Source organism: Carettochelys insculpta, chromosome 12 (assembly GCF_033958435.1).
Source record: "Carettochelys insculpta isolate YL-2023 chromosome 12, ASM3395843v1, whole genome shotgun sequence".
Taxonomy (NCBI): Eukaryota; Metazoa; Chordata; order Testudines; family Carettochelyidae; genus Carettochelys; species Carettochelys insculpta.
This window is the reverse complement of record NC_134148.1, coordinates 38,165,601-38,309,779: the sequence shown is the minus strand read 5'-3', so window position 1 is coordinate 38,309,779 and position 144,179 is coordinate 38,165,601. Positions and strand designations below refer to the sequence as shown.

Below are 144,179 nucleotides of genomic sequence, written 5' to 3'. Positions count from 1 at the left end.
TTAGGTGGACAGGACCGGCGCAAGTCTGAAGTATGACCTGAAGGAGTCTTTCTGATCTGCCCACAACTAATTCCACCATTTGCAGAAGGGTGTTTCTGATGGCAAAGCCAACACCATGCTCCCTGGGTTCTTCTTGGGCTTTACCCTGCCAGAAAAAGGTGTAGTCCTTTTCCTTTAGCTATCCCAAATCTGCGAGTCATGTCTCTTGCAGAGCAGCAATGTCAATTTGGAGCCTCTTCAGTTCCTCGTTGATGACAGTGGTCTTTTGGGTGTTGCTGATGTCCTGAAGATCTTCAGTCAAACCGGTCAGCATGGTCCGCACATTCCAGCAAGCAAGCTTAAAACTTTGATGGTTTTCGTACCCTACTGGCTGGGGGCTGCCCAGCTTGAGGCAGGTGGTGACTGTCCAGTGAGATGCAATTATCTCTCCCACCGTCGAAGGCAACCTCTGGTGCTCGTTCTCTACGCCGATCGAGCAAGAGCTTATAACCGGTATCTGTTACCTCCTGTGTTGGTTCCACGCTGTTAAGCGATGCTGGAGTACCTCTCCAGGCACGAGCCTGGGCAATTTTTTGCAACCCTGGGCTGCCCAGATGCCAGTGTCCCCCTCTCGGCTTTACTGATATAGTCCAAAGGAGAGGATAACCTCTATGTCTGGTACCAGCTCAGCTGCAGGAGTTGCCGGGTCAATGCCAGAAGTTGGCACAGAACCGCCTTAGGACTCCCCTCCGGATTTTCTGTCAGGGTTTACTTCCTTAGCCTTGCTCCTTCCCAGGATAACCCACAAGGCAGTGGGGCATGGAGAATGTGGGTAACGATCCCACTACCTCTTGCAACTCCCTGGCACCATGTGTCCCCAAAGCTCCCCATGGTCTGACGACCTCCTCACCTCCCCAGGACCCTCCGCCCCACCCCTCTGCCTCCCATCACCTACCAACACCCCAGATCCCACCTCCCTGCCCCCTTGCCCTCCATCCACTCCCATGTCCCCCCACCTCACCACACTGCCCCCCATCAGCTCTCATCATCCCCAGATCCCCACTCCCCTAGCCTCTCTGCACCCGGCCGCGCGCTGCTGCAGCCCCACGTCCTCCAGGAAGGTGCCGATCTCGCAGCCTAGCCACGCCCTCGGTCCCCGCCAAAGCTACCAACTCTCCTTCTGGCTGCGGCTGCCTCTGGAGCCCCACAGAGCTGCTGTGGGCTGCGCGTGCAGGGATTGCAGGACTGGGCCTGAAAGCCCAGGCAATCTGAGCCGGGCGCGCCACCACCAGCCTCCGTGAGCATCGCCATCCGCACAGCCGTACCACACGCCCCCAAACCACATGCCCACCACCAACACCCCTTGGTCTTGCCCCCCGCCCCCCCACTCCCCCAAGCCCACCTGCGTCCCGCTGCCTGCGCTGCACCCTGGGGGCGGCGGGTCCCTCAGCTCCGGCCAGCAGTTGGGAACACCGCTGCCGCCGCCATCTAGCCACCCCTTTCCCCTGTAGGAGTAACTAGCTCCCTCTAAGCTCCCCCTCTAAACTCCCTCCTGTTACCAACAATCAAAAAGCCTAAGTCAAATTATCACTACCACAAGCCAAAGTCAATGGCATTATCCAGGGATGAATGTGACTTACCATTTTTGCCTTCCATAGGAGCAAGAGCTTTTGAAATGAAGGTCAGTGAACGTAGCCCAGTAAGGTGCTCCTTAACAGTTTCTCTACAAAGCTTTCAGTACAGGTGATTTTACAAAATATCAATCGGTTTTGACGCATTTGTACCTTAAGCCTTTATTTAAGTAAGTTATTCCTTTGCACCTACAATTACACCAGGCAGGAAACGTTCCTTCTTTTAGAAATGCAACAATTAAAATATATCATCTTACATATTATTTTTGCTGTGTCCATCCCTCTGTCCACGCAAGATTCTACCATGCCGTCCCCCACTACTGTGCTAGCCCCACCCTTTCCCTGACCACTGCAAGGCCCAGCTCAGCCTCCCAACAGACCCGCCACTGCACCATGCCAACCCCATCCCATCCCCCACCCAGCTCAGGGCCCGGCTCAATCCCCTGAGTGAGCCCCCAACCCACACCATGCCAGCCTCTCCCCCAGCCAGCTCAGGGCCTGGCCCAGCCCCCAACGCAGCCCTTGCCCCCCAGCAAAGGCCCCCAACAGCGCCCCTCCCTTGGTCAGTGCACCTGGCCCAGCCCAGCCACCTCACGGTGTTCCTGCACACACCATGCAAGGCCCTTCTCCTCCCAGTGAGGGGCTTGGTCCAGCCTCCCAACAGAGTCCCCTCCTGCCCACACCATGCCAGCCCCAACCCCTTCACCAGCCAGTGCTGGGCCCAGCCCAGGCCCCAACGGAGCTCCACCCCAGGCTAGCGTGGGGCCCAGCTCATACACTTTGGATGTGTATTACAACAAGTTTCTGTCTAGAACTTTCTTCCACCCCAACTTTCACTTGTAAGTGGAGCTGCAACAGGGTCTCTAGTAACATAATTATAAAGCTCCAGGAGAAAGAGATTAAAACTTATGCTTTTGGTCTTATAAGTTCCTCTTACCTCCTTTTTAGTTTTAACCCAAGTTTTAGTTTAGTTTTAACCCTAGTTATCCTGACGGGCATTCCGCTGGTTACACCTGCTTTATGCCACCCTGCTGGGCTCCCCCATTTAGACATTGTAACCCCAGGAGAACACAAGAACTAGGGGGTCACCAAATGAAATTAACGGGCAGCAGGTTTAAAACTGACAAAAGGAAGCATTTCTTCACACAACGCACAGTCAACCTGTGGAACTCCCTGCCAAAGAATGTTGTGAAGACCAGTACTTGAACAGGGTTCAAAAAAGAACTAGATATATTCATGGAGGACAGATCCATCAATGGCTATTAGCCAGGATGGGCAAGAACGGTGTCCCTTACCTCCATGTCAGAGGTGGGGAATGAGTGACAAGGGACAGATCACACCTGCTCTGTTCATTCCTCTGGGACACCTGGCAATGACCACTGTCAGCAGACAGGATACTGGGTTAGATGCACCTTTGGTCTGACCCACTACGGCCGTTCTCATGAGAAGCAAACATGGCTAGAACACTTCTGCACTCCAGCAGTCTCCGGTTGTCACAATGGCCCTTTGGGGGCAGATTTCAGGGCCTGACCTACCCCCTGGCTGGCCCTAGGAGAACAGATGCATAAAGATGGCATGCAGCCTGCTTTGCCCTCACTGGGGTCCTACACCAGTCAGCTTGATTGGAACAAAAAGATCAGGACACAGTCCTTGCTGCCAGGTCTCCGCTGAAATCAGGGCAGTTACTTCACGTAAGATTTGTCTGTTTATTTCTCCTAGGAATTAGCTGTCCTCTGTACAGTTCAGCAAATGGCAGAGGCCATTAGTGGTTCCCTAACTGTGGTCTGCAGAGGTGATTGCAGTTGGCCTGCAGATAGCTGGCTGCTCATATGGTGCAGGATCTTTCTTCTTGTTGCCAGCTGCTCCATTGCATTAAAGAATCTAAAAATACATTAGGAATACTCCTAAGGTTGCTCTTTCACCTGAACTACTGCTGTTGTTGTCACAAGACGTTAGGCAATCACTGCTGCTGGAAGGTATTTCAACTGCGTGAGACCAGCTGGGAAGGGTGCTGGCCCACACAATAGCAAATGGGAGGGGAAAAGTCTCTGTGAAAGTCTGTGACCCACTAATTGTTCTGGCATTTCACCTTGGGAGGGCTGGGTTTAACTGGATGGGTCATTCAACACAGATTATCTAAGAACCGAAACACACAGCTTGAGCCAGAACCTCCTCCAAATTCCATTCAACACTCCCTCCACACCCATCAATTTTCATGTGTATGTGCTACAGTACTTCCTGGTGCTGGCCTGCCTGCTACTTGCCCCATGGGGAGGGTGTTATCCATCAGTCGTGCAGCTCGGTAAGTAACCCCACCACACCCTACACCCACCACTAAGTACCCCTCTTGGGAATCAGTCCAAGAATTCTTTAGGTTCACAAGACTATCCCCTTCCTGCATCACAATACTTCCTGCTGCCAGTGCCACATGCTAATGGTTTGGGACAAACACCAGATGTTAATACACTTCAGTGCCAGGTGCTGGGCAAAAGCTCTGAGAATTGATCTCATACCTACACCCGGAAAATAATTCATGAAATTAAAAACAACAAGAAGTCCAGTGGCACCTTATACACTAACAGATTTTTTGGAATTTAAGCTTTTGTGGGCAAAGACCCACTTCATTTATTTGTTCCAAAAAATCTCTTCATCTATAAGGTGCCACAGGACTCCTTGTTGTTTTTGCGGACACAGACTAACTCAGGACCCCTCTGATACACGGCAAAGAAAACGTGCCGTGAACAGTACATGTTGGTTGCCTTTAAAATGCTTTTCTAAAAGCTCATTTTAGTTGTGGTGCTGGTACTATCAGCCGATCCTTAGCTGGGGTAAGTGTGTCCAGTTCCATCAGCACAACTGCACTGAGCTGCACCCACAATGCTTCTTTCTCCCTTCACTGGAGATGAGCGCACTCAGGCAGGCTGGGGTTTGGAGCTGTAGAAGTTTAAGCATTCATGACTCTCTCAGTTTAAGCAGGCCCTGGCTTAGTCTTTGACTATGGTCAGGAGGTGGACATAGTCCAACTCTGTCCTCCCTGAAGTCCAGGGAGCTGTCTGGTCTCCTGGTCCTGGTAGCCCTTTGTCTCTCTGTAAGGGGTTCTGTCACCATTTTTTCTGCCGCTGGCTTCAGAAGATTTGTTTACTTTAGTCAGGATCCATGAGCAGTGGAATATGAGAGTGGACCGGGCTGTTGGCTATGTTGGTGCCTTTCTCCAGTCCAGTCCACAAGTTGTTAGTATCCCACCCTGTTCTCCCGGTAAGCGGAATGCTTCGGTGGCCACCCAGCTGATTAGCAGAGCATCCACAGCCACCCCCCAGCCGGCAGCATGCCCCAGTGCACATAAAATTTATTCTGCCCATGGATGGAAAAAATGTAAAGGAACACTGACCCCGCTATACCTTTTTAAATAGTTACTGGGCAATATGGACACATTTCTGCTTTGCCATTAGGATCAGATTCTCCTGATGCTGCAAATTTCTAACAGGCAAATTGAGGGCCATTATCTGGAACCCCATGCTAAGAAATTGGAGCTTTGCAGTGGTCATTGGGCAGCTGCAGTTGTGTGCAATGAATCTATTTCCCAATAATCCTAAAAGTAAGCAACCATTATATGGTAGATCTGATTTCCCATGATGCCTCAGCCCATGACTAGCTTCTCTCCGGGTTAATCAGGTGCTCTGTACATCAAGACTGGTTCGTTTGAGCCCCAACAGTTTGCTGTTTATGAAATGTTTCATGACATTGCTCATGTTAGGTCAATACAGGATATTTCTGGCTGCCTTGTGTAGACGTGCTTCAGCACCAATATGGCAGCAGTGTGTACAGGTCAGCACTGTAGGCTGCATGCCTTTGGTTATAATGATTCTTCTGCCTTTTCCATTTTGGACCATCAGCTCTCGTGTGTATTTAACACTCACAAATACTAAGTGGCATCTCATCCCCTCTCTCTGGCTCTTCTGACAATCAAGTGTTTGAAGGACAGCAGCGGAGTAAAGCTTTATCTGCAGAGGTCACTTATGTCTCACCAGTATTTCCTGTAAGCTGAGTGCTTGTGCAGCCACTCAGATTCAAATGCCACCCAGCTGACTGGTTTTTAGGTATGGTGCACATTTGCACATGCCTTGGTGCACAAAGAAAAATTATTCTGCACATTGATGGAAAAGATTGGAGGGAACATTGTCTGTCAAGGAATTCTCCTTATTCAGGGTGTTCAGCATACTCAAATAGAAGAAGCTTCATCAGGAACCTGAAGGTTTCATAGCATCCCAGCAATCACTGTTTTTGTGGTTCTGGATAAAAAGTCTGCCATGAACATCAGAGAGCCTCTTTTGCCTTGTACATCCATGCAACATTTCTGCATCATCCTGAATGTTCTTTGAAGACACTCTGGAGCAGCTGAGAGTCGCTTTTGCAAACAGATTCCAAAGGTTGGTGGTCTGTCCCCACAAGGATGTAATCTGACCCCACAGGACACTGGTTAAACGTGTATCAGAGGGGTAGCCAGGATAGTCTGTATCTTCAAAAACAACAAAAAGCTGACAAAGCAGGTCTTTGCCCACAAAAGCTTATGCTCCAAAATATCTGTTAGTCTATCAGGTGCCACAGGACTTCTTTGTTGTGGTTAAACCTGGTGGATGCAAAAACAGTGGCAAGGCATTCCTTCTCTAGATGAGCCAGTCTCCCCATCTTTAACAGCAACGAAGGGTCCTGTGGCACCTTATAGACTAACAGAAAAGTTTTGAGCACGAGCTTTCGTGAGCACAGACTCACTTCATCAGATGCATCTGATGAAGTGAGTCTGTGCTCACGAAAGCTCATGCTCAAAACTTTTCTGTTAGTCTATAAGGTACCACAGGACCCTTCATTGCTGTTACAGATCCAGACTAACACGGCTACCCCTCCGATACTACTCCCCATCTTTCCGCACTTGCTGTCACCATATTACTGGAGTTTCTCTGCCCATCTATAGGCTGCATCAGCAGAACCCCAAAAGTTTCACTTAACATGCACAGAAAAACCCTAGAGCACAGACTACAGCAACCCTCATGTTTTAAAAGTCTGGGTGGCCTAAAGGAACTGCAAATCTCAGCTATGTCCATAGCCTCCATGAACTGCATTAAAAAGAAGGTTGCACCTCCAACTTTCATCTTAGAGTTCCATGGGCTGCCACTGGCCACTGCCGCTCCAGTCTAAATTCACAGCAGGAATGTGGATTTCCTGTCGGACAAGAAAACCCCACAGCACAAGCAGTGCGTGTCTGCAGAACCTTTCCCCCGCCCCTCCGGCCAACCTTTTTCATTAGGTTTCTATTGTTACAAGATAAAGCTGCAAGCGGCACTGATTTCTTATGCTGTCTATGGGGAGGAAATCTATCAAACCTGGTCCAAACTTTACAAGGAAAGCTAGGCTTTCCAAAAAGCTTCAGAGCATGGCTTGGCTCTTGCCAACATTCAGCAGCAAGGAAATGGGATTTCTGGGGTGCCTGCTGTCATTAAAAAGGAGTAATTTGTAGATTGGGCCACGTGCTTTTTTCCCTGGGGCCTGGGATTTCACAACTGAAAGTCTTCTCTGAGTTTTATTATTTGTGCGAAGTACGTTTGTGCAAAACAAACTGATTTTCAGATTGATAGAAAGTTGGATGCTGGAGCATGTAATAGCTTCATTTACAAGGAGAAGCGAGGCCACTGGGAAAGTGAGGGTAAGCAAGCAGAAGAGCCCAGAATTGGCAGTTGTTACCTTGGCATTCTTGGAGAACTTACGGAGGTCTGTATAATATGGGAAATCGGGGGGAATGCATGGGGGTGCAGTAATTTTTTTCCTAAGCACTTGATGTGGTCCAATTTTGTGGGATTTTTAAGGAAGATCAACGACTTAATGAGAAAAGTCTGAGATGCAACAGCAAGGCTATCGCTTCAAGAGTGCTTCCAGATTTACATAAATAACATTCCTGCTACATAAACATCTTGGCAAAGGCCAAGCTGCTAACCCTCCTCCCTGTCCATTGGCCTCTGCTAAACTCTGCAGAATATTAAAAAAAAAAAAAAAAAATCCCTTGATGGCAACACACTCTTGGCCAGAAACAAATCATTAGCTTGGACGAGGGCATCAAACTGCATCTGTTCAGTCCCCTGAGTCTGGGCGCAAGAGCTTTTGTGGGGAGGGGAATGAAGGTTTCTTTGATAGAGGGATTTAGCAAAACGGCCATTGATGTTACTTTAAAGCAGATACAGAGACCGGGGATATGTCTTTACAGGCTGACACATATGGGACAGCCTGATTTCATTAGAACTAGAAATGCTCTCAAGCTGTGGAGTTTGGAGGGGGAGCTCAGCTCTCAGAGTGGATCTGCTCACAGTTTGGAGACCATCATGATGTTTGCATCCCAAAATGAATTTCATTAAGAATTAGGGAGTGGTTGGGTCCAGATTCATCTCTAGACAGAAGGCAGGGAAGTGAGAGAGAAAGAGGAAGCAGGCTGGTAAAACAATGAGGACACTCTACTGAGGGTATATCTTCATTACTCGGTAGATTGATCCAGTTAGGGTTAATCTTCTGGGGTTTGATTCCGTGCTCCTAGATCGATTTTGTGCCTCCTTACTATCTGGGGTCGACTGTCAACCCCTGTACTACTCAATATCACAAGGAGTAAGGAAGGTCGACCAGAGAAACTCTTCCACCAACCTCCCTCCATGAGGACAGCCAGGTAAGTCGTTTGTAGATAAGTCGATTCTTGTTATGCAATTGCCGTAGCTAGAATTGCGCAGCAACAATCTACTCTAATATCTGCTATAGACCTCGCCTCAGCGGCAGGAAAGCAGAACAAAGGATCTTGCCCTGCCCCATCCTAGGTTTGGTTCAGGGCACTCCCTGCGATTGGTACCTGCATGGGGTGATAACACAGTAGACACTATTAGGACTACAGTCAGTCACCGCATTGTGTAGCCCGGGATGGGCAATTATTCTTGATGGGGGCCACACCAAGGTTTGGTAAGTGGCCAAGGGCTGCATTTTTCTATAGCAGGGTGCAGCGTCTGAGACCGAAGCTGGATGCGGAAGGGAGCTTGGGGTGGGGGTCTGAGTTGCAGGAGGGGGCGTGAGACCTGAGTGGGAGGTTGGGTAAAGGAGGGGGTTATGACCAGGGCAGGGGATTGGAGTGCTGGACCCAGAAGGAGGGATGGATAGAAAGAGGATTCTGGCCTGTGGGAGGGTTGCACGGTCTAGGAGGTTGTTGGGGAACAGTGCCAAAGGCAGGCTGTGGCTGGGAGGCAGGTACGTAAGTAGCTCCTGGCCGACAGCACTCAGGCTTCCCTGCCTGCCAGCAGCCCCAGCCCTTGGGCTGTTCCATGTGGCTCTCTGCTCTAGGGGTGGGGAGGGATTCACACACTGTCTTAATCCCAGCAAAATCTCTCCATTCCCAGAGATTTTGCTGGGTGTGGGGGCAGCACGGGAAGCTCTACCCTCTCCTCAGTACAGAGCCACAGGGAGCACCCAGATGCTTTGAGCTGCTCATTACCACAGGGCTGGACCATGGGCTGGATTAACAGTCTTGTCCGGCCAGATCAGGCTGAGTCTTGCCCCCAAGCCCCCACCCCTGCCGCCACCCAGTGTAGCCAAACCAACCCAAAGCTGCTCCAACACAACAGAGGTGCAGGGAAGCTTTTGAACCAGAGGCGTTAGGGAACTAAAAGGATAGCTGGCCATTTTTGTAAAGCAAGGTCTCTTTCTGTAAGTAAGCCTCACCGTCTACTTCTTTAAAGGTTCTGAAACAATCTTGCATGGATCTGCAGGGACAAACAATCTCTAGAAAAACACGGGTTTCAGTCAAATCTAATCTCTTCTGACAGAGCAGAATATCGTGGACAGCCCAGCTACCGCAGCAGTGTTGTGTCCAAATTATTATGCAATGTAGGCTTCACACGGCTTTGGGGATTTGCAGCATCCCTCCAAGCTGCTGTTAGTGCATTGCAGCAGCCACCCTATGAAAAAAAAAATAGGCTCTTCCTTTCTCACCGCTGGATACTGCCCCATACACTTTGCGATAGCCAGAAATCTGGGTGAGATAGCTAAGCAGGACAGTGTTCCACAGAAGCCTCTGTTTCAAGGATTTGATTTTTTTATAATCTTCTAACCATCTCACAAAGACGCAGGTTGTTTGCAACGGTTCCTTAAGTTGTGTCTGGCATCGTGAACTAATGTCACAACTTCATTCTCAGGATAGAAAAAGGTAGAACACTAAGAAACACCATATGCTCTCCAGCCTGGGATCTTGTGCCAGACAGTGCTCTGACTGGATCATTCATGGGGAGGTGACTAATCCCTTTAACTACTGTGATGTGGAAGAATTTTATGTCTACTTAGCCCAGGTGTAGGTGACCACAGCAGATTCAAAGCAGTAGACAACTGAGCCATGCCGCAAGCTCCATGAATTTATCACCCTGGGAAGAATGAAACCTTTTATTACCTTTCAGGACCAATAAAGATAGTTATACTGTGCAAACTGCAGTTGCAAGTAACAGACAACCATTCGTTCTTTGATAACTTTGATAGCCCACAACCCTGAGCTCAAACAAACAGTGAGGAAGAACTGAATGGAGGATGGGGGTCTCCTCCACCATCTTCAAACAACAGAAACTTCAGGAAGTGCAGATAAAGCTGGAAAACAAAAGTTCTCCACATGTCACTGTCACTGTCTCAAAATAAAGACCTCTTATATGAATACAAAGGAGCCATTCCATTAATCTATTAGCAAAGGTCAACCTGGGAAATGTAGAATAGAACCAAAGACCTGGAAAGGGCCTACAGAGTCATCTAGTCACCTGTGCTTACAGCAAGATGTAGCACCACCTAGCTCATCCCTGACAGATGTTTACCTAACCTGCCCTGAGGTACTCAAAAGCTGTTATTGTGTGAAATACATTTGAGGCCCTAACAACATTCAAACTCACAACCCCCCATTTACAAGGCCAGTGCTCTAACTACTAAGCTATTCCTTCTTCTGTCAATCACTAGGGGACACCGATTAAAGGGAAAATGGAGGGGTGGGATGGGCATGCACAGTTAACTAGATTCCTGATACTCTTATAAGCAGATGTGTGTTTGGGGGGGGGTGGGGCACGCGGGAAGGACAAGTTAGCAAGACCTGGTAGCCTTTTCTCAGAAGGCAACTGTTTGAGGAGCGCAAGGAATTGGGAATGCAGAAAGGTATGGGACATCCTTGGCAATGGCCAGAAGGAAGTGGACCTCAATTACAGGTTTTCCTTTGGAAGCTGCAGAGCAATGGCATGACCCATACATATGATTTGTATTGTGGCTTTGTCCAAATAAGGATACAGAATCCATCCCGCTAACTGCTGAACAAGCATGCAGGAGACACAGACCCTGCCTTGGAGATGTTAAAACTGTTGTGTGTTGTGAAGTTGAAGATTTTTCTGATCTGGTTTGGGAGTCATCTTAGCCCCTTCAGAGTCATCAGATCTCTCAAGCAAGGCATTCGTCAGATTAGTGACAAAGGGCATTTTTAAAAGAGCAGGTGCAACTGGCACAAGGAAAGGAGGGTCTTCTTGAGATATTGAACCAGTGTCTTCCATTTTAACATCCTCATTAATTTGGGGGTGTTTTCTACAATGGCTCATCATTCTTAGAACCCACTCCTCACCCATTGATCTCCCCACACATTCCACTGGCCTTTAAGGCACAATCTGTTTTTTAGTGAGAAAGTGAGTTGAGCTATATGGAGGGCCTAGATGAAAGGTGGGAGGTGGTTTGTTTCTTTTAGTAGCTGAGTGCCTCTCTGGTGGCTGAGCTAGTTATTGAAACTGATAGCAGTTCATTAGTCTCCATTTTTCAGAAGTCTGACACCTGAGACCTGGGTTCAAGACAACCTTGAGACTTTCTTACCTCAAATTGGTAAGGGTGGAAACACCCTATGGAAGAGACCCTCTCCTCCATGGGGTAACAGGAGAAGGACTGAAGATCACATTAGCATTACCTAGCAGTTCGCCAGGAGATGGTACTGGGGTCTCAGCAGAAGACGCCTGCCTGTTCAATTTTAAGACGAGTAGAAAGCTAGGCCCGGCTTCTGGGTGCATGGATTAAGCAAACATCTCAAGACAGAGGAGTTAAAAGACATTCGATCCCATTTATATAAATCAGTGCTTTGAGGACAGAGCCATTTCTCCCTCTTTTGCATGTGCTTTTATTGGCTTGGAGGGGGAATAGGTCTTTGGACCCTTCTGTCTCTTTGTCACTAACACCCCCCTTTAACAAGCCAACTTATTTTGTGCAACACGGCTTTAAAGATCTGACTTTAAGCCTAAACTATGTTGTGGACCAGCTGACTTTACATAACACTTGTTATTAGAAACAGTTCATCTGAACTAGAGTTTCATGAGATGTATCTCATCCAGAACACAGGAATATGCCCTCTGTGTGAGGTAGCCAGGTTGTTAAACTGCTAACTTTGCCGCCCTGAAAAGACCCGAGGCATATATTGACTCAGTGGTTCCTCCAGATGGTTTTCCATAGAAGGAAGAGTCAGCTTGCTTGCCGAGGGGCTGAGCCAACCAGATGCCAGTTCTTTGCTGGTAAATACCACTTCCAACGTCACTTGCAGGCTCCAACAGATGTTTTTGCTTTTCGGTGTAATGGAAATTTTATGGACCATTTTCCCCCTTCTGCTGAGGAGCAAGCATGAGACCCAAATGCCTTTAGGAACAGAATAGTCCCCGTAACAGAGTGTACTCTGAGGCTAAGTGTTCAGCAGCTCAAGGAGCCAAAGCAGGATTTAGGCTCAGTCAGAGAAACAGGCTAGGCAGCTGTGGATTGTGGTCACCTGGAAGTAGTAAGGCATTTGTAGATACATGCCCACTCATCTCGTGACAATTCGCACAACAATTTGCACTTGTTCAGAAATTTCCACCAGGGAGTGCCACACCCTTCTTCTGATTTGGACCATTTTTATCATGGTTATGTGAAAGATGGGAAACTGAGGCAGGTAACGATTAAGTAAGTCACCCAAGGTCACACAGCAAGTCAGGGACTGAACTGTGAACATACCTGATGAGTGCTAGAGCCCAGTACCATGCTCTAATGACTGCACCACACTTCTGCCCAGGAAGAAGAGTCAGAATGCAGGCAATATGGATCAGTGATGGAGAAAACCCTTTGCCAGTTCAGACAAAACATCCAAGTGTCAGGCTGCCTATATGTTATCTCTAGGAGTGCAAGTTTATTCTTCATCAACCTTCATTTCTTTCCTTTACTGCTCCCCCACCAAAATCTCATCTCTTCTTGCACCAGAATTGGGCAATGGCCAGCATTGCTCCAGACTGATCAAATGAAATGCATATGCTGTAATATTTCTTTAGCAAAAACCAAACAAAAGTGGGGGAATCCCATTGACTCACACCTGTTTTAATTTTTTTTGTTAAAAGTCTTGGGACTTAGTGAATGCCAATATTATCCTGTGTGGATTGAGAATACAATGGGAACAGGAAACTTTTAAAAAGCATTTCTGTGGAGATATTATCTCACTGCTGTAGGACACAAGATTTACTTAATTGCAGCCAAGAAAGTTTTAGATTACCCTTTGCAAAGTCTGCACAAAAGTCTCAGCTATCACAGAAAGGTTTCTTGCAGGGCCTTTTCTTTTCAGCTATGTGCCTCACTCTGACCACGTTAACTAGAAGGGATTTTCTGATAATGCCAGTGATTGCGGAATACTTAAAAGCCTTAAATTAGATTCAGGGCATCACAATCCACGATAAAGAATGTAAAACTGTTTTTTTCGCAGATGACATCTTGCTTTCTCTCAGTGAAACACAAGCCCCCATTCAAGGCCTTAAGGATGTCTTAGAGGCCTACAGCCCCATGTCTGTAACTATGACCAAGACAGAGGCAATGCCCTGAGGCTGCAATCCAGCAAGAACCTCTTAATTTTGCATGCTGATTGTCTCTTGAGGGACTCAAATACCTGGGAATGCACATCTCACCTCATTTAACTAGACTCAGACCAGTAAATCTGTGACTCCTTTTATATATGCCACACATCAAGACCATCAAAGATCACCATCGTCTTTGCTTCGCCGAGCCCATGTGAAGGAGATAAATGTCCTTCTGAGCATTGTACTCCCTACAGGTTCTTCCAGTACTGCAGCCTACTTGGCATTCTTAAGGCCTACAGAGAATATACAGCAGTGTTCGAACAGCATAGACAGAGACCATCACCAGTTTATCTACAGATATAAAACAAAAAGAGCTATTAACCTTATAAACTGGAAATCCTGCAAATGGGCAACAATAAGTTTATATGCTTGAAACATGGTAAATTTTAGAGAAACTCAAAACTGCCCCATAGAGCTCTGCACTGAGGCAGTGTGTTATGTTCCAGTCACTATTTAAATTTGATTTAGGGTTAATATGGTTTGGACCTTCTGGATATCACACAACATCCTAGCCTAGGAATTATTCTGCAAATAAGGGGGGGTGAGGGAGGGAGGGAGGAAGTAGCATTGTCATCAACTTCCTGGACATGCTAACTACCAGCTGTATATTTACCCAGCTTCCTACACACTGCTGCTAAAGCAGAACCTATCTTAACCTACTGAAAACAAAACACTGGATCAACAGCACAGAAGAAAGCTCCCATAAATGGTACATTTATAAACACTTTATTAAAGGATCAATTGATGGCTTGATTGACTACCACTGTAAATTCCCAAGATATTTGACTATGTCCAACCCAATTCCATAAATGTATTTGAATTTGGGATTTAGAATGATAATAGACATCAGATGATTTGAAGGAACAACATTTATTACAACTTAACCCTTGACATTTAATTTGTGAAAAAGTGCAAAGCTCAGTGTTCACCTATACCATGTGATTGGTGATATAAATTTAATTTCTATTACCTCATGATCGATTTTGTGCTATCAGATTCCACTGCAACCATTCCTCTTGTCATGGTCACCTTGAATGCAATAAAAATAAAGTCTTTGGTTCATGCCAAGAAATTAGCGTCTCATTAGTTTCCATAAATACAGAGTCAAAGGAGGAAGGTTGCTGGGATGGTTTGGTACCTTATATGAAGCAATATGAACAATCACACCCAGCTCTTGTTTCCAAAATATGTACGTATAAAAACAATAGCCACCTTACAGATAACTGCAGTAAGCTACAGGAGCTCAAATATTTAGGTCTTGGCTACAGCTCCTGATGTGCCGTTGCAGAAGTAGAGGTAAGTAGGAATACTTTTGGGGGCAGACTCCAGATTTTTCTTTCTGGGGCTTTTCACTCTGACCTGACTGAGCCTGAGTTTTTAAAGGTCACAAAGGACTGAAGGCCTATCCATTCAGTCAATCTTTTTGGCCAACTTGGTTGTGATCAAAGCAAATGACCACGTACCTCTCTTCTACAGCTGGACAAACCACTTCACGCCACCAGCGGAACAGTTTAGGGCAGGGATCTGCAACCTGCGGCTCCAGAGCCATGTGCAGCTCTTTAAGGATGTCTTTGTGGCTCCTGACCGTACAATTGCAAAAGTAAAACAAAAAAACAAAAAAACTCCTGATTATTTTCGATATTTCAGTGAACGTCTAAAAGCTCAGCAATAAACAACTCGTACGTAAAGAGCAAATAACGTGTGATCTCGAAACATTGGATAACTCCCACTTTAATATGTGCAGTGCATTGGGGGATATGTGGGTGGGCTATTCTTAAAATAGGGGTTACAAAAAGTACAGTTTGACGTTATTTATTAAAGACTGGCTCATATTCACATGCATTGCAGCTCTTGAATTGGTGAGTTTTTTTTACCGAATTCGAAAAAAATGGCTCATCTTGGTCATCTGGTTGCCGACCCCCATTTAGGGACTAGCTTGAGAGGGCCCTTGTTTTCTCACAGGAGTGGAATTTTCAAAAGCTATAAGTCCTATTAACTTTCTTAACCCTTGTAAAATGAATATCAGGATACACACACGCATGCACGCACATACCCCCCACCCACAATCTGAGGAGTGGGAGGAAGGAACAGTAACTATTTTTCCCTAACCTCCAATGGAAAGTTTTAGTTTGGTTTTGTTCAAGATCAGGGCAGCGATTCAGAAGGGATTTTATCCAAACCAGCTCATCCATTCCTCACTAATACAGTAGGATCTGTCTTCTGGGAAAGCCAACCATCAGCAACATATGTAGCAAGTTTAATAAATTGAAATCATGACTGCCTTGGCATTTCTCCTGGTGATCTGAGTGCTTTTTTTTTTTTTTAAAAACACCACTGCCCATATATGATGCTCAGTTAAAAATCCATCACCTCCACACCAGTGCAGAAACATACAATGCAGCTCTCTCTCACTGGTGGCTGCTGTTGACTAGCAAACCACCTGCTAACTTAGCAAGAAGTGGGCAGATCCCTGTACCACTATTTGAAAGAAGCACAATTCTCACTTTCTGCATCAAGGTTATACAAAGTCACTCTCCTCTTTCTGAGAGAGTTTTCTGTACTCCCCCTCACTGCAGTACTCATGACTTAGCTCTCAGCAAGAACGTCCCTTAATCAGGCAGTACTGTTCATCTGATCTGAATTCACAGAACCAGCAATGATCATCAGCAAGTTTCATTGATAAGTCGTGGGCCCGACATTTAGGCTATTGGGAGACACACACATTGCTCCCAAGTAAACCAGCCGTTTGAAGTCAGGATGAAGAAGCCAGAATGCAAAACCAAACCAAAATAAAACTGAAACCCAGTAAGGTCACATTCTCAGGATGAAGCCATGTGTGAGATATTTTCCCTTAATTATTTCAAGAAAAGTACGGCCCCTTAGCTATCACCAGGTTGGCCTTGTCAGGCTAATATGACCAGCTCTTGTGCAGACAAATGCCTGGATACTTGAAGTATTTGAGTCCTTACTAATTAGATCATGTTTCATATTCCGCTTCAAGCTTTTTAACTGAAATAAAGCCCCTACTGTTTTACACCAACCATACATGCCCTTAGTCTTCTGTTGCGTGGTTAGCTCTGGTTGGATCTGCTTAAGGCTTCCTAGAGCATGAAAGACACAAAACACGTACTTTGGTCACTTGCTTTCAAAGCCAAGGCATCCTACTACCGCCCTTCCATGACATCGGGTTTACAGAAAATGCCGTATGAAGTGCAAGGCAGATAAATAGTGGCTGTAGAGTATCTCTTAAGAAATAACTCAGCAGGAGGGAATTCCAGTGTCTGAGTTTCAGTCAGTCATGCATCAGTGCCTCGTGTTTCTGGCTGGGAAGGCAGGTGCTTTCAGACCCAAATTACACCGGATATTGCAAAAGATGCCATTTGCTTTCCTAGGACATCACTCCATTTGGACTGAAAGCTTTTACTACATGCAGGGGAGGGTAAGATGAACATTGCTGAACAGTCTCTAAATAGTCATAGAAAAATAAAATGTCTCAACATACAGTGCCTCTCTGTAGGCTAATATTCCTGCCATGGTAGCTTTAGAGATGTCCATTTGGAGAAATCAGAGAAAACCTGGCTCTGACACACTCAGCGTAGTGGGAATCTTTGCAATACCCAGTAGGCTGTAAAAACCTGACAGGGGTTCTGTAACCAGAATCACTCTGCATAAGTTAAATCAGTAATAGCATAACACAAAAAAGCGAGAGTCACAGGTTGCCTTAAGCTAACCAGAGAACTATGTGGTTGGTAATTAAATTGAAATGGAATGTTGAGAGAGGCTGGAAATCATGAGGTTAGTGAATGTAACAGCAAAGAGACTGATCGTTTTAGAAGCAAAAGTTGCCTTTTTATTTCTTTATAAAATGCTGGCAAATGGCCTTGATGATCAAAAAGTAGACTAAGGATCCAGAAACCAACATAGATCACTTTATTTTAGCTAGGTACATGTTTAGTCTGCAAAGAACTGAAGTCTGCAGCAAGCAGGGTTGAGGGCTCCTGGTAGCTACTGCCATGAAAAACTGATGTGTTTAGGGTTTTTTTTGTTTTTTTTTAAATTACTGCTGACTGGGCCCCTCATTTCTCCTCAATTTGATGAGGGCCCTCAGAGTGTTCCACAACAGATAAGAATCTCACCAATTCTCAAACAACTCGTTTTGGAGAACACAGTACATACTTCAGTGGTGGCAACCTACAAAAGGTAATTTTGGTTTGTTGGGTTTGTTTACTGGTTACAGGAATATATTACTAATTCCCACTTCATAACTGCAAGGTATTGCTTCTCCAAAGACTTCCTGTCTCCAGAACATCACCCACGGAAGTTGATTAGATATTAACAAAAATTGCAATGTTTAGCAAATCTCTCTTTTAGTTGGGAAGTCCTCTCACACAGGAGCTACCAGAACCTACAGAGCACCAGTGTATATGTATGTAGGTAGGTCTTGTATGTATGCATACAGTTAAAGTAATTTGGAGCACAGCTGTATCCATGTGGGCTCCTCATGTTCTTAATGTTGTGTAGAGAGCAAAGACAACAAAAAAATGAAACCCAAAGTTTTATACAAACAGTCTGACTAAAATGATCTCTCTTAATTGCTCAGTTTATGTATTTTTGGCTCCTATTGCTACCATTGTGCAAATTGTCCAACCATCATTCTTTTGCAGGCTAGACAAAACCCAGTTTCTAATTTATAAAAAGATGTCTGTCCTTCATACACATAGAGAGGAACAAAAACCATAGGCCTCCTCCAAACTTCATTCCAAGACACACACCATAATTGGTCTATGTCAGCCTGATTTAGGGGATGTGTGTTAAAGCTAGAAAAATTAAGTCCACTAAGTTGGGAAACAAAACAATTTGTTTTTCATTAGTGGAAACTATAAATCTGAGTTTTGTTAAGAGAGAATACAAATCAGTAGTTTGAGTAAGTATTTGATAACTATTATAGACTTGGAAAAAATGGTCTTCAAGTAAGATCAAGGAAAGATAGCTCAGGAAAATGTCCTAGGGTATAGCCCCGAGGTTCATGAGTCCAGGGGGACGGTGGTAACATTTGTATTTGCAGATTTTAAGAACAACAATAAAGCAAGTGTTACATGCATTACAGTTGTATTTCTCCCATGAAATGGCATGATTTCATCCTCAGCTTTATCATAGCTTTCTAAAAACACCAATGTGGAAATAATTGTATTACACAGAAATGGGGTAAATCCTATTGTGCTGTCAGAAGCAAAGCCAGAATTCTCTGGTAACCTCAGCATGGTAATGCAACACGAGTCACAAGTGCTGTCATGAGGGAAAAGGAGAATGTAATAACTAACAGAAAGGAACTCTCTCAAATATAGCTGGAAGGATGCAGTTGAGCCCAGGGACATCTAGACCGGGTATCAGTAAAGAGATTTTGTTAGATTATGAAATAGCCTCCCAAAGGAAGCAGTACCAAACCGAGAGCTCATTTGGAGTCGTGCATTATAGCAGGCACATACATTAACAACAACAACAAAAAAGCCCTATCATAACAAACTCTTTTGCATGCACTTCTCATCCCAGGAAGCAGATGATACAACAAATACCCTGTCAGAGATGCTAGCTATGTGGCTTGATGTACTACAGACTGAACTTCTCTAATCTGGACTCATACAGCAACATCTGTAATCAGGCATGATTTTTTGTTTGTTTACAGCAACCAGTCCTGGCTCTGAGTTCTGTGCTGTTATTTAGCTGTAATTTACCCTAAATGTCTTCCCACAGCCCAGTAAGCAGTGGAAGTGTTGGTAATGCTGCCAGACAATACTGACCACTGGTGATCTGGCAAATTCTCTCATCCAGCACTGGTCAGGTCCCAAGGGTGCTGGATTAGAGAGGGTCAACCTGTACTGCAAGACACTCAGATGCCACATTGAATAAGCACAGTATCAGCACCCATATGCAAACAATAGACGCTATGTCTTTGTCAAATTGTCAGTTAATTCTAGGAAATGATGGGTCGGATATGACTAAAAGACAGCAGCAGAAGTTAAGGGAGCATTTGGAAAGAAAAACTTAATGCTTTAGTTTGTCAAGAATAGCTGGATATCCATAATAAATGACCAGGATAATGTGAAACTTACAAGCAGTACTTTTGGCTGGGCAGTACCCTTTGGATGATATCAGGCCTTTTAAGGAATGTCTGAACAGTTAGTAAATACCCATGGGTGGCCGAGTCAGCTGGGTCAGGCTGCAGAGCTAAGTAATAGTTGTGTAGGCATTCAGGCTTGGACAGGATCCTTAGCTCTGGAACCCTGCAACGTGGGAGGGTCCCAGAAACCAGGCTCTGGCGCAGGCATCTACACAACGCTTTTTAACCCTCTATCCCAAGCCCTGAAAGCCTAAATCAGTTGCCCTGGGACAGCTGTAGCTGTGTCAAGAGTCTTTTATGTCCATGTAGACTGGTCTACACTTCTGCCAGCCATTGATCTAAGTTACACAGCTTCAGCTACAGGAATAACATAATTAAAGTCGATATATTTAGGTCTGCTTACTGCGGTATCTTCACAGCAGTACGTCAAACAGCTGATGCTCTCCCGTCAATTCTGCCTACCCTTCTTGTTCTGGTGGAGTGATGGAGTCTATGGGAGAGTGCTTGGTGATCGATTTGCTAGATACAATAAATCGAATCTCTGCTGGATCGATTGCTTCCCGCTGTGCAGGTTGAGAATGTAGACATGCCCTGAAAAAAGACGCCATTTTCTCATCTGTGCTTAAAATATGCAGGCAGAAGACAAAATTAGGGAAATACCTGTTCAGTAGCCGTAATGATTAGATGTTTAGTAATGGGAAATGAAGCACATTGTTTCACTGTTTGGAATGGATACAGTCATCAAACACAAAACCAGTTAAAAAACCCACAAAGGAACCTCCTGTGCTTGGGCTTATTCCAGATGATCTATTCAGCAAAGGAGAAATGTATTGGCAAATACGTGCAGGACAAGTCTGTAGTGTTCACAAACAGCAGCTGAAGAGGTAGTTTCTAAATGCATTGTATGGAATGTCCCGTGGCGGAAAATATATATAAATGAAAAATGAGGAAATCCTGTAAAACTAATTTCCTGGAACAACAGCTTTAAATATCTTCTTAAATCAGGCATAAATTAATGTTTTGCAATATGAAACTAATCTCTCTTAACTGATACTAGCAGGAATATAAATGCCAAGCAAATCGTTAAGAGCTATCTTCCTGCGAAACACTCATTGGACAAGCACTCAGCAGTAGCCTGTGCAGTTGTATGCACTTGAAAATGAAGCCAAACACAGCTGCCTTGGGTAGATGCAACATCCTGTGTTATACTTTCAAACCAAACATTTAGAGAATTAGCAATTTTATAAATTGATTTTGCTTCCCCTCCACCGCTCTAACAATTCTGGAGCTCCTCATTGATGGACCATACACGAGTGCAGTTCCCTATGTAATCCTATCAGGTGTTACATACCAAAGTAAATTCCTGGATTTGGCATAATTAAGGGCCATTTCTTGTTGCAGAGGATTACACAGGACAAGAAATGGCTTCTGCAACTGGTTAATTACACAGCAGAGCAGAGGCATTTGATAATCTCCCAATCCAGTTAGGACAAATTAGCAACCACAGCCTCTGATTCTGAATGCTCATTTTGCAAATGCAATTGTCTGTGAAAGTGAGATTGCACACCCATTCAGTGTGCACAAAAACAAGAATTTGAACTGTATGTGCAAATGCTGGTTTCAGATGCACATAACTGGATGGTCTATTACATGTCGAAATTGCCAGTCACCAGAAATTCCAGAGTCCATCCTTTCTGGAGTGACTAAAAGTACTGGGAACCGTACAATACAATGTTTTCTACACAAGGCTTCCAGCTGTAACAGGTTTTGGTACTTTAGGTGCATTGTCTTGAAGGATCTGAAGTTGTAGGTGCTTAGTTATCAGAACCGAACTCGCCAATGTGGTGGAGGTGGGGACAAAGAGGGCAGTTGCTGCCTAGTTTGGAGTTGGCAGCAGCAGTGGCCAGAGCTACTGCCCATGGCTGTGGGGGAATGGTGGGCACAGTGCCATGGTTCAGGTAGTGCAGACGGCTGAATGCCCTTGGCCTCGCCCCTTGCAACGCACAGAGCCAGGCCCCCCCCACCTTACAATGGGGCCTGCAGCAGCTGTTGACCCTACTGATCAGAACCCTCTGACATTCACCCATCACTGCCTTCAATCAGCTGAAACTTCTCTTTAGTATCCAAGGTAGTCATATAGCGGCACATTTTCATTATGGAAAACAGCAGAGAAACGAGCATCTCTGACTTTACATTCTCAACTCACCTGTTATCAAAGCCTAAACATAAGTGAAACCTCCCACAATTCAGAGTACAAATTTGTCTCACCAAAGTAATATCTATAGGTCTATACTAGGCAGATAAGTCAGTTGCATATATAAAACCAGCAGCAATGTAGCTCATTTCTGCTGGTTTTATATATGTATATATATAGAGAGAGAATATATATACCATTAACATATATATACACACACAGAGGATCTAACCGCAGAGCTACTAGCAGAACATTGAACCTGTGGAAGAGCCATTCAAGTGGTACAGAAACCTTTTGACAGGCATTTGCCAACCCTGGGTATATACTGCAAGTTCCTGAATTCGCTGTTAGTCTACAGGACCTTAGTTAAAAATACCCTTTAAAGTATTCCATTAGTGTCATGCTGAAGATTATAGAAGTGTCACTCTAAAAATTATCTCCCCTCTCCAACCCCCAGTTGCCATCTGGAATAGGGGCACCAGTTTAATAGGACTGCATGGGACCCCATAAATCATAAGGATGACCCTGCCTGTAGACACCACCAGCCACAAATTCAACAGGTCTCCAGCAGCACACAACTACAGTACACAGCAATTTAGGGTATGTAGTGAAGATTATGGTGTCCTGGGTCCCTAAATTTGGAGCTTCAGCCCTGGCTTTGGAGCAGCCTCCAGAAGAAACCCCTTCAGCTCACTCACCCAGGGTAAGCCAAGGGGCTTCACTGCCTCCTTAGAATAGACCTTCGGGCATACAGTGAATCCAATTGAGACAGACTGCTCGTATACATTTTAGGGGTCAATCACAGAATTGTAGGACTGGAAGAGACCTCAAAGTCTTCTAACCCAATCTAGATCATCTTTGACAGGTGTCTGTCTAACCTGCTCTTAAAAACCCATTAGTGACGGAAATTCAACAACCTTCCTAGCAAATTGGTGCCAGTGCTTAACCGCCCTGACAGGCAGATTTTCCTAATGTCCAACCTAACTGCTCTTGCTGCAATTTAAGCCCACTGCTTCTCGTCCAATCCTTGAAGGGGAAAAATAATTTTTCCACACTTCACCTTGTAACAAGCTATTATGTACTTGAAAACTTATCGTGGCCCCTGACTTCACAGAATCATAGATAATTAGGTTTGAAAGAGACCTCATGAGATCATCTAGTCCACACCCCTTCTTGAAGACTAAGCAAAGCCAGTTTCATCAATCTTCCCTCATAGGTCATGTTTGCTAGATGTTTGATCATTTTTGTTGCTCTTCTTTGGACTTTCTCCAATTTGTCTGCTACCTTCTGAAAATGTAGCATTCAGAATTGGGTACAGTACGTCTTGCCTAATCAGCACGGAAGAGAGCATTAGGATTACTTCTTCTGTCTTCCTGACAATACTCCTGCTAATGCAGAGTAATTGGAGGCTTTTTCTCTAGTATTATATTGACAGCTCACGTTTAGCTTGTGATCCACTATGACCTTCATATCCTTTTCCGCAGTGCTCCTTGTACGTGGTCATTTGCCATTTAGTATTTGTGCGACTGATTGTTCCTTCCTAAGTGGAGTACTTTTGCCCTTAATGAATTTCATGCTACTTACTTCAGACCCTTTCTCCTAGTTCTGCAGATCATTTTGAATTTCATCCCCATCCTCCAAAGTACTTGTAAAGTCTTACTGCTTGACACCATCAGCAAACTTTGTATGTGTACTCTTTGTGCCATTATCTAAATCATTGACGAAGATCTTGAACCAGGTCCAGAACTGATCCCAGGAGGACCCCACTCAATATACCTTTCCAGATCTACTGTGAACCATCAATAAGTACCCTCTGTGAATGGTTTCCTAACCAGTTTTGCACCCACCTTATAGTAGCTCCTTCTAGGCTGTATTTCCCTAGTTTGTGTGAGAAAACGTCACATGAAACAGTATCAAAATCTGTACTAGAGTCAGGATGTACCACATCTACCACTTCCCCCATCGACAAAGGCTAGTACTCTGTCAAAGAACTAATAGGTTGGTATGACATTATTTGTTTTGGACAAATCCATGCTGACTGTTACCACCCTATCTTCTAGGCTTCTGAGAACTGATTGCTTTATTATTTGCTCTATTATATTCTGACTGCCAAAGTTATGCTGACTGATCTGTAATTCCCCATATTGTCCTTATACCTCTTTTTATAGTTTGACATTATATTTGCCCTTTTCCATTCCACTAGATTATCACCAGTCTCCTATGACTTTCCAAAGATAACCACCAATCTTTTCAGGCAGTTCCTTGGGTATTCTAGGATGCATTTCATCAGGCCCTAGTGGCTTAAAAACATCTAATTCATAAGTAAGTTTTAATTTGTTCTTTATCTATTTTAGTCTCTGATTCTACCTCTTTTTCATTTACATTCATTAAGTTAGATGTCCACTCACTACAGTTTTGGTTAAAACAAAAAAGTCATTTGGCACTCCTGCCATTTCTGCATTTTCTGTGCTTGAAGCATTTGCAGTGACCTGTGCACAGAGTTGTCCGAACAGTAAGGTTTAATAGTGATCTGAAACACATCATCAGAAGTACATAGATTAGCCTAGGGGAATGAAAGTTAAAGCATAGTGCCCTCTGTTAGCTCAGAGCCCAGCCAAGCTGTAGCAAGCCCCATGGTACAACACACTGACTCTCAATTATCTATCTGACCTGAATGGTCAAAATCCCAGGCATTTCTTGACTGCTCCCCTCAGCCCAAACTTAACCCTCCAGCCCTCACCTCACACCTTTCTAGACCTTTGTTTTTAAGGTGAGAAGATGCAGCTCAGCTTCCTACAGACAGGTGGACAATCGAAGGTCATTGTTTTCTAAGGGACAGTGGGATGCTGTTCACACCTGTGTCTTAGCCTATTACCACAGCAAACAGTTCCTTTCCACCCACTAGGAAACGATACAGCACATGAGGGAAAACTGAGGCACAAACAACTCAAAATATTACAAAGTATTCCCACTTCATCACACCTGGTACCCATGTGAAACTGCAGGAGAGACCATATGAGAAAATTCCATAGCATGTTTTATAAGCAGTTGTCTTATTTAGGTTCTGTTTGGGGGAAAAAATGATTTTTTAAGGGATAAGGAACATTGTAAAGGGTTCATCCTAAAGGATATGTTTAGGTACACAAGCTTCAGAACAAGTTCCCATATAGAAATAAGTTCCCCCAATGTTCTGGGAACTCTCTCACTTGTGCTGGTTTTTCATATAAAATATCTACTTCTCCTTTGATTCTTTACAGAGGTTCTAATTCTAAACATTACACCAGCTCTTCTTGTCCAAAGTGTCACACATCAGGAACTTGAACTGCCATGTGTGCGAGGATCTAAGTTTTACATCTCATCCAAGAAGCTTTATCCTGGAGGTCGCTTAGCACCATACTGGGTCATTGACTCAACATTGACAGACCAAAGAGCATGATCAACTACATGGTTCCTATTCAAGAACTAACCTGGCATGGCGCAGCTCAACACAAGAGTTAAGGCCTATGACAGCCAACAGTAGGAAGGCTGGATGCAGAAAACAGAATGCAGAGAAGAGTGGGTGGGACTTTGTTATCCAAATGTTGTATTCCCTGGCCTCTCTTGAAGGCCATGAGTAACATATATTTCAACTTAGTAATATGGGGGGGAAGAGCCATTTACTTTGGTCTCCTTCCACCTTCTCTTCTTCACACTTGATTTATATTTCCTCATCATTTGTAAGTCTTAACCCTCTGTAGTGGCCTCCCTCCAATAAAGCAGCTTTCCACTGAACAATACTACCTGCTTTAACTTCTGAGTTGCTGGGCCACATGGGGTGGTTGTAACTTCCTACATTTTAATCTGTATGTCTTTGGCTACATCACTTATCCTCACCAGTTTCCTGACCTTAAAACGGGGATCGTTACAGAGCTGGCTGCTTGGTCATCCTCCTATGGCCTTCACATGCAAGAGCCTACATTATCTGCTGTGTCATGACTTATGTTCATTCTGTATATGAAGCAAACTGAAGAGACAGGCAGGATGCTGCAGCAAGGTATGTAGATATTTGGTTATTCAAAAAGACTCTTATCCCATCTTCCCTCGATGAATTTGGGAGGTGCCTGCTTTTGGCTGCCAGCATTAATCACTGTTATGGGTCCCTCCCTACCTCTGGAATTCATTCCCATTGGCTATTTTGATCTCCAGTGCATGGCATGAGACAATTAAAGGGGTTAATGTTTGCCCAACTGGTTTTATTGTGTGGCAATTGGCTGTAGTTTACTAACACTCAGAAAAAAAATCCAATTTCTATCCACAAGGGATAAACTGTAAATAGACATCTAGCAGATGTTGGGTGGGGGGAAGTGATCCGTAGAAAGGAATGCTTATCCATCCCACCAGAGTACTGTTAGGGTTAATTCTTGTTTGTCAAATATTCTACTAATGCTGAGTGCTACTAGGATACGAAACTTTCACTGCATGCCTCTGTTTTATTGTCTCTTCTTTGACAAACCATTTGTTGTACATACAAGGCTTTAATGACCCTTTGGCTGAAGTAGCAGCAACACCCAAGGCAGAAGAAGCTGGATGATTTTGAATAATGTCTTATTGGCATCCACGTCCAAGTAACTTTCTTGTTAGATCAGCCCACATACACCTGGGATTTGGGTTTCATTTTATGGCCATTGCTCTTGGGGATGATGTGGGAGTCTCTCACTCTTCTGTTATTGTGTAGCTCCTTTTCTCTCTCACAGTTTTTTTACAGCTGCAGTATTGGAATTTTCCCAATGTTTATTCTCTCTAGACTTGTTCAAACCCAAGCAGATACTTTGAGATAGTCCAGCCTGCTTGGGAGTGATCGAGGTTCATTTTTTTTTTTTTTTACTGACAATGATAGGTGGCAAGTATAAGAGGCCAAATGAGGCTCAGCCTAGCCTAGTACAGCTGCTTCTGCAGGATGCCAGGGTACTTGTTTTGAGGTAGCTTTCTGCACTATGCAGGTTCCAGGGGAGCTGAGAAGACAGTATCTGCTTCCCAGCTTCATCAGTAACTTTTCTGGATTCCAGAGAGATTGAACTAGGGCAGCTGAGTCGTGTCAGTGGAGACCATCTTCTCAGCCAAAGAGATATAAAAAAGCACATAAAAGTCTCAATGTCTTGCCACCAAACTACTGGGGATCTCAGGAGGGTAAAAGTGCCATACTTCTCATTTTCCAGCAGGGGCTGGTTGGGCTGGCCCAGGGCTGGGGTGGCTCAGGTAGCTAGTGCTGGCCGAGGGTTCTTCCATTGCAGGTGGGGATGCTCAGGTCTCTTGTCATGGGGATCAGGGCCTTGTGCAGAAGTGGTAGGGGAAGAGAGCAAGCTGGAAGTTTATTTACACTGGATAGTCTCTCAGCAATTATATATTTCTCCTGTGGCAAGTTTTCTTTACCATTTCATTGTGTTAGCCATATAAATTCCTTTAGCTCTTTCTTCTCTGATTTACTGAATGCTGTTTGGCATATGCAGTATCAAGATTAAGGTCCTGTGCTATTTTTCATTAGCAATAGCAACCAAGAGGTTCCTTACTAGCCTCCAAAAAATGATGAGAAGTCCTGGGGCCTCTTCTAGGCTAACAGATTTGTTGGAGTATAAGCTTGCATGGGCAAAACCCCACTTTGTCAGATGTTGCATCTGCCAAAGTTGGTTTTTGCCCATGAAAGCTTATGCTCCAATAAATCTACTAGTCGATAAGGTGCCACAGGACTTCTTGTTGTTTTTGCACATACACACGAACATGGTTACCTCTCTGATACTTACTAGCTTCCAGTGTGTTTCCTTGGGCCTGTCTTACTAGGGTTCTGTCATGCCAGATGATGGGAGTACAAACAATTCCAGTTAGATTTTACTGAGATAATAATCACTAGCACATTTCTTCTTTACTACATGAAATATGAGGGCTTAACAACATTCACATGAGTTAAAGATAAGCCCAACTGCATTTAAAGAAAAAAAATCAACCTAGTTTTAGATATTGATATGACTATCCTTTACTCAGAACTTAACACCCCCTCCTCTCGCCCCCCAGGGTTAGAGTCATCCTTGACTCTGAACTTTCACTCTTTTCATGGCCTTGAATTTCCACTTTCCTCCCACAGTGGCATTGCCTGTAAATCTTACAGCTATCTCTAGAAAGTTACCATGAATAAGTCCTGATAGCTCTACCCTGCCCTTTGACTCAGTCTCTGCTGAGAACATTATTCATGCTTCAATCCCATTACACCTCAGCGACTGCAATTTCCCTCTTTTAAGGAGGTTCCCAGAGCTATTTGTACCAGAGACCTGGAATGCTTTGGCTAGACTTATCTTTCTCCAGGAAACAGATGATGTCACTCTATGATTGGTCTACTGCACTGGATTCCCATCACCCTGAATTTCAAGCATCCATAGCTTTTACTCCTCTGCCTATCCCTCTTGATCCAACAGGCACAGACCCACGATGTTCTGATAGTTTGTTAAAGCATCTGCCATTTTCAAGTACTTCACTGAAACTTTTGAGATTTGCCCATCACAAAATATTATTCTGTCCTGTGACAGATATTAGTAAAACTCCTCTTTTCTTCCCATCTGATATCAGTACTAATGGTTCTTCCAAATGTAAACACAGTTGCAACAGTTCTGCCAAGCTGTGGACAAATTACAAACTGCTAGGCAGAACCATTGCAACGGCTGTGGGGCAGGGTTCAGAGATCTGGAATTTCGTAGTAGCTGTTGAGTCTGGGAGTCTCACTTGCTATGCTGTGCTGGGCTCTTCTGTCTCTATAGACTTATCAGTTGTTCACTCCTTCCTCCTCCTCCCTCCATCCCCAACACTGAAAAGGAAATGGATCAGATCCATGACTCAATTTGATCTTATTCAAAAGGAAGCAGACAGGTTTTGGACTGTAAGTATTTTCTCTACCCAAAAGCAGCATCAGCCGCATCTGCATTCTTGCAAAAACAAAAGAAATGGGGTCAGGGTTGGGGAAAAGGGGTAAAACTCTTCAGAGATTATGGTTTTTGTGCAGAAAATAAAAAGAAGTGTCTCTTGATTTAGGGCAAGACATGTAGAGGCAACAGATGATGACTCTGAGCTCTGCTTTTAGTGGGATCACAGATTAAATTTGAATGAGGTAGAGCTTTGGAAAGGGGGATATAAAAGGGGAAGTGTTACCAAGTAACCAAAGCGGATTATTAGGTCTGCCAATTCTAAACCCAGCCTAATCTGAAACCGATGACATTTTCCATCCAGTGCCTAAAAAGAACAGGAAGAATGCCTGACAGAAAGTAGTCCAGAAAGAATCAGAACAGGACGGTTCATTGAAGCACGTGTTCTGGGAACACACAGTGATCAAGTGTACACAGTTACATCAGTTCCTAAGGCAGCACCTGACACATAACCACAGCTCAACTGAATACATGTGGGAATGTGATTACAAGGGTGTTTGTTTCTGTCAATGTCCCATTTAAGATGAGTATAGGACAATTATCAGCACAAAGCAAACTATTTTGCACCACACCTAGGGCTTACATTAGGACAAGTTATCCAGTAGCTGTTTTGAGATCTTGTTCAAATATTTACTCATGGATGTATTGGATCCTCCCGGTTTTTGTTCACACTGTTGGAACAGATTCCTTATTTATATTCCTGCTATCCACAGCTTATATTTGGAAACCTCCCTTGCTAATTCCAAGCCAGCTGCCATGACAGAGAGCAAAACATTATTCCCTCCCTGGCTCAGCTTCTGCAGTTGCACCCTGGAGGTCTTTATCTACAGCTCTCCTCCATACTTCTTTTCAACATCTGGGTATGCCTCTTGAGGCTCTGGAAATAAGCACACCCCATACATCCTGCCCCTAAAACATGACATCTTGAAATAGACACAAGAACATATACTTGACTGCAGTTTGTTATCTCATGCAGAGCTATTTGCCTCTGTTGTACTCCTTGCAGGGTGGGAGTGACACAGAACACAGGTTCACATGTTTTTTCCCTACTGGTCATTTAGTCTATGTGAAAATACCAAGATTAGGAGATCTTTTGTGGCGGGCTGATCTGCATTAGGGGAAATGCCAATCAGTGTTCCAGCCTCTTAAAACCAAATCACAGTAGTGTGAGTACACATTACTCTCTCTTCTCCCCCAAACCACTACAACAACACCTTCTGATGTCTTGCAATAAGGCATCAGCTCTGATGGGAATTTCAGTGGAATCTGTCCAGGCCTCCTATGCCAGAGGAATGAAAGAGATTATCTAGGGCTCTCTGAAGGATGGGACCAACACTTCGGAGAAACCAAGGAGGAAAAATCTCACTCGCTCACAGTCACGATCTCTTAGATCCAATCCGCGTTACAGATCTGACTCAAATCGTAACAGTGCCCTCATGTAGATGAAACACACTGATTAGTAAGTGTGAATTATCCCTCCTCTGTGACTGGATCCACAGATGAGAGTTTCTGCCAAGCTCCAGAGGGTGGCTCTTGAACTCATTCTGTAGGGAGAGATTCATGGTTTCAGATCAAGATGGTGGCTCATAGGTCTGGATCAAGCTGGTGGCTCACACAAACAGCTTCAATGTTGGATAACTCAGCTACAGCCTTGGACTTTTTAATGCTACTGGAGATCATGGATTTAAGTGTGTCTGTCAATGTAAATAGACCCCTGTAAAGCAAGGAAAGTACCAGCAACTTAATTGAAGTTACTGACAATTTCTCTCCCATCTCTACCTTCCTAGAGACATCTGAAGGTGCAGGGTCTAATCCAGAGACTAGTGGTACATGGGAGTATCATTGCAATGGAAGCATTAAAAGCACAGACGTAGGTGATCTGATACCACAGCATGGCATGCAACACGTAACTTTGGATCATCTTGAAGCAGAAGGTTTCTAATGTAACCGGCAAGACTTTCACTTGGTCTTTTTAAGTGCACCCAGGCCTGCTGACCAGGCGGGGGTGAGGTGGAGAGTGGCTGAGGGGCAGGTGCACAGGGGCCTGGCATTTTAAGGGGTCCAGAGTGCCACCCACCACTGTGGCCAGAGTTCTGGGCCCCTCTGAAGCACAGCAACTGCACTGCTCCATGCATCTGAGGGAAGCGCCATGGTCTGAATGGCACAAAGGGCTGACTGACCTACCACCCCTTCTGCCCTTGGCTCTGCTCCTTCCAGGAGCATGGACCCTCCCACCTTGCCCTGGGGTCTGCAGTGGCCAACAGCCCCAGTGAGCTCACCCAGTGTTTCAGTGATGCCTGTCTGGAGTTCTGCCCTGCAGGATTATGGTATACTGTAAAATGGGAAAGCCTATTAGGCAGAACTCATAAAAATGTAAAGCCACTTGATAACCCCAAGGAAGAAGCAGGCATTGATGTTCTCCCCATTAGCATATAAGCCAAATGGATGGGCTTCAGCTCAGAAGCAGGAAGGCAAAATGTGACAAGCAACTGATTGAATCAAAAGATCATAATGAACTGAGCTCAAAGGGATTATTAAGGACAACACCTGGACAAATGGTTTTTATACTCTTTGCTGAGGCTGGTAGAATATAACTCTAGTTTAAATGTCATGGTAAAGCCTGACATCTGCGCGTTTGTTCGTTTCTTGTCCATTCTGACCCCGTATGTCAGCCATGACCCATCTCCTCTGTTTGGTCTACAACATACAGGGTCAAGTTCCGGGGACAAGCCATGTGAAAGGAACACTTGTGATAGGGCCAAGTGACACTTTCCCCTGTCCTCTGCACTGGTGAAACCATACTAGTAGTTTAAGAGCGCTGTTCCCAGCTGAAGGCTAGCATGGTTCTCCAGGCTGAAGAGGACGATTTCTCTTTTAATTGAAGAATGTCGACTATACCTATTAAAAACTAGAGGGGACAAAATGTTATTTAAAGATGGACTTTCCCCTTACACATTTGATTTGCAAAGTGTTCTGGGTTTTGATGAGATAGGAAAATGTAGTCTGCGTGCCCCTCCCCAGCCTACCCATGTGTCATCTTTTCCCCAGTTTTTCTTTCCTGCTACTCATGCCTGCTATTTAAAGTTGCAGTGAGGGCAAGTAGGGAAAGGCAGAGAGCAACCAGAAGGGAAAACTGAAAAACCCCAAAAGTTTTCAAAGAGCATTTGTAACAAATTCCTTTTCAAATCCTACAAAAAGAAAAATTCAAAAAGTACTTTTTCATGAAATGTTTTTCATTGGAGCCGGTCAACAAATGGACACAGGATTCTAGAAGCCAAACTGATCTGGTGACAGTTTTTTCTGGTGTCAGAAGTCTAACGTATGGCTACGGAAGTCTATAGCCTCAAGAACTGACAGAATAAAGTAATTAGTTTCATATTTGAAATACCAGCTCTTCAGTCAAGCTGAAAGAAATCCAAGTCATATTTCACCCTAAACTGAAAAACTAATGAATAATGAGGTCTACCATATAACATTTCATAAGTCGGGGTGGAGAGTAATTTCTCCCTGACTATTTTATAGGACCAGTAACAGAAGCATGGCGACTCATAAAGGCAAAGTTTCTCTCATGGTTAATATACAAGACTCAGATGAAGAGTCCTCCATTCCAGATTTTGCCCTACATTTTCTGTGGGATCTTGGATACAAATAATTAACTTTGCAGCTTTGTTAACCACCTGGAAAACAAACAAACAAACAAACAAAATTTCGAACTAAAAGTTCTTTTCTCATCCCTTCTGGCTTAACTCTTTAGATTGTAAGATCTGTGGAGGTTAGCATTGTCTTACTCCACATATGTGCAGAAGCAAAATGGGGCCTTGATCTCAATTGCTACCATAATACATAGCAGAATTACTATGCACTTTAGTCTGGCTATTGAGTGAAATATTTAGGCTCAGCACAAATGTTCTTAGAAATGATCCACGGTCCATTTTGAAAACTAAGAATACCACATATTGTGGCCAGAGGAACAAGCTATGGACATTGGAAAACTTGAGTACAGATCGGTGAACTCTGACAAAAGAATTTCTCTGTTTACCTTAATTATATCAATCATAAAGTTCACATTTTTAAAATCACTGAGAAAAATGCTCCCAGTTGGGCTTTAGAAGCAGAAAATAGGTCAGCTTTTAAAAAAAACCAAATTCTTATTTTCAGCCTCACCTTTTATTGCTCCTGTTTGCCTTCTCACCTCACTCCAACAGTCAGTCATTTAGAGAAAAGCACCTAATAAAATATAGGAAACACAAATTGTAGGCAGTAATATAGACCTATCATTCATGTAATTCTTTTATGATTCTAAATATTTTTAAAAATCTAGTTACTTCTGTACATGCACACGAAGCATGAAAACGTGATTTACTAGATTCATTTACATGTTGGACTGTCCTTTCTGGGATTTTCAAAAGTTCATTCACAGAATTAATCTGCTGTTGAGAATTGGGTCTTAAACATCCATAACTCATGTCTGAAATCAAGCAGATATTTTTATTGCCACATTAAGTTGTTCTGCAAAACTTCTCTTTCAAGACAACAAGGCAATCAATCAAAAGAGGAACATAAAGAGCTGCTTCTGAATCCGTCACAATTTGGACCACCTTACTAGAAATATTGGTGTTGGCTATGATTCAATAGAACGGCTCACCGAGAATGAATGTGTACAAGAGGAGACAGGGAGAGAGTGTGTGCAATGTGTAAAGATTACACTTGACAACATGGAATGCGGTCAGGCATTCTGCATGCTCATAGCACATGTGAAGAGAAACACAAAGGGAGAGAGAGGAAGAAATTCAGCCAGGTGAGGCGTCATTTATTTATTTATTTTATTTATTTAATAAAAAGTAGCATCTTCCAAACCACAACGTGACACCCGTTGTCTTTAGAATTGAGTCATTTGTTCAAAGTGCGCTGGAGTTTCAGTCTGCCCTTTACCACACCTCAGCATTAGTAAAGTAATAAAACAATTAAGGCTGGATTTGTTGAATCACTACACCACAACACTGCTGTAACAAGAGAGCTGGAAATATTTTTCTCCATGTTGGTCTTTACAGGAAGAGACCTTTTTCAGAAAGGGGGGTATGAGAAAATCTTTAGGGCCTGATTATTAGCAGGGTTGCAGCTAAGCCCATGACTGGTGCATGTGTAAATATTCAAATGTAAGTATGGCCATAGTGAGTGAGACCAACAGTGCATCTGGCCCAGTATCCAGTCTTTCAACAGTGGTCAATAGCAAGTACCTCAGAAGAAATGAACAGAGCAGGCACTCGTTAAAGCCACATCTACACTAGCCTGCTACATCCAAAGAGCAGGCACCACGTTGAAGTAGCACACATCACATGTACACATGCTGTGTGCCACTTAAAAGTCAGACCTGATGTTGGGCGACGCAGACATTATTCCAACCAGAAAAGAGAAAGAGGGCACTACTTTGATGTCAATAGCAGAAAGTCATAACAATGATGAAAGTTGAGAAAAAATATTTAAGCACCAAGAATGAAGTCTGATTTCAATATCTCCAGTTTTTCCTTCAGTTCCTACCTAAAACAAACACAGAAATATGAAGGTGACAAGCCACATGAATCTTCATCTAAGCATTCAGTTTAACTAGACAAGGAGTTTAAGCAATGTCACCAGAGCCTCATTCTTTGTATTAACCTCTGTCATAAAGCAAAACAGTGCAAAGAGTAAATGTGAAAAAAGTGATGGTTTAGTTCTGCTTATTTGTCACAGTCATTGCTCTTGCACAAAGTGATTTTTATGGCAATAAACTTCCAGAAGTGTAGATGTCAGGGTCATGATATCAATGCATCATTCTCGCGGCGAACCACACTGACCCTCTCTCTTTTGTCATAGTGAAATAGAATGCAGTGGTATCTAGAGGCTCTGTGAGCACATGCGCCATTAAAATCTATGCTGCAGTACACTTCTAGACAGAAAAGCAAACACATCAAGGCAATAGTCCTGCATTATTTTCTGTTTCCTGCTTTTCCATTTGTGTACAATATCATGCACTAAACTGCGCTGGATAATGAGCTATTGCTATCGTAGTCGGTCTCCACACTTCACTTGCATTACACTGGAGGACCTCTTTTGTCAGATCCTGGAAGTTTGATCATTATTAACAAAGAGGCTTCCATCGGCAGCAGGAGCAAAATGCTGCAACGCAGTTGAGAACCTGGCCATAGTACATGCAGGCTATTTCAGCAGGCAACTAAAGGTCTTATCGACTGTTCTTTATGGTAAACATATTGCTGAATTAAAAAGGAAAAATCTCAGACTACTTTACAGCAATATCATATCTTCCAGCGGACCTTAAAAAAACAAAATGTGGGGGTATCCATCATGTAGACAGGGCTTAAAACAATATTTACTCAGAAACTATCCCTTTAGATCAGGGGAGCTTGCCTCAGGCTAGGGTGACTAAACACCACAAGCAGCATTTTCAGGAGAAGGAGTTCTCCCTACCTGTCAATGAAGAACTGGTCTAGTTCGGACCTCAGCTGCAAGCAGGCAAGAAGTGTTTGTGGCATTTCTTAGCACAAAGACTTATAAAATCCAGATGTGGCTCATAATAAATGACAACTGATTCCCTCCTCTAAGATCACAATGCAATTTGAACCTCTCTAGTCTATCACCCTTGGGAGCCTAGAGAATTTACTGGACCACGGGAGGTCAATATTGTCTAGTAGCATTACCAACATGTCTTTCTACTGCTTACTGGGCTCTTAGAAGACGGTTGGGGCAAATTACAGATAAAAACAGCACAGAACACTGAGATCCAGGACTGGTTGCTGTAGACAGACTTTATGGGACCACAAGAAACTTGGCCACACCCATGATAAGTGGTTGTCTCGCTGACTAAAATCATGCCAGATCACGGATGTTGCTGGACAAGAGTGCGCTGGACTAGAGAAGTTCAATATGTAATTCTACATAATGCACGTTAAAGCCATACAATCCAACAGAAACAAAATACGCTATAATCACTTGTTGAGGTGGTAGGGAAATTTGAAAGCAAAAACCAAAATCACACGCAGCAGGTGAATATTATCATCATCAACAGACATGGGCTCAATATCTGCTGGTCTCCAATGCCTCCCTTGCTATTTCCTTCCATCTTTTCTTCTCCAGGACGGAGTGGCTTAGTTTCTGCAGTCTACCTCCGCACCAATCTACCGTATCATCTGTCCATTCTCTGTGGAATCTCTCTCTCCTATTCAACCGTCCATTATGCTGTCTTGACTTTTTGTTCATTGTTCATTCTGCAGATCTGCCCAAATAGCTGTAACTTCTGCTGTATAACCTTCTGCAGTAGGTTCTCTTTTGGCTGTGTCTTCCGATATAATCCTCATTGGTAACCTTCTGCATCCATCCTATTCTCAGGATCTTTCTATAGCAACTCCTCTCGAACGCCAATATCCTTCTCTTCAAATCCTTCACTATCACCCATCTCACATCTGTGCAACATGAGGCTGAATACACGTTTTCAAGATGCTCAGCTTCATACCTAAGCTAATTGCTTTGCTTTTCCAGATCTTATCCATCTCCTTCAAACTTGCTCTTGCTTTTGCTGTTCCAGTCGCTATTTCCTTCTTAGTCTAGATCATAGTTCATGTTGCTCCCTAGATACGTGAACTTCTTTACACTCTCTAGTTCAATCCTATTTACACTGGTCTTCTTTCCTATTTCCTTATCTCCAAATACCATTGTTTTCATTTTATTGATTGCAAGAGGATATATAGAGAAATTATTAAGCTACTGCCAACAAACGTAGTGATTTAGAATAAAGATGCAAACAGAGCTACTGATACAACTAAGGCTTCTAATCAGGTGTGGTATTTTGTTTGTTTTTTGTTTTTTAAATCAGACATTTAAGAACAGAATGGCCTACTGAAGAGAGTAAATAAGTTTTAAAGTTCAGCCATACAAAATACATTGTTCAAACTGGCACATTCAGTTGTGTATTAAAAGCTGAGAATAATTGCAGTATAGCTTAAAAAACCCACAAAATGAAAACTGAACAGAGCATTGAATAAAAATTGCAAAAATGGACATCAGGTTGGCAGAGACAATGTCCATTAAAGGTAATGGGTCTGACCCTAGTACCATTGCAAGTCAACACTGAAAATATCACTGACTTGAACAGAAAAAGTATCCAACTAAGTGTGCCTAAGCCTATGTCTACATTAGCATGTTAGACAGGAAAAATTCTGTGGCTCAATAGTGTGTGTATGTGGGGCGGGGGGGGAGGACAACCCACACTGATCATTATAAGTTTCACAGACAAAAGCACAGCTCTTTGTTGGCGGGAGATACTCTCTAGCTGACGTAGCTGCCACTACTTGGGGGCAATTTAATTATGCTGATGGGAGAACTCTCTCCTACAGGCATACAGCAGCTACATAGGAGGCCCTACAGCAGCACAGTTAGGTCTGAAGTGTAGACAAAGTGTTCCATGAGGGTGGTTCAAATTCATTGAAACTTCTCCTTTGCTTAAAATGGTTGTTTCCAGTACATCCATGTGTGTGGGAGGGAAGAAGGGGGAAAAAATCAAAGTATTGTCCCTAATGTAGTAAAGGGGAAGAAGAGAAGCCAGCTAAGTCTGAGAGAAATATCTGAATCCATTTGCCAAACAAAAAGCTTCTGATCTTTCACAGAAAGTCCTTTTTGGAATAACCTATGTAGTGTTTTCTAATGTTAAGTGATGAATACTGTGTAGACACAGTTAAAGCATTGCCATGGATTACATTGACTCAAATTAAAAAAACAAAAACAAAAACACACAACAAAAAATTAGAAGTTGCATCATGAAATTAAATATTTTACTTGAACCAACAATTGGGGTAGTAACATAGCAAAATGCTGCAATATCTACAAGACCTTTTCTTCCCTTAGGAGTGACAGCTGGTTAGGCTGATGTACGTTTGTTAAATGTGCTTAAATCTTAGCTACCTGATTTGAAATATGGCTTTCATAGACTAATAGAACACTAGAACTGGAAGGGACTCAGAAGTCATCAAGTCCAGTCACCTGCCCCTGTGGCAGGACCAAGCACCATCTAGACCATCCCAGACAGATGTCTGTCTAACCTGCTCTTAAATATCTCCAGTGACGGAGATTCCACAACCTCTCTAGGCAATTTATTCCAGTGTTTAACCACCCTGACAGTTAGGAAGTTTTTCCTAATGCCTAATCTAAACCTTCCATGCTGCAGTTTAAGCCCATTGTTCCTTGTCCTATCCTCAGAGGCCAAGGAGAATAATTTCTCTCTCTCCTCCTTGTAACCCTCTTTTAGATACTTGAAAACCTCTACCATGTCTCCTCCAAGTCTTCTCTTTTCTAAGCTGAACAAGCCCAGTTCTTTCAGTCTTCCCTCATAGCTCACATTCTCTAGACCTTTAATCATTCTTGTTGCTCTTCTCTGGACCATCTCAAATTTCTCCACATCCTTCTTGAAATGTGGTGCCTGGCACTGGACGGAACACTCCTATTGAGGCATAATGAGTGCTTAGTAGAATGGAAGAATGACGTCCCATGTCTTGCTCTCGACACTTTTATTAATGCATTCCTCAATCACATTTGCATTTTTTTTTGGCAACAGCATCACACTGTTAACTCATATTTAGCTTGTTGTCCACTATGACACCTAAATCTCTTTCTGCAGTACTCCTTCCTAGACAGTCACTTCCCATTTTGTATGTATGAAGCTGATTATTCTTTCCTAAGTGGTGTACTTCACATTTGTCCCTATTAAACTTCATCCTGTTTACCTCAGACCATTTCTCCAGTTTGTCCAGCTCATTTTGATTTCTGACCCTATCCTCCAAAGCAGTTGCAATCCCTTGCAGTTTGGTATCATCTGTAAACTTAATACTCTCTATGCCAATACCTAAATCATTGATGAAGATATTGTATAGAACTGGCCCCAACACAGACCCCTGCAGAACCCCACTTATGTTTAATTCAGCACACAGTTTGGTCTTTAACAAGGAAGTAGTGCAAGTCTTTGAACAAAGCAAAGAAAAATAGAGATTCTGAAAGTACAAATACCTAAAAATACTGAACCACATTATAATCCCAAACTGCAATTTTTCTGCTGTGTACACAATGGGTATACAAACAGCTTCCCATTCTCTCTCTCACACCCCAAACTAGGCTCCGAGTCAGAAAAAAAAAAATCACAGAAGTGAAAATTGCACAGCTCTCTTCCTCTTCACCCCCCACCCAACACCTTAATGTTAACCACAACTACTGTATGTCACAGACCACACACCACAACAACTGCCACCCTCAAACTCCCTCCCCACACTTCTTTACCACACTACAGTCACTACTGACAAGAGGTTAGCCTCACTAAGGCAGGAGGGAATGAGAGAGAGGTAAAGTTGCAGCATATGGTCTTGTGAGGAAGCCAAAATCAAGCTCTTGTGAGCCCTTCCCCAGCCTCTCCATCCCCGGTTGCTTGTTTGCTTTTTAATTCCATGATAACCCTTTTAGTGGTTCTCAGGAGTTTTTTCTAGCCTGCCTGGGGCTCTGTCTTTCTATACTCTCAGCCCTGGTATGGAGCTGTATCCTCAGGGCTTCCCCTTGGAGACACTTCTCCTAGGATCCTCCCCAGGCTCTGTCTTGAGCCATTTGAGCAGCCAGCCAACCAGCTTCTTGCTCTCTTAGTCCCTGCCCCCCACTTAGCTGTGGTTATGCTGCAGTTCCCTCAGGCAGCTGGGCATCCAGTCCATCCCCTCCTAGCAGTGGCCCAGTCCAGCCACTCTTACCAACAATCCCTCTGCTCTGTTACTCCTTTTTGTATGTCCCTCCTACACTCTAGGCTGCTTGGAGGATCTCCTCACTGATCCCTTCTGGGAAGGTGTGGTGGAGTCCTGAGGTCTCTAGTAGGGTTCCTTTGGGTTCAGTCCACCCCTTCGTTGGTCTATACAATGTACAGTAGTTGTGATCACGGTATGGCGAGTTCCTGGCGGTGAAAGAGGGGTGGGTGTGCATCGCACTTGCTATCACTTGTAAGCAATCATCGCAACTGAACTGACTGGCATTTTTATGAACTCAGACTTCTTGCCCATTCATCCTCCTTCCATCACTCCACAAATCCCTTCCATACATGTGAATCCATGTTTATTCAGTCCTTCTTTCACTCCGCCCTGTCTTGCCACCCACAGTCATTAGATCCACACTTCCCAGACAGAACTCTACCCAGGCACCATCTACTCATTCATTTTACACTCACCCATCTGCTTCTTCCGCATATGGAAAAAAACAGTCACTCATTCCGTGCACCCTCCCAACCTGCCCAGAGGAAGGACAGGGTTTTCTTGTGTACAGCAAAATCCCATCTCTCAGCAAACATCCCTAGTGCATAACTTGCTGCACCTAGACCCCTACCTCCTCCTTCTACACAAGAAACAGGCACAGCCCTGAGAGCCATGCCTCTGGCACTGCCTCAGTATCTGATCTCCCAACTCTAATGCCTAACTCATCCTTCCCTAGGCTGAATGTCACCCTCAAAGCCCTTCTATATTCCCAGCAAAGGAGTTGCATCAGCCTCATCATCTCATTCCCCACAAATCCCTCCTGCCCCTCTCCCCACACCAAACTCCTCTTCCTCTAGGTAGCAGACACCTGCCCCATCCTTGGAAAAAGCCATGTCAGGGAATGAGGTTGCTGGAGTCCTCAGTCCCACCCCATGACCATGAGATGAAGCTGGCTGGACTCCAAAAACTTCCAGTGTGGTCACCCAACCCAGCTTCCATTTCATTAATTTCCTGTATGTATATCTGTCGTCTCAAATTCCTCAATGTTCCTCAGACTCCACCGTTGGGACTCTCAGCTGGCCTCTTACTGTGCGAGGGACACCCCCAAGTTAATACTCCGCTCTGTCTTGAGAGGATGCCTAGTTGCCCTTCACCTCAAATCTGAGGGGCCAAACCCCAAACAGACTGAATATAAGGATAATCATGTGTAGAAAGAGAGCCTTGTCAGATGGTTGACAGTCAGAGCAAACTCCTGTCCTGCTTCGGCAACCTCCACCCTGTGGAGGGATCTCATGACGATTGTGGATTTTCAACTTACATGGGGAGGAACACCAATTCATATTAGATTTTACTTTTTTGTGGGTTCTTACTAAACATTCTTAAAAAGGTGGTTGGCTGCATGAACACAGGAAATAAACATACAAGTTGTGTGCAAGATCAGCAGCTAATGGCAAAGGTACTAATATCCTATGAGTGATACATACAGTTATGTGCAAAGAGTTTCTCCATGAGCAATGCCTGGTACGTAGGTTTTCTTTGAAGGAATAATGGCCTAAAAAAATTTCTCTCTCTCTCGAAAGAGACTACATGTTTCAACACATTGATTCAGGATACACTTTTCTAATGAAGGCTGAGGAGATATACAGTGAAATAAATCAATGACTTTGCCAACTGCTAGTGGGAAAAAAAAAACACAAAAAAAAAAATCACAGTAACAATTCTACCCTTTCCTATTAACATTGAGAAACTGAACTAAAACTTACTGATTACCTATGTTTATAAAAGGCATAAATCCTATTTTTCCTACCTCCAAGGACTTTTTTATAATGTAACTAACTGCGGAGTTGCTAACAGGGCACCTTCCCAACACTCTAAATACATTTCCAAAAGATACTTTCACAGGAAGGAAATCCCACTAGCCCAGCTAAATGCTGAAACTCCAGTAGAGTAACTCTAGATATATGCCTCGGGAAGAACAGCATTTGGTACTCTGTATAAGAAATGTTATGTAACTCAGGCTGTGTCTACACAACAGCCTAACCTCAAAATAAGCTATGCAATTTGTGCTATGCAAATTGCATAGCTTATTTTAAGGTGATTTCAAAACAAGCTATTTCAGCACACAGCGCTGTCTAAAGGGGGCTGCATGCCAAAATTAAGTGCTATTTTGAAGCATCCTGTACTCCTTCTGGAAGGAAAACTGTTCTGAGACAACGTGTGTGTTTCTGAGACATTGGCAGCTATTTTGGTATCCTGCCATATCCCAAGATAGCGCCTGCCATGTAGACATAGCCTACCAGAGCAGCATGATTACAAACTTTCACCATCTGTGGACAGTAGGAGAACTGTAAATCTAGTTTTCACTGTTATTCAGTTGCCATTTTGCAGACTGTTTCGGTGTAAAAAATAAGAAAAGAAACAATAGTTTTAGAAATGACAAAGCAATGCCCTTGAATGTATCTTCCTATAAAACAACACAACCAAGGAAATTTTGCAAGGGGAGCTTCCTCCAGTAGAGCCTGTTCTTAAATACATCTCATAGAGGATCATTCAGGCTCCACCATATGGTAACAGGGCCAAGTTAAGAGAAACTTGATTGTGCTTCCATACACATACACAAAGGGGATCCTCTGCAGAGGGGCCACACCCAGCTTCCCCTCTAATTTATGAATGCATTTTGTTATGTGCACCAATATAGAGATGACTAGCGGCCTGCAGCTGAGAAAGAACCTCGATCACACCCCCTCATGCACACAGGGGTATCAGCCCACTCCACAGCAGTCTCCCACTTTTCCCTTGGATTCCAAAAAACATTCAGAAACCCTGTGAGGTTGCAACAAGAAGTGAGCAGAAAGAAGGTGGAGTACAGATCTTTTCACTGGGTCCATGGAGATTTCTCAAGATGCTGCAGCTCCAAATTCCCAATCTCCATGGCTCCCTGTATGTGATGTGGATCCTTAGAGAATCCAATGACTGACAAAGTCTTAGCATTTCAGCTCCATGAAGAAACACAAACTTCCAACCTTTTTTTTTTTTGGGAGATTAAGCTAACACATCAAACTGTTACAATAAATCAACAGAAAGAGATTAAAACTTCCCAGTGTCAGTAGCAAGAATAAAATTTCAGAACATGTATAACATTGTATGGTTTCAAAAGCACAGTTCCAAACTCCTGAGGTAGGTACTAGCTTCAGTCTAAAGATAGGGGAAACAGAGTGAAGAGCAGGGAAGGGTTTTGGCTAAGGCTGTACAGAGAATCAGTGGCAGACCAGAAGAGAACTTAAGACGAAGAGCTCCTAGCTCCCATCCCTGCTAGCCATTCTGCCTCTAGTAAAGTCAATTATTGCTTCCAGTTTACAAAACTAACTTTTTCTGAAACCATGAAAAACAACATCCTTAGACACAGTAAGCACGATTTCTAGTAATGCAGAGATCATACAGGCATACAGAGATCACTGGACTTAATCAACAGCTTGCAAACCCATTGTTGCTGTAAACGACAGCATGTATCAGTAATTGTTTTTCAGCTGACAAATGAATAAAAGCAGTAAACAGGATACATAAACAGAAACATCACAGAGAACATAGCATTTAGAAAATTTGTTAGTCTTCCACACCTGTCCAGTCTGTTAGTACCATCATTAAGCAATTTAGAAATTTGTGAGCCATGTTGTAATGTATGGCACAGAATCCACAATTCAGATTCGGTTTTTGCACCTAGCTGCTCAAGAGCATTCAGCCATACAACAGGGAAACATCCTCTTCCCCACCAGCTTTTAATAACATAATATTTGTGATGGCTACCAAGGCTAGTGATCCAGTTCCTGCCCTCTCCCACCCTTAGAGCCCCTGAAAATATCACAGCTTGTACTTACAAAGGGTCCTCGAAGACTCAAGCTGTTCACTTATTCTTGGTTCCCATATGAATGATATATTCAGAAGTAGCTGTTGCCTATTCACTTTTTCAGTATTAAAAAGACAATGCACATTGATGGATCCATTTGCAAAATGGGAATGGGCCATAATTTTTGCACCTTATTTGCATATGCAGGTAATGAGAGTGGTGTATGTTTTATAGCTTGTATGTGCAAATCAGCATGCAGAAAGGTGAATGGAAATGATCAGTCATGTACAAGTAAAAACTGGGCTGGTTCACCTTTGGCAGCCCAGCCCTGACTGTCCAAGTTTGCCCTTGATGTATTGACACAAATGGTCTAAATTCATGGGAGACCTGTATTCATATCACAACCCAGAACTGAGCTTCAACAGCTAAGTTGTTACTGCATTAGTGTTTGCAGGGAGGACAGGCACTGAGGAAAACCCACAAAGTGATGCTATATTATTAGAACGTTTGATTAGAAATAAACAGAACATAAACCCAAAAGATTTTAACCAGATTTAAATATTTTTAAAATTCAAACTGACCCAAAGCAGAACATACATTACAGAGGAAGAACAAAATACATCATGATATTGATAACACAAAAAAGGTGCATGGAAGCTAGATTTGTGGGCAAATTGTAAGTTGCTCTTGTCCCAATGACAACGTGGGCTCTCGATCAACTTTATTGAGAAGTTAAGATTTAAAATTTCCATGTGGTCCACTCTAGCAAACAAACTGTCTTCTCTTGCTTCACGGTGTCTGTCTGACAAGTTAATCATGCTAGTCCTCTTTGCCCAGATGTGTTCTCTTATTATTGCCAACTATAGCCAGAAAATGAAATTCTCCACACAACCCCAAAGAATCCAGAGTTGCTCCATTCCAAGCATGACTGATAATGAATTAAAAAAAAAACCAAAACACTCAAAAGCTTTTCAAACAAGTACTGTCTATAATGTAGTAAATAGTTTAGAAATATGGTAATTAAATAATCTAAAAAACCCACTCTTACTCTGCTGTACATTTATAAACACATATTTACAAAAATCTTTCTGTTTTGTTTTTTTAAAGGATGAGGTTTGTAGTTTATTATTAATGATCAGAATCTTTTACTTGTCTGTTTCTTTGGTGCATTTGCCAATTTTATTATTTTTTTAAGATTCAGTAAAATGTACACAAAGGTACATTAAGGGAATGGAAGTAAGAGATGTGTGATACATTTCTATTATGTACCCATCTTTCCACATTCAATTCCAAAAGATTATGGAAAAACCAAATCTGTTTGTGTTTTCTACCTATTTGTGCACTGAGTGACAAAAGAATAGATCCACAACATTCAAATATAGTTATGCTTGAATGACAAATAAACCCTGTACTTTACTGACTTAAGCATGTGCTGCTAAAGTTTCTATATCTATAGTCCCAGTAACAACAACAGGACTACTCACACACATGCTTATCAGTAAGACCATAAGTGCTTTGCTGAACGAGGGCCCTAAGGCCTGATCCAAAGCTCAGTGGAAGTCTTTCCATTGGCAGCAGTGGGTGTTGGATCAGGTCCTTTGATAATTTAGACTTGCTAAAGGGGATTAGGCTTCTGCAATTTTTTCCCCCTCAAGAAACATTTTGCATTAGCCTAAAATGTACAAGTGTTTCCTTTATATGTCAGTTATGAAAATACCAAACCTCAATCAATAAATAATGAATGACACGCTTCTTCATTAAATAGCATTTTTGTTACCAGCAAGGTCTTTCATAATTTTCTGAAGTCACAGCAGCAAGACAGAACAAATAATTTATCTTAATATGGATTCTGACTAAGATACAGTCTAAATTATTTCAGAAAAGATTCCTGTAAAAATGCACCTTCACTGATGGGAAACAAAACTATTTAAAACCAAACAAGTTACTTAGGAAGGCAGAAAAACAATATTAAATATTTAAAAGACAGAATGTTAACGTTCCGTTTCTATGTAACAAAGCTGAGGACACAGAGTTAAAAGCTGCCATCCCATCCTTATTATGCCTATGTACTGCAGAACTTACAGCAGAAGAGATCAGCACCTATGGTGTTTTGTGTGTTAAAGGTATTACTGAACAGCACTCTCTCTCCACACTAGAATACCACAAATGGGCTTCAGCTATGACCTGTAGGAAGCATTATAGGGAGAGGAGTGCTGTCTTGCTTGGTTATTCTCTGTCCCCTTTGCTCAAGCTGTCAATAAGGATCAACATTAGCAACAATGGGGCTAACTGGTTGGATGTGGACAAACTCACTTCCAGAAGGTGGCTGTTACATTAATTTTTGGTCACCGATGAAACAGGCTGGATTTGAACTGAACAATCAGAGATGAAAGGCTCCACATCCCATTAATTCTCCTCTGAGCCACTGACTCTCTAAAATCAGTCATTGTTTGGAAACCTGTGCAAGGCTAGGCACAAAAGGGTGAGATAATCCTTGCTGCCATGGTTCCTGTGCATCCATCATTAGCAACAGGATTTGTTCTTGAAGAAACTACAAGCTCTGGCTTCAAGGAAATAGTGCTGAGCTAGCAGGATTAATTTAAATGTACCTGTTTCCCTTGCTTCCACCATTTTTAAGTTTAACATTTTGACGGGATAGTGTGAAAAATTAAGAATCAACATGGTTTCCCCGAACCTCCCAAGCTTTACTCAAATCACTACTGTGAAAGAGCTGCTGATGTTTAAATAGACTGTTTTGGAGCCACGACAATGGCAAAGCAGGAGTAGAAAACATTGACAAGAACATTTTACAGACTCCATAATCCCTTGGAAATAAAAACAGTAAAATAGTTGCAAATTTTGGTCCATTTCTGTTTGATGCCAAGGCCTTCTATTTCCACTAATAACTAGGAATTGGCTCCATATCATGTCTTGCTTACAGTGAAAACATGAATGTAAAATTTGACTTCTGAAATCACTTGCCGGTTTCAGGTTTAGTGTTTGCAAAATTTAAGCATCTAATGCTAGGTGGGAATATTTTCTTGTCAGTGCACATGCAATTAATGGGGGGTTATGGGCTCATTATCAATGAAGATTACATCTAGTCAACTTCAGGCAAATCAAAAATGAAAGCTAAACGCAATGAAAAGCATGGAAACCCTTTAAAATAAAATGACTTAGCCAAATCATAGCCATTTAAAGAGAAGCCTGGCCTAATAATCTATATGCAAAATTTCATCTCAAAGGGGAATAAAACAGCCAAGTTATACATTCAAGTTCAGGGATTGTAAGGGCAACTGACACCCTCATTATAGCATTGCTGGAGCAATGCTGCAATAAAGAAACAGTCCCTGTTGTCACAAATAATGCACTGAGACTATAAAAAAAAAAGGGGGGGTGCAAAAGTCACAATCATAACAAAATACATCAGAAATATTGCACAGGAGGCACTGTAGGAGAAACAGAATACACTGGCTTCAAAATCTAAACTTGTTTCCACTCAATGTGAAAAAGAGAGACCGAACGACTCTGTGCAGTGTACTGTCAAAAACAGCATTACAAGCAAAAGCCAACTGACAGGGACAATCAGGGAAGAGGAGATCCTGGATGGACATCCAAACGACAGTAGTTAGGAAAAGAACATTATAAAAAGAGAACTTACACATTTTAAAATTGAACTAGGTGGCCTCATTTTTAAAAAGCTTCCATATGGCATTTGTACAGTGTGTCCCCGGAAACCATGGTTACAATTCTCAAAGTGATTCACATGGGCAGAGGTTTACACCTACACAAACTCCCATCAATCAATCAGATTACGTGGACATAAAAGTCTGCCCACATGGTCCCTTTGCAGGATTGGTGCCTTAGACGCCAAACCTCTTTTTTTTTTTTTTTTTTTTTTAAAACAATCACACAATTGGCTTACAATACTATGTAGGCCAATCACAACTAATCACTGCCTTTGAATAGGTTATGTTTTATTTCCATTGCAAGTCTGCACGCCTCATTTAAAAAAAAAATTAAAATGCAATATTGTATAGAAAGCTTGGACCTTGTAAACTTGGACCAAAAAAAACCAAAAACAAAAATTAAGACCTTCTAGCATGGGGTATAAAAAAAAACCCAAGGAAGTGTATACCTGCCTTCTGACTTTTAGAGAAATCAGAATTTGCATAGGATATACTTTGTGCAAGGCAACAAGCCTCTAAGTATCTGGAATATAACTAATCGTGCTCAGTGTTTTCTTCTTCATGGATATCAGATATCATCAAACTTGTGTTTTAAGTAGTCTTTGATGACCTTGGCAATGGGTAGTTCATCAAGTAGTTTTAGGTTTTGAAGGCCTATACACTGGCGGATTTTAATTCGGCATAGATCTTGCAAATTTCTGGGCTGTCCTGAAATGAAAAGACAAAAGAATGTATTTAAGACAGATAATCCCATAGAATATGTGCTTCAAAAGATTACTTACCTTTTAAAAAGACATTGTTAGGGGAGGAGAGGAAGAGAGGGACATTTCCTCATCAAGTCTGAACCAATGTGAAAGTGAATAATTCTTTACAAAACCAAGGACTCAGTCCCCAAATTACTTAAGAATACTCATAAAAACTACACACGCATTATTGGTTCCCTTGATTTAAATGTAACTACTTATGTGAGCTTACACATTTAAGCATATGGTGAACTGGGGTTTAAAATGGTTTTGAAGTAATTACACTACAAAAATCTTAATATGGCCTTTTCTGATCCCTGTTTTACCACATACAGATACACTTGAACCAGGAACACCTATGCTTCAGACTCTCAAGGCTGGAGTGCCTGTGCCAGCTCCCTGCTTTGGAGGTTGAAAGGGGAGGCTGAGCCTTGCAGACCAGATCCAGGCAAGCCAAAGACCAGATAGAACCCACAGGCTCTGCCTTGCAGGGGGAAGGAGGAAGCAGCCCTGCATGCTGCTGCTCCCTCTGCCTCTCTGGCTTGGGGAAACAGTAGCACAGTGAAAAACTAGTCTGGAGGCTTTTTCCCTGCTGCTCCCATTTGCCACAAATTGGGGGTGGAGCTACATGTGTCCCTGGGAGCGGGATGCCAGGTAAACACCCAATCCCCAAATGCGCAGACCTTGCACCTGCATCCCCTTATGCACCCAGACCCCACACCCCCCCAAGCGCACTCCTGCACCCTCCCTCCCAGACTCCACATGCCCCTCCCCCTGCAACCCCTTCTCAAATAAAGAACACTTTAAATACCATGCAGTAAGGACTCATGACATTATATCTGTACAGTACTCCATAATGGTTTGGACATAGAAAAGGTTCAGTAATAGACTTTGCTTACCCTTCATTATGGCAAACACCCATGATCTGGAAAGTATAGTTTAGCCTTTTATCCTTAGAAATATCATGGCAGATATTTTGCCATGTTCAGCTCTGAACATGAATTTAGAGACTATTTAGAGGCCATGGTTTAAACAATTTAAGGAGCATACGGCAAAGTTTAATAATTACACTTTCCCCCTTCAGCCAACACAAAAGGCTTTTAGTTTTTAACACACATGCAGAATGTATGTGTGTCCCAGTACAGTGAACTAAGGCCTAAGCTGACTACATTTGATGAAGGTAACGCTCTCTACCTCCACCGCTACCATGTCAGCAAAAGAATTAATGGCTCATTTTTATGAAGAACTGAGGTCCCGTTTCGGCTCATTATCTTCAAAGGAAACGGCTGGATTCTGAGCAGTTTGGAAGGCGGGCCCCCAAATCACATAACATAGCCAGCAACATCTCAAAATGACTGGTATGGGATACTTTGACCCTTGAAGTTTGTGTGTGTCACCAGTCACAGTGCACAAAACGGTTTTAACTTCAAATATTTCCTTCGTTGGATGAGAAAACAAAAATAACCAGAACCCCTAAACAATTAAGTCACCAGAAAAGCAGCAGACTATGTGAGTGGAAACATCTTAAAATTTGTTTTCAATTACCTTGAATAGACTGGGCACGAGGGACACATGAAAATGCTTATACAGCTATCTCAAAATAATCTGTAATCAGCAGACCTTATGGCAATCATTTGTCATCTTCCTAAAAGTTAGTGCTGAAAGGCAGCATTTGTCTTCTCGAAGAAAGAAAAAGGCAGATTGCACTAAACAGACTATTTGCATTGCTCTTCATAACATCATTAAAATAAACATGTGAACAGTTTACGCAGCAGAATTTGATCTGAACAATTTAAATATTTTCCGATTTCTAGAAGAGTTCCTAGGGGGTGAGCATATAATCAAAAGAGGAAATGCTTTTAATGAAATGGCACTTGAGATCTCTGCAATTGCACCTTATAACGTAAATCATACAATGCTAAAAAGCACAGCTGTGTACACTAGGCAACAAGGCTACAAAAGAGAGGTGGTAAGATCCTCTAGATTTAAGTTAGTTGCTTTACTGAAGGCATATTTATCTCAAGTTTGGAGTCGCTTCATTCCAAATGAGAGTCTGAGGCTTTGTCTACAAAACAAAATTTTATTGACCCAGTTAAGCTGACAATTAAAAAAAAAAAAAAGTATAATTACATTGCTTGTGCATGTCACATAATGCTCTGTCGGCATTGTGTGTTTACATTTAATACTCTAATATCTATGGGGAGAGCAGTGCACTCTGTGTAGCTTTTCCACTGTGCTATTTGCCACTTTCTGCAGTGAGGGGTTGTGGGATGGCAGAGTGGATCCCAGTATATCACAGGCATGCAACATCCCCTGATGCAAAATTCTTTCCATCCCAGCATTTCATGGACTTCTGATTTCATTTTGCAGCATTTTTCAATGGCTACAGTTTATTGTGCACCTGCCACCTCTGTCTGAGAGGATGGATCCTGCACTGCTCTCTACAACTATGGTCATGGTTACGATCACATCATGGATGGTTATGCAATATATCTTAACTTCCCAAAATGAACGAGAACCAAAGCTGCCTGACCTGCTGCATGCCAGGGAAAGCAGCAGCACCGGATTACTGCTGGACATGGTGAACCATCACTTTTGGGGTTAGGAAACAAGCAATGAGTGATCATATCGTTATACAGATCTGTAACGATGAGCACTGGGTGCACAACGCCATGTTGATGCCACTGTGTGAGGAGTTTGTCCCAGCACTGTAGCATAAAGTCAACAAAATGGAAGATGCCTTCTCAGTGCAGAGCCTCGTGGCAGGTCGAGAATGCTACTTGGTAACAAATCAGTGTGGACTCAGGAAGTCGATGGTTGGAACTGTGTTAACACAAGGCCATTAATTATATCCTGCTACAAAAGATTGTGACTCTGGACAATGTGAGTGAAACAGGGGATGGCTTTACGGCAATGGGATTCCCTGACTGTAGAGCAGCAATAGATGGTGTGCATCATCCAATCTTGGGCCCAGACTCTCTTGTGACAGAGTACCTCCTAGAAAGGGGTACTTCTCTATGGTATTGCACGCACTTGTGACTCATCATGGGCATTTTCACTAACATCAATGCAGAGTGGCTGCATGATGCACACATCTTCAGGAACACTGGCCATACAAAAAGCTCCAAGCAGGGACTTTCTTTCTAGACCAGAAGATTCGGGGGGGGAGAATACAGAAATGCTCATGTGAACCTGATAAATTCAGCATTACCCCTTACCTTCACGGCTCACAAAGCCTTGCACAGGAAACAGAAGCAGCCCTAAGGAGTGCTTTAACAATAAGCTGAATAGGTGCAGAATGACCGTGGAACGTGCTTTTGGCATATTAACAGTGCACTGACGATACCTTTATGGCAGGCCAGATAAATGAGGAAAACATTTTGCACATTCCATAATATTTGAGGCTAAGTTTCCCCAGAGGTGGAGCATGAAGGTGGATCATCTGGCTGCTGAATCTGAGCAGGCAGATACCAGGGCTATTAGAGGGGCACAAAAGGGTAGATATTCAAATCATGGAGACTTTAAGACAACATTTCGACAATGAACACCAGTCATACAGCATGCTTTGTTTACCTGCTGCCTTGCTTGAAAATTGTAATGATTTCTGACTGGGATTTGCAGTCAACAAAATGATCAAACTGACCCTGTGCACAAGTACCAGCACCAACCACACTGTGTGGGAGACAAAGGTCGTTATCTTTCAGAGAGTTCATTGTTACTAATACCAATTAATACACACAAAAAGCTTGGTGCGAGGGAGACTAGCATGCAAGGCAGTGTAGCCTCTCATAGCTATGTTTAAGTCCAGGTACCGAGATGCTCTGAGAGAAGTTACAAGGAATGTACTGGAAGCAATTGGAAATGGCATGAAAAGCAGTTCTGTATCAGTTGCAAAGGGGCTGAGGAGAAATGAACACTTGTGTTTTGCTGCAGCGTGATTAGGAACTTCAACATCTCTGTTTGCTCCTGGGTCATTTATCACCTGTTTCTGGCCCTTTACAGAATGCTCCCCACTCTTTCTATTTTAAATTTTTCTTTCAGCATCTCTCTCCATTCCCTGCATTTTCTTCTGCTCATCTGAGGATTGGAGCGCTTCCCAGCACATGTCCTCTTTGCTCTGTCTTGGTCACTTCCTTATCGTTCAGGGTCACTCTGCATGTGTGTAGGGGATTCCCTGAAGACCACATCTGCAGAAATACAAGAGATACAGAAGCATGGTTGTTAGTTCACACCCAGCACTGAATCATTTCAGTAAAATACACCTATTTCAACATACAAATCACTTTTGTGCTGTCCCTTGAAAAGCACACACACAATCTCGGACAGCCTAAACATGGTGACTTTTGGCCAAGTGGGGATTGGGAATCAACATGGTGCAAAGAGTCAAGGTTTTTGTTTTTTTTTAAAAGGGGATCAGTGCAGGCAACCAGGGACAGTCTTATAAATTCTGCCACCACTTTCCACAGGCTGGAGTAGCTGAAGTCAGTATCTCACTTCTGATGGTGAACAAGAATGGAAGGGTGCAACCCCTGCATACAAGCGGCTTCGGACCCAGTCTCTGCGCTGCTTGCCTACGTGTTACTTTGGAACCAGCACAAGAGACTGCAGAGTGGTATACGAAAGTTTCCTATAATGGAGGGAAGGAACAAAGCAGCTCTGCCAAAGAACCTTTGGCACAGAATTGGCAAGTACCATTGGGAAGTTTCCTCGTCTTCTCTCTACCCTGTAAAATCTCAGTGTGCATTTATGCGCTGTTCCCCTACTCAGGGGAATGCAAAGCATACTCTACAGCACAGCTAGTCTTGTACACAGCTATCCTTTCACCCACTTGTAGAACACAGAGCAAAGGACAGCTCTACCTCATAAGACCAATCAGCATGAACTCAAAAAGACCACTTACCAGAGCTCTTCTGTCCTGCGGCATGCGTGCTAGCAATGGACTGGCTAGATCTCTCCAGAGCGGAGCAGAATCCTTGACTTTCGTGCCACTGGATGAACTTGCCCTGGGCTCCATGCTGTCCTCCAACTCAACCTTCTTGTCCATGACTTCATCCTTGGGGTTAGATCCACTATCCTCCTGCTCTGGAGGTATCCATGGGGTTGTGGGTATTAAGCTGGGGTTGCTCCTATGGATGGCATTCATAGGAGTGGCAGGTCTTCAGCTCAGCACTAGAGACTGTTTACACCTCTCTGACCTTCTGTTATGCATTCCTCTGCTCCTTTTTCTTCACATGGCCCTGCTGCATATCTCATTTCTAGCCCTTATCCAAGAAAGCCATGAGAAAGCTGCCTGTAGACACTGAAGTTCCTACAGTGGAGCAAAGCTGGGACTGCACAACGCCCCTTCCCCACAGAGCCAGCATATCCAACAATTTGGGTGTGCTCCAAGCAGGAGACTGGTGCTATGTGTAGCCACTACAGTCAGCTGGGCAGAAGCAATGTGAGCTCTCCATGCCAAGACGACAGGAAGTGGAATTTCAAAAATTCCAGGCCTTTAAATGCAGAGCGGAGGATGCCTATCTACCTGCGTGTAAGGCAGAGTGTTAGGATGGGCATTGTGGGACACCTGCTGGAGGCCATTTACAGAGATATAGCCAAGCGAGGTGTCTGACACTTTGTTGATATAACTCTTCTGGGAAAAAAAGCGTACTTCTCTTTGAGATGGTTTTATTCTAATGGCAAAGCAGGAGAGTTTTATGGTGGAAAGAGCATGGTAGTGTGTACATTTCCACTGTTTTGTTGGAGAAACCCCTGACTTTTGTTGACAAAAATGTGGCACATAGACAAGGGCATGCTACTGACTTAAGTTCACTTGCATTCTACAGTCCTCTTGTTAAAGGCAACAAAACATTTTAGACAGAAGTTGACTACCTTCTATTACTAGAAGAGCCAACATCTGTATAAAAGGATGTGTTATTTCTGGTTTAGTCTGTGCATAATTCAGCACTTCATACGCAGAGTTTTACAGCTTCACCTTTGTGTGCCTTTTTCACAAAACCGGATAGAGGCACATTTATAATTAAATTTGTCTTTTTAAAAAACAAAAATCTGTAGAAGTGACATCTGGCAGGTATAGTACTGGAAACTAATTTAAGCCCATTTTTAAAGTTACTAGATTTGAAGTTAAAAACTTTGGAGCTTTCCTTTATTTCAACAGTAATATTTCTAAGACACTCACCACCATAGAAATTAAGTGCTAATATTTTAAAAAGTATAATATTTCAACCATGATACAGTGGCTGTCATTATAAATCACTGATGACTTCTATTACCAAATAGAAAATTTCTATTATATGGCGATATGTATGAGGTAAGTTATACAGCTCATATGCTAACGTTTCAGGGGGCAGAGGGAAAAGAAAGGAGAATTACTTTTGACCTAGGACCAGAATGGGATGCTTCCTGTTCCAAAAGAAAAGCTTCTAATAAATATATCAGTGAATGAAACAAGTGTCAGAATGCCCCTTTTAAACTTTAACTACAAACAACAGTGTTTGCTGCTAGCAAACACTATGATACTCTGTATTAGTACACACAAGAATACAGCTATGTTACAATGATTTCTGGTTTCAGAATCACATGCTACCTAAATTAACATCCTGTGACCTGTTTAAGAGTAAAGGAGAACAATGTAAAATAGCCGGAAAATTCACCAACAGTTAAATTAAGGGAATTATTAGAGACATGGTTATCAAAATGTCTGACATTTCCCCTGATAAGCCTAAGAATATTTTTCTGGGCATGTGTTAACAATGGACTTTTCCAACATTAAGCACCAGTTGCTACATCTACTGGCTGTTAGCGTCTCAGGTCATACCTTGCAAATTCCAGGGTTATTAATGCATTTGTGATTTATTAGAAACAGTGTCTAGAACTCTTACTCATTCTTGATTGAATCTGAATGAAAGGGAAAAAAAAAGGATTATACACCAACATCAGTGAACTTTAGCTTGGCAAATGTAAAATGTTATTAGAAACAGAGAAAAGTAAGTCAGGTTAAATGATGACTAAAAATGACTAGGAAGGAGCGAGTAGAGAGAATTTGCTGCATCATGGATTTGAAAGGATACTTAGGCAAAGAAAAAGTAGCCCACAAAAGAATAAATAAAGAGTAGAAAGATTTTTCAAACCAGCAATCTGCCGCCTCACGGATTTCAGTCACATACAAACTACTTCCATAAATAGGAAATACCTCTTAAAGAAACTCCTTACTCATTCTCAAAAAGCCATTTGTTTTGCAGCACCTTTAAGTTTGGATTATTCTTTTACCATTATCTGTGTTGTGATAGTTATGCACAAGCCAGCGAATGCCCTCTGCTCTTGCAGGACTAAAGTTTGCTAAAACATCTACATGAGTACATCAGCTATTTTAATAGATTGCTGTTTTGTGTTTTATAATAACGGCCAAGTGGGCAGAACTAATAATCAGTTCTTATGGCTGCTATTCCATCTGGTCCCCAAAAGCTATCCATAAGCATTAGATCAGTGGTTCCCAAACTATGTTCCAGGGGAACACTGGTGTTCCGCGAGCTACGGCAAAATGTTCCGCCATTGAAATTGTGCAATCGTGGTCTCTTCCTCCTTCTCAGGGAAAGAAATTTTGGGATGGAATTTTCTCGATTTTAGAGTTTTCTTGAAATGACTTTACAGTAACCAATTTTTCTTAACAATTCTGCTTGTTAACAGGCAACGAGCGCTTGCTTTGTTAAGTCATCACTTGTGTCTGCTAAGAGTTTAGAAGCCTTACACCAGCGGTGAGTAACCTGATACAGGGCCAATTTAAACTATCGTTACTTTCCGAAAGTCCTTGTGAGCTGCAACAACGTAAGAATAAACTGGGCATCTTTGTTTATCCTGTCATGCTCATCCATAATATTACATCTGTTAGGGAAATATGCTGATCTTATTTATGTTTTAACTGTCATCCTTGCTAGATTCGTTATGTTAATGTCTGGTTTCATTATCATTTGTTGAGTTGCATTTCTGCACAATAGTTTATTATGAAATATTTGCTATTAGTAATGTTCCTCATTGTTAGTATACGGATGTAAAAAAAGATAGTGTTCTGTAGAGAGCACCATGACATCCAAGTGTTCCATGACCAGAAAGTTTGAAAACCCCTGTGTTAGATGATGGCCCAGAGGAAAGCAGAATTTCTCAGTAGTCCATTTGCTTGTGCAATACTCCAATCACAATAGACAAATTTCTTCCTACTACACCACTGATGATTTTATAGTTTACACCAAGGGTGGACCATAATTTTGGTAGCAGGAGGGGCATTCAAAGATTCTGGTAAGTGGTCAGGGGCTGTACTCTTCTGCGGAGGGAATGCAGGATCTGGGATGGCGGTTGGCATAGGTGACTGCGGTGCAGGAGAGAGTGCAGGATCTGAGAGGGAGTTGGGTGAAGGAGGGGGTTGTGACCTGGGGGGCAGAATTGGGAGGGAGGGATATAGGTGCAGGAGAGGATTCTGACCTGGAGAATAGGAGCAGGAGGGAGTAAGGGTACAGGAGAGGATTCTTGCATAGGAATGGGGTGTCGGAGCAGGGAGCAAGCTGCGGAAGGAAGTTATGACCTGGAGCTGGGGGAAAATGGGTGTGCAGAGGTTTGAGGTGGTAATCTTGGAGAGGGAGTTGGAGGGGCTGGAGTGGTACAGGTAGGCTCTGACCAGGAGGCGCTTACTGAGGGGGCTCCCGACCAGTAACCCAGTTGGACCCCAAGACAGGTTCACTGCCTGCTGCAGCCCCAGGCTGCTCAAAATGGCTGGAAACTCCCTCCTTGTGTCTCTCTGTGCCATAAAGCTCTTGTGGGGACTGTGGGGGGGCACTCTGTATGCTGTCCCTGCCCCCCACCCAATCACTGTAGCTATCACTGGCCAGAAACTGGTTCCCCCTTCCCCACTCAAGGAGTGTGTGGCACCTAAAAGGGAGCCACCAGCCATTTTGAGCAGCCAACCTTTTGAGAGTCTGCCTTCGGGTCCTGGCGGGGTGGAGTGGGATGCAGGCCAGTTCAAAAGGCTTGGCAGGACCGGATCCAGCTCATGGGCTGTATCTTTCCTAGTGCTGATCTACACTATGAAATGCTGGACAGCTTTGTGATTTATCACATCTAGCGAGACAGATTGTTGTTCTTATAAATTGTGTAACATTTTTATCTAAGTTAGATGCCTCAGTTGCTTGCAAAACAAGTTCCAGTGGTTCATTATGTTGGTTAAAATTATTTATTTAGAAAACATTGTTTATTTTTAGAGTGGTCTGCTCTTGTGCTAAGATAATAGCTTGTATTTTGAATACAACACATTTCTCCCATTTTACTCTAAATTTCAATTCACGGACCCAGCCTTCATGTAGAAAAATATATTTTTTAAAATTGCATTTGAGGATACTGTTACATCTCAAGCCTGAGTGAGCTGCTTCCAAAATAACCAGATAGGGGCATAGGGGGTTGGCTCCTGAACTTGGAAATGAGTGGTATAATTCAATATGTTTTACAATACTTTGACATTAGAAACTTTTTACATAATATAAAATAAGAGGCCCAGTTTTTAAAGAAAAACTCATAGATATTTCTCAGGCATCTCTATGCACTAGTTATCAGAGGTGGAAGGGACAAACAGCAAGCTTTAAAGATCTTTAAAAATACAGAACACAATTTCCAAACTTCATCTTTAAAATGCTGCAGCAGTCTATTTTCAAAACATTTTTGCTCATGATAAACCAGCCAACATTCTTCTCCTCAGAATATGAGGGTAAGGGCTATTCAAAGAGGAATACTAATGGCTTTAGAAAAAGGACAGTTACAAAGCTAATGATAATATAGTCCTCGTTGATACTCAGTGATGTTCTTACTTAATTAACGACCTGGCTGTCTTTTCTGGAACATGTAACACTGTGCCCGTGTCTACACTAACCCAAATCTTCAAAATGGCCATTTCTAAGATTACTAATGAGGTGCTGAAATGCATATTCAGTGCCTCATTAGCATGCCGGCAGCCATGGCTCTTCGAAATTGCCACTTTTCACTGCCGTGCGGCTTGACCAAATGGGGCTCCTTTTTGAAAGGGCACCACCAACTTCAAGATCCCCTTATGCCTGTCTGCTGATAGGCATAAGGGGATTTCGAAGTTCTCGGGGTCCTTTCGAAAAGGAGCCTTGTCTGGATGAGCTATGCAGCAGCGAAAAGCGGCAATTTCAAAGAGCAGTGGCCGCCGGCACGCTAATGAGGTGCTGAATTTGCATTTTGAAGATCTGGGCTAGTGTAGATGTAGCCTGTGTTTGGAATGCAAAATCTCTGTCCACTTTGTGCTTTCATCACTGTAGTAACCTAACAATCAGCTGGCAAAAAAGCCTGGTCTGCGCTACATTGGCATGGCAGAAATTTTAAATTTCCCACTCCACTGTTTCTTAAGTGGTGTATAAAGAAGGTGTCTCCTGTAGACACAATCTCTGCCTAAATTCTGATTTAATTATTGGTACCATAATACAATATTTGTGAGCATCTGTTTTCAGTAACTCTGCTACCCTAGACAATGAGTTCAGAAAGTAATCAGCAAAGATGCATTTCATACAACACAGAGATACAACACAGAATCTTTTAACAAACGTGACACTGAGGGGGCTTCTTAACAACAATTCTCTATCTGGATCTGTCACTATCACAGGGAAGAGCGTGTATCATGATGGGGGGAAATTTAATCTGCAGTGTCTGAGGTCTGTATAGCACAGTCTACCTACTTGGCTTATTCACCATGTCTACTTGCTCATCCTGCAATAGCTCTTCATGTGGACACGTCTAGATTGTGGGGGGGAGGGGGTACAACGCATCACTTATTCTGGAATGGCAAGTCCATGGAGGAACAATTCTTGGAGAGCAATTAACAGTCTATTTCCTCATGTGGACAAGGTCATAAAAAGAGAGGAGGCTCTTCCTAATATTCACCTAACAGCCTAGATTCATGGTTTTAAAGGCAGTGCTAAAGTATCTTAAACAGCTTTAGTCTACTTTATCTGTGGAGTGCCAAAAACAGCTTGAAAAAAGTGGAACAGGCAGAGAAACTCAAAGGCACATGAGGATGTAGACTGGCTGACATATTGGTTCTACTCCTGTACCATAATCTTCTCTCAATTAAACTAAAAGCTAAGTGAAAAATTAGATGAGACTCTATATGCTTGTAGGCCATTTGTTGCTACACAATCCTTTTCCTCTAATGCTTTGTTCCAACAATTAAATAACTTAGTTTCAAGAGTGCTGTGGGTCACTCTCTCTGGTCAAAAGTTCCTGAGATCTAGTCAAACCTGCAGAATGGCAACTGGTTGATGTGCAAGGGATAATGGTCCTGCTTGTAAGAGTGGAATAATCAGGAGATTTCACCCAGAGATAGAAAATGGCAAAAGACCAAATAGTTGCCACATGAATTCAATGAGACCAAAAAGGGGACAAAGTTCCAGGTAGCCAATAACAGTGACTGACATTTTAGTACACAAAATACGGTTTTATGTTTGTTTGGGAGCAGGTGGCTAAAGTTAAAAGGGAACCAAATCTATTTGTTTTCCATCCAATTTGTTGAGCACAAAAGTTCAATCTATTTTCAAAACTGTGAGAAAACAGACACCATAGTTTAAAAAGGTGTCCAAAGACTTTTTAAAGACCCTGAGTTGTCCATTGACTAGCTCACATAAGAGCATATAAATCTTTTCATTTAAGAATATCTTAAGTAACAGACTACCCTGAGGCACGTGGCCTATTGGGAAGAAAACAAACCTTTTGTGCTAATACACACAATGCAGGAGCCCATTCTCTGTGGGACAGGAACCTTTTAGTTCATGCTCACAGCATTCACATAAGAGAATAATAGTGCAGCAATGTGGTGCATATTGGTGATATAATACATGCCTTAAGAACCATATGTTGCAGAAGAGGCAACAGGGCTTTGTTAAAAGGACCTGGTCAGCCAACACAGAGCTCTCACCAAAGTGAAGGGGAGCCTGGTCCAAATTGAGACAAATGGGAATCTTGCACTTTATTTTGGAGGCTTGATTCTGGTGCAGCTAACAATTTAAGAAGTGTAATATCTAGAATTCCAAATCTAAGCAGTAAGTCAATTAACTAAGGAGATCAAGCAACATGTCAGGATTTGATTTTGTACCATTACAAAGGCCCTATGAAGATTTCTATGGTCTAAAACAAACCAAATCCATCTGACTACTATGAATATCAAACATAGCAATCGTATACTCAGACTATTTCCCATGCCACTAGAATAGAATAGTTGCATAGTTTGTGGCTACCAGTACAATAGTGTACTGTGAAACTAAGCAGATTCTTCTTCCCCACCCCCAAGTAGTTAACATTTTACCCCATTTAAGTTTATGCAATACAAGCTAGTTTCAAGCTCCAGTTTAAATTTAAAAAACAGTGATGACCACACCCTCTGCTATGAGACATGTACATTAAGCATATTTTCAAACTACACTAAAAACCAAAATTCCAAGTAAGTTGGGGTTTTCAGATTAGTCATCATTCCATCAAAGTTCAGGATTTCTGGCACAGCAAATATCTACCAAAGAAGGAAATCCTGAGCTTGAACATTTGTATATGGAGGAAAAAACACTCAACTCTCTGAAATGAAGCACAGTGGTGCGTAATAAGATTCTTGATATTAATAACATTGTGATTTTAGTATGCAGAAGTACACATCAGAAATAACTTCTTGTTTGTAATACAATAGCTAATTTGATAGTCTTTAGTTGATATATATATGTTTTTCACCAAAAATAACTCTAGCTTCATAATGCTCACCTTTCATATTTCTTTTTTAGGTGATGATATATCAAAGAAAACTGCATTGAAAGAAATCCATGAACTAAAAAGTATTTATAAAAACAGACCTACTGAACTATTTTATAGTCTGACACTTTTCTATACGCTATACTGTATTCCAAGGACTAAGCTGCCGTTAAAGCACAGAAATAGGTATATGAAGTTTTTTTTTTCTTTTTGCACAAAGGAGTCTTCAAACTGCTGTGTTGAGATAGCAAAAATGCTGAAGACTTAAATGAACAAAAAACCTAGTTACAGTCTAAAAGCTGACTTGCTGGGTATATTTTCAAAGCATTGTTCCAGTTTTAGCCAGCCAACTCTGACTACAATGACAGTCACACTGCAATGCTGCACACAGCTTTGAAAATTTACTCCCTTTGTTTTTCTCAACTGAAAGAAGGTGGGTTATCAATTCTTCGAAAAGGTGATTTGATCTGTCTTCTACATACTACATAAAAGAAACTGAAATTGTTTGAAGAACATACTGCTCTTTGAACAGCTGTTACTAGTGAGAAGAGGAAAGTATCAAGGAACTTGTAAAATATTTTATTTATTTAATGGGGCCAATGATACAATAACTTATTCCGATAGCTCTAACACTAAGCAAAACCTAAGGTTACAAAATACAGCCCATTTATTAATGCAGGCTAACTACTAGCATGTAGTGGAAAAACAGATTTTCATAATTTTGGTAAGTTTCATGTATGTTACCACACGTGTATATACAAAAATTAATGTTGAGTTTAACCTTCCAATTAATTCCTATGTAATTAATCACAATTGAGTCACAGTTTTGGTTTTTTTTTGTTTTTGCCTAAACCCTACAAATTATAGCAAAGTGAAAAAAAAAGTAAATAGAAATCTTTCAGGGCAGTGAATTCCTACATCTTTAAATTTTCATGCATGACTACAATATTATAAATGTTTTCTAAAGCAATTTGAAATCCTTTGTTAAAACTGATGACTTGTCCTTTTGAAAATACAAAACAACTGAATAAAGGTGAAATATTAATTCAGCTAATTGCTGATTTAATGGCAACCTAGGATTCAGTTAACACGTAACTGTTACTTAACAATTCTTAGCATTCATACGATGTAAACTATGCCAGTGGATATACCAGTTCATTTAGTTGTCTCCCTCTAGTCTAGAGGTACACGCAACCTACATGGCTAGTCAAATGATCTTCTCACTGGCTAAATTTATCATCTGCATGGGGATTAAACTCAATATGAGTTCAGGGAAGATAGATTTAACTGAAATACCACATATTTGAAAGTTTAACTTAACTTGTAATTTTTCTAATGATTTTTAATCTACAATATATTCCTTGTGTTTTTACTTTAAAACTGCTTTCTCAACCTGAACTCCAGTTCAAGTTTTCTGTGATTTTTAACAGTACAAGTACATAATTATTGCTCACACTGTGTATGAAAAGTTTTTCTTTTTTAAAAAATGGTCTCAAAGTTCAAACCCATTGAATTCTACAGATGACTATGAAGAGGCTGGCCCTGATCTATATTCCTAAACCTCTGCCAGGAGATGCAGTAAGTTACCTGTCCTTTACCTGTCTCACAGGACAATTAAAGCATGCTGTTGATGGCCTCCCACAAAAGCCACAACTAGGTCAGCTGAGCTACTATGATGCTTGACAGGTAAAGTTTTGGGAAGGCGAGGGTGTAATTCATATAAGACAGTACTCATACAGCACTTTTCATCTTCAAACCAACATTAATCAATCTTCCCAGTCATCACTATTAACTAGGATGGTATCATCCATTTGCCAGACTGGGAAACCAAGGCAAAACTTCTAACGTCGTATTCCATGTTATGCTAATCTGGCCTCTAAATATACGTAAAGGAATCCTAAAAGAAAGGGAAGTTAGGTATCTGACTTCACCTTTCATTGGAAAGCACAGAAGAGAGATTTCCTCAGCAAAAGACAGATATATAAATCATCTTTCTTACAGAGCCAATTTCAAGATTGAAGATGTATTTACAGGCTTGGTCTCTTGCCCATTCTCCATTTTACAGAGGTATAGGCTCTCTGTAGCAAGTCTACTGATACCAGTGTTCTGACTCAAGTTCGGGGGAAAAAAAAAGTTTAATGCAACAAGCTCACATGAGCCAGAAAAAGCAGAAATATACTATATTTCTTCAAGAGACATAAGAATTTTCAATATGGCGGCTTATACCTAAATTGTAAAACAGATGGGTAATTGTCTAAAGAGTGTATGTAGTTCCTTGCTTTGGAAAGTACATATTAAAATACTGGCTTGGTGCCCTTCACAAATTAACTCACAATTTATAAAGCTTTCCCTCCCAGTGGTGGCTCCCATAATTAAAATAGAGACTATAATGACTGACCTAAGATATTCATTGAGTGTGCTGGAAACACATACAAAATATATTAAGCGTACTGGATTTAACAACCAAATAAAAGCTAAATATCTTGCAAGCACCAATGTAAGACTGAAACACCCTACTCCAAATGAGGCAGCAAAAACTCTAAATTGTCCACCACTAGAAATACTTTTTAGTGTTCTAACAACAGATGATGTGTTGGAGGCAAAAAGTCACATGTAGTGCCATGGTATAAGCTTTCAAAAATTCTTTACGTAACCATCTGTCTCACCTGAAGAAGAGCACTGTGTGGCTTGAAAGCTTGTGTCTGTAACCAACACAAATTGGTCTCTAGAAAGCAATGGCCTCATCCACCTGTGCCTAACATTGTGGGACTGACATGGCTACAACTACACTGCATACATGACCTAGTTGGGGATGTCTGCTACCACACAGCTTGCTGACTCTCTACATCCTTTTTCATCTATACGCAAAGGAAAGCTAGAAAAACAAAGCAAGGGGAGAGGGCACTTACAAGATACCATGCTGAAAATAAATGATGTAAGACCATTAGTGTTCAGTCGTCCATCAGCTACACGTTGAGCTTGCCCAACAATATAAAGTCAACAGCTCTTTAAAAAAGGCCCTTTGACATAAGAAATGCATACCCTGATCTCAAAACAAAAGGAAGAAATGGTACCTGATACAGGTCCAAACTTGATTCTGCCCAATTCCAAATCTAAAGCAAAAAACAATTCAAGAGGATGGCCAGGTATGTGTGGTGAGACAGCAAAACCTGAGATAGTACCACAGCTGACAGACTGAATTAAACCAGATGAATTACCCACACTGCACTATGTGACTTCATTGTCAATCAGCTCGGCTCAGTTAACAGTTCTGCCATAAAACAAGACAACCTCTTCAATACAAAGTAACACTTTGCTGGATTCTCAACAGATGGACAAACTATCAGATTAATTCTTTGACTTGGTGACCACTTTTAGACAAACAATTAACACAGTCACACTTCTAAGTTTATGTTCACCCAACTGCAGTGCTTATATACATATATCCTACAAAGTCATCTAACCAGAATTATTGCTACAAATTCAAATTTGGAGAGTTCATCCAGAACCAACTCAAAGATGGTGATAACTACTTCTGCTGCTGCTGAAGGTCACTGTTACACTATCCACCTTGCCCAAGACAGAATCAGAAGATGGCCAGGAAGATGGAGATATTTCAAATTCAGTTCCTATCTTCCACCTCTAGTCCTGCATTGTTTTCCTTTGTCTATCAACGAATCCGAGTAGCCAAAGATCTTGCAACCAATCCTACTTCCTAGTCCATTTTAAACCTTCATAATTCTAGTTTATACAGTTGCACAACGCTTGCAGCTATCCTAAAGCAGCTGATGAAGGACTGCGGCTGACGTGGGATAGATGAATGCTAGAAAAAAAGATCTCCTCCCAACCCAAGCAGACATATCAAGGTCATTCATTGTCACTCAGATGCTGCTGAAGCCAATGGGACTGGGGGTGAGGGTGGGAACAACATGAAACTCTCTCCCCAATACAACCAGATCTCTGCTAGTGTCTTTACACCCATCCCCATCCATAAGCTCCACCTCCTGTAATTCTCACCTCAGTTCCAACAAGCCTCAACCCAGTCTGGTTTAGCAGGACACACCGATATTATAACTACTTATTTTTAATGTGCACTTAGCCCCTCAGAAGAACAACGACAACAACAGTACGTAAGAGAAACTAACTTTAAATAATTATTCTACACTACTTTGAAAATGTAATTGCTATATTGGAGTTATTTTTGTATATACAAATGGAATGTCCACTCCAGATGTAACAATCTTTGTTTTTTTGATTATTTGTGCATATTTATTAACTAAGTCAACTCCACTACTTAAAACTGTAAAGACACTTTTAGAATTTCTTTGGAGTTATTTCTGACATCTATGTAAGGAAGTCATTAATGCTAAATCGTTAGAAGCTAACAGTTCCACTGCTGAGTCTGCCACCTACAAACAAGTTATATAAACTTGCAGCTTTTTGCTAAATTTTCAGAAATTAGGGACAAACTTCAAAAGATTAAAATATGCTTCAATACTACAGATAGAGGACTATAAAAAAATTAGAAGACTGTATATTTTTAGAGCCTGTTCAGATACAAATTTTGTATCTGCATTTGCATCTGTATCCACAAAAAACGAGCAGCAGATAACTGCATCAACATCCGTGGATGTGGCTATAAATTGGTTATCTTCATATCTGAAGAGTCCTAGATAAAAAATTTGTATCCGTACCTGGGGTGGGGAAAAAAACAAACAAACTATGGATATCTGCATTCATATCTGTGGAGGCAAGTACAAAACAAGACTCTATATATTTGTCCACAGAGAACTCCAACAATAAAATAGTGAGATGTGGTTTTCAAAGACAGGCAAAAAAAAAAGGAAGGTAGAATTCTATTTTGAATTAAAAAAAAAAAAGGGAACTAAAGCCCCCTTTCCCCTTGTTTTTCCTATTTCCAGCTTATGCCCATCCAAATCTGCATACAAGCTTTAGTAAAAACACAATACAAGTAAGACATACACTTAGAAGTCCAATTCTAAATGCTTATGCGACTCTTCAGTTGCTAAATTTCATCTGATCCAGTCATTAAAAATTCAGTTTCTCTCTAGTGTCTATATTGCATGTAGTGGTTTACTTTTATTGTTTAAAAATGCAACATTCAAAAGTAAGAAAAGGTTTAAGAAGCCCCATCAACTACCCTATTCTACTTTAAGATTCAAACATGCACAATTGTTTCATACTGGAAGACGATTCTGGACACACAACAAGCAGTCTAAATAATAATCCTTGTTTATACCTTGTTACCTCGCTCTGGATCATGAACATTTTCAGTGGCAACATCCTTCTTAAGGCATTTTTTAAATAGGTCACGCTATTTCTAACATCTTAAAACATCAGTTCTAGCACAATGAAATCAAAACCTTTTCAGAACTGGAAGGGCACTTCAGTAAATCTAGTGTTCCCAGAAACCAAACAGGTACTCTCTTTTAATGTGTTACACCCAGTCCTACTCACGAGGTTATCCATTTTTATCCCTTTAAACTTCTAAGTTGAAGACAAAACAGAATGCCTCTCTCATATCAGTAATACAAGCTTTATTATCCAGCATCCCTGGGGAACTGAGGATGCTGGATGATAAAACGTGCTGGTTATTTGACCTGGGCCCAGCAACCATCCCCATGGCAGCTACCACAGCCAGCCCTGGCCAGGCAACTGGCCCCGTGGCATGCTGGATAACCAAATGTGCCGGTTATCCAGGGGCCAGATAATCAGACTTCTACTGTATTAACAAAATGCTCAGAGCTGCCATTGCAACTTAGGGATTCCCCACAAGTTGCAGGAAGAAACAATGAGGGTCATGATTTTGTCCAGGGGTAGGGTAAGGGAGGAGGAGGAGAATAAAAAAAAACAAAAACAACAAAAAAACCCTAAGTGGCAGAAAAATTCCTCCTGCTCTGGTCCTAATGCCCGATGAGATAGTGAGATGCAGAGATTTTCCAGCAAAGGAGCCTATGAAGCCATGTTATGTTTTTACTTAAGGCCAGCTCTAGTAAAGCTGGAGTTTACAGCCCATGCTGATGAACACTGCCAGACTACAAATATAAATTAAACTAAGTTCATTTAAATATACTGTCCTCAGTGTTGGAGCCTTTACTGAGAAGGAGAGTAAACTTCCCCCACCATCACCCCTAAGGAACTTTCTTATGCATTTAACTAGCTGGGATTAAATGTTTTTCCTGAGGTTAAATCGAAACAAGGAGACTGACGTGCTTTGATTAACTTTTCTTACATACATACTTGTTACTTCTTGTAAGAAATCCAGACAGGGTCGGCTACTTCCAGAAATACTTATTGAAACAGCCAGTGGGGTCTGTCCTTCATAGTTCCTTGTGTTAGTGTCTGCTCCATAATTATATAACATTTGTGCACAAAGCACATCATCTCTAAGAGCAGACAGGTGTAATGGTGTCTGTCCATCTTCTAAGCGACCCAAGTTTGTATCCGCCCCTCTCTGAAGAAACATTCGGCAGTAAGAGTGATTGCTTTTGATCACAGCGTATCGTAACAGGAAACCATTTTGAATGTCAATGTTGGCATTGTGATCAAGAAGGATTTTCACACAGCTTGACCTCTCTCGGATAATGGCCAACTGAAGCGGTGTAGTACCTTTATCACTGAGCGGATCAACCTCAGCCTTGAACTCTAGCAGGAGTCGAACAAATGAGTCTCTGCCATAGTGGGCTGCTACGTGGAGGGGAGTCCAACCATCATTGCTTTTTGCATTGATAATGTCACTTCTGTATTCTGATTCCAACATCAAGCGTGCAATCCTTGCCCGGCCATGCATGGCAGCATAATGCAGAGCGGTGAAGCCTCCAATTAAGTCCTTAACTGTGGGATCAGCTAAAGTTAAAATACAAAATAAAAGGACAAGTTACACAAACCACAAAAGGCTGCTACCAAAATATATACATACATATATATTATACATATAAAAAAAAAAAAATCAAACCACAGAATGTTACTCTTCAAGAAAATCTTGAATTAGTTTGACATGCTTCAGACTACTACTTGTTTTATTAGTCTATTGTCCAGATTTTAAAAAGTATTTAGGCAATACTTTACTCAATTTAGAAATCAAAATTGCCTAAATCCTTTGCAAATGAGATTTAGACTCCTAAGTCAGTTAGTATCAGAGGAGTAGCTGTGTTAGTCTGGATCTGCAAAAGCAACGAGTGGTCCTGTGGCACCTTATAGACTAACAAATGTATGAGCATAAGCTTTTGTGGGCAAAGACCTACTTTGTCGCTTATACTCATACATTTCTGTTAGTCTGTAAGGTGCCACAGGACCCCTCATTGCTTTTGCTACGTCAGTTAGGTGTTGCAGTGTCGAGTGCAGCAATGCCTGCATACCTTTAAAATCTTGACTTAAGTTTTAAGAAAGAATTAAAATTATTTATTTCCTTTAATAAACCAATCAACAAGAAAAAGTGATGCTAATATTTATGCACAGTTCTCCTAGCACTTTTAAGCTAATTGTTCAAACTTTTGTCCACTCAGTTCCTTTCCATCTCTGTAATATCATGCTTCTTTCTCTGTTTTATTTTCCCTTGTGCTGCTCCTTGGTCTTAAAAAGAAGCATGTGTAGCAACATCTGCTGTCCCAAATTACAGATGTTTTGTGGTTTGGCAAGATGGTGTTGTTTTAGGGTGTAATACTGTATTAGGTAAAAAGTTACTCTGTGGTCTGTAGCATTTCCAAAGCATGTAAGATGTATGCTATTTCAGATCATTTTGATAAAAGTCTGTTTTTATAAGATGAAAAGTCTGTTCTGCATTTGCAGTTTACAAAAATGCAAGATTTTACAAGAATGTAAGTATCCTCTTAATGGAAGAAAAAAAATCAGAAGACATGGTAGTACTAAATTTACAAATGATTGGACAGGTTGCCCCCTCTACTCCTAGGATGGTGCAGAAATTCAGATATATATAGTTAAAATAAATTAATCAGACCAAGTTACCTATTTTCACTCCCCGCTCCTAAACAGAGTCACACTCCTTACATCCCATTATAATTTTTCACAAGTCTCTCCTTGCATGCATTTAGCATCTTACCTTTAGCCAGTTAAATAGACTCTGGAGCCTTTCCCACTATCATTCTTATCAAGCTGGCAAGGCAGGAAGATGGTCATCTCCCTCTCTGTTCACCTATGTGCATCACTTTGTAATGTGCTCAATGTCTATCAGCCTACAGTTTGAAAATCTTAGTCTACTTCTCAAACCAAGTCTCCTGGTGTGCAAGGAGAGGTGCTGTTAAGATGAAACAAAGAGCTTTAATTTGACACTACCACAGGATGCATTTCTACTGTGCAATACCTTGCCAAGCACATTGCTGCATTCTAACACTTGACTGATTACATTTTGCCTACCCATAAATACATAATATGAAAAGGACAAGGAAGGAAGGGATGCAGATGGAAGTGCGATGGAGTGACCCTTCTTCCAGAAGGTCAAAGAACAGAACATAGCTCTCTGTGGAGACTGTCAACATCTCCTCTAATTATGGCTGTTGCATGCGTTCTGCAGGAAACACACTTTCCCTCCCTCACCTCTTCCACGTACATACACGGGGCAACTGGTGCGTTCCTCCCGCTAGGCAGCCCAGGGAGCAAGGTACTAAGCCCAATCTCAAATTCCAAACTACGAAGGAGGGATACATGGAGTCTGCAATATGATATGGCAACCAGTTATGTCAACATAATGGTGGGCTAAATATACAGGGGAATCCAGTCACAGAATGGAGAAGGAAAAGTTCTGCTTTATATGAGTCTCAAATGTCCACACCTGGAATCAGTTATAAACATCACCTCACCAGAAATATTGACAAATAAGACAGAATTCAGAGGAGACCAATAAATGTGATGAAGGAGCTTGAGAGATTTTTTGGGGGGGGGGGGGAAAATTATATAAATAAATAAATAAAACAGGAAAGATTAAGAGAGCCAAATAAGTATAGCATGGCTAAGCAATTAAAAATGGAGCAGCGTAGGAACAATCCACAAAGGCTATTAAGGAACAGGAAGTGTTCTTGCCTGAGGTAAGTAAAGGGAGTCGCTCGCCATAATGAGATGAAATTAAGGACAAGTTTAGATGAAGTATCCAGGCAAAACTCCTCACAGCAAGCTGTAACAGACTGAGGACTAGCCTCCTGACAGAAGCAGGAGAAGCCTGAGAACTTGAGAAGTTTAATAATGAAACTGGACAACAATAACTGCAGGGATCAGCCCTGGATTGACAGGAAGCAACCACTATCTTTCTCAACCTGCTCTAAAATAGAGTCCGTGCTACAGTAGGATCAAAAAACAAAAAGACAGTAAGGGCTTGTCTATACTAGCCCCTTCCTTTGAAGGGGGCATGCTGATCAGCCCAATCAGAGGAGGCTAATGAGGTGCTGCAAGGCAAATACAGTACCTCATTAGCATAAGGGCTACTGCAGGAACTTCGAAGTTGCTAACTTGTAAGTGCTGACAGGTACTATAGCTGCGGGCACTTCGAAGTACCTGCCACACTTCCAAGTTCCCTTAGTCCCAAAACATTTAGGGAGTAAGCGAGCGTTGGAGTTCGGCAGGTACTTCAAAGAGCCCGCAGCTACACTGCCTGTCAGCGCTTACATGTTAGAAACTCTGAAGTTCCTGAGGCAGCCATTGTGCTAATGAGGTGCTGCATATGCATCTCAGCACTTCATTAGCGTCCTCTGATTGGGCTGATTACATGCCCTCTTCAAAGGAGTGAGTAGTGTAGACAAGCCCTAAAAGTATTAATTATCAGCTAAAAAATTTCCCAGCCAGCACTCTACACTGGAGGTGTCCAGTACGCCTCCCGTTAACCACATGTGGCAAACAGGACAACGCAGTGTGGCGAATGGAGTGCCTTCCGCCTGCTCTCCGCCCATTCTGCGCACACACCCCATCACTCTGTGGGAAAACTGTGTGCCAGCAGCTGCAGTGGCAGCTCTGGTCAAGCGTGGCTGGTGTGGCTCCAACCGTGGCCCGGAGTGGTCTCCAGCTGCAGGGCCCACGACACCTGTGCAGTTTCCAGCCGTGGACCAGGTGCGGTCTCCTGCCACAGGCCCTGGTGGTTCCAGAGTTGCGGAAACTCTGGCACATCACCAGCAGGGGTGGGTGGGTGGGTGTGCGCGCACGTGCGCACCTAGCTCTGCGGAGGGGCACAGGACAGGTTGTGGCGATCGTGAAAATCCTATTGGACACCACTGCTCTAGACCTTCTCTCAAATCACTCCCACTCCACTCTGTTTGACCATTCTGTCCAGCCAGCCATGTGCTTAAACACCTAACAGGTTGTGGTGTACAGTGATGTAATAAGTCTGTGGTATCTCTGTTTCTTTACTCACCTAGATTAGCAAGTAGCACTAACAGTGTTTTTTAATTAATGCCACCGGCTCTCAGACAAGGGCACCTTATTTCGAGTGTTTTTTCCCCCTCTACCTCCAATCCAATTCAGTTACTCCCAATTATATAAAGCCCAACCAAGGAGGAGTAAACTATGCAGGAGATACCACATGAAAAAAGTGAGAGAATCCAATCAACTTCACAAATAAGCCACACGACTGCTAAGTTTATAAAAACCAGTAAGATGGACAGCACCATATGGCAATGATATTTTAATTCCCTTTAAGATTATGGGTTTTTACAGGACCACTGGTACCAATTTTCTACTCAATTAAGAAGTCAGATCATTAAAATACAAACCCAGAAGACTGCCCATTATTATTGAGTAAGTGCTTTGCTGCCATCTTGTGGAGAAATCATTGTAAGTTACACATTGGGAGGATAAAAGAAACTTATAAAACAGGAAGTCCTGTGGCACCTTACAGACGAATAGATATTTTGGAACATAGGCTTTCGTGGATGCTCACAAATATCTATTAGTCCACAAGCTGCTACAGGACTTCTTGTTGTTTTTGAAGATACAAACTAACTCAGCTACCCCTCTGATATAAGGAACTTATACAATTTGTTACAAAAAGCTAGTTTTTTGTCCCAATTCCTACCATTGCACAATAAAAATCAACATTGTGATATTGAAGTCAAATGTGTAATCATGTTCATGTTAGGTTTCTCTCTTTGCACCACTCTCCCTAAGAACTCCCTCTGGTTATAAATTGACAGAAATTGTTTGGAGACGCCTTGTGGCATGTTTCTTATTTTCCCTCCATTCCTCCCACCCAACCCCTATCCTAAGTACCATTTAGCTCTTTTCTCTCAGAAAATTTAGTGGGACAGGGTTCTGACTCAAGATGCTGAATGCTCATCTCTCTGATTTTGTATTTTGTTCAGTGCAAGAACAAGCTCAATTAACTGACCTTGGAATCAAGGAGTTTTTGTAAAAGGCTAAAAGTAAGGAGTGCTCTATTGTCAGCAATGTGTTTTGTCTCAACTACTTTTAAGTAACTCGAAAAAAAAAGGCTTCCATGATGCAACAGAAGCCATTAGGAGTTACATTTATCAAATTTTACTTCTATTTATTCCCTCCTTCTATTTATTCCCTCCTATAGCCTCACCAGTTGCTTATCTTTGATGTTATACTCTTTAAGTACAGAGTTGATAGTTACAATTAGAGTCTTTCTTCTCTGTGAAAAAAATGTACGTTCGGAACTCAAAATTGCCAGCTTGAGGTAAAATCCTAGTGAAGACAAGCAGTTTGTAGTTTTCACACGAGTTATTAGGTCAAGTTAAAGTACCAAGAAGCCCAACCTTTAGCATGACCAACTGACTCAGTTTAGAACTACAAACTGCCTTGTGCCCACCATTCACTAGGGATTTATCTACACAGTAGCCCTAATGAAATAATTATATTGCATAAATTATTTTGAGTTAACTTTTTTCAAACTTGGTGCTCCAAACAGCACCAAAATTCCAAATAAGTGGCTATGTTGAGGTTTCTCCTACCCCCTCATGATGAGGGGTAGCGGAAATGGAACACTGTGCTTGAAATAGTGCTACTATTTCAAGGGCAGCAAGTAGCCACAGACTTGCTATTCTGTAGTACATTTGTATCCCATAATAGCAAAACTACTCTAGACCAGGGTTCGCAACCTGCAGCCCCAGAACCGAATGCAACTCTTTGAGGAGTCACTTGCGGCTCCGAGAGCAGCTCCCCAGACTCTGGAAATCGGAATTAGAGTTACCATGTGTCCGGTTAACTCTCTGTCCGGCCGGATTTTTACAAAATCTGAAAATATCCAGGATTTTGCTCCACTCCTGCAAACTCTTTCCGCAGCCCTGGAGTTTTCCAACAGTTGTGTCTGCCTTGTCTCAAGTTACAGCTGCTGGAGCATGCGGGAGCAGAGCTGTGCTGGGAGATAGTAGGAGGGCTCCCCCTTCCCTTTTTGTTTGGGGGTAATAAGATCTAAGGGGACAGGTTATGGCTGGAAGCTCAGCCCCTCCAAGCAAGCAGCATGTTTGCAGCCAGTCAGCCCAGACACTGTCACTCACTGGCAAGGTAAGCACTCACCTTGTGGGGGCTGGTTCAGATGGGAGCACAGCCCAGCAGGCAGAGTGCTTGCAACCCAGCTGTTGATGGAGCCAGCCTAGGGTTGGGAAGAAGCAGCTCCCTGGGAGGCTGCATTGCTACAGCTGCCACATGGAGCTGCCTTGGCCCGAGTGCTGTACAGTTACTGTCAAGGTTTTGAAGGGTGCTCAAATTAATTAATACTGAGATTTTTCCCAAGGTATGGACTCAGCGGAGCAGGAGAGAAGGAACAAGTTGTTCAGCCTGGATGGCAAAAGGGTGCTCACATTCACCGTGGGCTACTGGATTCTCTTCCACCTACTTTCCTGGGTCTGTGATGATGGAAGGCTCAGGGTGTGCCCACCACTGAAAGGCTTTCAGCTTCCCTTCGTGATCTGGGCTGCAGGTCCCAGCAACTAGGACGCTTCAAGAGCAAGTCTGCCATAGGCTGCTAATGGGGATCAACCAGATAAGTTTTGCAGTAACAGAGAGGTAGCCGTGTTAGTTTATAATCCAACAAAAGCGATAAGTTTTGGTTCATTCTCCCAGTATCTCTGTGAAACAGGAATTATTATTAAACTTGTTTCAGAGATGGGCAACTAAGGCTGAGAGCGCCAGGCATCACAAGTGCTGCAAACCTGTGTCTGAGAAACAAGCCTCAGCTAATTCTATTTTGCTGCCAGCCACTCTCAGTCTTGGTGTGCCATTTATGGACTTCTGCTTAAGCTGAAACAATGAAAGTCTGGAAAAAAATTCACCTCAAAATGCCTCAGCTTCTGCTCTGAGCACTAGGCCAGGGGCATGACATTTCCTAACAGGCACAGTGCAATCAGCCTCCCACCTGCGGCTTCTACAGGCTCCCCCTTTGCCCCTGCCGTTGCCAGAGGAGCACGGTACATAACTTACAGGAGATCGATACTCACTTGTGGGGCATTGGACAAGCTGGGGGAGGGACCCTGCTAATTGCAGGGACAAAAAGTGGGGCCCAACATAAAAAACTTTTACTGATCCCTGCTATAGCCTATGTTCCTAAACAGACCCCCGTTTGGATCACCGATTAATTTGTGGTAGTCATTGCCACTAGACAGGCTCCAAAATCAGTCCTGCTAGGATTCAGAAAAGGGTTAAAAATATTTACATGGATCACATTACAAATATTGTGTGTGCACTCTTCTTAAAATAGGGGTTACAAAAAGTATGGTTTGATGTTACTCTTTAAAGACTGTCTTGTTTTCAAGTGCACTGCGGCTCTTGAAGTATTGCTTTTGTAACTGAATTTAAAAACATGGCTCTTCTCACTATTTTGGTTGCAGACCCCGGTCTAGACGTGGCCTAGGATTTTACCTACAGTTTGCTACTTAAGAGTACATCCCCCTTATAGTTCAGACAAGGCCTGCAAGAGATGCAGTAGATTCTCTTGCTTTCTATCTAGCTCTTCCCTACTCACCTACTTTTATAATTGCTTATTAATTTTGATAATTTCTCCCAGGCAATTTTGAGAACTAATTAATAGAGATAAAAGGCTAGACAGTTTTCCAGCCCATTCATGGAGCCAACATCCAAAATGAGTAGTAAGGAGGAGCGGAGATAAAAACAAAACAACACTCCCAAGACACCCATGAGGAAAACGAGAAAGTCACTTCAGAAATAATCAGCTATCAATCTGGAACTGGATGAGTTCTGAATGGAACCCAAGACCTTTTATCTCTGTACAACTCACCTCCGTGTTCAAGAAATACACGAACACATCTCTCTTTTCCTCTTGCAGCAGAGAAATGAAGCAAGGTCCAGCCATTGGCATCTCTACCATTAGGAGAATAGCCCTGTTCCAACATCTTGCGCACAGTGTGAACATCCCCAGCAGCTACCGCAGCCTGAATCTGCAACTCTTCCTGTAGCTCAGGGTTCCTCCGACAGTGATGGTGTAACATCCTAGCTGAGTCTGCTTCTTACAAAGCACTAGTCACCTTTAGTCAACACAGAGCACACAAATTAGAACAGGGATTGTAAAAGAGAAGATGCAGTAAAAAAAAAAAAAAAAAAGTCAAGGACACTTGTTACAAATGATACATGTATTCTTTCAATACCCACTCACACTAAGACCTTTATAATCACAGGATCAAAGACAGACAAAGACTAGATAAGAGAAAGAGCTGGTTTTCTAATATTTTCATCCCAACAGAAAGGGCTAGTTATACAGTTCGGGATGCCATTAACACTGCACAAAGTTTTTTTATTGTAAGGACAGTGTAAGAATAAATAATCAACAATAAATTAGGCTAACAAACCAAAGTTCTTAATGACAAAACTTCACATGACTGTCAATGCCTGCAATTCTGGAGCTATAATTCCATTTTTACCTAAAGTAGAGCATATTAAGTACTTTATGCCTAGGACCCTACCAAATTCATGATCCATTTTGGTCAATTTCACCACCAAAGGATTTTAAAAAATTATTATTTTAGTTATTTAAATCTGAAATTGCAGTGTTGTAATTGTGAGCTGGGGTCCATGTTGGGGGACTGTGGTACTGCTACCATTTCTTCTGCACTGCTGACGTGGATGGCAAAGCGGTGGTGCTTTCAGACCTGGACAGCTGAGAGCATTGACTGTTGGCTGGGAGCCCAACTCTAAAGGCAGAACTGCCATGATGAATAGTACTGAAATAAGGATGGCACAGTATGGTATTGACACCCTTATATCTGTGCTGCTGTCTGCAAAGATACTTCCTCAGTCAGCAGCCACCACTCTCTGGCCTAACTCTGAAGGCAGCAATGCAGAAGTAAGGACGGCATGGTATGGTGTTTTCATGGTTACTTCTGTACTGCTGCTAGCAGGGTGCTGCCCTCAGAGCTGAGTGCCTTGCCAACAGCCACCACTCTGTGGCCACTTAGGTCTGAAGGTGGCACAGAAGTAAGAGTAGAAACACCACTGCCCACTAAAATAACTGCAGGTCCCCCTTGGGTCAGGATTCCCTCCATTTAATCTGTATAGTGTTGTGTAAAAGCACACAATTCGCCAGATTTCACAGTCCATGATGCATTTTTCATGGCTGTGAATTTGGTAGGGCCTTATTTAGGGCACTGGCAGAGAAACAAACAAGATAATCTACTAGATCTTTTTGTCCGTCCCCCCCGGGAAAAAATCATGTATAGACGTGTTACATATAAGATCTACAATTTTACATAAATGAACACATCATTTAATTAACGTGATCTTCTCATGTGACCTGCTTAACAGAATGTTAGGATGATTGTACAAATGTTTAAAAAGAGCATATAGGCATTACATTTATTCCTGATTAAGGACAGAAATCTGTTACGATTCAAAATTGTGAAATTCTTACAGTTAATTAAAAATGTAAAGAACCTTCATATTGTGAAGGTTAGATATGCAGATAACATTACAAAAGATCATGAAGACAGAACTACTGTTGGTATAACCTTCAAAATAAATTACTGAAACTCCAACGAACATATAAAACTGCCTAATTAATTTTGTAATTATCGACACTCCAGCACAGAGAGCTGAATCAAAACCATACCGCCTGTAATATTCATGAAAAGACACTGTACATCTCCGACCAGGAGCTTTGAAAGACACATAAATATTGCATTCCATGTTTCTATATGAAAGGTACAGGCATCTTTAGACCCATCTGTTAATAGCAAGGGGCAAGACAATACAATCAGATATTTATGAAGCTTTTCACAGCAGACACAGTTGGCAAGGTGTTCCTATTTTTATGCATGCTGCATAACATATCCCATAAAGAAGTAATTTTATTATGGAGGGATCAACAGAAGAAAATAAACAAGTAGCATCACAAAGGGAAAATTGAGCAACAGAAGATAACCTGGATGATGTTCAGACATGGTAAGACAGCTAGGGGAGACCTCTTTTCCAAATGAGACCCTTAAACACGTTTAAAGATTGAAACTCTCAAACAATTCTTTTTGCATTTGTTCTTTTAAAAAAATGCATTACAACGTCCCTTTAAAACAAGGTAGCCAGACTACATCATATCATCTAACAGTTTAAATAGGCCAAATTAAGTATGTTAAGTAAAGGGTGTAAAGCTGCTTATAGGTCATTCAAGAGAATTCTCTCAATTAGTGTCTTGTACTCTCTTTGGCTACCCTTTTTCTACTCTTCCCAACATACATACAGTTGAGAGAAAACTGAAAATGTCAAACATTGCTGCTCTTCCTCAATAAGGGCCTTCATAGCCATTCTTTTCTCAGTATGGTTGAGTCTGTTGCATAAAGTTATTGCTCGCGTGCATGCTGCCTACTGAACTATCTGCTGCAAGAATGTGGAAAGAGTACGCAATATGTACTCAGAAATTCCAGAGAGGTAGCCAAGTTAGTCTGTACCTTCAAAAACAACAAGAAGTCCTGTGGCACCTTATAGACTAACAGATATGTTGGAGCATAAGCTTTCATGGGCAAAGACCCTCTTCACCAGGTGCATCAGAAGTTCCAAGTAGCCACCTAGATACAGACTAGATTTAGGAATAAACACACGGTCCTATTTTGTTAGGTATCTGATTAACTGAAATTCACACAAAAGTTTATGGTTATTTGAGAGTTCTGGATGATAGAATGTTGGATATGAAGGAGTATACTGCATTAGATATTTCCTTCCCCTTTGTAAATGCACCCCTACGATACAGTATAATACGGGTTATTCAGAGGATGCCAGAGCTCAAGTATTAAAGTAATGTTTAAACTAGCTTCCATTCATGTTTTCAGGTGTTTTTAATTAACGGCATCAGTAACATAAGCTCTCCATGGTGAAGAGTTAAAAACTGTAAATTAATTTTCTATTTTATTCAACTTCTTAAAACAGCAAGACTTCCAGCATAAAGTATCTAATCCAGGGAATAAACTACCAGGGTAAGAGATGGCATGAGGGTAGAAAGCAGTTAAGATTTAAAAAAAAAAATCTGCAGAAAGAGCAGGAGTAGAATACAATTAGGAAGTGGGGCAAGAGCACATGAAAGAAGCTTCTGGATCAAACAAAAGAATGCTGGGATTTCAGGCAATTATGTTGGAAAGTCTTTCTCCTCACACCCCTATAAGGTCTCTGCCTTGTTCCCCATCTATTCTATTGTTTCCTTTTTTTCTGTCTAACTTCCCCACTTTAAAAAAAGCAGGTATGAGTAGTACATACTGTACTGTCTTTGGTTCTGGTAAAAAAGAGTAGCTATAAAAAACAGCACCTGCTTTACTCTGCTCATGAAGCATATTCAGATTTGCTTAATCTAGTGACAAAGGGCCTTCTCCACTACAGTCAGTGGTAATCTTTACGTTGATCCCAGTGGGCTTTGGATCAGGTTTCAAGCCATTTCCTCCCCAACCCCTTTTAAACTCCACTAAGCACATCAAATCCAAGTCACCTCCCGGACAGAGGGAGACAGATGGATTCTGCCCTGGATAAGAGATCAACATTACTGCTAATGAAGATTGAACTACAGGGCCAAACTCTAACCATTCTTAAACTTGTGCAAGTCTACCAAAGTCATGGGGGTTATAAACATAACTGAAGGGAGAAACAGACTAGAAAAACGTTGAGTGGTGATACGTATGAGCCGGGGAAACAAATACAACTTCGCTCTCTGATCAGAGTTTGGGAAAAAAAGGATATTTTTCCCCTCAAAATGAGGGCTATGTTATGGAAATCACCAAAACAGCAACACAAATAACCCCTTCTATAAGCATCTGTTTGCACAGGGGTGGCACTTTTAGGACATACTATCCCAAGATACATGAGTACCATGTTAGTCACTCAAACAGTATAGAGACAAGTACTTAGGCAGAAAAAGGGAGGAAAGAAATGAGAATCTTTCTTCAGAGAATCAACACTGAGTTTCCAAATATATAAAGGCAGCTTGATAAGAAGTAGAGATCTTTATCATATTGCTGGAGTCTCAGCTGGTGGGAATATTTGTAATGCAATGTTATAAAAAGATGGCATTGGCCCGCATGCCATCTGAAGCCAATGGGTATTATTCAGATTAGCTAGACCAAACACATATAGCGCAGAAAGACAAATTAAACCACTGGCAGCTTCTTTGACCACTTGTATAACTTTTACATTTACATTTCACCTCCTCAACCAATGCCGAAACTCAAATTATTTTACAATAATTAACATTTTGAGCTGTATACACATACCGTTTTAAACTATTTTCATTTTAACTTCAAAAGTTTTTTAAAAATCCTTGACTAGGCCTTCAAACTTTGAAGTATGAGGGAGAGTTAGTGAAAGCCTTGAGCAACCTTATACTTTATACTTGCAAATACAGTCAAGTTTTATTTGCATATAATTTTACATAGCTTGATTGCCACATATTGTAAAAGCAGCAAGAAAGGGACATGACATGTACCTGGAAATTCCCACTTGCCATGATTTGTACAGCATCATACAAACAGAAGACAAAACAAGTTAGTTGATTTGTAACTAAAGCATGAATAAATTCAATCCTTTCCTGAAATATTACCTTACAGGAAGCTGTCGCTGTTTTTGATGTATATTCTACTCTTCATTGTCCTCATAATACATAATCTTTTGTGCCCGTATAATATTTCAAACAAGCTGCTACCCCTTCAAAAGAATAATATATTCTTGTTAGATACATAGATTAAACAGAAAGCATCTGTCTACTTTTATATTGCACCGGTTTTAGCCTCATGTCCTCATAATACTCTTGTGCTACATGGGGTACAAAGTGTCTTGTCAGTTCATATAAAATGCTATGACAGGCTGGCAATTCCTCAGGTGGGAGTTCAGTTTGATTTACCATCAGCTAGTCTTCCAGGATATCTTACTCCAGATGGAGGGGAAGAAAAACAGAATTTTTTGAAGTAGGTCTATAGCAGATTTCTCCATTTCCCACAGTAAACTGAAGAGTGAAAAACTAAAAGCTGAGTTCTCTTCTGATGAATCAATAGGGGGAAGAAAGAATACTCCTCACCACAAGCTGTGGAATATGAGTGGATACAAATCCATCCAAAAGGCTACAGCAGACTCTACTGCCAAATTCCCAGGCACGCACCCAAAAGGGATGCAGAGTGTGAAAACAACGGTAGGACAAGTTTAGATTTTCCCTACTAGCAACCACTGTCACCCACTACAAATTAGTTTTTAAATGCTAGGAGTTAAGTGACAACCATTCTTTCTAGGTACAATATCTGTAACTTCTATCTCACTTGCACTCCCAAGATTCATTTTGTACTAGTCAGCAGCCTCACATGCCCATTATTTAATATGATTCAGTACACAGGTACTCTATCAATGCTTTGTCTGACCGGAAACTTTGCAACACAAAAATCCCTGGTATCATAACTAAGCTGGGGCTTTGCCTCTTCTTTTTATTAAACAAACCCAAAACAACTTCTGAAAGTGTTACAGGATCAATAGTCTCACTAAAAGGGCTATTCGTTTGACTTGGACTTCATCCAGGACTGCTCTGATTCCTTTGTTCCTAAGTTCTCAGCCTAACCGCTCCTGCCCCCACTTGATCATCAGCTGTTTGCATCCCCCACAATATCTTGTCAGTCTGCCTTTCTGAGGCTTTCAGTCATTAGGCACTGATGATACCTAATCTTCTCTCCACACCTTCCTCTTTTCTCCTCCATTGTTATAGCTGTGAATTCCCTCCATTCGCTGCCACTGACTTTTTTGTTTCTCTTTCCCATCTTAAGATCCACCTTGCCACATCCAACTCTGGCTCATCCCTACCATCCACCTTCTCCTCTCCTGTTCTCCTATTGTGGATCATCTCTGGTGAAAATTCTGGAACAAGACAATAAATTCCCTCTCTTCCCTTTCAGTTCTGCCATCTTTCTAACTAAACCACATTGCTTCTCCAACCCAGTAAATCCCATGCCCACAATACTAGACATCTCTTATTTACCCAAACCCTCACTTTCTCCTGCCTTCGTTTCTCTCTCAAAAATTTCTTCCAAGGGAAAGTTTACGAAGTATATGACCTCTCTCACCTACTCATCTTGCCTTCATTTCTCCTCCTCCAACGCTCTTCTCTTTCTTTGACGCAGGTTCAGAAGTTTCTCATCTGCTCACTTGCCCCAGTGACCACATCCTCTCTCCTGATCACCCCCATACCCACTCTCACTCTTCTCTGACCTCTCATTCTTCTCTGGCTGCTTTCCTTTACAAGAAAAGTATGCTTTAGTCTTTTGCACCCCCCAAAAAAACCAACCCTTTGTCTAATCTCTTTAAACACTCTGCCTACAAATTGCTGATTGGTGTTCCTTTCCTCCAGTTCCATACCAGGCTCTCTCCAATCCAGTGTCTACCTCTTGCACTTCAGTGAAACCTCTCGTGCCAAAGTATCATCCTCGTAATACAGTCAGCCATTTGTGACACCATTGACCATGATCCTCCTCTTGAAATGTTATCCTTCCTTGACTTCTGTGACTGCCATTTTCTGGTTCTTTTCTTAGCTCTGTAATCTCTCCTTCAGCATGTCCTCCAAAGAATACCCCTTATCTCCCATTTCTGTAATAGCTCCACTGGGCTCCTTAGAGCCCCCTTCCCTCCTCCCTCTACACTTTCTCTCACTGGTTAACCTCATCCAAAAACATTAACTCAACCACTCAAAGGTCAACCTTTCAACTCCAAACCTGTCTTTCAGTACAAACTAAAATCTAGGCCTGTCTCTCTGACATCTCTTGTTGATGTCTAACAATCAGCTCCAGCTCAACATAACAAACACAGAGCTCTTAATTTTATTCTCAAAGTCTTCCCTATTACCTCCCTTTCTCAAGTCACTGCATATAGCACCAACATCCAGCCCATCATTTGGGCCTGAAACCTGGGAGTCATTTTCAACTCTGGCCTCTCTTCAAGCCCTAACATCCAAGCTATGTCTAAATCTTGCAAATTCCTTCTGCATGACATTGCTAACACATGGCCTTCCCTAGCCATCTACATAGCTGAAATACTTGTCCAGGCTCTCATCTACCTTACATCTCAATTACTGCACCATACTTCTCTCAAGCCTAAACATATGCAACATTGCTTGCTCTTATCCATTCAGAATGCTGGAAAGATCATTTCCCTAATCACAATGACACAACTACCTTTGCTTCCTTCCACTGACTTCCATTTCTCTTTCCCATCAAACATAAAAGCTACTTGTCTTCATTTTCAAGGTCCCTCACAGCCTATCCCCATTCTATCTACCATTTCCTATTCATTACCAAGATGTTGGCTCCCCTCTCCAACTGATACATGATGCCAATCCCCATCACCCACTTTTTACATTTCCAAAAAAGCTCATTCTTGTTTTCTCGCATGCTATCATTCATGAGGAGTTCCCCATGAACATCTGCCAAATGAACATATTATCTTTATTCAGAATTGCTCTTTGTCCATGATGCCTATAAAAAGTTTGCCAATGGCTATGCTGCTGTATGCTAAGACCACTGTTTTTCATGCTGATCAATATGCTCTCCATGTATCTGTATTCACTTGCTAGTGCTAGTCTTAGTTTGGAAGTTCTTTAGGGCAGGAACCATCTTTTTGTTGGTACACAGTCTAGCACATGGGGCCCGGGCCCATGACTAGGGCTCAAAGGCACTGCAGTAATACAATAAAGTATTAGTTATTCCAGTGTGTAACAGATCATATAAAATAATTTGGCTCCATCTCTTATATTGTGTTGCAGAGCTGGACCTAAACTCTTACAAGAGATATGAAATTGTAGCTTACACTAAATGGCAGAAATTTTAACACAGCAAGATTAAATTTTTTCATTCTAAAAGTAGTTGAGAGGAAAAACCCAAAACAAGCCTATCGTTTCATGATATTTTTGCCTTCCAAAACACAAAAAGCAACACAAAACTAGAGAAAGGATCACAGACCTGCCTTGACCTAATTCAATCACATTTCTAAACTTGTTTGTGCATATGTGATCAGCCAACTACTTCTCTCTTTATTTTTGCATGGATTTTCACTTCAAAAATACACACATTTTCTATTAGCTGATATAAATGAGAACTTCACTTACTTCACAGACCAGAAACAAGGTAGCAGCTTTCTCCAGAAAAAAGTAACAAGTCCTCCCCCCTCCCACAGAGGAAAATAGCTGCATATGGCAAAAGTAAAATCTGCAAGCTTAATGAAGAGTGATTTTATTAAATGAAATAATTTTCCTATTCAAAGAGTTTACAAATATTGGTTAAATTACTTCATCAGCCAAGCCGATATCAGAAATAAAATGGTAATCAAAATCTGGCACTTTTGTCTTTATTATCCACCAATGCATGCTCTAATATTGCTTCAAAGATTATAATTTAATATCAGAGAGGTAGCCAAGCTTGTCTACATCTTCAAAAACAACAAGAAGTTCTGTGGCACCTTATAGACGAACACATATTTTGGAGCATAAGCTTTCATGGGCAAAGACCCACTTCGTCAGATGCATGGGGGCAGGGATTTCAGAGGAGAATTTAAAGAGGGCGTCTCAGTAAAGGGGAGGGCCAGAGCTGACATGTATTCAGTCAGGGTGGATATGGCCCATTATCGGCAGTTAATGTGGAGTTGTGAACATCAAGAAAGGAGAAAACAAGTCAGTTCAGTCGGGGAGATGTGGCCCATTGTCAGATGCTAATGAGGAAGCATGATCATCAAGAGGGGAAAACTGCTTTTGTAGTGGGTCAATCACTCCCAGTCCCTGTTCAATCTTTGGTTGATGGAGTCAAATTTGCAAATGGATTGCAGCTGAGAAATTTCTCTTTCCATTTTATTTTTGAATGTTTTTGTTGTAGGACTGCTACTTTTAAATCTGTTACTGAGTGTCCAGGGAGATTGAAGTATTCTCCTACAGGTTTTTGTATGTTACCATTCCTGATGTCTGATTTATGTAATTTAATAAGGAACATACATGTAGAAAATTCTCAGAGAAGGAAATAACCAAAATGGAAATACTATGTCAAAAATTCTTACATCTCTTATAATGTTCCTTTTACAGCAAGTTAGAAGTTGGTATTCATGAACATGAGGTCTGATAGCAATAGCTGTAGAAGTCTCTTGTGCATCTAGGTACCAATCATTCCAAAGCCATGAGGTCCTGCAACAGGCCTGTGACTTGTTATTTTATTGCTGCCACTTTAACCAATGGCTGGGCTGCTGCATGCTGAGACCACAAGATGAGTAGTATAGTATTATAAATGATATTGCTATGTGCATGAGACAGGAAGTCTAGATCCTGTCTGCCTCTTGAAGTTAAATTTCTAATAGCACTTTATTCTCTCATTTAAAACAACAACAACAACGATGACCAATATTCTCTCCTCAGAACCCACTTTCCCATTACAAGAAGTTATTCAGCTAACACTGACTATTTCAAATGGCAATTTATTCAAAATAAAAAATGTCTATACTTGACAGTATATTTAGCACTTTTCCATCTCCCTTAAATTGTTGCTCATTTTCTTAGGTTGCAGTCTATTAAAGGTAGTGATTGTATCTTTCTGCATCTATCACATTATTGTTTGTGTTCCTAAGCCACTTAAAATAACCATTCCTATAAGATCCCATTTTCACAAGCACCAACTCAAAAAAAGTTAGATGGAAGTATTGTTAGAGGTTTTATTATACTGTGGTACTTCATGAGGGACACCTTGTGCCATGATCCAGTCAAACTTCAAGCTAGGTAGGGCTTAGACAAGTAAACCCATAGAAGGGAGATCACCAAATAATATTTAACTGCCAGAGGATGTGGCACTGTAGAATTACGGGGAGGCATTTTTATCTCAGTGGTGGGGGGGGAAGTCCTCCAAAAAGCTACTTGTAACAGCCCACTCCTGGCTTTCAAATCTACTTTTTTAAAAGGCCGAGATCCTCATAAGTGGTTGTAAAAGGTACCATAACACTTCCTATAGGGATAGTAACATTAGAATCCAGCATCCTAGCCAAATTCCAACACCTTTAACTACTTTCTGCTTATTTTAATTTTCCCATAAATTCCAACTGGCTAAGATATTCTTCACTTCCCATTCTTATCTGTTGGGTGGCATTGCTGTTAAACAGCTGTTCTGTTGCTACACTCCACGGGTGGCTGCATTTCAATTGTGGTTGAAGTAATACCTATCTATATCACAGAAGTGTTGTAAGAATTATTTTATGGGGCAGGTTTGAAAGAATTAGTGATGTACACCTCCCTGCAAAACTGAAGATCTCCGTACTAGAAAGCAGCATGGGTAGGCAGTGCTTCTCCTCCTTATCATGTTTCCTGCCAAGGAAAGGGGCAGTTTTAACTGTGGTTGGCGTTCCACTAGTAGAAGCAGTCAAAAAGAATCCGAGACCATTAACCCTTCCCAGACAAGGCCACAATGAGTCCTTATGGCTCCCTTGGTACAGGTTGAACCTCTCTTGTCCAGCACCCTCAGGACCTGACTAGTGCTGGATGAAAGGTCAGTATTTTAGAGCACATTATCAACAGTTCCACTGCTTACTGGACTCTGAGAAGACATTTAGGGGTAAATAACAGCTAAATAACAGCACAGAACACTGAGGCTGAGGGCTGTAAACAAAACTTATTGGACCACAGGAAGTCTGGCCACACCCATGATAAGTGGCCGTGTGGCTAACTAAAATCATGCTGGATTACAGAGTTTGCCAGACAAGAGTGTTCTGGATTAGAGAGGTTCCGCTTGCAGAAGAAAGAGTATAGCAGTTTGGTGCAAATGGAACCTCTTCTTTCAGAATCTCCATGAGAGTCTAAACCAGTGATGGGCAAACATTATTAGTAAAGGGGACACATAAGTGGCCCTCAACCTCAGTGCCGCATGCAGCCTGCGCATCCCATCTCTCTCCTCCTTCCCCCACATCCCTCATGCACTGGAGTCCCACATCTCCTATTCTGCTGAACTGCACTCTGTGTCGGCATTTCCTCCTCCCTCCCAGAGCCTGAACAGGTGCAAGGAGCTGACTGGTGGCATTCCAGATCTGGGAGGGTGAGGGGAGCAGCCACGACAGAGCCTGAATCAATAGATTTGTGGTGCTCCAAAAGCGCTGGGAGGGAGGAGAAGCAGCAGCAAGTGCAGGTCTCCAGTGCCCCATTGGGAGAGACGTGCATTGGGAAGGGGGCAGACACGTGAATCTGTCTCAGTCTCCAAGTGTTCCGAGACCCTAACTTAGAATGTGTATGGCCTATACACTCCTCTTAGGTCCAATAGTGTAATTCTTATTTACTTCACTGAAAGCAGCAATGATGAACTGACATGAAAATTTGTTCTCAAGAATCAAGCTCAACTATGAGCAAACAAATTTACATGATAATCGACACATAATTTAAACATCCCACTAATAATAAAATGAAGATTCTTTGTATACAGGTTTTGTATGGGCATAATATCCAGCAAGAAATCGTAACTAAATTAAAGCAGTTAATCGTTAAGCATACCAGTAAGTATGAGACCTATCAGTTTAACCAGCCCTTGCGGGTGAACTATGACCTAGGGGACAGATCCAGCTACCTGTTTAATTATCTGGCCTGCAGCAAGTCTCCACACCATAGGCTGGAAGCCCTGCGCCCTGATGCCCCCCAAACCTCACAAAGATGGAGCACAAGCAACGCACTGTGTGTGTGTGTATCGGGGGGTGAAGCCCCAATCCTCAGCACCACCCACAAACCCCATGGGACTGGAGTACATTAAGTGTGAGTAAGGGGTGGGGTCTTTTTGCTTCCTACTTTGCACCTTGGGAGCAGATGAGCAGTGGAGTATTGTTTGGTTTGGTTTAGTTTTTTGGCTTGTGTGTGGCTTCTTATTTTTCTCTGGATCAGTGGGCCCCTGACCAAAAAATGTTCCCTATCCCAATGTACAACTTTTATATAAGCCTGATTTAGGCTTCAAGACAGCCAACATCTTTCATTCTCCTATTCATATATTCTTCCATGCAGAGCCCTACACCCGCAGCCCTCTGCTTGAGACACTCCTTTCTTCTTTTACTTCCTTCCTTCAAGAACTACTTCCTCCTCACCACCACTTCAGATCTCTCATCCTATCATATTTTCTCTTACTCTAAGGCTATGTCTACACTAGAAGCATCTGTCAAAAGAAGTTATTGTCGACAGGGAAATCCTGACAGAGCCCTGTCAACAGACTGCATCCACACACAACTTGCTCTGTTGACAGAGACCTGCCAGACTGCACTGCCCGCTAGTACCAGAAAGTGGAATGGAAGCTCTGCAAAGAGGGCTCACCCGCAACCACAAGTCCTCTGTCGACAGAAGTGTCTACAGTGCACTTCTGTCAACAGTACTTGGTTGAGAGATTACTGTGATAACAGTAACAGAGAGAAAGACGTGCTAGTCCATATACTATCAAAACAAAAAAGCAGTAAAGTAGCACTTTAAAGACTAACAATAATTTATTAGGTGAGCTTTCGTGGGACAGACCCATGAAAGCTCACCTAATAAATTATTTTGTTAGTCTTTAAAGTGCTACTTTACTGCTTTTTTGTTTTGTTCTGATAGTACTGTCAAGAATCTGTTGACAGAATGCTTTGAGTGTGTAGATGCTCCCCGAGTTATGTCGACAAAACTCTAGTATAGACCCAGCCTAATAGTAATAGTAGTTGTATACAAACTACTGAATTCTCAAAACAAGAGTACTACCAACTAAAGCAGCCTCAGCCTGGTTGTCCAATGCTCATACTCTATTTTTCTCCCCTGACTCTGTTCGATTCTTATCATCATTCTACAATCACTCTTCATGTGATAGCTATTTAGATTACAAAATCATTTATGGCAGCAGCATGGTACTATTTGCCTGTAACGTATACTTATTGCCTTGTACAACTAACCAACCAATGACTTCTGTTCCAGAAGATTTTACTGTAAATGATTGTGAAAAATCATTTAGATAAAGATATAAACACTCAGTATCATCAGAAACAATGAAAATGTTCAATTTACTTATAAATATCTAACTAGAATTTCTGGCACAAAAAATATAGTTTTCACTAAAGTATATGCTAAGACAGCTTTAACTCTTCCAACTGCTTCCTTCCTTTCAAAATCCTTTGCTAGCAAAAATTTGTGAATTGCAATGAATAATACTATTTGACTCCTCCGTGACTAAGTCCGCAGAGACCAGCATACATCAAGGCAGCCTGAACTTGTAAACAATAGGTTAGTATTCAGTGTTCACAAATTAATCATCATGCAGTCTGTGTACACACACTTTTTACACACTAAGGCTACGTCTACACATGCAAATGGCCATTTCGAAGTTTACTAATGAAGCGCTAAAATGCATATTCAGCGCTTCATTAGCATGCGGGCGGCTGCGGCACTTCGAAATTGACGCAGCTCCTTTTCGAAAGGACCCCGCCTACTTCGAAGTCCCCTTATTCCCATCAGCTCATGGGAGGGGCAGGAGCAGACATTTGGTGCAACTTCCCCTCCTTCTTGGGGGGTGGGGGGTGATGGACAGCAGGCTCTGGTAACACGCCTATGTTTCTCAGTTTCAGCTGCATAAAGGCAGCTGGGCTTTAGACTTCACCACTGACCTTCAAGCTCACCCCACCTGCCTTCCAACCACCGCCCCCATTACCCTTAACTCCGACTACCACAGCTGGCCCCACATCCATACATCCCAATACCCAGGCCATTGCTACCTCCCTTTGCACCTTCTCATCTAAGGCTTAATTTGTCCTTCACCTGCAAGCAGTGAATAAGTCTGCTCTGGAAAGTGACATTCGTACATTTGAATCTAGCTACCTCTCAACTAGCTAACAAATGTGCTGCTGTGACAGGCAATATGAACAGGCATACAAATATAACTATTCACAGCAGCAGACTTACTAGCTAGTGACTCTTTAGAGACAACTGTATGTTATGATTACTGAGCCTATTAAAAAAACCACGTAAATGAATTAAAACAAACCCTACATATAGGTGCATACGTATTTATCTTCCCTGACGTTAAATATTTTAGGAGAAATTTTCATAGTGGCCACCACAAAAGTTGGTGGCCACATTCTGAGAGCACCAAAATTTGCTGGGAGAATACCAGGAGTGGGGAAGAGGACAAAATGTGGGGAAGTACACAAAACAAAGTATTTCAAGACATCTGAAAAGAGAAACTAGACACCAGGAACGGTGAATCCCGGATGGCCTGGCGTCCAGGGAAGGATCTAGAGCTGGGCATGGGGCAGATGTGCTCTTCTCCCTAACAGTCTTGGAAGGATGGTGGAGACAAGGGATACAGTGGGAGAAGAGGAGCACGTCTCCCTCGCAGGAGTCAGAGGGATGGGGGCAGGTGTGGAATGGGCTACTCTTCCCACCGAGCAGAGTCTCAGAAGGACCATAGGGGCAGCCCTCTCCCTAAAGAGAAGTCTCAAGGGAACCGTGGGACAAAGGGGATTAGACCCCCCCCCAAAAAAACCCACAGCGCTAAAGGGACAACGGCACAGAGGGGTGCCCCCCCGACAGCGTGAGCAGGGGGGTGGGCTAGTCCCCCCACAGCAGACACACGGGCTGCAGGCTATTCCCATCCCCCCCAGCGGAGTCCCGTGGCAACAGGAAGGGAAGGCGGGGGTCAGTCCCTGGGGCGCACGCCCGGGGTGGGTGGGGGAGGGAGTTACCTCCTGTACCATGGTTGGGGTAAGCGCCCCCATGACGGGGTCTCGGGACAGACAGGGCTTTAACCCCCCGGCCGTTACCTGTCTCCTCCTGGGGGGGATAGGACCGGCGACCGCTCCGTAGCCGCTCCCCCCACTGGCGCTGCCTCAGGGGTGGGGGGAGCCGCAGACCCAACCGGGGGCGTTATAGGGACACTTTGCACAGACTGAGCCGCCCCCCTCCTCACTCTGGGGTCACTGGGCAGGGACTGACCCACACCGCAGCCAATCAGCTGCGGCAGCCGTAGTCCCGCCTCGAGCCGTAAACCACCGCCGCGCCGGGTTGGGTGATTCCGTTCGTCTCTCCTCCCATGCCGTAAAGCTGGATGGGGGCTTTGCGACAGCTAACGGTGAGGAGTGGTTGCGCTCGAGTTTGTCCTGGGAGAAGTGGGCCCTACCGCGCCCCGTCTCCAGGGGGCGGGTAAGGCGAGGTGGTTGCCTAGCAGCGCCAGGTGGGCGGGGCGAGCGAGAGGTGGGAGTGGGGCGAGCGCCGCGCTTGGGGGCGATATCTGAGAGCCGGACCTGGCGCTGCTTGGTAGGGCGGGCGGGGCCGGGCTGATGTGGAGGAGCGGTCTGGGATGCTGGGTGTGGACTCGCGCTTGGGCAGCTGAGTGGGGGGGAAGCCTGGAGATGTTGGCGGGACGGGTTCGGAGGCTGGTCTGGGGGCCCAACGGCCGGAGGGTGGAAGGACTGTGGGCAGCGGAGAGGCGAGGCTGAGAGGGGCAGGACAATGGGAAACCAGGAGGTGGGGCTGAGGGGGCTGCTGAGGAAGTTTAAGCTGAAGTTGGGGGGGGGGGGGGGGGAGAATTTGTAGGAATACAGGAGGTGGGGCTGTGGGGGCACTGAGGAAGGTTGGAGGAGGGTGTGGGAAGCCAGGAAGCAAGTCAGAACTGAGAGGGGGAGCTGAGGTTGGATGGGGAGCAGGCTGGAGGTGTGGGCTTAGGGGGTTGGAGTTGTTACTTCATCACTTTAGAAGTGGGGAAAGGGCTGCCTGTGTGCAACCTGCTTTCATATTACCTGAGTGGTTTTTTTCCCTGCTCTTATGAGCAGCAGCAAAAAAAAAAAAAAAAAGTGTTGATATTCTAAATTGTTCTAATTAAGAGACAGGAGGTGAGAGAAGTAAGACTGCTTATTGGACCAACTGCTGCTGCTAAATGAGACAGACTTTTGAGCTGTATCAGAGGGGTAGCCGTGTTAGTCTGGATCTGTAGCAGCAACGAAGGGTCCTGTGGCACCTTATAGACTATCAGAAAAGTTTAGAGCATGAGCTTTCGTGAGAAGTGAGTTAACTCATGAAAGCTCATGCTCTAAACTTTTCTGTTAGTCTATAAGGTGCCACAGGACCCTTCCTTACTTTTGAGCTGGTTTCCCAGACCTGAAAAACAGGCCTGTTTACATTTAAAGCTTGTCTTTTTGACCAACAAAAGCTGGTCCAGTAAAAGATATTGACCGTGTCTACACTAGCCCAAAACTTCGAAATGGCCATTTCGAAGTTTTGGGCTAGTGTAGACATAGCCATTATGTCATCCTTGTCTGAGGATTAACCTGTCTTCAGCAGCACCCCATACCATCATGGTAGCAGATGGTTCACGCCTCACAGTTGTTGGAGACTGTTTGTACAAGCAGGAAGGACCAACTGTGATTTACATTGAAAAATATTTATTCCACCCAGAGACTGGAAATTTAACAGTTTCTAAAAGCAAGTTGATAAGCTGAAAAAACTTTCCAGCGAATTACAAAATTAAGAGAGCAAGAGTATAGTTCCCTTACATCAAGTGGTGTGTGAAATTAGAGCCTTTCAGTGAAATTTGAAGATACTCGTGCCTCATTTTTATACATCATAGTTGCTTCCAGTATTTTCCATTTATGAAGATGGCAGTAAGGAGAAAAAACTTTACATGCAATAATATCTAATATGATCATACTCCAATGAAGGATAAAACAAAAATAGTGATTTAATAGGACTTTACATTAATCATAACTGTGAGAAACACCTTTCCTCAGCTAATTGTATCATATGTGAGTTGTGATATGCCATCCAGATGCGTGTCAGCTGTTATAAAAAAAATCACATTTTAAAATGAAGTTTGAGAATGTAGAAGATAATGTGATTTAGAAAACAAAATATTTCATCAATCATTATCAAATTAACAATGAATTTCTGTAGGTTAGGTGAAGTATTTGCTACTGAATATGTATACAGACTTCGTAATTCCATTTTAAGGATATTGTGAAGTCATTGACTTGCCTGTGACTTATGTGGCTAATAGTGCTTCTCAAAACTTGTTGGCCTCAAATCAACTGTCCTCTGGGCTTCATTCCCTTATCCCTTCCCCTCTTTCCCATCAGAGTCTCATCTCCCTTACTTCTGTTTTGGTAATTTTTACTTGCCAATTCCTGTGGTTTTATTTAAGCCAAACCAAACAGTCATGGAGAATAGTGACAGAGATGTACCTGGTTAGCCTGTACTCCAACAAAACAAAACAGTGACAGTCAACATCCTCATGCCCCTTTGCAATTTTTAACTCTGTACTTATAAATGTCAGTCTGTATTGGAAATGAAACTGATTTGATGAAGTGGGTATGTCTCATGAAAGCTCATCACTGAATAAATCATTTTGTCAGTCTTTAAAGTTCTACATTTCTGCTGTCTTGTTTTGTTGGAGTACAGACTAACACAGCTACCTGTGTGTTACTATTCATCGTGCCATTAACACAATAGTTGAGAACTACCACATTACTCATCCGCTTTATCTGTTTTTTCACAACTTTTTGTCTGTCTTGCCTATCTACATTTCACCTTTTCACAACAAGAATTGTTTCTTATTCTGGATCTCTTTCTTGATTGGTTTGTGGGAGTTGCCATAACATTAGATATGACTGGAATATATTATTTCTTTCATATCCCTACTATCCTATGTGCCTCGTTTTTAATTTTTTGACATCTATCATACCATCTTACTTTCACTGGACAAAAAAAATCTCTGTCCTTCGGTATCTTTTCTTGCTTTAAAGTTCACCTTTATAAACTCATGTTCTAAAGCAGCCCTGTCCCACCTACTAACGATCACCACTCTCTTCCTTTTTCCTGATCTGGTATCCTATGTTTGTTTAATCTGGTTTAGATGGAGGTCTTTGTAGCAAGTGACACCTTACTGTTGGTGAAGTGCTATGCAAATTTATGTTGCTCTACAAATACATATGATGAAGGAAAGCACAAACACTATTATTTTGAAAGATTAAATTTCATAGTGCTTGGCCTAGAGGAGTCCTAAATTTGTTTCACGATAATGGCTGCACTGTGTTGTATAAATTGTTGCACAAGAAAACCATTAATTTAATACCTACGACAGTAATTCAGTTTCATCCTGAGTATGTTAGTTTTGAAATAAATGTACTGTATGTATTCATTTAGATAGAGTTGTATAAAATATTCACAGGGTGATGTCCAAAGAAATTTTATGAGTGTTCAGGTCATACATTTCTGCTTCAAGTAGAATTCAAAGTATATGCTGCAAATGAAGGAAGAATTTGTAACCTAAAGTGTCAGATTTATTTTTAGTGTTTAAAGTGCAGGCTTGGTGACCTGATAGAGGTCCCTTCATCAGCTTGACTGACATTTGGCTGAGGAATTTTATAATGTTCTAAAACCTGTAGGTCTGCTGGCACAAGTGCCATGGAAAGATATTCTCAAAAATACATGGATGTCTATGTTTAAAAAAAAAAGTGCTATCATTTTTATACAGGATGTACCTCTCTAATCTGGGACTCTCTGGTCCAGCAATCTCCTGGACCAAAGAGCCCCAGCAACAGGGAGTCCAGTGGCAGGACAGCCAGGAGCCCAAGAATGCAAGCTGGACTAGAGCCTGTATGTCGTTGTCAATTATGTCTTATCTTCTAATTCTAATTTCAGTTTCTGCCTCTGAGGAAATATGGTCTATTGATGGCAGTCAGGAGACTTGGGTTATATACACCTCAGTCTGTCACAAGCTTACTACATAACCTTGGAAAATCTATCTGTACCATAGTTTCTGCATAGATAAAATGGGAACTTTCCCTACCTTTGGAAAGTGCTTTGAGATCTTCAGCTAAAAAGTACTGTTTGTAAACTGGGTGCTACAATCTGATATTTTGGCACTTCTATAGATCAGGCTCAAAGTGTAAGAAGTTTGGCACCCAGAATTAGAGACCACTTTCAAAAATATAGATGTTAACTAATGCAGTTGCACAAGTTTTGTTTTATTCTCTTTATATTAAAGTAAGGACCCAGTTCTTTTTGGAATGTGCATATTATTCTCTCTGACCTCACGTACAACACAGTGCAGTACTTGGTTATTAATCTCCATTCTTTTAAGAGTGATCCTTAAAGATTTTTGTGAATGAAAATCTTTATGCCTACCCTCTTTGGATTCACATTACTAAGACAACATTAAAAAGTAATGAGATGCCAGATGTAAGAAAGCAGTGTTTTTTATTGTTCTGTAGAAGCAGAGTAGTGTTAATCAATGTTATTTTTTTGTTTTTTCAGGTAAATATGTATATTCTGATAACCGGTGTTACCCGTTGCCTTCATCAGTTTCTGTGAGCACTCGAATCTTGCACTCACTGATATTTCTGAACTCCAGAGGAATGTGCACTATTAAGAAGGGTTAAGCTAGCCTGTTTTTAGCATAGCTCTTTGGTAATGCTTTTCATGTTGGCCACTTAAAAAGTTTTGGTACTAATTCTGCAAAGATCTGTACAGTTTTCAAACGGTCCTTTTAGTAAACTGAGGTTTGAAGCCGTCATCTTGCAAACATTTACGCAGGGAGGTCTTGATACTGGTGTATAGTCCCTCTGCTTTCATTGGGACCCTGTCTCGTTCAAGGGTCTCCTTACCTGGATCCAGTTACAGAATGGGAGCCTTATTTTCATTAACGAAAAAACAATGCTAACACATTTTGGGTTCTGTTCTGTTTTGTTTTTTAATTTTGCTCATCTACCAGCCAAGTTGTGTAAAACTTGATATACTGGATGGCTTTAAAGGGAAGTAGGTCAGTTGCTGGTATGTCTATAGCAATAAAAGAATATGCAAATTCGTATGTTTAGTCAAAACAAGCTATTGTTGCAAGTATCAGCAACTGTGTTAATTTGTATCTGAAAAAAATAACATGGAATCCTCTGGCACTTTAAAGACTTAAGATTTATTTGGACATGAGCTTTTGTTGGCAAAAACTAAAATCCAAGGAGTACAAGTTTTGAAAAGAAGGTTATATACAGTTTCTCTCGTAGACTAACATTGAGACGTACTGGCTATGCATAGTAACAGAGAGGAAGCCGTGCTAGTCTATACGCTATCAAAACAAAAAGCAGTCAAGTAGCACTTTAAAGACTAGCAAAATAGTTTATTAGGTGAGCTTTCGTGGGACAGACCCACTTCTTCAGACCATAGCCAGACCAGAACAGACTCAATATTTAAGGCACAGAGAACCAAATACAGTAAGCAAGGAGGACAAATCAGAAAAAGATAATCAAGGTGAGCAAATCAGAGGGTGGAGGGGAAGGTCAAGAATTTGATTGAGCCAAGTATGCAGACGAGCCCCTATAGTGACTCAGAAAGTTCCCATCACAATTTAAACCATGTGTTAATGTGCCAAATTTGAATATAAAAGCCAGCTCGGCTGTTTCCCTTTCCAGAACGGTGCGATAATTCTTCTTCAGTAACACACACACCTTTAGGTCATTGACAGAATGCCCCATTCCATTAAAATGTTGACTAACTGGTTTGTGGATCTCCAGATGCATTCTGTCAATGACCTAAAGGTATGTGTGTTACTGAAGAAGAATTATCGCACCGTTCTGGAAAGGGAAACAGCCGAGCTGGCTTTTATATTCAAATTCGGCGCATTAACACATGGTTTAAATCAAAACAAAAAGCAGTCAAGTAGCACTTTAAAGACTAGCAAAATAGTTTGTTAGGTGAGCTTTCGTGGGACAGACCCACTTCTTCAGACCATAGCCAGACCATGGGAACTTTCTGAGTCACTATAGGGGCTCGTCTGTATAGTTGGCTCAATCTAATTCTTGACCTTCCCCCCCATACCCCTCTGCTCTCTGATTTGCTCACCTTGATTACCTTTTTCTGATTTGTCCTCCTTGCTTACTGTTTTTGGTTCTCTGTGCCTTAAATATTGAGTCTGTTCTGGTCTGGCTATGGTCTGAAGAAGTGGATCTGTCCCACGAAAGCTCACCTAATAAACTATTTTGCTAGTCTTTAAAGTGCTACTTGACTGCTTTTTGTTTTGGCTATGCATATGTACTCAAGTCTTTTTTTTTTTTTTTTTTTTTTTGTCAAAAAAGTACTTATTCATAGCTGGCAAAGACCAGGATGTTATAGAAAAGGATGCTGGTAATGCAGTAGGTGGCAATGTTCCCTCAAGTCTGAATCTGTGCTCCTGCTTGCTAATTGGACAGGGTAGGCAATAAATTTTTGATGGGCAGGCAATGTAAGAATTTGGTAGGCGGTCGAGGGCTTCTCTCTTCCATGACTGTAATGGATGAGAGATGTGGGGTGGAAGTTGGGTGCAGTAAGGAAAGCTGGGTAGAGGGGTGAGGTGCAGGAGTAGGGTGTAGGGACTGGGAGGCATTTGTAACCTGAGGTAAGGGTGCAGGAGGTGGTGCAGGGGTTTGGGTTGTGATATAAGGGAAGAGGGGACAGGGGATGGGGTGCACAGCCTGGCAGAAGGTATGGGTGCAGAAGACTGAGGGGGAAGGAGGAAGGTACCAGGTGCAGGCTTCTCCCAGCCAGATCCCCGGGCAGGCTCCCTGCCTGCTGCAGTCCTGCATACTGCTCAAAACATCTCACTGTGGAGCCAGTGTACATTTCTGCATGCAGTGCACGCTGGGAGGGTGGGTTCTCCCTGTGCTACTATTGCCACATATACAGCCCGGGCAGCTTCCATTGGCTGGTTTATGGCCAGTGGGAACTGTGAGATTGGGCTGTCCTCACCTTTAACACACACAGCTCCCACCCTAGTGCACAGAGATGCATGTGTCACCTGCAGCTGACCACTTTGAGTGGCATGTGGGCCATGGTGCTTGCCCCAGGCTCCCATTGGGCCATGGGATTATGGGAGGTGGATGTGGTGGTCTTGTGGGCTGTATCTTGTCCACATGTGCTTTTGGAGTTACTGGGGTTTTCTGGAGTTCTTGCAGGTGAGACTTTAAATTGAGATCTTGATAATTGAGAATGGCATGGTATTTTCTCCTGGCCTGGTCAAACTGACTCAGAAATGTTATTCCGCCTGCCTGAAAGTGTCAGATAGTCACAGTCATTTTCATTTCTGCCCCATTTCAGAACTATAGCCGTGCACCCAGTCCTGCATAACTCCATCCATTTTTCATCTTCATTTTAGAGACTGTCAAGATTCCTGGATTTGTGTTATAACGAAGTTTCTGTGTTGGAATGATTGGATGAAGAGCTTTATGTGCATGTCAGTTACCATTCTTACCTCTTAAGAAATATGGTGCTGAATATGCATTTGCAAGTTTCTTTCAATTGATGTTTATTAACAATAGTTTCATTTTAAGTATGGTGCTCGGTAAATGATCCAAATTCAGCTGTATCATTCTGCCAACCCATTACATTTCATAGCAAAAATGGTTTAATCTTGTTACTTTTTTTCCTAGGTACCCTAGAAGATGTGCCTTTAGAAAGCTACAAATCCATTTCTTTTATTGGACAGAAGTAACTTCATAAATGATTCATAATACCTACATGTATTAAGTGAAGGCATAAGGCATTCTCCAAAACAACATTTTTCACAATATGGGAGATCTGTCTCTTTTTCTCCGGGAGCTATATAAGGATGTGTTGGTAGGCGCTCCTTTAGCAAAGGACAGCCATGATTATGCCTCTTTCCTCAATTTGCATGTTTTACCAGGACACTCATCTGCAGGAGGTAATGAGTCACATAATCAAATATGCTTAGAATCTCCTAACTGTGGCATTTGGAGACATCAGGAATCTGCTGTTTCAGATGATGTTGCCCTTGTGAGAGATGATAAATCTACTAGCTTTGCAAATATGAACTCTTCAATGCTCTGTTCAAGGGAAATGATACTGCTCCAGTTAACGTTGATCAAGATGATGATTGCCAAAATACAGTCCCACGAGATTGAATTCAGGATAAGACAGAAGTATCTTGATATAATTACATTTCTTCTGAAAGAGACAAAAATTGATTCAAAATTAGTAAGCGTATATACATATTTTCAAAAATTTTCATAACAAAGTAAAAAGTGACTGTAACTTACAGGTTTTTTTGTGTGTCTGCAGATTTGTCTGTGCAATAGTTCTGATAAATTGTTGTCTCACATGGCTTCAAAAAGCATAGCCTCCCTTGTATATTTCCAACTAAAGGAAGAGGTAAGTGTCTTAAGTTCCTGGGTGAATTCAAAGTGAACAGCAGTACTTGGTATGTTCCATCCAGTTGCTCCATCTAATTATAGCCGGCCCTGTACAACAGTTAAATTACGCAGAATAGTCACCGAAAAATTTACAGTGTAATAGTTAAGTTTTCTGTCCAGTGCAAAGCTGGATAAACTGGCAGTGCATGTTGGTGGGAGGAGATGCTGGAATCCTTCTATACCCATAAGATTTATAGGGCGGTAACAGAGCTTTTCCCTTCCTACATCTGTAGCATCGGAGTGGTAATACCTATGTCTTCTGTGACCCATCCATCCAAAAGGGATTTTAGATAATGGATATATGAAGTTGCAAGCATGACTGCTTTGCAGCATGCCAGGGGCACATTTCTCAGTGGCCTCTTGCTTCTAAATCTTGCTCTTGTGCAACTACGGGCACAGGGTCATTTTTCTTTTTTTTTTTTTTTAAGAGCCATTTTCAGAAACTGAACATAAAGTAATATGAGGTAGCATAGTGAAGGATTGGCATGCCAGGTATCTTTACACTGCAACTGGGAGAGAGCTAGCAGGGACTGAGTTAAAACAAAAAAGCAGTCATGTAGCACTTTAAAGACTAACAAAATAAGTAGGTGATGAGGTTTTGTGGGACAGCCCTACTTCTTCAGATCTACAGCCCTACCAGAACAGACTCAATACATAAAGCACAGAGGTCCAAAAATCATCAGGGTTGGCAAATCAGATAGAACAGCAGAAAGAGGCGGGTGTTGGGTGCGTGGAAAGTAAAGTGTTTGGTCAAACATCCAAGTATGTGAAAAAGTCCTTATAACAGGTCAGGTAATTGCTGTCCCTGTTCAAACCAAGTGTTAATGTGTGAAATTTGAATATGAAGGTTAGTTCCGAACATTCTCTCTGTAGATGGCTGTTAAAATCTCTTTTCTCAGAACATGAACTCTCAGGTCTTTAGAAGAATGGCCCACTCCATTAAAATGCTGGCTGACAGGTTTGTGTATCTGGATATTATTGATGACTGCTCTGTGTCAATTCATTCTTTGGAAAAGAGTGTTTGCAGTTTGCCCAATATACATAGTGGGTGGGCATTGCTGCCACATGATGGCATATATGACATTAGTTGAAGAACAAGAGAATGTGCCCCTGATTCTGCAATGAAAGTGGTTAGGTCCAATGATGGTATCTCCAGAATAGATATGTGTACAAAGTTGGCACCGGGCCTTGTTGCAAGGAAAATTTGCAGGATTAGTATTGTGGTATGGCCTGTGGTTGCTAGTGAGAATCCTCATAAGGTTAGGAGGTTGTCTATGGGAAAGAACAGGCCTGTCACCTAGGGCCTTCTGGAGTGTAGCATCATGATTTAGGATAGGTTGTAAGTCTTTAGTGATGCATTGCAGTGGTTTGAGTTGGGGACTGTAGGTAATAATGAGTGGTGTTCTGTTGTTATTTTTTTTCGGCCTATCTTGAAGTAGTTGGTTTCTGGGTATTTGTCTGGCCCTGCTGATTTTTGTGTGGTGTGTGGTTTTTTTTTGTTTTTTTTTTTAAAACTTCTCCCAGTGATTAATTAAGGCTTGTGAATGTTTGGTAGAGATCTTATAGTTTTTGGTCTCTGTCAGTAGCATCACAGCAGATGCAATTCTGTCTCGGGGCTTGACAGTAAACAATGGATTGTGTGGTGTGTGCAGGATGGAAGCTCGAAGCATGTAGGTAAGTTTAGCCGTCAGTGGGTTTCTGGTAGAGAGTGGTATTGATCTGACCGTCAGCGATTTGTGTATCTCTTGTGTAGAGTGGTCAAGGCTGAAGTTGATGGTGGGGTGCAGATTGTTAAAATCTCTGTGGAATTCTTCCAGAGTCTCTTTACCATGGGTCCAGTTGATAAAGATGTCAAGGAGGGGTAATAGGGGATGAGAGCTGAGGAATCATTGTTCTAAGTCAGCCATAAATATATTAGCATATTGTGGGGCCCCGTGGGTGCCCATAGCAGTGCCACTAATCTGGAGGTATAAGTTGTCCCCAAATCAGAAATAATTGTGGCTGAGGACAGAGTTACAGAGGTCTGGCACCAGATTGGCTGTGGTAATGTCAGGGATGGTATTCTTGATTGCTTGTAGTCCATCTTCATGTGGAATATTAGTGTAAAGAGCCTTTACATCCATGGTGGCAAGGATGGTGTTGTCAGGAAGTTTTCTGACATTTTGTAATTTCCTCAGGAAGTCAGTGGTATCTCGGAGGTAGATCGGAGTGCTGATGGCGTAGGGTTTGAGGAGGGAGTCTACATAGCTGGATTGTCCAGTAGTAAGGGTACCAGTACCCAAAATGATAGGGCATCTGGGGTTTCCAGGTCTGTGGATTTTAGGATGTATATGGAATGATCCAGGTCAGGGCTCAGATGGTGTGTCTCAGGCTGCATCTGCACTAAGAGAGAAAATCAGTTTTATTAAAATCGATTTCTTAATGCAGGGTTTTATCTATTTGATTTTGAGCATCTTCACCTTCCCACATGCTCCCCACAAAATCAACTTACAGCTGCCACACACAAGTAGCTTAAATCGAGTGCTGCTGGAGTGTATTGTGGGAACCTATCCCACAGGTCTCTGAGCCCAGTTGTATTCTGGCTCCACAAGTAGATGTGGGTATATGACACCATCTTCCCACATTTCATTCTTCTCTTTCCTCTGCCATGTTAAGTATCTTTAGATAGATGCAGGTGTTACACTGAAACTTGAATGAATCATCAGTAATGGACTAGGGTGGCTGAAAGACGGTACCCATTTGACAGCCATGCAAATCGTGACTGCCTATGGAGTCCCTCTCTCAGACTTGAATCTGGATGTAGGCCACCTGGAAAAGAAGATCCTTATGTTAAAGTATATACGGTTGTTACACTGAAACTTGAGTGATTCATCAGGCTAAAAGACCCCAGACTGCAGCCAGGTTTGCACATGGAAAAGAAGACCTTTCGGACATGAATATTCCCACTGCAAGCCTTATTTTGACATCTGTGGCAATTGTATAGCTAATACATTGCCTTCATTGTGACATGTGTGGCTCGGGATGGCTACAAGACCCCCAGCTACAGCCAGCCCCTCAAAATCATGACCGCTAAGGGAGACGTCCAGCAGGTGGCTAAAACAGCCCCGGCTACAGCTAGCCCCTGAAAATCGTGACCACTGAGGGAGACATTTCCCTGGGCAGCTAAAAAAGACACAGTACCTTACCATCTAATATCCTGGGGCATCCACAGGTACAACTACCCAGTTTACTTATGGGGCCAATAGTATGTGTCTACTCACAAGTTCTTTGGATTGTATTGTCTTTCATTTGTTTTTAATGCTTGTTTTAAGATTCCTGCACAAGGATTTAAAAATGATGGCGCCCGTTAATTCGGTTTCTGTCTAATGTCTCAGTTCACTAGTAATAAAATAACTTTCACATGTGCAGAATACTTTGGCTTTGTTACCTTGCAAATGATTTCCCACACTTGAGCGATTACCGGACTCTACAAATGAGAAAGATGAGAGCTGTGAGTTCATATCTTGCTTGCCTCCTTTGCAGTTCCTTGTGGGATGTTGGATAATCACATAAATTCACTAGTCTTTCCTGTAGATTAAATTAGGAGGATTTTTTCTTAGCCAGTGGTTGTTGTGCAGTTTAATGTTTGTAAAGGCATGATACAGATAGTCCCTGATTTACAAACTGGCTGTGTTCCGAACACTTGGTAGTAACTCAATTTGGTCATACATTGGAAATACCCTTGTACTGTAATCCCTTGAGGTACTCAAGGGTTACGTTCCATGCAACCTTTGTGTACCTTGAATTTCATGTAAGTCGGGGAGGGCTTGGGCTTGGGGCCCTGGGAGTGGGCAGGGGGGTTAAGCCTGGGGTGGGTGATAGTGGCAGGGGTGGTGGGAGGGTGCAGTTGCATTGAGGCTTGCAGGGAGTTAGACCTGGGCATCAATGGGTTGGGGTGGGGGTCGAGCCCAACCAGGAGGTTGGCTCTGGGGCTGAATGGGTGATGGGTAGGGGTGTTGGAGCTGGAGCCGCAGCCACATGTACCTTGTGTTGGGAGCCCCACGCGCAGGTTGAAGATGGAGCCCTGCGTGCTGGGGTGTGTGAGCTGGGGCCGTGGGAGATTGCCGGGGGCATGGTTTGAAGAGGGTGAACTGGGGTGCAGTGGGGATTAGCTGGTGTGGGTAGAGCCTCATGCACCTGCAGCGGCTGACAGCTGGAGCCCTGTGTGTGCTGACGGCTGACAGCCTAGCCCATGCTGGTGATGGGGGTCAGCTGGGGATGGGGTGGGTTGAGCCAGGCAGAGGCGGATTGAATGGGGTGAACCGAGGCAGGGGTGGATTGAGCTGGCAGTGGCTGATAGCTGCCCTTGTGTACACCTGCAGTGGCTGACAGCTGGAACTCCAAGCTTTGGGGTGAGGGTGTGGGGGCGTGAGCTGGGGACGGGGACGGGAGGGGTTTGAGCTGGGCTACTAGGGGGTTGAATTGGGGGGGTGCACCAGGTGGGGTGGTTGAGTGGAGAGGGGCTGGGAGCCCGAGCTTCATGTATGCAGGAGTGAGCTGGGGCTGCGTGGGAGGGGTTGAACAGGAGTGCACCAGACAGGGTGCTTGAGTGGGGGGCAGGTTGGAACCCCATGCATGCTGAGCTGATCTGGGGCCACACAAGGGTTGTGGGGGGATGAGGCCAGGTCCGTGGGGCATTGGGAGTGGGTGGGGGGGCAGTCAAGGCCTGGGTGTGCTCAGGGACTGAGGCACAGGGATTGGAGCCGGGTCCACAGGGGTTGGAAGGGAGTCCCAATCATGCGGCTAGAGCCTCGAGCTGAGGGGGTTGGGGCGGGGGGCAAGCTGGAGGTTGGTTGTAAGTACAAATGGTTGTAAATTGGGGACCACCTGTAGGTACTTTAGATGTGCCAAGCAGTTTAACTATATTCTGTCTCTTTGTTCATTATCACACTTCCCCCTTTTAAACGTAACATTTAAATTATTGTATCAATGTATTAAATCGCTGCGCCCAACAATTATAACTAAAAAAGTAGTGATAGTACATTTTGTGTTGCAGAATGATGTTTTAAATTATTTTTTTTTTTTAGAATACGCTTAATGTTACATGGCTCACTTTTTGTTTGAAGACATTATCAGAATTCCCTAAGAGTGATCAGGTAACAGAATGTCTGTGGATTCTTACAGCTATTATTAGAGACCTTTTGAAAGATAAAGATTTGCAGAATGAAGGTACTGTAAGATTTTTTTAATATTGTTAATATATAAATATCCACTAGGGGGAGGAATGCTACTTATCTTTATTTCAGAGCGATCTACCAGTTTAAAATATTAATGGCAATGGGCTATTTACTTCGTCATAATGAAAAAAAGAACATTACACATAAAAATGCAGTTCCCTCAGTGTACATTGAATTTAAGAGATTATTGTCACTTTCCGTTTACTGATTACTATTTCAATGTGAAAAGTTTTAAATTACCTGGCAGTTGAACTGTACTTTAGGAATTCTTTCAGACCTGCTTAATATTATTTTATTATTTGTTATAGATGTACTGAAGAATATTTTCACTCCTCTTGATTCTGTATTTGAAGAATTTTACAATTCTATTTTGTCTCATCGTTTTAACAGTTGGCAAGGTAGTTCACCATATTCTAAAGCTGCAAACAACTTGATTGGATTCATAGATTTTCTTGAAGTTCTTGTGGCCTCAAGAATCCAACTACACTCATATTTCCAATGCCAAAGAATTTTATTTTTGAATACATCTTACATCTTGGACCTTATTTATTCATCTTTTCATTATTTAATCAAGAAGAAGTCCATTATGCTCCTTAAAAAATGTATCCTCTCTAAAGCTGGTGAAGATTTCGTAAGTGGATCATTATCCACTTCATCTGTACAAGATCCTTATTTGGATAAGGATATGTTAACACTTGCTAACGTTGTTTTGCAAGCTGTCAATTTGGGGTGGCTGAATCAAATACCTGTTTCTGAAAAAGCCAGCTATTTTGGAGGCAGTGAATCCCAACCTGAGGAGAGCATCCAAAGTGGTCCTGACCAAGTGATCCTCAGAGCCTTAAGTTTGGTTTTACTTAAAGCTTTAGAGCTCAAGTTCCAGAACTCTACTAATGCAGCTGAAATAAAAGGTATTGTTCTGTTTAAATTCATTAAGTAGCATGTATTCTAAAGATTATAAATTTATTTGGGAGTTTTAAGTTTCTTGGCTGGGTTGAGCTTGCAAAGCCTTATCCACAAATTCACTAATGTTTTTGTATGTACATGTGTAACACAATTGCTTACTGATCAATTTAAGGGTCTCCATGACCAGAACCCTATTGATTTTGGGAACAATCTGAACATTGATAGAGGGAGCATAGGAGGACATGGAGCTACTGTTATTGTTTAATGCATCTATTAATATTTTGTAGCTTAACAATACCCATATTCCATCACCTCCCTTGCCCTCTGACCAAGTGGAGTGCAATGAATTTGCACCATGAATAACAGAAGAGAAACCATTGCTCTTTTTTCTGGATGCCTGGGGGAATAGTCAGTTATTGGGGCTGAGGGACAGGAGAGAATCATACAATAATAGGTCTGAAAGGGACCTTGGGATGTAAAGTCCAGTCCCCTGCACTCCAGACATCCTAGATCATTCCTAACAGGTGTCTGGAGTTTTTTAAGAGCAGGTTAGACAATGGAGATTCTGCAACCTGAGGCAATTTATTGCAGTGGTTAGTCACCCTGATAGGAAGTTTTTTTTCTAGTGTTTAAACCTAAACCTCCCTTGCTGCAGTTTGAATCCATTTCTTTATGTCCTGTCATCAGAGATTAAGGAGAGAATGATTTTTCTCTTCTTGTAACAACCTTTTTAGGTACTTGAAAGCTATTACCACATCCCTTCTCAGTCGTCTCTTTGCCAGACTAAACCCACTTCTTTCAGTCTTCCCTCCATAGATCATATTTTATAGATCTTTAACCATTGTTGCTCTTCTCAGGGCTTTTTCCAGTTTTTCCACATCTCTCCTGAAATGTGGTGCTCAGAACTTGACACCGTACACCAGATGAGGCCTAATCAGCGTGGAAGAGTTACTTCTCGTTTGTTACTTGACAACCTCCTGTTAATACAGCCTGGAATGATGTTTTGCCCCCTTTTACTTTTTTGGCAAGTGCACAGTTGACTCATGTTTAGTTGTGGTCCACTCTGACCCCAAATCCCTCTTCTCAATACTCTTTATACTTCTCATTTTGTATGTGTATATTTTTTTGATCCCTCATAAGGACTTTTGCATTTTTTTCTGGTTAACTATCATTTGTCTCAAACCATTTCTACAGTTTTTTCAGATCATTTTAAATCATAATCCTGTGCTCCAGAGCACTTGCAAACCCCCACCCCATCTTGGTATCATCCACAAACTTTATTGATACATTATCTGTGCCAGTATTTAAATCTCAGCCCCATGGATGGGGGAGGTAAAGGGGCAGGCGCCTTCGGGCCTGGCCTTTCAAGAGCTTCAGCTACTGCCACTGCCGAAGTAGTGGTGGTGGCAGGAGCTCCAGGCCTCTTTGAATTGCCATGGCAGCACATCTCTGGCTGCATGTGGCTGGGAGGAAGTTGCAGCGGGAGGGTAGTACCATGGTCCTGGTGATGCTGAAGGCTGAGTGCCCTAGGCCCCATTCCTTCTGACATTGCCCCCTTTGGGGGCACACAGCCAGGCCCCACTTCCACGTTGCCCCAAGGCCCACAGTGACTTGCAGCAATTCTGCTAAATCATTGATGAAAATATTGAACAGAACTGGACCCAGAGCTGAAACCTTGCACATCTGTACTAATCCTTCCAGCATGATCTGGAACCATTGATAGCTTATTTTCTTCTAGATGTTTGTAAATGGATTCCTTAATTATTTGCTCTATTATTTTTTCTTTAACAGAAGTTAAGTTGCCTTGTGTGTAACTTCCTGGGTTGTCTTTATCTCTCTCTTTATAGATGGGCACTGTATTTGCCCAAGTCTTCTGCTTTGGGTGGTGTAGTTAGTTGTTTAATTAAAGCCTAATCCACCTCTTGCTAGTCACGTGGTCTGTAGCAAATTCCTACCGTGACATCCTTGGTTTTTTTACCTCTTTTATTCTTACCCAAAGGTTCTCAACAAGTCTATCTTCTATTTCCAGCTCAGTCTCGGTCCATGTGTATACATTTGTAGTATATAATGCAACACTACCTCTCTTTTTCCCTGTCTGTCTTTTCTGAGCAAACTGCATCCTTCTATACCAGTATGCCATTTGTGCATGTTATACCACCAAATCTCTTTGATGCCAACTACATCACAGCTGTATTTATTTAATAACATTTTTAGTTGTTCCTGTTTTGGTTCCTGTTATTTTCCATCCTTCTCAAATTTGTATGCAAACATCTAAGATACTGGCTTGACTCTCCGCTCTGCTCACCCCCTACCCCCCATTCCATTTTGCTGTGTTATTGTTACTCCCTAGGAGGCCCTTAATTGATTTGATCAGACTCCTGGTTAAGTCAGGTTGTCTCTTTCCATACTACCTATCTTTCCTAAGCAGTGGAATAAGTTTACTCTTGTGCCCATAATAATGTCTCTTTGAAAGACTGCCAACTGTCTTCAGTTGTTTTTTCCTCTTAGACTTGCTCCTCATGGAATCTTACCTTCCAACTTTCTGAGTTTGCTGAAGTCTCCTTCTTGAAATCCATTGTCCTTATTTTGCTGTTTTTGCTCCTATCATTCCCTAGAATCATGAACTTTGTGATTTTTATGATCACTTTCACCTGTACTTCCTTCCATTTACAAATTCCCAACCAGTTCTCTCTTTGTCATACTCAGATCTAAAACACCTTTCCCCAGTAGCTTTCTCCACTTTCTGAAATAAAAATTATATCCAGTACACTTCAAGAATTTATTGGATAATCTGCCCTGTAGTGGTGTTTTCCCAAGAGATATCTTGGTAGTTGCTTCATTCCTTCCCATCGCTTTGCTTCCTCAGTGTGTGCTCTAGGTGGGGAGCGGGTTGGAGAGGCACCAACTATCTACCCCTTCCCTTTTAATCGAACAGAAGAAAAGGTATTTCATGGCAGTGAGAAGGAAAAGAGATGTAGCCACTGCCATGCATGATGGGAGCAGGTGATGAGTGGGGAACGGAAACCATGGCCTGGTGGAGAGAATTGAAGACTCGGGGAAGGGAGCACACAACACCTTTCATCACTAGGGAGGGAGGAAGGGGTGACAAACAGACCCTCTGCTATTTACGGTGGGAAAGTGAGAATGGAGGTGCACATAGAGCCACCAGCATAGTGCAAAAAATGAGGGACCCTAGTAGTGGAAGAGAAGGGAATGGGGTACATAAAGGATCATTGCTGGAGGAATATTCAGGTGGGAGTTGCACGAAGTCCTTGAAATAGAGTCACATGGGATTGTGGCACCCAGGAAGAGCGTTAGGGGAATGAAGGGTCCAGTGAGCTCGTAAGATGTGCATTGAGCTTGGCCTACAGAAGTACAAATGGTGCAACCAGGTAGAATAAAACACAATTAAAATGTTAGTGCAATGACTTCTCTTAATTTTATTCTTACTGAATGTTAGGAATGCAGTTTAAGCACGGGTTGTTGCTTGATGTTTTGGAGTTATTTTTGCTAAATTATAGACGTAAAATTGCTTAAATTTAACTAACCTTGGGGGGTAGCTACCAGATGTCTTAGTAGTACAAAAAATTATTTTTAAGGCGAGCTACTGTGTACTTTTTTTTTTTTTACAACAAAGATGATTCTCTTACTGTAACAAACATTGCTACAGCATTAGCTTCCATTCAAATAAATGGTAAGACCATACCATTCAATCCATAGAGCTTTCTCTATATGATCTAAGAAATGCCTTCTGATAACTAAATTGCCATTATTTTTTTATAAGCCGAGTGCTTGTTGTTTGGGAAATTTGCGGCCCAAATCAGGATTTGGAAAGTCTTTTTACTATGCACTGGAATATTGTAAAGACAAATCTCTCATTTGAGGAAGGGTATATATGGTACAGACAGGGTAGTTTTTCAAGAGCTGGCCACAGCACTAAAAAAGGCATGTAGTCTTGAGAGAATCTGTTTCCTCTTCTATCCCCAGGGTATATGTGGCAATGAAGGTGCTGCTGACTTGTAGCGTAGACGTAGTAGTTAAAATTAGGGGGTGTTGCAATCCAAAATGAAGGTGTGCAGGAAAGCTTTATTAACATAATGTAATTTTCTTGCAATTTTTGTTGTATATCTCTCAGTATTTATGTTCAATCATGGCAGTCTGCCAACATACACATGAGAACGTGGCTAATCTTTGCAGGATTTATCATCAGAGTAGGTTTTGCTGTAGGTATATTACCAGTTGCATACATAAATATTTCTTGCAAAAGTTCAGGCCCTGATTCTTAAATTTGTTCATGCTGAACAATTGGACCATAAGGGTCTTAGTCTTAACACTGAACCAGATGATTCCTTTGCTTGGGAGGGACCAGTGGGATAAATTAGAGCAACATGGCTTTATCACATAATTCCACTGAAGTGGATTATATCTCACCCCTCTCTTTGTATTTGCATTTGCTGGAGGCCAGATCCAATGCAGACATGCAGTCAGAGAGCCAAATGAGTTAGACACACAAGGGAAATTGTAAAAACACAGTGTTTCTGTGTAGACAGTCTTGGATTTTTTACAGCTGTCCTGGAACCAGCAGGTTTTAGAGATGTAATCTCGTTTGATCTGCAGTAGGCCTGGGAGGGAGAGACCCTTATCCTAACTCGCACCATAAAGGTTCCCCTGGCACACCTTTTATATGCATTCCTGTGGAAGGGAGTGATGAGCCATAGAATCCCATTCTTCAAATAATATACTTGTATGTCTTTTAAATTGCATCTGTGTTAACTCTTAAAGTAGTCCTACACGTGAACAGTGAAATCTGAGTTTTTGTAATTAGACTTATAAAAGTTAATATTGTAAGAATTTATATGTACACAATGTTTGTGCAAAATGTATTTGTTGCATTTGGGTGAAGTGATTCTGCTGATTGCTCTTTGCAAACCACTTCCAGTTGCTTTGATTTTTGATTCCTTAACGGATGGCATTCTGAAAGGAATTTGTCAGTACAGTGCTAATCCAGGTGAGCTAAAGGATGGGCGCTTGGTCAGCTGGGTTCCATATTATCCATTGTTAATTTAAGAAAGTGTATGTTTGGCTTTTAATATGAAAAAATGAAAGCAAAATTTCATAGTTATGCTTTGTTTTTTAGCAGACTTGCTGAGTTTCATGTCTCGGTTGTTGATATTCTTGAAGCAACATCTGAAGTCTTCACCATATTTTCGTCCAAATGCACATCATTGTGAATGGCTTTCCATGGTCTTTATAGAACAAGATGACGACATGCTGGAAGCTGCAAAATCATTGTTAACTATTTATTTAAAGTTTGATAGGTTGGTATATATTAATTTCTTTATTAGACCTGTGAAGATAAACTAAGCTTTTAGGCTGTGTCTACACTTGCATTCCTCTTTCAAAAGAGGCATGCAAATGAGGCACAGATTTACAGATCTGGTGCCTCATTTGCTTATTCTTTCAAAAGAGCTTTCGCGAGAAGGAAAGCAGTGTAGGCGCAGCTCTTTTGAAAGTAAACCCCATCTTTGAGAGAACCCTTCCCCCCTGTTTTTTTTAATGGGAAGAAGGATTCTTTCAAAGCTGGGGTTTACTTTCAAAAGAGCCACATTTACCCTGGTTTTCCTCTTTTGAAAGAATATGCAAATTAGTCACCAGATATGTAAATCTGCACCTCATTTATATTTTTGATTTCCTTCATTTGCATGCCTCTTTTGAAAGAGGAATGCAATTGTAGACACAGTCTTAGTGAGATCATACAGTTCGTAATAGCGGTATTTTGTATGAACATTATTTAAGAAATAACAGGAATATACATTTAACAATTTTTAGTGGATTTATTGAATTATTTTATGGGATCTGATATGATGCCCTTTGACTTCAACAGAAGTTGAAAATCACTGAGCACTTTATATTGGTGTTCATAGGGTTTTCTTTTTTTTTTAAATCAGATTATACCTGGTATTTATTGTATTTTTTTTCTCTTAAAAGGTCAATCCTGCCCTCTAATTCAGTGGCAGCCAAGATAGGGCCCATGGGCAAGATCTGGCCCGTGGCCCACCCTCATGGCAAGGAGCAGCTCAAAGTAGCTAGCTTTTCCCTGTAGCTGTCTGTGCTCCCAGGTGGATTCCAGTGAGAGCTGAGAGATTTTACAGGGGATGGGGGCAGCATGCAAAGCCCTCTTCCACCCCAGTGCAGGGAGCTACATGGAAGAGTTAGTGGGCTGGGGCTGCTAACAGGTGGGGAAGCCTGCAGGAGATTGCTGCTGGCCAGGAGCTGCTTAAGGAAGCATCTCCCAGCCAGAGCCTGCCTTGGGCACTGCACCCCAACTCCCTACAAGACCTTGCATTCCTTCCTATACCCCTTGCCCAGGCCAGAATTCTCTCCTGTACCCCCATACCCAGTCACTGGTCACACATCCCTCCTTTACCCAAAATCCCTCTCAGACCCCACAGCCTATTCTGCATTCCAGTCCCCTACCCCAAGCTCCATTCTGGACAAGGATTTCATGTTATGATTAAACTTTAAGAAAGAGTGGAAGATGGATTGGAGGGTTGTTAAACTGAACTGTTAACACATCTTATAGCAATGGCTTCTAAGGCAGGATCCCCATAACTTGCAGAAACGTGGCAATACTGATAGTGATGGGTTGGATCTCAGGGTTCTCTTGGTGTTGCCACCTCATGTGCTGGTCAAGTCACCAAGCCTGCCTACCTGTTCTCTGGGACTCCCCACCACCCAATTCTGCTGAGCCAGAAGTTCTAGTCTCCCCCCAGCTAAGGCACAGATTGGGGTAACAGCCCCTCAGCAGAGCAACATAGACACTAAACCACTTCAGCTCTGGCGGGGCCCAGCTATAAAGACATGGACAACACACAGCAATGCAGCCCCCAAAGAAAACCAAAATCCCAAAGACATCTGTCGTACCCTTTTGTACAAAAGATTTACACAGAAAAAAACTTATCTAAGTTCACCCTTTTTATCAATGAATGAGATATGCACAGTGGGTATTTCCCCACAGGTAAGAATTACTTACATTGGGCTTGATAATAAGCATAAGTGTTCTTATTACATGTAAAATGTAGGAGTTAGGTGATTTGATATGTCTTTACTTTCAAAGTCAGTTAGTAAGCCAAAATAAACAAAGCCTGCCAGCTAACTAAGAAAAGTTACATGCAAATGCTTATCCTGACAGTTGTTCTACTTATCTCTTTCACAAGCTAGGTAGCTGCCTAGCTTGTGCCCAGTCCTTCCCCTGCCGGGTTCAGTTTTAGATGTTTCCAGCAGGCATTTTAGGTTCTGTGTGGAGGGTCTTCTTGAGTCTAATCAGTCCCTGTATGGTTTGGTTTCCCTGTTTAATCTCTTCTATCCAAGATGGGAAGTTTGTGTTCAGTTCAAATTGTTGTCACCTTGAGTGGAAAAGTACGAGATCCAGAATGGGTTCCAGTATCAAGTGGCCTGGTCACATGTCTTTGGGCTTACAGGAGAAATAAAACCATTCACAGGTTATTGACTTGATCGCCCTAGCCATTAAGTTTCAAAAGTTTTAAATAGAATACCTGGACTAATAAAACAGGTTCCCACTTACTATTTATAACTTCACATATTAGAAAGATACATGCACGCAAAGAAGATATACAGATTCAGTGGAAAACAAAAAAGGCAGTCCTGTAGCACTTTAAAGGCTAACAATATTATTTATTAGGTGATGAGCTTTCATTGGAAAGACCCACTTCTTCAGATTACAATTTTTAAGATGACGCCATGTAATGTTCTTATAAAACATCTTTGAGTTATGCTTATTCATATTCATAAGGCAGTTTTCATAAAGTGTGGGGAGTGCGACTTTGAATGCTTGTACTTTATGAATTTATCATGCAAACAGTTTTTTTGTTTCATTTTCGTTCAGCTTTCTGTCCAGAGAGGGAGAGGTGGGGAAAAATAGCTGGATGAATCATTTCGTAATTTCAAACCTCTTTGATGGCACTATTGCTTGTAATATCTCTTGGAAGTTAAGGCACCCATGTGTGACAGTGCTGGCCTTAAAGTGTCTAACTTTAATGCAATAAATCTATTTAGAAACCTAAATAACTTTTCCAATATGTGTCGTATTTGGTAAATGAAGAAACCTTTATGAATTTCGTATGCTTACAAAAGCATGTAAAGGATATCTATTCACATACTCAAGGCGCTTTTCACATAACTTATAAAAATGTATTAAATGGAGTAGTACAGCTTTCAATATAACTTACCACCAGTGTTTCAGGCATATTAATGTTCTGGATATCATCAGATTAAAGATACTTGAGACCAAAAAGGGAAGCAGATTCCCAAGCTGGAAGGCCCTCACTGAGAAGGCCGTGCGAACAGTTTCCTTTTGTTTTCATAGTACCAGAATCCAGGTCAAATGCTACTGCTGATCTCAGCTGAATTCAGTTTATAGGTTGGAAAGTCTCATCCTTAATATTAAACTATAGTAGGATCTGATGTGTATCCTGCTGAGCTCTCCTATATTGCCGCTACCTCTGTAGTTAATATTTTCAGTAATTTTAAGCAAGAATGTTTACAGAAAAGTTATTCAGCAATAAATAGCTGTGTTCCGTTGCATTCCATTTATTCTGTGACTAATTTTTCAGGTTGCAGCATGATGCAGCTGATAACTTGTGCCTTGCAAAAGAAGAAGAAACCTGGATCAGCCTGACTCATGAGAGTGGCTTTAACCCTCACTGTATCTTTTTATTTTTCCTAAAAAGCATTGCATTTGATTCTACAGTTCTTCTTGATTTTTTGATTTCATCAGAAACCTGCTTCCTTGAATACTTCGTAAGATATTTAAAACTCCTTAGAGAGGACTGGCATAATTTTGTCAACATCTCTAGCTGCTTTGATATTGCATCTACAGGAGGTGTGTGTGTTTCTTTTGTCACCTCATCCCACCAAGAAGAAAAGCCCTGTCTGACAGAATTGAGTTTGAAAAATGCTTGTTGTGATCCAGAGCAAGACACATCGATATCTTTGGCTTCTTCCCAGAAGTCTTCTGTACCCATTGAAAAGCAAGGTGTTGACCAAGCTGTAAAATGCAACAAGTCTAACTCATTGATATGGACCGATAACACACCAGTATTGGATTGCCTTCAAAGCCTTGTTAATTATGACAGTTCAGAAGATTCTGAGTTGGAATCAGTGGGAAAGGAGTGTTTGGCAAACATGGAGGAGATGCCTTTAAACAATCAAAGCAGCATAAAGATAAGGGAAGCTGTTTGTATGGATGTGGATGACAAATCCCATGCACTTGAACCTGAAGTGTTGCCCCTGAACCTACAAAGGTCTAATTCCTCATCACTCATGGTGTGTAATCTGTCCCTAAATAACCTTGTGCCTGTAGAAAGAATGCTTCTCAAATCAATTAAATGTTTGAAAGAACTGCAGAAAGCAATTTCTAGGTTACAGAGAAGAAACCTTTTCCCATACAACCCAGCTGCATTGTTGAGACTGTTGAGTCACATTGAGACAATCAGTAAAAGTATGAATTTACTCTAAGGCAATGAAGTGCTATTGTTGACAGTTTTGGAATGGTTTCACACAAGTATGTGATAGTATTTGTCTACAAGAAGCGTGTACATACTCAGAGATGCATTCTTTTTGGACCGATCAGTGTGTTCAGAGCAAGCAGGCTAAACTGGCTGCCGAATGACACTGTGAAAAGACAAATCTGCAGCAGTGTTAAGTACTCAACCTGTTTTCTAATGGTCCCATACTTATTCATGGTACATATGACAGAGTAAGGGTGAGTTACTAGTTTATTAGCAAATTAAACAATTGATTATTCACATAAAGACATAATAAAATACTTTCACTGGATGTGTAAGAGGTAATTCTTCCTACTGTCATTCTAACATTGTAAGACCCAACTAGATTTTTAGTACATTGCTAGTGCAATGACAATTTCAGGCTCAGGTACTTAGAAGCTCAGGTATATAAGCTCTTTTGGGGAAGGTTCATCTGTTCTGCAGTTGTACAGCACCATGTGTTTTTTGTCCTTGACTGAGGCTTCTAGGCACTGGGTGTCAGTTTTAAACTTTCCAGACAAGAATTCACCTTTTGAGGCTGTAATTTTCTGTACTTTGTCATTGCCTGAAGTTGAATCTCAGTTAGAAATCAATGAAAAATGAGTGTAATAGTGGGAAGTGTTTCACATTCATGGTTTATAGGGGATACCTTCCTGAATGTAATGGCCACAGTTTTATCTACCTTGAAATTCATAGATTCTGCTTTTAAATCTAAAAGTTCTTCTAATTAAAAAAATTGACTGATTTGAGCAGGTTTGGGTATGCCTGGAGTCTGAGAATTTCTCTCCAAAAATAATTTGTATATATTTATTTACATAATCAAGAACTAATCAGTTGTATAATATTGCAAGGACTGTACCAGACTACTTCCTGTAGAACACCCAAGGGTGTTCAGTAGTAGTACCTGAGACTCTCCTGATTTTTTCCTTGTACCATTTTCTTGCATCCAGATCCTTCCCAATATACCATTGCACTTGCAATATCACTTACAGAGAATAGCACCACAAAGGGGAAAAATGACCACAAATATCTAATGTGTTTAAAAAACATTTTAATTTAATCTGATGTCACATCTGCTATTATGCATTAATTGTAATTATCTGATTATTGTATGGCCTTCTCTGAACGTTAATCTTAACTCAGAATTTCCTGAGTTTGTGATGTTTGTTTTGTTTGTAACAACTCTAAAGGATAAAATAGTTCATTATAGATACATAATCTCAATCTTAACTTCATTTTGATATCATTTTTATCTGGGCTCATTACTCAAGTGATGGTTGTTCTAAGATACTTCTACAATAGAACAGATTTTTGGTAAGCTTGTGAGTGAAAAGTCTGACATAGTGTTTGTCTTTTATTTGTGAGTCCAGTAATGTTACAGGAATGCAAATGATATGTATACTTCTTCCAAAGCAGAAGTATAGCTTTTTCCACTCTGACTTCAGATAGGATCTGGTATTGAGGATTTAGCAAGATTCACCAAGAACTCTGAAGCTATATCTACACTACATTCCCCTTTCGAAAGGGGGAATGCAAATGAGGGAGACTGAAAATGCAAATGAAGCTCTGATTTACAAATTTTGCTTCATTTTCATAATCTCATGTGATCGTGTTTTTGGCAGAGACTTTTTCGAAAGAAAAAACAGCCATGTAGGGGGGTTCTTTTGAAAATAAACCCCATTTTTGAAAGAACCCTTCTTCCTATCTTGTTTCATAAAGTGAGTCTTTTTAATCTTCAGTACATGAAATGAATCTTTTTTTTTTCCCCTTTTTATTTATATTGCCTTTGGATTTTGAGCATGTTGTAGAAGGTGAACTACTTTGTTTGTGGTCTTTTCGATGCACTAATCTTTATTGACTTTTACTATGCCCCTCTGTGCTTAGTGTTTGGTATTTTTGTGTAATTCCTCCTCCATGCATATCCTTTTATAAGGCGGCTGTTCCCAGTGACCTGCTTCTGTTTGAGCTGTTTTTTGTGAAATATAAAAACGAGTTAAGACAATCAAGCCTTTTCTGTTTCAGAAAGGAACAGAGCCCATCCACTTGATTGTATTGGCTGTCATCTGAAAGAATCTGAAACTACTTTCCCAGCATGTGCTCACTAAAGTTGATATGGTGCCACATTAGTTGCCCATGACAAAAAAGAAGGCGCAATTAATCCACAGAGACCGTTCCAACATGGCTATAATTATTGATGTTTGTATAAACATTTCATAACCTGGCCCTATATATCGCTATATTAGTCTATCATTGAACATTTTAGACAGACAAAGGAAGCAGATGTGGCCAAGTCTCCATGGTAGCTTACTGGGAGTCCGTTGGTCTCCTGATACAAAAGGACTTAGTGCCACTGCAGAGAATCCCTTTTGTGGACTTATTCAGGACAGGCGGTAGACTACTCAGCTCCAAAATTTATGTATAACTTAATGAAAACAACAGTCTTTGGTAGTAATATATGTGTCCTCAAATGCCATTGAGAACAGCCTGCTCTCATAGTTAAAACCTCACAATACCGGGCTTATTTCCTTTCCGACAGCAGTTGTGAATACCATTTGACTCCCATTGAAGAGAACAAGACTACGCTGGGCCTGTAGGACAGTTCCATTTAATTGTCTATTCTACCCCCTCACGCCCCTGTGGGTTTATTTCATGTAAGTTTGTAATTAGTACGTATGATTAGGGGTTTTGTTTTGTCAGGATTTATTTTATCGTGCAGTTGCTACACCATTACTCAAGGGTCTAATGATGATTAATGTAGCTGCTCATTTCCCTCTTGCACTCCCTGCATAAGTTAACCTAAAATTATTTCTTTCACAAACTCCTAACTGCCTCAGCTGTACTGGGGTGAATCCGAATACTGGAGGGCTGGGACACTGACTTCACTGTCCTCAGATACCTGTTGGAATCATCACTTAGATCATCATATGACAAAAATGATTATACACTGAAATTGTGCACCCCTTTCCTAGGCATGGTTACTATCTGGAACTAAACGGGGCTGATCTACCCAGTGTACAGAATGCTATAAAGCTGCTTACTAGGAGTGGGAGATGGCGGTAACTAGATATGTGGTTAGTTTTTTTTGTGTGTGCGCGCGCACGTACGTACCTAGAGAGACATAAATAAGCTTAAGAGACAGTGTGATTTGCTTGCATTGGTTTTCCTATCGTGGGCCAGGCCCTTCAGGAAAGCTGTGAGAACATTATCAGGGGAGCTTGAGGATATTAGAGAAGACTGATTTTCCCAGGTGTGGAGGTTTGATATCCCTCCAAATAGAAGGCACTCTGAAAGCACTATGCTGCCATCCTGCTGGTGGCCAGCTCTCAGCCTGACAGGAACTCACTCATTTTCCTTCCCTCTCTCTGGGTTTCACACTTAGGCTTGACCTACACTAGGAGATAAAGTTGAATTTAAGGCTCTGTGGTCAATTTTTAAGAACTCTCCATCTACACCCCAGTGCTCAATAAGTCAATTCTAAGTGGTTGTAATGCCAACTTCTCTACTGCTGACTTTCCAACGAAGGTACTTGAAAAATCGAATTTGCAATGTCGAGCTAAAGGAGTGGAGATTAACCAGGGTTAAAACTGATTTAATGAGCTTGGGAAAAAGTCTGCCACTGCCTGGTGAGGCTCCAGGAGCATGAAGTAGGAAAGTGGAAGCCCAGAATTCTGATCAGGGTGATGATCGCATGCAGCTACTTTACAGAGTTCTAGCATGGAGCCATCAGGAACACTAGGGACTCATTTTGTCTTGCAGGCTGCCCCAACACAATACGTGGCAGCTTGGCTGTGAGGACCAGACAGTGGTACATGAGACAGCAAGGTGTCATGTCCTGCACAGGGTGAAGGCTTCTTTCCTGCAGACGATATAGTAGGAGAGGCAGAGAGATTTTTTTTTCAGTGCTTTACATTTATAGGTGGAAGTCCCGATTCCACCCCCCCCGCATGAGCACCATGCAGTTGGAGATCCAGCCACCACCTCACCACATGGCTAGTCCCCCCCCCCCCCCCGCCCAACTGCAGGTGCTATGCTGTGGGCCAGCCCCTGCCCCACCACACCACATGGGAGTTAGACGGTGGAGGTCATGTTTGTATGAGAGGTCGAGAAACTTCTTTTCTGTGGCTCACATTTGTGCAGGGGCATCCTCCACGCCCCACAGGCACCATTCAGTCAGGTGTGTATCCTCCACCCAACCACCCCACATGGCTAAGTAATGTACTTTGGAAAATATAATCCCAACTGTTGGGTGTTCCAACACCAACTATACATATAAATGATGGGGTCTGACTTAGCTGTTAGCACTCAAGAAGGAGATCTTGGAGTCATTGTGTATAGTTCTCTGAAGACATCCACTCAGGGTGCAGTGGCTGTCAAAAAAGCTAACAAAATGTTGGGAATCACTAAGAAAAGGAATAGATAATAAGACAGAAAATGTCCTATTACCTTTATATAAATCCATGGTGCGTCCACATCTGAAATACTGTGTACAGATGTGGTTGCCCCATCTCAAAAATGATATATTGGAATTGGTAAAGGTTCAGAAAAGGGCAACAAAAATTATTAAAAGTATGGAACATCTGCCATATGAGGAGAGATTAATAAGTCTGGGACTTTTTAGCTCGGAAAAAAGACAAGCTGGGATATGATAGAGATATATAAAATCATGATTGGTGTGGAGAAAATAAATAGGGAATTGTTATTTACTCCTCACAGCACAAGAACTAGGGGTCACCAAATGAAATTAATAGGCAGCAGGTTTAAAACAAGCAATAGGAAATAACCTATTGGAACCTGTGGAACTTCTTGTCGGAGAATGTTGTGAAGACCAGGACTATAGTAGAGTTTAAAAAAGAACTAGATAAATTCATAAGGGATAGATCCATCAGTGGTGATTAACCAGGATGGGCATGGACTGTGTCCCTAGCCTGTGTTTGCAAGAGCCTGGAAATGGGCGACAGGGAATCAATCAGTTGATGATTACCTGTTCTTTTCATTCCCTCTGGGGTACCTGGCATTGGCCACTGTTGGAAGGCAAGATACTGGGCTTGATGAGCCTATGGTCTGACCCAGTGTGGCTGCTCTTATGTAACACTGGATTTTATAAAGTCGAAGTTGACTGTCCACACCTGCCCTCAATGTCAACTTAGTGTGCCCCCACTAATCCCCAAAGACCGAGAGTTGCAGCAGTGCATCGTGGGAACCTGTTCCTCAGTTCCCTGAGCCCCATTGCATTCTGGGCTTTTATGCTGCTGCATTAAGGAAAAAAATTCCCCACAAGGGGTTGGGGGAGTGTCATCTCATCATCCCACACTGCATTGCTCTCAAAACAAACATTGAGCTCATAGGAATAAGGGGATTTCGATGTTGGTGGGGTCCTTTCAAAAAGGACCCTGGTGTACATGAGCTGCACAGGAGCGAACCGTGGGACCTTTGAAGTGCCGCGACTACTGGCATGCTAATGAGGCACTGGATGTGCATTTCAGCACCTCATTAGTATTCTTCATTTTGGCCATTAGCATGGCCATTTTGAAGTTTTTACTAAGTGTAGACATAGCCCAATATGTACAGCAGCCAAGAGGATTAGAACGTAAGAACAGCCATGCTGCGTCAGACCGTAGGTCCATCAAGCCCAGTATCCTGTCTTCTGACTGGCCAATGCCAGGTGCCCCAGGGGGAATGAACAGAACAGGTAATCATCAAGGGTGTGTCTACATGAGGCCCCTCCTTTTGCAAGGGGCATGTTAATGAGGGAGTTCAAAAGATGCTAATGAGTTGCTCCCATGTGTAACCTTTCTGCTGGAAGGAGTTGGCAGTAGCCAGGGCTGGGTTCAACATCTAGGGGTTTCTTTTCATCCATCTCACACAGAACTGACTCAAGCCCCCACCCAGTAGCCTGGGAAATTCACCCACCCCAGGCACTTCGGAGAGGCAATGCTTCCCCACTCGCAAGCACAGAGTCTGACTGTACAAAAGAACATGTAATAAGAGGCAGAAAGGTCGATTAGCATAAGCTTGGGAAAACACCACACCCAGAGCTCTCAATGGCTGTGTCTACACGTGCACGCTACTTCGAAGTAGCGGCGCCAACTTCGAAATAGCGCCCGTCACGGCTACACGTGTTGGGCGCTATTTCGAAGTTGAAATCGACGTTAGGTGGCGAGACGTCGAAGTCGCTAACCCCATGAGGGGATGGGAATAGCGCCCTACTTCGACGTTGAACGTCGAAGTAAGGCATTGTAGCCAGACAGACAGCCCCCTCTCAGACCAGCATTGCTGGGAACACAAGGGAGCCAAAACAACAGGGCACTTAACATAAATGCCAGCACAGCCTTTGAAGCTGTGAGAAGCACAGGTGTGCTGCTACAATGTGCCTCTGGGAACATATACAACGATTAGGCTCACAGCAGACAGAGAAGCTGCGAGAGACATGGCTCTTAGCCCCTACTAAATAACGTGATGCACACACACCAACATCCTAGGTGGGAAAATATTTACCCTAATAAAAGGAATGTCCAGTAGTCGAAACTTATTGTTTCTCTCCCTTGCAAGTGTAAACTACTCTTGCGAGAGCTGGCATCGCCCAGACAGACCAGCCCCAATTTGGCATAAGAAAGGAGAAAGAGAATAAAGGAGTACAGAGGTATAAGTATGGGACCTACAGCACCATGATTTTTGAATGCTTTTCACTATCTATCTGCTGGTCAGATAAGTGACAGCCTCCCAAGGCTTCTGCAGCTAAAAGGGTCCCTAAGCCTTGTCCCTTATTCGTCTTTCCGCAGAATTGAGTGACCGATCCTGGCTTGGCACCGCTGGAATCGAGAGATACAAGGAGGGTAAGAAGCACCCACACCTGATCTCCTATCTTTAGTGTACACATATTTTGAAATAGAGCTCTATACTTTGTTTTCTTTCTTTGGGATAGTGGCTTCAGTTTTGTAACTTGTTTGTGCGTGTAACATCTATACATTTAAATAAGTAGGCACTAGCAATTTTGTAACCACATGATTAAAATCTAGTTTAATAAATTTTGGGTAACCGTTTGTGCATAAGCCTGACTTGTTTCTCTGGTTTACTGTAAAGCAGCCAACACAATTAAAGAACCTCAGCCGTTTTGGCTATAAAGCCTGGCCATTAGGTGAGAGTACTAAGAGCCTAGCGTTGAGTTGTGCCGCCTCCACGGGGCAAACTCTTGGGGCGCCTGTCAGTCAATCCTGACTGCCCACTGCGAAGGGGCTCTGAGCTCTAGCAGTTAAAGTCACGGGTGTGGAAAGGCTCTTAGTGCTGCCATTGGGGCACCTGTCAGTCAGTGTTGACTGCCCACTGCGAAGGGGCTCTGAGCTCTAGCAGTTAAAGTCACGGGTGTTTAGGACCTTGGGGCATCCGTCAGCCTAGCCCGGGCTGCCCGCCGCGAAGGGACAGTGCGTCCTAGCGGTTAAAGTCACGGATGGTATAAAACGGGCATAGCTGGCACCTCACCAAACATCCTTGGCCATCGGCTAACAGGCATGTGTAGACGATCTGCGTCCCGCACCATCGAAATAGCGGGGTCCGCCATGGCGGCCATCAGCTGAGGGGTTGAGAGACGCTCTCTCTCCAGCCCCTGTGGGGCTCTATGGTCATCGTGTGCAGCAGCCCTTAGCCCAGGGCTTCTGGCTGCTGCTGCTGCAGCTGGGGATCCATGTTGCATGCACAGGGTCTGCAACCAGTTGTCGGCTCTGTGGATCTTGTGTTGTTTAGTGCAACTGTGTCTGGGAGGGGCCCTTTAAGAGAGCGGCTTGCTGTTGAGTCCGCCCCGTGACCCTGTCTGCAGCTGTTCCTGGCACCCTTATTTCGATGTGTGCTACTTTGGCGTGTAGATGTTCCCTCGCAGCGCCTATTTCGATGTGGTGCTGCCCAACGTCGAAGTTGAACGTCGACGTTGCCAGCCCTGGAGGACGTGTAGACATTATCCATCGAAATAGACTATTTCGATGTAGCGTGCACGTGTAGACGTAGCCAATCAGTCCTCAGGTAACTGGTCCAGCTCAAATGCATTGAGCAATGTCTTTGGCCTCTCAGACTCACCAGTCCAATACAGTAAACAGCCAACCCACACACCCAACTTTCTCCACACCCACAATTCAAATGCCCCACTTCAATTTGGTTCAGTCCATGCGGGCACTGACACTTCACATTCCCTCATGGAACCTGAGACAATGCCACCTTTGTGCTGGTCCAGTGTTCTGCTTGCTCCTACCAGCCATCTGCTGCTCCTCCTACCGCCCATCTGCGCGTCACACCATTTGTCCGCCATCCACTGCTCCTCTTACCAGCCGTCCACTGGTCGTGCTGTCCATTCACCGCTGCTCCTCCTACTGGCCAGCCACGAGTCACACCATCCATCCACCACTGCTCCTTCTACCAGCTGCCTGCTGGTCACACCATCCATCCATCCATCCGCTGTGGGCTTAGCCTGAGGCAAATCCCTGTGGTTTCAGCTCTTAGTGGCCTCAGCTACCACCCTGTGATTTCAGCTCTTAATATCTACCAAAATGGAGTCCCATAAAAGCTACTAGTATCCAGCTCTATCTTTTGACAGGCAGGGAGGACTAGTCAAACCAACCTTATAGCTATATGGCCAAGGCACTCAGCTAGCTGATTCCACCCAACTCCCTCCCCTCCTGCTTTAAGCCAGAGAGCCCTGTGTAATCCATGTCTTATGCGGTTATGACGACTGCCGTGTCCCCCACAATGACTTGGAGCATTGGTGCGATTTCACAATTCTTATACTGAGTGTTAGCATAAATTGTGATTTTACAACAATGTGTTTAAATAGACAAAACCTCACTACTTCCTTGCTACCCATCAGGCTTTGTTGGCAAGGTATCACATATGCACACCTTTGAATTCTCATGCAAATAATCTCTGGGAGAGACATTCCTCCCAGCCTCCAGCAGCATTGAGTTCCTGCTGGCACATTCCTTACACATGAATATGCAGTGCCTCATTAGCATAATGGCAGCCACAGGGGTTCAAAAGTGCTGTTTTTTAATGGTATGCTGCCCATGTAGCCAGGGGCCTTTCGAAACGACCCCCAGGACTTCAGAAGCCCCTTCTTCCCATTTGTTTTGGGAAGAAGAGGCTTTGGAAGATTGGGGTGTTGTTTCAAAAGGCCCGACTGATAAATTCAACATTATTTCTTTATCTGCCTGTCTCCCCGCATCCCCTCGCTCTGCTGGGAATCAGTATGGCAGTTGAACTACCTTTGTGTCCTGCCCCCACAGCAATGACACATCTTTCACGTGAGGAGCAACACACGCAGGGTGAGGGCAGGGTTGCAGCACACAAGCACAAATTGCCACTCTGGGCAACTGCCATTGGAACAGGGAGTGCCAGCTTCTTCTCACATGCACTGCTGGCAAGTGAAAGATCCATGAGTAGCTTTGGCCAGTAGATGGAGATGGCTTAGAATTGAGTTAGTTTGTTGTGTAGCCAATAATACCTTTCTTTAATGTGATAGTGTCCAGTTACTCTGGTAAGTGTAGTGGCACCTAAGTAATGCTCTAAAATGTGTTTAAAATGGTGTCTTCTGTTTTATTATCTATAACTAGGCTTGGCAGAATTTGATTTGTATTTTTTTAAAAATAATTTCAATGGATGCTATCAATGTTTATTTTTCAAAGAGTGTAAGGTTTTTTTTCAATTTTACATTTTTGGAATTATGGGAATTCGTGGGGTGGCAGACAATTATTTAATGACGCACCTGAGGTTCAGAAAGTTAAAGCTTTAATAACAGTTGATATACACTGTCAACATCACATGTCAAACTATACCAAGTAAATACCCTTCCATTAACAAATCGTACCTATTCTTTTACTATTTACTAGTCCATTTGTAACAACCCTTTTGGCCGTGTCTACACTGGCAAGTTCTTTTGGAAAATTTGGCCCTTTTGCAAAAGAACATGCAGAGGATCCACACACAAAATGTGCTGTTTTGATCCAAAATCAAGAGAATGCTGCTTTCTATCCCTGGCCCGTTCTTTCAAAAGAGTGAAGGTCTGTGTGGATGTTCTCTATCAAAAGAGCAGATCGGTCTTCCAATCCACGTTTTTTCTGTGGATGCGCTCTTTCAAAAAGAGGTCTTCCAAAGAAATCTTCCTAAAGATCATAGAATCATAGGGCTGGAAGGACCTCAGGAGGTCATCGCGTCCCACGCCCTGCTTCAGGCTGGTTCAACCCCAACTAAGTCATCCCAGCCAGGACCTTGTCAAGCCAGGACTTAAAAACCTCTAGGAATGGAGAATCCACCACCTCACTAGGCAACGCATTTCAGTGCTTCACCACGCACCTGGTGAAGTAGTTTTTCCCAATATCCATCCTACTCCTCTCCTTCTGTAACTTCAGACCATTGCTCCTTGTTCTGCCATCTGTCATCACTGAGAACAGTTTCTCTCCATCCTCTTTAGAGCACCCCTTGGAAAGACCTCTGTATTGTAGACGCAGTCTATGAGAGTTCACATCCCATGTTTTTAATGAGCCCTCAGGCATCATTTTTCTCACTTTGTCTAGCTGTAAATTTTCAGTGGTTTTAAATGGAATCTTGTGTATGTCTGTGAAATCAGCATTTACCAATAAAAATCTAATTCTCTTAAGGTTATCTAAAAGGGGCTTGGACTTTCCTTTAGTTTAGGACAAATGAGAGCAGCAGTGAGGAGTTAGTGAATCAAGGTATCACTAACATCCCAGTGACTATTAAATGATAGGTATTGTATTAGCCAGTGATACATGAATGAACTTGCTCTATGCTTGCATAATTGGGATGGTACTCTTAGATGTTCTTCTGTTTGGCTCACAGTCCTGGGTTCAGATGTGGGAAAGTCTGGAAATAGTTTGAGTTGCACAGCAAAGGGATAATTATCATTGCCTTTCTAGAGTGAATCTTCAAGTTAAATGTTTCTGTACTGTTTCAGGGTGAATGCCATTCACAGCTTTTTGTAGTAGAACTGAAGAAATGAAATGCACCCAGCTCATAAGGGGTGCTGTCCACCTCCCCACCTTAAAAATGGGGTTATAAACATCCCTGAGTTTTGGGGAAATTTAGACCCTGGTCCCAACTTTGTGGCTGTTACATCTGCCTTTAGGGAGCAGATTGAGAGATCTAACAGAGTCTTCCAACCTCCCTCCAGAGTCAAAACCATGGGGCCACATGGGCCTCAGCAGTTATCCCATCTCTCTTCCCAGCAGCACCAGGAGATGGTGCTTTTACATTCCCAGTGATGCCATCAGTTCCAGATGCTGTCAGCTGCTTGTGGGAAAAGCGGTGCAGAAAGGCCTTTGGCTACTGCCATATCCTAATTCTTACTGGATATCATATTTAAATATTCATATGACATGAAACAAAATTGGTAAGATCATAAATATGCAGAGCTAGATTCTCTGTGTGTGTAAATCAGCACAGCACTATGAACATAATGAAACTATGGCAGTTTATGCCACTTGAGCAGCTGGGCCCCGCTATGGAATTAGTTTCTGTGAAGTACCCAGTTGACACTGAGACATTGAAATTTTCCATTGTATACATAGAAAAAGGGGAGCCCTTTTCCCAGGTTTTATTTTCAAATCCAACTGGAGTACACAATTATCTAATGATGCTCACATGTTTGCGCAGACTTGTGTATTTCAAGGTTAATTTTCTTATCACATCTTTTTTGTGTGTGTGTGTAGAGCAAAATTTGAAGAGGGGAGAGAGATGCTCATGTGTACAATGAAACAGATCCACCATAAAGTTCAAAACCATTCTCCCTTTACTATGCTGAAACTAACAATAGTGAAGACATCTTGCATTACTACTCAAAAATTGTATCCAGTGGTTTTGCACAACATCAAGGTTGCCATCAGTCGGCAATCTTGAATTGCAGCTTTACTGGGCGGGTCTCTGAAGAATTTGAAGGCGTTCTGCAGATAGGGCGTGTTTACCTCTGAGAAATTAGCCTGCATATATACACGCCTCTTCTTTGCTAACATGCTATCTTGCTCTTTGACTGAAAAGCTGCAAAGGTAGGCACTTTTCCTTTCACACTGTATATGGAAGAGCTGAGCAATTAGTATTCGCTGGTCTCTAACATTGTCTGGTTCATAAAGAAAAACAGCAATTCTAACACAACTTACAGTGTTTTGAGACAGAAGTTGGAGAGAGCTTTTAGCAAGCCCTGTTTATGTTTTATGCCTGATTCACTGGAGACCAGTTTTTGGATTTTGCAGTTGTTTTCTTTTTAAATTAGAGAGTGAAGGTTAGAATGGCAGCTTTTGCTTTTCTCCTTTCGTACCTGTTTGGCTGCTGTTCCATGAAACTTTAGTTCCATTCTTAAATTGAAGAGGTAAAAAAATGCTTTTAACAGGTAAACTAGGTGAGCTAACTACACCGAGAATTTTTTATTTTTCTTTTAATATGTTTTAGGAAAATATTTTAATTCAAGTCACAGGAAAAAGGTGTCTTTTTTTTGGTGGGGTGTTTAAAAAGTTAGAACATTATTCTACAGGAAAAAAATAAGATTTAATGTCAGAACATGAGATGTCTGTTTGATATATTTAGAGCATTCTGACTAAAAATCTGAAACAGGTGATACCACAGATCATGCACTAAAACAAGTTACTACAACTATTACTTTCAGAGTGAGGGTATCACACTTTTACATACCCCTGCAGAGAGCTCTTTGAGGAAATCCACACATTTTTTTTTGGCTGTCCCTCTTTTTTAAGATTTTGTGACTTCCTAGTCTCAGTGTCAGGTTCTCAGCTGGTATAAGATAGCACCATGCCACTTTGGTTCTTGGGAGTTAAACTGATTTACATCAGCTACAGATCTGGCCTTTAGCCTGTGACTTGGTTTGAAGCAGGAGCTGGGAACCAGCTGCTATAATGTAGAGGGAAGTCCAGACAGTGGCTGGATTATTGTAGCAGGCATGTTCAGTCTCTCTCTTGTGCTGGTTTTGATGTAGGTGGGAGAGGTATGACAGAGGAGGGGATAGCCAGCAGAAATCTGTGGAGAGCTCCTATCAATAGCACAGGGGGCTCAGTCTAACTCTTGCTTTTGGTGTGACAGAAGCAGTTGCAACAGGCATGCAAAGTCTGGTAGCTATCGTTCTGTGGGTTAACACTGAAACTCATCTCCTCCTACATGTATCTTTGTGCAGCATTATTATGAATTATTCATTTATTATTCATTTAACCTTTAACTCTTACCTATCTTGGAATGGCTCTGCTGAATGTTCCACTGTGTAGTAATCACACATTTCCTACTCCACAGAGCTCTCAGTACAAATGAGTAGGATGGGGCAGGCCAGGGTGGGAGATAATAGGGAAAGAGGTTTGGCAGAAGGAGAAGTGTACTGTCTGATGTAGTTATTTTGTTTAGCATTTCTCTCCTCTCCTGATTGTTACTTCTTTGCTTTTCCATATGTTGACTTAGAGAATCATAGGGAGGAAATCTATAGTCACTGGGACTAGAAAGGCTGCAGCTGATTTTGGGTCTAGATTCCAGCATAAAACTGCTCCATCCAAGGTTCTCCACTCATCACTCACCCCAACATTTGGCCTCATGGCTACTCACTGACTGGCTTTGAATGGAGGAGAGGTTGCATCTTTAATTTCACTGTCCTCCATCCTATTCCTTCCCAAATCAGAAACTAGGTTGGAGTCTCTTTTCTAGCCCAGTTGACCACTTTGTGAGATGGATAGCATTCCCACTCTGGTCTCAGTGCCATGGATGGCGCTCTCAGTATTTGGGAGTAAGACTGTAAGAGTCCATCTTCATTGCCTTGCTGCGCACTATCTCCAGAACTGCCTAGCTGCTGGTGTTGTGTTCTCTATCACACTCCAGTGAGCAGCCGGTGATTCTAAGCCGTGGGTTAAATCAAGAATGGAGAATGAAAAGTTATACTGGTCTGCTTAAAAAGAACCCAAACTCCATTTTCCAAAGTAACATAGACTTGGATGGTAACTAACCATTCATTTAAAAAAAAAAAAAAAAAAAAAGAGTGTGGGGAATGAGAAGCTCAGTCATTGGCATGTTTTTTGTGGGGGGAATAGGAGATGAGGACTGTTTTTTGACCAAGAAAAAAAAACCCCACCCACACACTCCTTATTAAATAAAGGTTGACCAACTCTACTGGTAGGCACATGAATCGATTTGCATGCATTTGTGGGGCTGGTCAAACATGGGACATCAGACATGAATCTGGCACCTGTATATTGAACTACATTTTCTACAGACTATGCTCTTCATAAAGTCATAACTAAAATAACTCAAAACTAGTCTTTCTTGTACTCCTTATCCAGAATTATTGCAACTTTAAAATAGTAGCTGTTTTTTGACATAGCTCTACTAAGAACATTGCAGCAAGAGTTGAATTTTTTTCACTTCCTCTCCTAAATCAATAATAATAATAATAATAATAATAATTAATAATAGAATAGAAAAAGTTCCTAACTGTCAGGGTGGTCAAACAGTGGAATAAATTACCTGTGGAGGTTGTGGAATCTCCATTGTGGGAGATATTTAAGAACAGATTAGATAGATGTCTATCAGGGATGGTTTAGACAGTACTTGGTCCTGCCATAACGGCAGGGGACTGGACTTGATGGCCTCTCGAGGTCCCTTCCAGTCCTAGTATTCTATGATTCTATAGTGAAACTCTCAGGAACAATTCACCTTTGGGAAGAGACCCAGCATGAACATTTTCTGCCTGAAAGAAAGGTGCCTCTTTAGAAAAGTTTTGCACGTGTGAAAACAGAGAAAGTATAATAAAAATTGTGCTGCTGCCTTAATTATAGCAATTATCATTGTGTGAGCACTATTTTATATATGCTTAGATAGTAATCAAATAGTAGATAATGTGATAGAGTAATAACAGTCTTCTGACTCTTAATTAAAATAAACTAATAAAGGGATGCCATAGTTCAGATTTTTATAGTTATTAGTGAGGAAATTTGGAGTCTGAGGTCCTCCAGAAATCATAACTCAGCACTATTGTGTTGCATATTACTTTATACTCTTGGCATTATAAGAGGTGGAGCAAGTTCAACTACTTTCAGTTTTAGTCTGCTCTACCACCAGTTATATTTGCATATTGCTTGAAGTCATGCATGCCATAACATAGAGTTTGTGCGAATGTGATGACATAATTAAGTAAACATGATTGCAAGATACCACCTTATCACTTCATGTTTACAGACAGTTCAGACTATGCACGTGTCAGCCCGAAAAGATCCATCTAAACCTGAGACATTTGATTTCAAGGTTGCAAGTTGGGCCATGCCTCTATGGTGGACAGATGCATAAGACTATCACAGTTTAAGGTGGCATTTGATCTGCAGGCTAAGGCCATTGGAGCCATATTTTAAACAGTCAACAGTGTAACACTGTTGCAAAAAACCAACCCTCTGGGATGTATTAAAAGGAGAGTTATAAGCCAGGCACAAGGAGTAATTGTTCTGCTCTGCTCCACTCTGATTAGGCTCAACTGGAGTATTGTGTCTAGTGCGAGGTGCTACATTTCAGGAAAAATGCAGACAAATTTGAAAAAGTCCAGTGAAGAGCCACAAAAATGATCAGAGGCATGGAAAATGTGATCCGTGAGGGAAGCTTCAAAGAATTGGGATTGTTTAGTTTGGAAAAGAGAATTCTGAGAGGGGACAAGAAGGAATGGGCTTAATCTGCAGCAAGGGAGGTTTAGGTTGGACATTAGGAAAAACTTCTTAACTGTCGGGGTGGTTATGCCCAGGAATAAGTTCCCTGAGCAGGTTGTGGAATCTCCACCGTAGAAGATTTTCAAGAACAGTTGAGACAAACACCCTTCGGGATCAGGGTTGTCCTACCTTTTTTCATGGGGAACCACACAGAATTTTTTGTGTGTTCTGGGGGGCCAAACACAAAATAGCCCCAATCCACCACCAACCTGGTTTAAACCCCTTGCAGTGCCTAACTGCCTCTTCTGACCCCAGGCTTAGACCCTTGCAGCCCCAAACTGCCCCCTCAGCCTTAAATCCCACTGACAAGCTGTCCCCTGCCCAACCCCAGTTTAACCTGCCCCCTTGCAGCCCCAAACCACCCCCTGCCCACAGCCTTAAACCCCCCAGAGTCCCAAACTGTCCCCTGCACACACCCAGGCTTCACTCCCCTTGGCAGCCCCAAACCACTCTGCTGCTGGCCCTGCGTCCCAGCTGGGGCTGTGCCCTGGGGCCAGTGGCGGCTCTGCACTCCAGCTGTTGGTGTCGCTGTGGTAGCCAGCCCCGCAGAAGCTGGTGTCGCCATGGCAGCTGACTCCAGGGGCCAGATAAAAAGCCTCCATGGGCCAGGTTCTGGCCTGCGGGCTGCTTGTTGGATACCACTGGTCTAGATGGTGCTTGGTCTTGCCGTGAGCACAGGGGACTGAACTTGATGACCTCATGAAGTTCCTTCTAGTTCTACTATGATTCTGTGATTGTGTGGAGAGTGGGTGGGGTTTTGCTTTATTTTTGTTTGGTTTGATCATGGCAGAAGGTTCACTTTTGCCTCAGGAGTACAGCTGTCAACTATGATGTTCATACCAAGTTTTAGGTGATCTCTTAGATATTATAGGCCCAAAGCCTTACAATAAGGCATCAGAATGTGAACTTGATTCAGTATCCTATAGGAAGTCCTTGAAGAGAGTGAAGAACAAGTCTGATGCACTCCTGGTTGCTGAGTTGACACTGCAAAGTTCTCTACTAGTTGGAGATTCCTAAGGGCTGATGGCTTCCTGCGTAGTGATATTTTGTTGCCATAGTCCAACTCATGGGAGACAGCAGTACGTAAAAAGGTAGTAGTACTAGGCATCCTTCAGTCTACGTAGACTATGGATCGCGCCCTTCACAGTTCCAATTGGGATCATCATTTGCAGCATCGACTGTGACTGTGAAGGCCCACACAAGAGTAACAGTCCTTGCTGCATCTGTTGCATGTGTAGTGGGTGTCTGGCAGGTCCTTACTGAGCTTTCTGTGGGCTCGCTTCTCCTCTGCTAGCTGTCTCAGTATGTTTAAAAAAAAAAAACAAAAAACAAAACAAAACTGAGACCAAATCTGTGTCAGTGAGGATGGGATGGAGTCCACTCCCAACTAGAGGTGGTAGATGGTGTTACTTGCAGATTCTGTTATGTGAGAGTTTCGTATTCAGGAGATACAGACTGAACTGACCAGATAAGTGTATGTACAATGAGCCAAAGAAAGCTACTCTGCTTCTGTGAACCCTCCAAAATGCTTTTCTGTTCCTACTAGCATCGCCTCTGTCTTGAGTCGATTCAGCTCACGTCAAGAACCTCCTCAGAAACTCAGTAGGGAAAATGTAATGTCCCATCTACAGAGAAATGATCTCCAGAGCCTGCCTGCAGCATGGGAGGAGAGGTGAGGCTGGGGCTTGGTGTAAGAGAGTAAATGGTGGGAGCAGTTCAGATGGGATTAGTCTGATTTCAGAAAGATGTGTGCGTTTGAAGGCATTGAAGCCATATTGCCAACAGGCAGCAAGGCTGGTTAGGGAAAAAGCATCTGAAAGCCACAGAGGCTGGCTGACTGGCGATCACAAAAGGGTTATGCTTGAGTGCCTATTAAATGGGCAATGTTCATAAAGGAGTGATGGAGACAGAGAGGAAGTGGCTGAGGTGGGGAGACTCCCTAGGTCTGATGGTAAAACCAATAGATGAAAAAGACCCCGTGAGGGGTGCAAAAGGGGATCAAGTGTGGATGTGGAATGAATACAAATTAAAGGTGTGGGAGACAGAGATGAGTGGGAGGAGGGAGAGCCAGGTGTCAAAGCCAGATGAGGGCAGAAAGGAGCCAAGGGACCATGTATGTTAGTTATCTGGAGGAAGAGAGAAGAGAAGAGATGGATGGAGAGGACTTCAGAGAAGGAAAGAGTTGGTTGGAGGGAGGAGAAAGTATGGAAAAAACAAGGAGTCTATTAACATGTATATACACCTCTCAGCGTGGGAGGGAAGCTTTCCAAGGGATTGGCTAACTCCTGAGGCAGAGTCTGAGAGAAATAGGTTATCTCAATCTGTGATCAATCCCATGCTTTCTCTTCTTCCTTACTGGCTATTTGGAACTAGGGCATGAGTTCTGTGTGGAACCACCGTGGGAGTGAAGGAACCAGAGAGCAGAGAAGTCGGAAAAAGATTTGCAGGGAGGGAGCTCCCGGGGTAGCCGAGGGTCAGGGAATGGGCATAGAAGGAATAATGGTGGGGAATAGGTACTGCTAGAGAGGAAGCGGAGACAAGAAAGGGTGAGCATGAGGAATCGGGACAGGTGATACGGCTGAAGTGATAGGAGAAAAGAAGGCATCAGGACTTGTGGGAGCAGATGGAAGGTAACAGGGGGACTGGAACAGGAAAGGGAAGGGTAAAGTAAATAAAGAACATGGACAACATCTGGAAACATGTTCAGAATGAAAAGACAATAGTGCAAAAGATTTACCTGTCACCCTGTAGTGAAGGAGTCAGCAACCTTTCTGAGGAGGAGTGCTGAAATTTGACCTTTGGACCTCTATGAACAGTCCGAGTGCCAGTGATACTTTTTCAAGTCACTAATAGTCCAGTTTACAGCAGCTTCATTAATAAATGAAGAGGCAGAGCTTTACCGTGTAAGTGGCAGTTCGTAGCATGAGCTGGTCTTTTGTTAATCCACAGGCATTTTGGATTTGCACTAGCTTCTGGCTGCATGGGGGAGGAGGGGTGGGCTGAGCTCCTGCCTCACATGCTGATGAAAATTGGCTCATGTGCCACTCCTGGCACCTGGGTGAAGGTTGCTGACCCCTGATGTAGAGTGTATGGACCTGACCCCTGGGTGCTTCCATTAACTTCAGTGAAAATTGAATCAGACCCTGAGGTTGTAGCTTTAAGTGCTTAAGATGGTGCCCCCCACATAAGCAAAAACAAATCTGGATTTGTGTCATACAGGTTTGTGCTTGTTTTGGGAGGTGTCCATAGTCCACTTACGATGGACAGCAGGCATAATGTGGTATTCGTTTCTTTCAAGTTCCCATGTACCAGTGAGCATTTGAAATACTGGACGGTGTCCCTGTGTCTACACGTGCCCCTTCCTTTCGAAAGGGGGATGTTAATGAGTGGGTTTGAAAGATGCTAATGAGGCACTGCAATGAATATGCAGCACCTCATTAGCGTAATGGCAGCCGTGGCGATTTGAAAGTGTGGCTTTTCGAATCATGCACCTCCCGTGGAGACGGGACCTTCCAAAAGGACCCCCCCAGTTTTCGAAAGCCCTTCTTCTTAACACCAGATAGGAAGAAGGGCTTTTGAAAACTGGGGGGGGTCCTTTCGGAAGGTCCCATCTCCATGGGCGGTGCACGATTCGAAAAGTCGCACTTTCAAATCACCGCAGCCGCCATTATGCTAATGAGGCACTGCATATTCATTGCAGCGCCTCATTAGCATCTTTTGAACCCGCTCATTAACATTCCCCTTTCGAAAGGAAGGGGCACGTGTAGACCCAGCCTGTGAGACTGTCAGAACTTTCCCTTGCATGCATACTGTCCAGTCTGCTGATTAGTGTCGGTACACACTGCATTAATAATCTGGAATATTTTCTAAATCCCTGGTTTTTTGTTTAACTGTTTGGTTTTAAAGGCACCTATTTTACGCAGTGCTACTGCTGCCCTCAATAAGGTAGGAGGTGGTACACAGTCACAAAGTGGCTGTGTTCAGGAGCCATCAAGGCAATTAATGGCAGATCCTGGGATTCTTCATTGTGAAAGGTGCATACTAGTTTTGTGTTAGTTGTCCACAGAGTCTGTTGCTAAGCTCAGCAAGCAGCATGTTTGTAGCTGTTGTTGCCTGTTCTTAAGCAGGAAACATTGTGACTGATGACTCTGTGTGCTATTTAGCCTTAGCCCTCCAGCTGTTTTCTTGTTTAGCATCGATGATTAGTAGCTTGGAGTAAGTTCACTCTCTCTCTTAGTATCTGGGGAACACCAGTTGTGTCTGCTCTTCTCTAAGTCACTGTACCAGCTTTTCTAGTTTGCTCATGCAATTTAACCTTCTTAGTTCTTTGATCATTCTGTGCTCTGCTGGATTTATATCCATCTCCTATCATGTCCCTATAGGCAGCATCTGGCAAGATCCTTAGAGAAGCCATGTCTTCTGTCCCTAGCTGGGCAACCCCTGCTTTCTATATGCATTCTCGCTTTATTTAAAAGCTAAAGACAAACATTCTTACCTACCCTTTCCTTCAACTTTGGTTTGGACAAAGTATCACCTAGGCGTGAATCTGGTTGTTGCTTTGCAATATATGTAAGTATCTTAACCAAGATTTTTGTAAAGCCATTCTGATTTTTGTAGGAAGAAGACAAAATCCTATGTCCTCATCTGTACTTTCCCCAAAGTTTTGGAACTCAGATGCAAGGGACCCTGGTTCTAAACAGCACCTGACTGGGAAAAGAGCAACCAGTTAGGTTAAGGCAGATTAAAAGTTGATCTCCTTTGCCCAATCTATTAAAAGTACAAGGAGAAAAGGTTTTAACGGAACATCTCAAGAAGTCTAAGAAATAGATCTTTAAAATGCACATCATTTAGATATTCTCTGACTGAGTGTGTGTGCTTGAGTAAGGGTACAGAGTAGCCAGTCTGAAATTCCTCAACCCATCAATCCTGATTTTCCTGTCTTTGTAGAAACTCATTAAAACTTGACTGAACAGGCTAGAGATGTGGCTCTTTCATTGGTTGTAGTGGATGAGGTTTCCTAATAGACTGACTCCTGGAATTCAAGAGAACTTTCCAGCTTCCCAAAGTATTTTTAATTGGGGATTATGCTCTGCAAGGGCCGTGAAGTCAATTGTAAAGCATTCTTTCCCGTTCTGGCAAGTAGGATTGGACATCAGGGCAGGGGAGCTCTTCCCACAGTGATACAGCAAAGCATGGTGCATCTGACTGAACTTAATCCAAACCAAACACCCAGAGAGTTGGGTTGGCTCTGTCTGTAACTAGAAGAACAGAATATTGAACGTAGCTTTGGCCAAGCAGGAGATTGACATGGGGGATGCTTTCAAGATTCATGCAAGACCCAGCCCTTAATCAAGGCATTTTGCACTTAGCTGTAACTGGAGTAGGTTTGGGACTACTGGGAGGAGGGTTGAAACCGGTATGTGAGTTTTATGCAAACCAAAAGAGTTGACTGTCCTAGGAATCCATGAATAAGATTCTGATCTCAGTTCCACGGGGGCAAGTCCAGATAAATTCCAGTACAGCTAATACAGTGATCTGAGATTTGTGCCACTGTAAATAACTTGCACACACGTCAGTGGAACGTATTCTGATTTACACCTGTGTGACCTAAGTGCAGAGTTTGGCTGTATAAACTCCTGTTCAGTAGCACGTGTGTTACAGAGCTGCTGGTTGGAGGGCAGCCTGAAACAGGCATGTTGTGAAAGCCGTGTAACAAAACACAAGTGCAGCCGAATCAGAACAGGCCTTAGTGGGGGGCACTGACTAGGTCTTGGGTTTTGTGGCACCATAGCGTTATTTGCCAGCCTCTCTGAAATCCTGGCATTTGGCAGCTGCCAGGTATCTGCTCCATTCTGTTTAGGGTTGAAGCATCTCAATTCCCGATGTTGCTAAAGTGGGTGTTTGAATGGGTGCTTGTGGGTAGTGCCAGATTTGCAGCGGTGGGGTGGGAAGTTCTCTGTCAGTGGCATGCATACCGTGCACGCAGTAACAGGGCGAGCTTTGCCCTTGCTGCTCTAAGCAATGTGCCTTAAACCTGATCGGGACTGTAGGTTCAGACATAGGGTATATCAACTCAGCGCTCCCAGGTGGCATTGCATCTTGGGTAGGCCTGCACGAGCTTTGTGTGGCTAAAAATAACAGTGTACCTATGGTGGCCTGAGCTGCAGGAACACACTGGGACTTCCGGGTACGTACGTGCCTGGCTAGGATTACAGTGTTGGAACTCGCATAGCCTGCCCTGAGGGAATGCCTGTGGGTCAGAGAGGCCTCAGCAAACCTCTCCCACCAGCCCCACCTGTTGCATGGCTGGAAAATTCACACACCACCATTGCGATCCTCTGAAAGGTGGTGCTTCCCCCCTTGCTATTTCTGAGTATGAAATGAAACATTTAATTAAAGGGAAGGGGGGAAGTGACTTGGCATTAGTTTGGCAAAACACCACAGAGTCCATAAACAGAAACGATGAGTGAAAGTCCCACCCTAAGCAGGTTGGGCAGCATCCTTGTCCTTGTAGGTTCTTAAGTCCAGCAATGTAAATGTCCCCTTCGCATGCCCAACTCTTCCTTGCACCCTGCTCATTTGCTGCCTTTGGTCAGTGCAGACCCAGAGTTCACCTCCCATCCTGAGTGGAGGGAGCTAAAGAGGCATCGTACTCACTCCACTGGCCAGTCGCCACCTGCCTGCTCTCTGCTGCTGCCCTACTAGCCATTCACCTCACCTCTGTCCCGCTGCCCTGCTGGCCACTCCTTACACCTCTCTGCCACTTCCTTGCTGGCTATTTGTCATGCCGCTGTGGTTCTGCTGGCTGCTCATCACATCTCTCCACCACCGCCTGGCTGCTTTTTGTTCACCATCTGCTTCTTGGCTGTGACTTCTGCTCATCCATTTCAAATGATTTCAGCTGCCAGTGATTTCAATTCTTAGCAAGCAGGGTAGAAGAAACACAACTTCCATGCAATTAACATAAGAAAGGCATTTGATGATGCCTACTTATCTCTGTTTTTTGAACAGGGAACTGGGAAACAGGGAAAAGCAATCCAGGCAAAGGCGGCCATGCATCAGGGGTCAGCTACCTTTCCAAGACAGAGTGCCAAAATTTGCCCTTTTGACCCTTATGCATGGTCTGAGTCCCAGTGATACATCTTAAAGTTGCTAACAGTCCTACTTACAACAGCTTCGTTAATAAATAAAGATGCAGAGCTTTGCTGTTTAGGTGGTGGTTAGTAACTTTAGCTTGTCTTTTGTTAATGCACAGGCTTACAGCTGCATGGGGAAGGTGGGGTGGGGCTGAGTTGCTCCCTGGTGTACCAGTCTTGACAACTATGCCAGGGTTGCTCACCATAACCATATATCATCCTGAACAAAATAACCTTTCTTCACCCCCTCTCTTTCTTATGGAGCTCTGAAAGTCAAGCCCCTGCTTAGGAAGGTTCTGCAAACAGTAAGACCTTTCCTTTGGAATAAGTTAGCATGGTCCTCCCTCTCTGTATTCCCGCAGAATTGCACACATTGGTAACCATAGTTTGGCTACCCCTGCAGACATAGCTGGAGTTGAGCTACGAATTAAGTTGATGGAGCTCATTGCAGTCTGCTATCGAGAAAATCTTAAAAAAGGTGCAAACGCTGTTTACGTAGACACACTCAAGATTTCTCTCCCTTTCGAGCTAGCTGTAATGCAGTGGTTCTCAAAGTGTGATCCACAGACCACTATTGTCTTGCAGGTGTATTGTGGGCTCAGGGCTCACCCCCACCACTGCAGTGGGGAACCCATGCTGGTGCTCCAGCTCTGCAGCCCCACCACGTGGCTAGAGTGCCAGGGCCAGCTTCTCATTGCAGAGGGGAAGCCCTGAGCCACGTGGGCTGGATCCAGCTTGCAGGTGGAAGGAAGAAGTGCTGTGTGCTGCCACTCCCCCTCCTCCTGTCTGGGAGAATAGCCGCACAGGACACCATTCACCTGGTGGCTTTTCCCACTCCTCCCATTGGCTGCAATTTCAGCCAATGGGAACAGCGGTGTGAGGTGGAGCACCTCCTGGACGGATGGGGGGCGGGTACGAAGCTATGCGTGTTCCCCAGGGAGCTGTGCAGGTAAGTGCCTTACCCCTTTTGGGCTCATGCCCAGAGCGTGTGCTCTTAATCCCCTTCTTTGCCCCTCTCCTGCCAAGATCCCCACCCCCAGCCTGCTCCTGCACCCAACCTCATACCCAGAGTCCACACCCTGATCCCCATCCCACTCCCCAGCAGCCTCCTTCCATGCTCTGAACTCGTTTTTGGCCCCACCACAGAGTCTAGAGAGGCCCCCCAAAATCTACTAGCCATGGGACCCCAGAAGAGTTAATCTGACCTGTGAGAAGCACTGAACCTTGGTCCTCCCTCTCTCCCTGTTCACCCTTGGAGCTGTAGCATGAGATCAGTGAGGAATCTCACTTGGGCACCACATCAATGAGGGCTGGATGGTTTTAGGAGGTTTATTTATTTATTTGTTTGTTTGTTTGTTCTGCTTCTCACTTTTGTGTGGCCCCCAACTGATTTATCTGAGGGTCAATGGTTTCTGGTCCATAAAAAGTTTCCCCACCCCTTCTATAAATAAAGACAACATAGAAACCTTTAGTTTTGAGCATACATTAATGTTTTACTTTATTTAAAATGAAGTTTGGTAAACTAACATGAAATACCCATAAGACCTAAATAAATGCCCCTTTATGTGATAGCTATGAATTTATGCTCCAGTACACTCGTATGAATAACTTAGTATTTAAGGTATTTAGGGATAAGCAAATGCATTTAGTCATCATGGCTGCCTGGCTGGTGGTCCACAGAAAGGTGAATGCAGAATGCTTCCATTACAACAGTGTTTCTCAAACTTTTGGGCCCACAGCGCAGGCATGTGCTTAAAGTTAAGTGTGTGTTTCAGGGCTTTGCTGAAAATGAAAGAAATGCTGCATCCGGACTTAGCACAGTAAGGTTAATAAATGCTACAGTAGCTGTAGTACTGGCACACTGTACTAGAAGGATCAGAGAGGTAGCCGCGTTAGTCTGTATCTTCAAAAACAACAAGAAGTCCTGTGGCACCTTACAGACTAACAGATATTTTGGAGCATCAGCTTTCGTGGGCAAAGACCCACTTCGTCAGATGTCATCTGATGAAGTGGGTCTTTACGCATGAAAGCTGATGCTCCAAAACATCTGTTATTCTATAAGGTACCACAGGAGTTCTTGTTGTACTGGAAGGATGGGATTTTAAAATCCCAAGAATTCAGTATAAAGATGCATGCAGTCCTCAGTTTGCTAATATTGAGGACTTCATAAAATGAGTGTATAAAATCCAGGCTCCATCAAACCAGGAATGAGGGGGAACTTTGCTGCTCTTTCTGCTGTGTTACAGCTGACTAGTCTCTTTTTTTTATTGTGCATTGTAAGTCATTAGTGCTTTTGACAGTTTGCAATTCAGTCTTTAAAAAAACAATATGGAACATGATTGTATAATGTAGTCTCTCATCTTACTCTGTAAACCTCTAGGTCTGATTGAAAATATGAGGGGTTAATGCTCTGCTTCATTATCATGGCGCCTGTTAGCTGTAGTTAAGGCTCTGTTAACAATCCCCTTATAAATCCCTACATCTAGAAGTTTATAATTCAGCAGTTAATGTATGCTCTAGGCCAAAACTCAGCATGCAAAATCCCTGCCCAGGAACAACTGTGATTCCCCCCATTTAATTTATACATATAAATATATACCTACATAATCAGTGTAGTAGATTTTTATAATCCCCTTTTGGTATTTAAAAATACTAAATGGGTGAGTAACTAATGTTTCAATACCAATTACTCTGTATGGTCAGTAACTTCCTTAAAAGGATCTGGATTACAACAACTCAGTACCAAACAGTCCTGTGATGCACAGGTTGTTTCACAGATTGCTGGAAGGCTCCAAAACAGATCAGTCTCTTTTAAGAAACCTCTCAGAACTGGACTAAGGTCTGAATCTGGAAAGTTTTGCGCTGGTGTGCTAGACTGGTAGGGAGAAGCTGCATGTGAGAGCAAACAAAGCTAAGAGCTGGGTGATGTCCTCTGAACTGACCCATCCTTTACTCACAGTTGTACAGGGTGAAAATGGGTTAGGTAGGACAAGGGAACAGACATTTCCTTCTTCTTTGTAACTAAGGCACATTTCAACATTACATAATTTCCCACAGAACAGAATAGCCAGCGTCTGCACAGCTCTTCTTTTACAGGGCTGCTCTCTGTAAATATGTATAGCACTGTGGACTGCCGGGTTTGCAGAATTAGGATCCAAAGTCTTTTGCAACCAGACAACTAAGTAAGATTGGCTTAGCAGCCAAACATTAGCAACCTTCTCAATACGGGATTGGGTTCCCTTCTGCTCTGTCTCCTCTCTTTTAATCTCGACTTAATATAGATAAGCAGTGCTCTACACACAGGTGGTCCAACCCCATCCTAGACTATAGGGGTGGATCTACACTAGCAAGTACATTCGAAATCCAGATCGAAAGAGCAAGTTCTTTCAAAAGAACCTGCGGAGCGTCTACGCACACACGGAAATTAAGTCGGTCCTCCCATCCCAGGACGGGAAGAGCACCCTCCTTCGAAAGATTATTTCGAAAGAGCACGTGTAGACGCTCCGCAGCCCGCTTTTTGAAAGAGCGGGTCCTCCATGGCTGCGATCAGCCGGCGGCGCCACTCCCAGCACAAGCAGAGCTCTATGGCTCCAGTGTCTGGCCACGTTTCAGCATGCAGGAAGCCCTCAGGCAGGAAGCTGAGAGCGTGCAGGCAGCAGGGAGCCCACGCTGCTGCACCGCTTGCTCCCTGGCACGACACCCCAGCGAGTCCTGAGCCCTCCTCGGCACCATGGCCAGCACCCCCAACCCCTGCCCACCCCAGGGGCCTCCCAAAGAAACCAGGGAGCCCTCCCAGGAGGGGAGCCAGCCCCCCAAGTGCCAGGCCCCCTCCTGGACCGACGCCGAGGTGCGGGACCTCCTTGCCCTCTGGGCAGACGAAGACATCCTGCACCAGACGGGTGTCCAGCGCAGGAATGCGGCAGCGTTCCGGTGCCTCACCACGGGCCTCACCGGCTGGGGTCACCCCACCCGGACCCTGGACCAGGTGAGGTCTAAGGTGAAGTAGCTGCACCAGGGATACTGTAGGGCCCAGGACACGGCCAGGCAGTCAGGGGCACCTCCCACCAGCTGGCCCTACTATAAAGACTCGGAGCACCTCCTTGAGGCCCAAGGAGGTGGGACCCCCAGCTGTGCTGTGGACACAACGGTCCTGGCATCGGAGCAGGAGCTCGAGATGGGGACAGAGAAGAACTGTGCTGGACCTGTGCCCAGCACCAGGCGCCCACAGAGGCTGGAGACCATCAGCGATGATGAGAGCTCAAGCGAGGGGGCCCTCGTCATCAAAATCTCATCCAGGCCGTCTAGCTGGGCCCCATCCATCCGTACCTCACCTGACTTCCTGGAGGGACCCACAGGTAGGGTAGCCTGCACATCAGCCACGCCAGGACTGAAGAAGGGGCATCCGGTTTCGCCCAGGGTTGCGGCAGCCACCGCAAGTGCCCACCACCCTGGGGCCTGTAGAAACCAGACAGCCATGTTTCCTGGGCCCGGACGGGGCACTGACACATGGCACTCAGCACCACATGGACGGGACAGCACCACAGACTGGTGGCTGTGGAGAGACCGGGTGGAGGCAGTGTGGGGCAGGCTGTGCCCTTGGCACCCACACAGGGAACCCTGAGACATGGACATTACAGGGCACCCGGTGAGAGGGGGGACACAAGGTTCAGTGCTTGGGACTCATTGCCCTCCCCTCCACCCTCCCCTTTTGTCTCCACAGCTCCCGCAGCCAGTGGCTGGACCAGCCCCACCACTGAGGGAGAGGGGGAGCTACCCGGACCCCGCAGTGTCCCTGGATGGGCCCGCCGCCGGGCCATCTGCTGGTGCCACCTGGGCGGGGAGGAAGACATAGGGGAGCCTGCCCACACCGCAGCACTGTGGGACCTTTTCAGCATGCTGCAGGAGTGGCTGGAGATGGAGCAGCAAGCCTGGGACCAGGTGGCAGCCAACCTCGACACCCTGACCCAGGCCATGGCCGTCCGCCTGGCCCTGACCGCTGCCCCATCGCCACCCACTCCTGCAGCCACCCCTCCATTCCCTGTCCGCCCATCACCCGCCCGACCCCCAGCCTCCCCTGTTCCCCACTCAGCCTCCCCCCTTCCAACCTCTCCCCACTCCCCAGTCTGCCCTCTGACCCCCCTCACCTGTAGTGAACCCCCCCAAAAGCCCAAACTCGCTGCCCTGATCCCACCCCCGGCTCCCCCCGTGCTGACCCCACACAGCCTGCAGAGGCCTCGCCCCAGGTGCGCCCCCACCTGCTCATGGCACCAGCCCCAGCCCGGCCCCGACGGGGGCCCCGGACGCAGGGGGATAGGCAGGGCATGGGTGATGGGGATCACACCCATCGAGCCCCCAGGGGCGCTAAGCTGCCCCCCTTCAGGGAGCCGCCCAGGGCCTCTCCACCCCTGTAAATAGTTACCTCCCACCCCCCATCACCCATTCCGACCCCCTGTAAATAGTTGTAAGAAGACTCAGCTTTGTTATTTATATACAATGTTTATTTTTGTGTTCTACCCTTGTGTCCCCTGTGCATGTGTGGTGGTGGGGGAGTGTGCAGTGTGGTGCTGTGTGTGCGTGTGTGTGTGCGCAAGTGCAGGGTGGTGGTGTGTGTGTGTGTGCAGGGTGGGGGGGCTCATCGTGCACCTCACTCAAAGGCGTGGCGCAGGGCCTCCCTGATCCACACCCCATCCTGCTGGGCCAGGAGGCGGGGGTGGCAGGGGACTGCTCGTACCCATGCCCTGGCTGGGTGGCCCACCCCTGCATGTAGGGCTGGTTTTTGGCCTCCATGAGGTTATGCAGGGTGCAGCAGGCCCCAACCACTGCCGGGACATTGGCCAGGCCCATCTCCAGCCTCGTGTGGAGGCACCTGAAGTGTCCGTTGAGGAAGCCAAATGCTCACTCCACGGTATTGCGGGCCCAGTTCGGCCACTCATTAAAAGGGTCCTGGCTCGGCTGGATGTGCCCAATGTGTGGCCTCATGAGCCAGGCCTGCTGGGCATGGGCCGCACCTGCTACGATACATGGCAGAATTGTTGTGTCCCCCATGGGCAGCTTCCACCGGGGAAGGAAGTTCCCCTCGGCCCTGCTGCATCCCAGTCCTGAGTTCCTGAAAACCCTGGCGTCATGGGCGCGGCTGGACCAACCCACGCAGATGTCCTGGAACCAGCCGTTGGCGTCGACGAGCACCTGCAGGACCATGGAGTGGTAGCCCTACCAATTCACATAGGCCCTGCAACTGTGCTCCGGGGCCCGGATGGCAATGTGGGTGCCGTCCAGGGCCCTGAAGCAGTTGGGGAAGCCCAGCTCCTGGAAGCCCTGCATGGCGTCATCCAGGTCCCCAACGCCGATCAACTGCCGCAGGAGCCCTTGTTGAAGGCACGGATGACCTGCGGGGTGGTGAGGGGGTGTGCTCATGAGAGTGGCCTGGGCTGCATCCTGCACACCCACTCCCCACCACTCCCCACCCCTGCTCCTGGCGGAGGATGCCCCACCACTCTCCACCCTTGTCCCCAGTGGGGGATGCCCCACCGCTCCCCGATGGGGCCCCTTGCTGGGGCACCCCTGCCCCCTGCTCCCCACATGCAGTGTGGGTGTGACCCAGCCATAGCTTACCTCGACGAGGACAGCCCCGACGTTGGTCTTGCCCACCCTGAAATGGTGGCCGACAGATCGGTAACTGTCAGGGGTGGCCAGCTTCCATAGGGCGATGGCCACCCTTTTCTGTAGGGGGAGTGCTGGCCTCATGTGGGTGTCACGGTGCTGGAGGACTGGGGTGAGCCAGTGGCACAGCTCCAGGAATGTCCCCTTGGTCATCCTGAAGTTCTGTAGCCACCGGTCATCGCCCCAGTCCTCCAGCACCAGTCGGTCCCACCAGTCGCTGCTTGTGGGGAAGCTCCACAGGTGGTGGGAGACCCGAGGGACTGGCTGGGGACATCGTGCCCTGAGGAGGGCCTCCAGGAAGGCAGTAGCAGAGTGGCCACCCAGAACCCCTGGAGCACAGCGGCCAGGACCACAGCCAGTGCACTGGCCATGGCCTCAATGCTGGGATGCTGCTGCTTGGGATCCATGAGGGCCCAGAATACCTGGGCTGTGATCTCTCTCTCTCTCTCTCTCTCTCTCTTCTCTGCCTGAGGGCAGGCCTATTGAGGGGGCCCTTTAAGGGGATGGTGGACAGTGGGCGGCCCGTGGCACTTCCTGCCCCTGCTCTTTTGAAAGAGCACCCTGGTGTGTGTGGACACTGTCTTTTGAAATTGCACTGGGGGGGGCCTTTCAACATAATGGATCGAAACTTTGGTACCCGCTGGTGCATGTGAACGCTCCATTTTGAAAGAGCATCTTTCGATGTTCTCTTTCGAAAGATGTTCTTTTGGAACAGAGCTGTAGTGTAGACAC

General features: G+C 43.1%; 2 protein-coding genes across 7 annotated transcripts; one reads left to right on the top strand and one right to left on the bottom strand.

The window, feature by feature from the left end:
• Positions 1-43,969: 43,969 nt before the first annotated feature.
• Positions 43,970-89,966, bottom strand: ASB7 (ankyrin repeat and SOCS box containing 7). 3 transcript variants are annotated; one of them, XM_075006642.1, is made up of 5 exons: positions 89,833-89,966; positions 79,634-79,737; positions 74,849-75,095; positions 66,895-67,500; positions 43,970-47,812 (listed from the first exon to the last, which is right to left on the bottom strand). In XM_075006642.1, the coding sequence occupies exons 3-5, from the start codon at positions 75,057-75,059 to the stop codon at positions 47,673-47,675; spliced, it is 957 nt and encodes a 318-aa protein (XP_074862743.1). In that variant the 5' UTR covers positions 75,060-75,095; positions 79,634-79,737; positions 89,833-89,966; the 3' UTR covers positions 43,970-47,672. The 3 variants fall into 3 exon arrangements, with proteins under 3 accessions (XP_074862743.1, XP_074862744.1, XP_074862746.1); XM_075006645.1 differs by lacking the exon at positions 43,970-47,812 and adding an exon at positions 54,668-54,744; XM_075006643.1 differs by lacking the exon at positions 79,634-79,737 and having other exon boundaries at positions 89,833-89,854.
• A 215-nt stretch (positions 89,967-90,181) lies between these two features.
• LINS1 (lines homolog 1) lies at positions 90,182-120,889 on the top strand. Of its 4 annotated transcripts, XM_075007087.1 has the most exons (9): positions 90,211-90,242; positions 97,185-97,262; positions 97,459-98,023; positions 98,108-98,197; positions 103,305-103,446; positions 103,763-104,362; positions 109,495-109,675; positions 112,991-113,702; positions 120,703-120,889. In XM_075007087.1, the coding sequence occupies exons 3-9, from the start codon at positions 97,598-97,600 to the stop codon at positions 120,706-120,708; spliced, it is 2,157 nt and encodes a 718-aa protein (XP_074863188.1). In that variant the 5' UTR covers positions 90,211-90,242; positions 97,185-97,262; positions 97,459-97,597; the 3' UTR covers positions 120,709-120,889. The 4 variants fall into 4 exon arrangements, with proteins under 4 accessions (XP_074863186.1, XP_074863188.1, XP_074863185.1 ...); XM_075007085.1 differs by lacking the exons at positions 97,185-97,262; positions 120,703-120,889 and having other exon boundaries at positions 90,182-90,211; positions 112,991-115,860; XM_075007084.1 differs by lacking the exons at positions 90,211-90,242; positions 97,185-97,262; positions 120,703-120,889 and adding an exon at positions 90,303-90,325 and having other exon boundaries at positions 112,991-115,860.
• Positions 120,890-144,179: the final 23,290 nt, after the last annotated feature.

Excerpts from the sequence above, each read along its gene's own strand:
- ASB7 (XM_075006642.1), bottom strand. The coding sequence starts at position 75,059 with ATGTTACACCATCACTGTCGGAGGAACCCTGAGCTACAGGAAGAGTTG. Across the intron at positions 67,501-74,848 it reads TGTATTTCTTGAACACGGAG|CTGATCCCACAGTTAAGGAC; the intron begins GTGAGTTGTACA and ends TTTTAACTTTAG. Across the intron at positions 47,813-66,894 it reads TTTCTTACAAGAAGTAACAA|GACAGCCCAGAAATTTGCAA; the intron begins GTATGTATGTAA and ends TTTTCATTTCAG.
- LINS1 (XM_075007085.1), top strand. The coding sequence starts at position 97,598 with ATGGGAGATCTGTCTCTTTTTCTCCGGGAGCTATATAAGGATGTGTTG. Across the intron at positions 98,198-103,304 it reads ATTTCCAACTAAAGGAAGAG|AATACGCTTAATGTTACATG; the intron begins GTAAGTGTCTTA and ends TTTTTTTTTTAG. Across the intron at positions 103,447-103,762 it reads TAAAGATTTGCAGAATGAAG|ATGTACTGAAGAATATTTTC; the intron begins GTACTGTAAGAT and ends TATTTGTTATAG.